The sequence below is a fragment of the Cucumis sativus genome, chromosome 4 (assembly GCF_000004075.3).
Source record: "Cucumis sativus cultivar 9930 chromosome 4, Cucumber_9930_V3, whole genome shotgun sequence".
Classification (NCBI taxonomy): Eukaryota; Viridiplantae; Streptophyta; class Magnoliopsida; order Cucurbitales; family Cucurbitaceae; genus Cucumis; species Cucumis sativus.
Window position 1 is genome coordinate 24,008,372 of NC_026658.2, and position 138,967 is coordinate 24,147,338.

Genomic DNA, 138,967 nt, shown 5'->3' on the forward strand with positions numbered 1-138,967 from the left:
TATATATATATTCAAAGCTAAGGTGGAAAAAGAAAATAGAAGTAATTAGGTGATTGTATATTGTTTGACCATTGGGAATAACGTAAACCAAAAAGGGAAAAAAATAAGATGATGAACAAATGAAATATGTATTGGGAATCTCTGAAAAGACTTATGGATAAAGCTGAAAATATATAAATTCAAAGAGCTGTCTTTTCAACAAAATCATTCATAAAAGTTTTCTTCTGTTCTAATATAAATGAACCTTTTTTTCATTAGGAGCTTAGTTCAATTAATATTGGTGTTTAGTGAAAATTCCAATTATATGGTGCAATTTATTCTGTTTAAAAAAGAAAAAGAAAGAAAGAAAATCTTAGAGTTATTGGGATTTGGAAACACACAACCATAGGCTTTGTGTTATTGATTATTGTGATTGTTTGGTGGAATTGGAGCAGCCTTTATCTGATTGCCTCAGTGTTCTCCATACACAATTTGTTTAGGTCAAATGAATTGTTCATTCTCATTGTACTTTCTTAATTACACTAAATGAGCCTTTAATAATTTTTATTGTTATTTCAAGAATATCCATCCATAAATTCAAACTAAAATGGGAATTACAAACATCTCACTCTCTCACCAAAAAACCCAAGAAAGAAAAAAAACTCCATAACAAAAACCCTCTTAACAACCATATGAGCTAAAAATTAGTCGAAAGCTCAAACTTGGCAAAAGTAATTAGTTGTAAGACATGCTCTTCCTTGGTAGACTAAAGTGCGAAATTTTAGTCTAACTCAAACTTACCTCCCAAATAAGTCGAGTTTGCAAGACTCCTCCTCCAATCACGTATATTTTAAAATTTGTAATTAATAAAGATTTTCGGCCCTTTAAATGAAATACTTTAGGTTACAAATTTTAACACAAATTCTTAAGATGGACTCGTTTTTAAATTCCATGGAGTATTATAAGAAAAAATGAATTGACACAATTTTTTTAGATATAAAAGTTGCCGCAATCTATTATAAGATTTTCAACTTATAAAGCATAGAAAAATGATTGTAAATGGAAAAATCGTTGCAAATAATTACAAAATATAGCAAAATTTTAGATTATATCAATAATAAATTCGTTAATAGAAATTTATCAATAATAGATATGGAATTTTGCTATATTTTGATTCATTCTACTATAACTAAAAATGTTTTTTTAAATTTCAATTAGATTATGCAAATTGGGTTAAGATTACACATAATACAAAAAACTAAATACTAAATGATGTTTAAAACATGAGATTAAACAATTTCAAGTTATTAGTCTAAGAGATTGTCCAAATCCAAAGTAAAGTATCATCAAATTTTGATAGAGAAAAAAAAAGAAAAAAGAAATGTTCCATTTGGTCAATGTGTCTTCTGGAATAAATATTTCTAAAATAAAATACTAAAGGATTTTTAAATTAAAAAATTAGAAGACTTCTTTTTTTTTTAAAGGTTGAATTAGAAATATAAAAAAAAAGTAGATAAATTATAAATATATTTGTGTAAGAATCCTCCTTCCCACTATGTATAGAGACAATCTCTTTGGATGCTTTTTAATTATCATTAATAATTATTCATTAACAAATTATAATTAATATATAATTCAAACATACATATATATATATATATATAATAAAACCTCGTGCATTGATTCCCACAGCCTGTATTAGAATTTAAATATGAGTATTAAAAGAATTTACTTTTTTTTAATCATTATCATTTTTTTCCATGCATTAATCCATTTTCCTATTTTTCAAATAATATTTTATAATCGTTTCAAATATAACCATTATACTCAAAATATTAGTAGACGTAATCTAATATATACATATGAAAATGGATATGTAGCAAAATATAAGATTTTAACTTTCGAAAATTGCTTTATATTTATTACATTTTTAAAAAAATTATTGATATCAATTACTGTTTATTTTTTCAACAAACAAATTGTAAATCATACAAGAGACTTATTTTTTGAGGTTTTAAAATGGAATTTGTTAAAAATCGTAAAGTTGACAAAATATTTACGTTCCATTAATTTTTTTTTATCATAGAGGATTTATTTAAAACAATTAGGAAAATAACTTTCCAAAAAGAAAGTTTAAAATATAGAACCAAAGAATTGCAAATTATCCCAAACATGTGTTTTTGTGTTCAAGGACATTTTGCATTAAAAAATTGTATTAAGAAGTCAATTACAAGTTGTCTAGCAATACATTTTCTTGATGAGGAATGATTTGTTAAGATGGGACAATTAATTTTCTTTCTTATCATATGTCATAAGCTCAATGGTAAGATTAAAATTCGAAGAATTACTTTTTGTTTTCCATAAAATATATATTCAATCACTTACAAATAACAACTAGCTATATGACATCACGCTTACATCGAGTTTAATTCTAAATAATTGATATATATATATTCTTTGAATTTAAAGACTCAAATCTTCATTTCTTTTGTTCACGATAGAAAAGCCAAAAGAATAATGATACTTATTTAATTCGTTTCAAAATCTTAAAATTTAAGATAGAAACACATTTTTAGTTCAAAATATTAAGAGTTAAAACAAGATATAGGTTTTTTCAACGTATGTAGAATGAAAAGAGAGATGATTACAACTGTTGATATGAGTGTTGAATGAAAAACTTTGAATAACTAATAACAAATTACCACATCAATTGTCAATTTAATGACAAAATTACAAATTATCAAATTTCGATCAGACTAATTAAATATTGAAGATACAGACATTTTTTTGAAGGTTTTAACTTCAAGAACATCAAACACTCTACTTTTTCAAACTAAGCCTACACTTCAATCGAGAGAATCGGAGAATCAAATACTAATAAAGATCAAAACACATCCATAAAAAATCTATATCAACACAATTTTGGTGGAATGAAATAGGATTTTTTTAGAAACCAAATGTGAACTATGATTAATTAATAAATTAATGTGACATGTATGAAGCAATAATATGTATCTTTTTATTTAATAAGAAATAATAGTGTTAGTTAAAGTCAAATAAGTAAAATATTTATTAAATCACCGAAGAAGCCTAAAAGCAATGACACGAGTAAGAATATTGTTAATTATTATTATCTATTTTAAGAAAAGAATAATGTTAATTGTTAATTAAATATATAAGGGGACAGATAAATGATATCCATTCAATTATTACCATTCTCCAAAGTCTAAAGTAATGAAATTATGGGGATAACATAACTATACTATTTAATTATTTAATTAGCATATAAACGGTTGTAATTACACTTTCAAATTTTGAAGAGTAACAATTCGGTCCAAACATTTAAAGTGTTAAAATTGAGCCTTTAAATTTACAGTATTTTTAAAATTGAATCCACATAAGATAAAAATTGAATTTTCAAACTTATATAATTTATACAATTATGTAAGTTTGATGGTCTCATTGAAAGATGTGGATAAGTTTGAATACTTAATTTTTAATATTAAAAGTGTAAGACTATGATTACAACGGCCAATAATACAGAATGATGACAATTATTTGTTGTCATAAAATACTAATTAATGACATTTATTTTTTGTCATGAAAAAACATATTGTGAGTTTTTTAGAACTGTCATAGAAGAACTTTTCACGACAGGCGATACTATGACTGTAAATAATTGTCGTCGTAGACCATTTTTCTTGTAGTGAGTATTCAAACTTGGAGACTAAAATAAAATAAGGACTATATTTTAATTCTCTTTTAATATACTCGAATGAATCCAAAATAGCTTGAGCACACTCTCAACTATTTAACACCACGACATACGTAGAATATACATTCCAAATCCAGTAGTAAATATGACTTAAAATCACTCCCATACTAAGTCATTATAATTTAATATATATATTGTTGGTATTGAGTATAAACGGCATGATTGGATAACAATGTTGATTGATTATATATGTGGTGATAATCATGAATTAGAAGGAAGCAGAAGTAAAGGAAGATTCACAGCCTTTGGTCACGTTCATATAGAAAAATTGACTTTTCTTTAAATTAAGAGATGAGAAAATTGTAAAGGCCAACCTTGTTGCCTCATTGTACTAAGACAATGCATCTTTTTGTCAAAATCAGTTTCTTTGTCCAAATTCAAAGAGCAAGAATCTGTCACACAACCCTAAACCAATCATTTTTCAAAGCCCCATGATCATAGGGGTCTCTTTATAGCTACCCCAAATAGTCACATTTCACATTTGCCTCATCATCTACCTCCAAAAGATACTGTTTATTTGCAGAGGCCAAGTTGTAAGTGCACAATATAATAATTATCATACATAAACAATAATGCTAACGTTCGAATAATTTTGTCTGTATATGTCGCCGTTGTGAGTCCCTTGTAGACTTTACTTCAATTTTGACATGATTCTCCTAGTCAGATCTTGCCTTTTGAGCTCACCTATTCAAGAGATCCTTGCATCGGTATGCAATGTACATTTTCTAGCTTTATATGAAGTATGTAATTCAACAAAAGAAATAAGTTCAAGGACTTCTTTAAAGATTACTTTCTCAACACCCTTAAGAGTTGTCGAGTGAGACTATTTACAAGACATTCTCTAACACTTGTCTTTTAGTTACTTGTAACTTTGGTGAACTAAAAGTTGTTTCCAACATTATGTGTCAAACAAGCTTAACTTTCTACTAAAACATGCTTTCTTTTCTCTATGGCTCTATGAGCTTAGACTCACCCATAGACATTGGGTCTTGCCTTAGACAATATTCAACAAATAATTTTTTTTAAAAACACCCGTAAACATATTGTCAAATCATTTGAAAAATGTTTCTATTCCTTCAAACATCGCAATATACATTACACTTGACCTTTCACGAACGTCTCAAAAAGTACTATATTTGAAATCGATAGAATGTTGGACATCAATACTTGTTTAGATTAAGTTTAAAAGACAACATCTAAGCAGGTCGACTTTTCATGTTTTAAACTAATAGTAAAATTTTTGAGTATTTTTCTTTTCTAATAATTTAGCAAAAGAAAAAAAAAGGGTTTAGACATTCTCACAAACATGTGGCGTTCATATTGGCCACGGCCACAAACAAGCGTGTGAGAGAAACATATTATTGAATTCAAAGCTGTCTACAAATCTGCCCCTCCATTGTTTAATTTTCTCTTCCAAGTTTTAAAGCCAACCCCATTGAGCTGCTTTCTTATTATTCAAGCAATAATCTCTCCATAACTTTTACCAACCAAAATTCAAAAATAAAACGCCTTCATTAATCACAACGGTCAAAAATCTTATTACTCATCATCTTATTGTTAATATAGTTTTAAAATTTGTAAAATTCAAGCACATATTCGATTCTTTCATTGCCCATTGAGTTCGAAATGAAATTAATGTTTATCAACTCAAGTTGGAAAAGAAAAAAAAAAGTGAGTAATTAGAAGAAAAAGTTAATTGCATGTGGGCATGTGCTGTTTTTGTGGTACAGTTTTTGTTCATTAAATAACAAAGAAGCAATTTGAAGAAGGAAGGCACTATTATTGTACAGGGAGGAACGTCGGCAAGTTTGAGAATCTTGGCTTATAGTCATGCCAACTACGGACATGTCGATTATGTTACTCTATATAGTTCAACTGTAATTGATATATTCTCTCTTTTTTATATACATATTCAAGACGATTGATTTAAAGTTTTATATTTTCTAACTCGTGTATTTCAAAAGTAAATTTTCAACAATATAAAAAAAATATCAATTTAAACCGTTAGACCCTTAACTATAGGATGATATTAACTTAATTAAACACTATAAACTTTGGAAGTTACATCAGTTGAGATGTACAAACACAATAATTACAAATTACCATATCTAGCTATTAGGGACTATATTTATACTATTAGAATATAGGTAACGATTATTTGGGTCAGGCTAACACATAATCTAACACATGAAAAAAGTATCATTTTGTGATTAGAGTATTAAAGAGTTAATGAGCTAATAATTAAGTCTGATTCCTTTTTTTAAAAAAAATGTCTAATTAGATAAAATAAGTTTGTTTGTTCGACAAGTTTTCGAACCCCTATTCAGGTTCATGATTTGCTTTTGAATATTTGGAATATGATCAAAACGCTTTTACTAACGTTTCTTCATGTATTCCATCAAGACTAAAATAGTGCAAGGTTTTATACGAATCTTATGGTATTGTTTTTCTTGGTCTTTCCGTTTTTCTGATTAGTTGTTTTCTTGTTATTCTTCTAATATCAAGAATTTAATTCTTTAACATGAGAATATTAGACGGTGATTATTTATTTTTCTTGTATCTCAAAAAAAAAAAAAAAGCTAGTGAAATATTTCTCATTCTTGTTTTACGTTACAAGAGAAAATCGAGATTAAATTAAAGTAAACAAAAGTGTGTTATTAGTCTAATTACACCCTAAAAGTATATAATAAGTAATTAATCATGTGGAATGTTGTAATTAGACTTTACGTTTTTGAAAACAATATATAATGACATGGACAAACAACACATGTGCAAGTGCAAGTTAGAGATGTTAGTATTTTAAATATCTTGAAATCCTTAATTTTATTAATAGCATTGTTATAATTTGGTATATCTATGCATATATCATCATACTCACAATTGATTATAAATTCTAAGATAATACAACTAATTAATCATGTTTGATTGGATAAAATGTTTCTAAATCTTGAGACAAATTTTAGAAAGAAAAACAAAAGCTTGAAATTTACTTCTCATTTAATCAAATTATAAAACAAAATTAAACAAAAAAGCTATTTGTATGAACTTAATTAATTCCTTTTATACTACTAAGAATTTAATTTTATTAGTTTTGATGAATGAAAGTTTAGGTGAATGAATAAAGTATGAAGAAAATTAAAGTACCATATTCAAATTATATGTAGTACTTTTCTATTTATGTTGATAGGTTTATAAGTTATAGCCTTGTTTTATTATAATTATTGTCACGATTATTATTTAGAAAAAGCACACTACTATTTATAGCTATTTATAGCACCCTTCAATAATATTATTGGAGTTTTTAGTTTTTAATACTTTTATTCTTTATAAATTAAGTAAATTTTGTTAATTTGTTTGTCTTTTTAACTATATTATAATTAAATTGTCCTCAATACTTTTTAACAAAAAAAACTTGCATGATTTGACGAGAGAATGTCGAAGAGGAATAGTCCATATATCTTATAAGGAGTGTGAACTTGTTTGATTTTTTCAATACGAGAATTCGAACGTTTAATTTTGAAATTTATGAAAATAGATAATAATAATAATTGTATAGCAATAAAGTTGGAGTTGTTGGGAACAAGTTAGATAAGACCATATTTATATTATAAGGTCACATCATTCTCCACATTGGGTATTGTCCAAAACAAAAATGAATGCTACGTTTTGCTTTGTCACTATGCCTCATGTCCTATGTTTCTATTCCTCAAAATCATTCTTCTATTTCTTTATATATATATCAACAAGATACTTAATGGAGGGAGCAATATAACCAACACATTTAACAAGGAAACGATGGAAAATGAGGTATAAACAACAAAATAAAAAGTACATGATTAAAGTTCTTAAATATAGTTTCACTCAATTAATTAAGCAAAAATTCTTTTCATACCTAAGTATTATTGAAATATTTTTAAAAAAAGTCACATACATATATTTGTTTGATAATAATTGTTTTTTCTTTTGTCTAAAATAATGTTAAAAGCATAGTTGATGAAACTATATTTAACGATTTTAAAATATTTCTACACTTAGGTAAAAAGATAATAATTTAATTTTTATTCTTATTTGATCGTGCTTTATTTTAATTATAGTTGGGTAAAACAAACTTAGTTGAACAATAATTGACATTACATTCTTTTCTAAGAGTGAAAGATTTAGTCATTCCTTATCACAAATTGTTGTACTCAAAGTATTAAGGCTAAATTATATGTATGTGTATGTACAGTGGCGGATCCATAAATTTTACGTAGGGAGCACCGTGCACTATGTAATAAACACACTAAAAATGTTTTAAAAAAATATGTTGACGTTTCACTAATGCTTCAATAATATTCACCACTACATTTGTAGAAATAAAGAAAGACTGGTCATTTTCACATTTATTTTGTAATGTAAATATGTGAATTTAAAATTTGCATAAAAAAATAAAAGAAAAAACGAAAGATTAATACATTTTTCATGGAATATTGGTGAGGGATTGAAAGTTTGGACTACCGATTTTGTTGCATTTTTTTTTTTTTTTTGTTAGATAACAAATTAGGTCTAGGAAATAAGTTAGAGTTATATATGAGCTTTTTTTTTTCCTTTTTTAAAAAACTATCTTCTTTTTAGGAAATCAAATTATCTCCCTTTCGGAAAATAGTTGAAATTTAGGAAGAAATTTGATATTTAGGAAAAGACAATTATTGATATTTGAGAAAAGAAATTTATTGATGTTTTGAATAAAATCTATTTTGTAATATTTTAGGAAGAAATTTGATATTTGAGGGAAAAAATTGTCGATATTTGGAAGAAAAACTATTTCGTAAAAATAATTGTAGTATATGAGATTTAAACTGGCACAACCATTATAGTAGAAACAAAATTTAGGCAAATTGAAGCTAAATTTAATATATATTATAATCTAATACTTTAAAATTAATATTAAAATACAAAAATCGATAATGTGAGAGGGCACGTGCCCCTGATCCCTTAATAAATCCGCCCTTGTGTATGTATGTATTAAACTCCTCAACTTTGTGGTTTGCGTAAAAAATGCTCCTAAAATTTTAAATATTTCAAAGTTGACCTTAAACTTAAAAAAATTGGATAAAAAAAATACTCTTATGATCAATTTTGGATGAAAACCATTAAAATTTTGTTTAAAAAATATAACTATTGAAAAGTTTCGTAAATACCTTTTAACTTATAAAAATTAAAAAATACTTTCATTAATCTTTCTTTTCTGCACCAAATTTCTTAACATCTAAAATTAAATAGGGAAATTGTTATGGATAGCAAAAGAAAATGAAATTATTTACAAAATATAGCAAAAAAAACTTAAATAGACTAAAGAGAATTCGATGAATTTTGATATGTTTTGTAAATAGTTCAAATTTCATCGATATTTTCACATTTTCATGGATTTGATATCAATAGAAGTGGTGAATTGATATTTTCATCATATCATAGAAAAATTCACGAATCATAAAAAATAAACATAAAATTGACAATAATATAAATAACATATATGTTTACTTATTTGAAAATAATAAAATATTTATTTACTAATTTAAATTTATTTTTTATTCTTATAATATTTTCATAAGTATTCATTCAAATCGAAATTGATGTAAAATTAACACTTCAATATATTCATCCATGTCAATATTTTAAACTAGAGTTAAAACATAAAATTCTACAAAAATTTCCAAAAAGTTTCAGAAAAATCATTCTTCATAAAACATACTAAGACAATTATTAGTTAATTAAAAAAATCACATCTATAAATTTATCGGACTAGATGTGTTAATAGCCAAGAATGTGTTTATTTTGATTAGTGGAAAATTAGTTTATTTGTTTTTAAAAGAAAATTAAGCTAAAAAATATTTAAGAAACTTTCAAATAGAAATAAAGCATTAAAGATTTCATCAAAACCAACTGTACAAATATTCTTTTAATCATTTTCAATCATTTTTTTAAAAGTGTAAGTGTAATTTTTAATCTTAGTTAAGTGATCTTTTTTTTAATTTAGCCAAAAATTAATGATTGATTTTGGTACGAACAAAATATCAGATGAATATGGCCCAAAGGAAACATCGTAGCCAATTTTGGAGGGAGCATTTGCTTAATGGGCAGTTAAGTGAAAAGCCGAACCTCTAGCTTCGATCTTAAAAATTCACTTAAACAAAATAAAAAGAAAAAGTGCAAACAGAACCTTATAATTTGTCTAAGAGGACCTTACCATTTACTATATACCCCTTTTTTAAGTGAATGTCAAAGAGGACCTCATTTTGGGCCCATAACAAGAACTAAGAAGAGCACTAAAACGAGAATATGAGAATCTGAATGCCTGCCTTTAGCAAGTGGAGTGGAGGGGATCACATATAGACATCGGAATTGAGGGTTTTCTGGAATATTATCAAGTACTCATTCATCAAAATGGAAATCACAAGAACATATATGTCACTGAGGTCTCATAAAAAAATACAACTATCCATAGGAAGTCTCTTATTGTCAATACAAATGTAACAATCCACCCAATATGAAAAAGAACAGGCCCAGCAGCCCTGGTTAAAAGAACTACACACTAAAAATTATGATACTCACATTCATTTCCTCCTAACTAAAACCAGTAGTTGATATGTAAAATTATCTCAAAATCGATCTGGGAACATTGATGGAAGCTTAGGCGTAAACTATTAAGCTTGACTAAACATTCACTCATTTGTAGGTTCCCATGCCGACGCCAGTTTCTCCGCCGTATGGAAGAAAGCTTTCTCTCGCCTTCGAGTAGAATACATAGTAGAGTTCTGATACAATCGCATTGAGGAAAATGAATGCTGCACCAGCGCCGAAAACTCCCTTCCTCAAAGTTTGGCATGATGGAGGATTGTCACCGAACATGGTTCGGTATTTGGTGTGGTATGCGTTCCTTACTGAACCCGCAAACAAGCAAACTTCGGCAATGAAGAAAAACACCCTGCAAGATTGTGTGTGTATTGGGTTAAGATCCTTTAGTTTCAAGTTTTCTGCTCAAGGCTAAACTGGTGGAGTGAAGATCACAAATAGGTTCATCACTTACCAGCAGATTATGAATAGGATAACAGCCCATGCCCTTGAACCTCCAGGACTTAACGACTTTCCACAGCAAAAGCATCGGCTAGCTGCCATTATGAGGGTCTGGCTGGCCATGAGAAGTAGAAAAGCACCAACTCCATAGCCTGTCGAGATGTCAGAATCATACACACAATAGTTGTATTCCTTTTCTTTATCTTGCACGACGTTAGCCTGTTATCAAACAATTTTTACACAATGCGATTAATTCTTAACAATCAACCAATTTGCAAATAAATTTACCAACACCACTCAAAATCAATGTACCATTATCATATAGGCATTACTAATCAGTTGAAACCAACTATTTGATCTGTTAAGTAAAGAAGAAGCCAAAAGGGTACAGAACAAAACAAGTTATCGACTTTGCTTGTTCAAATATACAGGCTTCCCTTTGATACAGCTTATCAGCAAGATCAGATTCATGGAGATAGGAATGAGTGGGAGATGGTGGAAACACAAGAGAAGAGCTATCTCAATTTTACCATTGTCTAGATCGATTGCAAACGCCTCACCTTTTCGAATTAGTGTGCTTAGTAAGAAACAGAGAAATCTATGGAAGTTCCCTTCTATTTCACTTAAGAACAGTTCAGAATTACATCTTGGAAAAGCCAAAAAACAGTGACTAATGAATTACATTCATGGTTAGTTTGCTTCAAATAATGAAAATATCAATAATCTTCTCACCATTTCTCTTCACATTATGATTGTACTTGCATAATATTAATACCAATAGATTATCATTTTCCATTTTCCTGCTTTGTAACTACTAAACGACAATTATGAACCCTAATGAATGGAAATGGACTAATACCGCATTCATCAACAATGAAAAACTAAAAATTTAAAGCAGAAACCTAAAACCCATTGTTAGGATAGGTAAGAAAAACTCAGAAAAGCCAAGATTCTTCTGTCATCTATTCTCGATTTTCCATACAAATTTCAGCAAACTCGGAACGACCCACAAACAGAATCAGAGAAATAAAACAGACCCAGGAAGCAAAGAACCCCAAATCGACAAAATTTGCAGTAAAAAGCACAAAAGAAAACGACAATGGAATGAGAGAGAGAGAGAGAGAGAAACTGAAGCTTACAGTGCTTCTTCTTTGCTCAGCGGCAACAGCCAGGCCAAAAGCAATGATATCAAGAACAAAAACTATAATCAGAATCAATTTGGAAGCCATTGATTGAGGAAATTGTGTGCTTCTACTTCAAAAGCTTAATTTCCCCCAGATCTGGCTCTGTTATCTGTTTTCTACTCAATTGTCGAGCAGATTCAGCAATGTTTCTCTGTGTACTGTCTCTCTCTTCTGGTTGGGGTTTATATGAGTAACAGAGAGGAAGCTCTGCAGTGTTGAAAATGAAAACAGTGAAGAAGAAGCAAAAAAAAAATTAGAAAGAGAAAGGAACTTCTCAACATCTTTCGTTACCCAAATCCCCATTATGCCCATATTGTGTCGAAATTTCAAAAGTTTGATCTCTACAATTAATTTAATCAACCAAAATAAAAAACTGAGCTTTCAAGTGTATTATGTTCCAACCAAGCCAAAAGATTTTGTGTTTGTGAATGATATCAAAGATGATGCTTGGATACCTTAATTAGATTAGATATATATCATTACAAAATAAACACAAGTGTAAGTTTCACCCACCATGTTTAGAAAATAAAAAGAAAAGGAAGAAAAAAGAGAAGGGTAAAATGGGAAATTGAGAGGGGGAGAATTAGATGCGTCACCTGACTGTCGGTGGGGGGAAAATGAAAATGATAGTGTAAGAGAGAAGGAAAGAGATGCTTCCACAACAATTAAAAGCTCACCACCTTTCTTTCTTCATTTCCAATTATGTCCTCAAAGAAACGCAAACCAAAAATCCAATGCCTTACATTACTTCTTTCTCTTATCAAATCAACGGTTGGGATTCAAAGAAAACAGCATGACATAACACACAGTGCTGAGTGCAGTTTTGTCTATGTAATACAGTCTGTACACAGATCACTTGATATTACCAATCATCCAATCACACCATGCCATCTCATCGTATTATTACTAAAAACCCTGTGTGGGTCCAGTCATGTCTAGATCTAGATCCTTGGAGGATGTTTTGTTTTGCTGTTTTACATAATATTAATAATAATACACTTCACTCAAGACTTATGTCTTCATCTATCCCTCTGTTTTGAACCTTTCAAATTCTTAAATTTAGTCCTCTCGCGTTTCCCAAATACCATCGTTTTAAGTGGAAAAGTTTTAGATAATAAACAAAACTATTCATTCAAATGGAAGAGACTACAGTATCTTTTTACTCACAAAACCACTAAACTCTTGTCATACAGTGGATGCTTTCATGTACAAAACAGAGATTATCGTATCTATCATCCTATCTTCGGAAAGAATAAAATAACTAAGATATATTGTAATTTATTAAGAATTTGATAGTTAAAGATGAGTAAACAAAATGTAAACAGTATGCTGGTTACTTTAACAGACAAAAGGGGAGGAGAGAATAATTTTAATATTGGAGAGGATGTCAAACTCCATATTGCATATGCACTTTCAGAATTAGATAGTATATATTTTGTGCACCTCTCAATCCTATGGACAAAAACATAAATAATGTAAGATAACATAATTATGTACAGAAGTTAGGTAAGTTGCCCCTAGATTCTGACTTGTGGACTGATTTAGTAAGATGTGTTTGGTTTATGGAAGCGTAAAATTATTAACATAATTCCTAAATGAAAGGGTGTTTCATCTTTTTATTTATTTCAATCTTTTTTAACAAAGAAACAAAAGCAGTTAGGAGGAGAAAACAAGAAAGGAAAGAATGCAGTTCAAAAGTCATTATTTTGTTTGAATTACAGACATAATTATGAACAGAAATTACAATTATTACACTGTATAACATTATACAAACTGAATAAGGAAACAATGCCTTTTATAACTCTCAGGAAAAAAAAATGAAAGAAACTTTACCTTTTACAACTCCAATAGAAAAGGGGGTAAGAAAATGAAACAATATTAAATTACAACACAAATCCAAACATGGCAGCAGCATCATCCATGGCCTTATTAAGAACAAGGATCATCTATTTGCTTCATCTCAGTCATCACTCACGTATTATCTGCAGAATAATCAAACAATTTAAGCAGTTCATCCAACATGGTTTACTGAACAACTCAATCTCAACAAACAACTCAAGACAATCATCGGCTAGCACGGAATTGAATTAACAAGAGAATAGAGAGATGGAGGATCAATCTGTGGAAGTGTTTCGGGTTTTACGTCCGAAAAAGAGCAGCTTTCTAAATCCTTTAGGTGCTTTGGGAGAGTTTTCATCACTCATCCATTTCTTCCTGGAGTGTGTTGTATACTCCGAGATCATCTCGTTACTCGAGGGAGGAGGAGTTGAGATTTCAATCTCAGAAATTTCGGGTGTGGCTAAAATATGATCAGCTACCCCATTTTCTCCAGTATTCAAGACTGAAGGGCCTAAGGCTTTGTCGGACAAAACCACAAAATCGACTATCCTTTCAGGAGTAAGTTCATTGTGACCATTAGAAATATTTTGTTCTTCGCTAAGAACTATAGGTGCTTTAGATAAATTGATATCATCATCATCATCAACAACTTTAAACTGGTTTTGTTCAAGTTTATCTTCGATGGGGACAGACAAAACCTTGTCATTTGAACTAGCATCACCACTTCTGTCAACTAATGCATCTCCTTGAGTAATAAAAGTTTCATCATTTTTCTCGACTGAATGGGTAGTGTGTACCTCCTTAATATCTTCCATATCATCCTCGATGTTGTTGATTGGTTGAGTTGCATTCCGTATTTCTGACTCAGCTCGTAATGCTGCTACGTCTTCCTTGCCATCCGTTGTTGTCTGGCCATAAGAATCAGAAGAAAGTGCCTTACTCAATTTCTTGTTCCCGTTTTTTAAATTGGAAGGTTTTACTTTGTTCGAGATAAGGTTCTTACTGTCAATGTTAGGGAGCTTTTCCGCTGAGGTAGGAGTCCTAATGCCATTTGCTCTCGAGATTGGCTTATTTGGTTGAACTGATGGTGAATGAGTTGAAGATACTTTCTGAGGTGTACGAGCAGTTGCAAGGCGATCTATGGTTGAACTCCTAAGTACAGGCTTAGGTGACTTCTTGGCATCTTGAACCTGGGATTGGCTTTTTGGCTTCTCAATCTTAGAGACACCAGGCTTAGAACTCGCAGTACCAAACTTACTAGAAGCACTCCTTTCAGCAATTCTTTTCTGGCGTTCAATCGCCAATTCTTCCAATCTCCTTCTGGTTTCTTCTTCCTGTAACATTAGGACAAACATAGAAAAGCAAAACAAAGTAGTTAAAATTTGAAAACCATCTATGAACATGTTATTGCTCATTTTCTTTCTCAAGAGAAATGAAAATTTTAACTTTAACTTGATCTCTCTCAGAAAAACATCAATAAATGAGAAAAGGAAAGTGAAAAAGTTTGCACATCCAAAATAAAAACAGTGGGGGAAAAAACTTGCCTCGAGAATTTTATGAGACCATATTTATGCCAAAAATATGATGGAATTCAGAACTCTAGCAACAGAAAGTTTAAGAAGATAAAGATTTAAAGAGTAACTGTGCAGTGTGCATTTTGGTAGAAGCTAAAATGGAGGTTTCACAAGAAAAATTTGACTGAATGCAACTGTAAAAAGGCAAGAAATCCTCGACTGAATGTGTAAATGTGTGTGTACGGTATTTGAAGATTGAATTCATATCAAAATACCTTCTCAAATTTGCTCTTAGGAACTGTACTTCTGCTTCCAGAAAGTGGTTTTCTTGTTCTTGATTGAACATCATATTTGCCCTTGACAAGAGATCCACCCAAAGCTTTGGATTTTGCGTCTTTACTTGGAACTTTGCTCCCAGGTTCTTTGTTTTTACTGTTCTTCTCCAAACCAGGTGACTCGTTATCATCACCCCCGTTGGCTTCAATATCATTGTGCTTACCATTGCCCAAGGTCGAAAAATTATTTTCATAGTCCATTTCCGGGGTCCAAGATGCAACCGTATGATCTGCTGCGATATCTCGATCAAGCATCATGTAAAGGTCATCTGGTTCACTGACACCAAAATTTGCAGCCTTGTCATCTTTCGAGGTTTCTTGTTTGACAAACTCATTTTCAGCATCCCCAACAATTTCTGACACCATGCTTATGTCTCGTCTAGATTGAAAGTCAGATTGGTCATCTACTAATGGTCGAGTCTGAATCATGAAAGAGTCATCCCCCAAAACATCTTTTTTGTTTTTCTCTGCGTAGAAATGGTCTTGAGCTGCTGAAGAGAAGTCGGTGTCGTAAACTCTGGGACCACCGTTTTGATACTGATTTTGAGATTTATCAGCTGGATTGCTGACAAACCAATCACCTTCTCTTTGATTTTTCATTCTGGAAGACACATTGGTAAAATCGGACACCGTGGAATTCACATTGTTCCCTGATTCTCCACTTCTTTGTGAAAATAATAATTCTTCATATGTACTTCCTCTCCTATTAATTGGGTTGGCAATATCACCAGCTTCAAAGTTTTCAATATGTGTTCTCCCTTCATTACCTGAATTCCTATCTGTCACAAGGAAAGAATCACCTGAAACTTCCCGCTGTCTCGGTGCTTTCTCGGATTCTAAGTTTAGCATTGGTGACCTTCCCTCAGGTTTGTGTGTAAAATGGCCGTCTTGATTCTGAACTGAGGACAGCTCACCAGAGTTATCCGGCTCCTTTTCTCTCATGAGAAGAGACTGGAAAGCATCCCATGGGCTACTGATCTTTTCTCCCTCCGAATTGTTCGATACCCGGTTGGTCTCCTGTCCTTCAGAATCATTTAAGCCATCGGAATTTCCATAGCCATTCTGTTTCTTTTGGTGTCGACCAGTTGATTTATGTCTTCTCTCCAATGTCCCAACTGCTTCCTCTACCTGTTGTTTGATGGAATTCCCATCAATAAATTCACCCTCATCTGATGAACCATCCTCTGAGTTGCTGCCCTTTTCACCATTCCTCTTTGAGGTTATGTAATTGATATTTCGTATAACGACCGTCCTTGAGGATTTCTTTCCATGCTTTTTCTTACGTATCTTTTCCGTTGAATATTGCTTTTTATCATCATCAGATTGTTCATCTGATTCACTGTCTACACTGGATTCACTGGACTCTGTAGTTCCTTCTTGATCTGAAGATCTGTGAACCTCCTTGTGTGAAAGTTTCTTCTTGTTCCTATGAGACTTAGAAGCCCTACGACCATTGGGTTCTCGATCAGAAGCAATACTTGAGTCTTCAGCATTTGATTGCCATTGCATACTCCCCGGGTAATATGGCGGTGGCATCTGCATTCCAGGCATAAGATATCCTTGATATGGAGGATATAAAGGACCTTGAAAGTTGTGCATATACTGAGGAGGAAGATTGGGCCATGTCATTGGCACTTGAGCTTTCCCATTCAATAGTGGAATTTGTCCTGATTTCAGAACGCTTCCATCTGCATATATTTCAACCATCAGAGATCTGTTTGCACAGGCATGTTTCTTTTCATTGTTATAAGAAAGCAATTCTAACCCAATAATTAGTTTTCAGAATAATCAGCAGCCTAGGGGGAAAATGTATTGAATTTACAATGTCCACGCATATGGTGTATATGTTAATCAAGGCCTCGAAAGTTAAATATCCACGGTTTTACTAATTAGAAAACTCATATGCACCATACCTTGATTGTTATCTAAACTTCCTTGACTTGCAGTCGAATCAGATCTTGATGCTTGAGCATTTCCGCTAGTTTCGTTGTCTTCACCGGCTAGTATGATTCCAGAAGTTTCTGAGTAAGGAAATGCTGGCTGAGAGAATGCCTGCATAGCCGCTATTTCGTCTATCCAGAGCTTATCTTCATTCTTTCGCTTGCATAAGTCCACAAAGTTTATACATGCTTCCCTAAATCAAGAAAATTGTAGTACTTATGATTTATCTAATATGTAAACAAATACTCTCTTAAAAAAGGAAAAGCAAAGCCATGACTGAGAAAATAAACAGATATGAATCCTGAGTGCATGTTCTCAAGTGACAACAATCCATCTTTTTAAGGAGTAACACAACAAAGTTACTATAATAGGTGAAACTGTAAATATGTTCAAGATTATCAACAAAAGAGAAATGGCAGAAACCAACTTAAACACCAAATAAGTAAAAGTTTAAAAGGTAAAAAACGAAATCTACTTATCATAAATCCTAATAGTGGATTGGCTTGATGTTCTATTCATCATTCAAATACGAGCTTTTGTTCAAGATGACAAGTACTATCTTTGTCAAAAGATAACATGGTTATAGAAATATGAGCCAAAATACAAGCTCGTCAACTTGTTGTTTACTCATTCAATAATATACTTGTTTAATGCTGAACAGATGGACAAAAAAGCCTACATTTCCTTGTCATCTCATCAAAAGATACGTTATTTTGGCCAATCAAACCCACGAATGCCAAAATAAATACCTCAAACGTGAAGCTCCAAAAGCATCAGCAAAAGATATAAGATCATCAATATGATCCAGCTCATATCCTGCAACTAAAGCACGGGCATAAGCCATTGCTTGCTCCTTGTGCAGCACTGCCTTTCGAGTCTCCAGAACACGTTGAAGACGGATTCTGTAGATTACCCATTACTGAAAAATCAGTACATTATAGAATATACATTTATTAAATTTAACACATTAATGCTGATATTACTTGGGATTCTCCTTCGATGCAGCATCGTCATTATATTCATCGGAATCACCCTTCACCTGTTTGCCCCAACCATATCACAATAAAAGGTCCAATATCATTGCATGAACATCCACAAGACATTACATCTCCAGGGAAATGACAAAACAGACGACTTACCTTCACGGTGGGGCTAGATCTTTTTGAGTTCCAATCGGCAGCTGTCGTGTTTCCTGTAAATTGGACGTCAAAGACCATAAGATGCATCAAGCATAGTAATCCAAAGAATCTATAGTCCTATATCCCAAAATTGCAGAAAAACTAAATAGCTTCAGTTAATATTTGAAGTATAAAGGACAAGGTCATTGCAGGAACCACAATTTACAAAGCCAACAAACCAAGAAAACAACTAAACAGAAATGAGAAATCCTAAGCATTACCATCCGCATCTGTGGACATAGAATTCTCGATCTGTACAATCTCCTTCTCTGTAGTAACAAATCTCTCAAGAACCTCTGGCGTGCTAACAAATCTCACGAATCTGTAACAACAAATCCCCAACAGAGTGAGATTATGCAAATGACAAACCAGCCAAAGCTTGGATCCAGCACACTAAAACTCTCTGACTTCAAATTCTAATAATCTTCTAAACTGAATCCACAATGAGACAATGAAGCAGAGTTGAAGAGAAGAAAGAAATGACCTCTGAAGAGTTCCCTTAGTGAACCAGGAAGCGTTTGATCCTGAAACTGGGCGAAGAGTAATGGAGTAACCCCCTTTAGAAATCTGATCTTTAGCACATTTGAGGTGGGAGAGAAATGGCTGAAGAAGCCCAGATGCCAGTTTCTCTGTGGCACCTCCATTGGCAGAGATAACCAATTCACATCTTCAACAAACAAACAAACAACACCAAAATCAAAACAAAACCCAGATACAAAAACAAGAAAAAAATCTCAAAAACCCCAGAAAAATCAACCTGGTTCTAGTGGGAGTGAGCTGAAACAAAGCATGATCCAAACGGGTACGAGGATCCATGAAAACCCCCTCAACTAAAAAAAAAAACAGAGAGAAGAGAAAAATCAAGGGAGAAGGATTATTTCACAAATGGGTCATAGCCTCAACAACCCATTCATCGAACAGTAGACACTCGTTACAATGTTTCACTGGAATCTCCACATGGAAGAGTTGAAACAGAGAGAGAGAGAGAGAGAGTAGAGAATAGAAAAGAATGTATAATCGCCAGCAGAATCGATAGAGCTGGCACATGGGAAAGAGAGTGAAGAGCAGAGAGAATGAGAAGAAGAAGGATTTTTTTAGTCCATTATTGAAAAAAGTGGGTCCATGTGAAATTGCCGACAAATTCGTAGTTCTTCTTCACTTACCCACAAAAAAAAATTCCCAATTGAACTCTTGGGTAATTGAATTCCACTCTTTATCTGAAACAATGATTCGAAGGGGGCGGTTCTAACCAATGCTTTCAGGGACAAAAACAGAAATGGCGATGGTGGGGCTAACACAGAGAGGAAGTTGAAAAAGGAAGCTTTATTGAAGTGCTCTTATTTTCCTTCTTTCTTTACTTTGTCATTTTCATAGCAAGATTCAGAGAGAAAGAAGAGTGAAGAAGTGGCCAAAGAATAATCAAAGAAGCAAGCACCAACCGCAAGCTTAGATTTTCAGGCAGCTATGATTTCATTTCAAAGAGGGAGAAAAAAAAAAGGGTTTTAAAGGTTTTCAGCTTTCTTCTACAACACTACTGTTTCAGAGCTTTGAGATTGAGGTGAAGATAAAGATGATGATGATAATAGTTGTCCATCTACTCTAAAATACTGATAAAAGGTTGAGATTTTTGTAGGAATGATCCAAATTTTACCACTTGTAGACTAACAACTACTTGTAATTTCCACTGCACTAATGTTGCTATCATCAATTCGACCATTTAAATTGTTCATCTTAAATCAACAACTGTATCGATTATTTCTAACTTTAAGAATTAGTTAGATCCACCATATGCCAAAAGAACCAAAAATATTCAACATAATGAAAGTGCTTTTAAATTAATTTTTCATAACTTACACATTTATAAAAATACTTTTTACATCCTCCTGTTGTTCTTATATTGTACCATTGTTAAAAAGGTATAATAACAACTTATTTTAAATAACAAAACTTCTAACAAAATAACTACTTAGTATCAATCATGATTATACACATTTACATACATATAGTGGTTGGTTATAGTGATTTCAAGCAAACTTGATAAATTATAATCAAACATCATATATTTATAGTTAATATATGATGAATTAAATTAAATATGTTTTGATTGCTTGCACTTAATTAGGAGTAATTAAATTAGAAATAAAGTTGTAATTAGTTGCAACAAACTATAGACACAACAAATGATTAAATAATCTGAAATCATAATTGATTTGTGATATTGGTCTGATGGTATAATTAATCAACACTTTATTATGCTTAATGAGATTTTCTAATTGAATTAGATAAAATGTCGCAATCATATTGGACAATTAAATCAAAATGGATTTTTTTCTTCTTCTTTTGTTTCCTTTCAAAAAAAAATAAAAATTGAAGTTTTTATTTCTTAAACTTCATCCTTTGTCAAACTAAATCTAAATTATTTTTTCTTTAAGAAAAAGACCAAACCTAAATATCTCAACTCCTATTTGCTGTGAAAGTTTTCCATCTAAATTTTGAACTAAAAGTACACTCCAAGAATTGACACTAAAAAATTCATTACTTACGTAATAAGTAGAAAATTTTGGTGTTTACCATGGCTTCGATATTTGTAAATAGTTTTCTTCACTTGTATCAATATTTACGATAAAAATCTAAATGTTGTCATTAAAAATGATCAATCATAGTTCAATTAAGCCACAATCAAAGTTTGAGTAACTCCGTATACACATCATGCAAATTCCATAAAATTTTTCTAAATCTCCATTGATGTCGATATGCCCTTAAAATCAGAACATCGCTATTACCACACGAAATTGGTAAGACACGTTTTTATATCATTTTAACTATTGTTTTGTTGACAAAAAGTTGTTTTTATTTTGAATAAATGATTTTTTTATCTCTTACAGACAAAAAAAAAATCGTATTTCCTAATTCTCGTAACTTTTCAAAAGGCATGCAATTATAAAAGATTGTGAAATTTTAATGAAGTTGTAAGATTTCTACCACATTTGTATGTGTACTTCTATTAAAGAAAGAAATATAATATTTTAGAGAAAGAAACAAAGTTTAGTTAAATTAATATTATGTGAGAAAACAACTAAGACTAAGATTATGTCATTTCCGTATCTTATTAATTTTGTCAATAGAAGCATAGCCTTAAAAAATTATCCCTTTTTGAATAAATTTTGATAACTCAAACTCCATATATATATATATTGTTGTTATTTTTTTTATGTATAAAGATATATTGTTTAAATGGACAAATTAATTATATGAATTTATTTGATGGACCATTTAAATGGGATTTCAATTATTAGAAAGTTGACAGTTTGGTTTGTGAAGTTGTAGGTCGTAATCGATGTGTTAAAGATTGTTGAATCTTGAGGTTTTGATTCGATGGACGTGGGAGTTTGATGTCTTTGGCACCAACCAACCATGGCTATTGAAGGAGGAAGAAGAAGTCTATTGCATTTAGGATTGTGAGTACACTTCGTGGAGGAGATCATTGTGTTGAGTATGAGAAGGATGATTGAGCAAATTCCAACATATTCCTTATTCACAAATCGTTAATGAAATTTAATCTCATACTTTGAATCATGGGTTTGGACTTCAAACGGGTATCCAAGTTTTAAAGAGAGTGAGCAGATAGGCAAATGTGGCTTTGTCAATGACCCAATTAATCTTCAACAATTGAACTGTTACCAACGTTACATTTCCTCCACTATATATCCCATTTCGATTCTCATTTGAAAACATCAAATCGAAAATAAAAACTATTCTTTTCTTTTCTACTTTATTCTGTTTTGACTTTCGGGGTAGTATCTATTAGAGTGTTGTCTTATTCCGAAAACGATTGGACAATATTAGAACTATTTGCATGTCGAGCAAAATGGCGAAAATGTCTTAAAGGAAAGTGAGATCCACAACTCATCGAGTTTCTATTTTGTAGATTTATCCTTACAACGTATAGTTTCATTGAGATGAATTATAACTACGTCAATTCTTGTGAGTGTTTGTTTTGTTATAAAAGGAAAGATCGTTACAAAAACTAAAAATAGTTAGACTAAATTGTTACTGCATTCAACTTGATATGAAAATGAATGAATGGAAGTAAATTATGGATTAAATTGCAATTGAGAAACTTAAATGAAGAGATAATGTTATATATTAAATGGAGAAGAATAAACAAAAAGGGTTAAATACACACACATACACATATATATATTGTTATAATAGAGTTAAAAGAGTGGAACAATGGACCTTAAATTAGCTGGATTATTGTGACAATTTGTCTTGATGACTCTTACATTATACCTAAACTTAACAATGACCCATCCAATTTGCATTATAAGATAATGACATGAAATTGTACCAACCCTTTATTTATCATCTTCCTTTTTTTCGGATTATATCAAAAACATAAATTCTTCTTTTTTTTTTTTTTCCAAACTTTTTTCATTTAATAATGATTGTTTAACTAGAATATATTTTTATATTTTCTAATGGAAATATTTTATAGGTTTGTTATATTTTTTAAAAAATCTATTAGTTATAAAAGTTTTGAACCAAATGAAGAAAATAAAAGTATGGTAATTAAAAGTGAGCTGAAAGAGAAGGGGTTAACCTAAAGAAATGTAAATGTAATTAATTGTGCAAAAGATTAAGTTATTGGCACCTACTTTATCCAAAATTAAATTAGATTAATAAAGTGTAGTTGCATAATAATAATAATAATTATTATTATTATTATTATTATACTTTTATTGTTGTTTTATTAACAAATTAATTGGTGACAACCCAAAATTTTTAAAAAAATAATAAATAAATAAAAAGGGATATTAGCTGGCCTTGATTTGAAGCATCCAAATATCCATTCATTTATATTAAATCTTCTTTAATAAACCCTACATTTATTAGGTCTCAACATATTACATTTCTCCGTCTAACTCCCAATCAAATATATATATATATCTGGGATATACATATATATGTATATAGCAATTTATGGAATGGTTATTAAGTATGTAGTAATATTTTTAAACAAATATAACTCATACTGTCTCCTGTTTTATTAATGATAGACTAATATTTACTATATGGTTTATTAGTGATAAGATTTTATTCGTTAATAAATTTTATTATATTTGTAAATATTTTTAAAAAAGAAAATGTTTGTTGTAATTAATAATTTTTTTAGTTTGTAAATATTTTTTAAAAAAATACTTAAATTAATAAATATAAATATTTCTCGTTTTCCAATGAAATGAAAATAGGAGAATTGTTATGAACATACAAAAAAAAATGAAACTATTTACAAAATAAAGCAAAAGAAACTTATATAGATTAGAGAGAGTTAGATGAATTTTGCTATGTTTTGTACGAAAAGGAGGCTTAGGTGTACTTAGCCCTGTTTGTTTTCCTATTCAAAGAAAAAATAAGACGACACATTCCTACAAATTTAACACAACATCTTCAACGTACATAGTTTGATTGAAAAAGCTCAAATTGAAGTAACCTAGAGTTTTTTTTTCCTATAAATTTTCTTATAAAGAAAAAGAAATGAAGAAATAAATGAAAAATGAAAAAGAGTTGGATGAAAGGATAAGGCCATGAAATTCATGAGAGGCATAGGGAAAAAAAAAAGGAGAATTAAAAAGATAGAAACCACCTTAAGAGGCACTTGAAATCCAACAACTTTCATGTGAGAAAAAGCTTCAAACTTTTTTTTTTTTTTTTCTCTATTTAGAATATTGATAGTATAAGCATTATCTCCTTGAGCTGTTGAGCTATGTTCATTTTGACATATATTTGCATACATAGTTACACATAGATTACAAAAATAAATAGGTTGTTAATCATACATGAGATGATCAAATGTATTTTTATTTAGAATGGACGAAGAGTGTTGTAGGTTGCCGCCAAGGAGAGAAGCAAACCAATGGGCCGAAAGTTTGGGCCGTCGTTCAAGTGTTTGAAAGTCCACATACACGAGCCCAAACCTTGTATTGAATCCATGGATCCATTCCAAGTTGTCCATTAAGGACCATACAAAATACCCTCTCACATCAGCACCATTCCTGTCATCAATATATCTCATTTATACATTATGTCATAATAACTTACTATTTATTCCCTAATACTCATTGCTCTAACTTTTAGTTTAGAGATTAAATAAAATCTCATGGACCAAATGTGTGATTTAAGCTTTATCTTACCTCATTGCTCTAACCAAGGAAGCAAGGTAGTTCCTGTGGAAATTGACTCGTTTCGTGTCATTTATTATATCTTCAACTTTGTTTCCATCAGATGGTGGCGTAGAATATCCTTTAAAAGAATATCAATATGGAGCAACTTTTGTTATTTAAAACAAAAATTTTTAACATAAGATATACTTTCAACTTAGCTTAGCTTACCATTTTCGGTGACAAAGATAGGCTTGTTGGGATACCTTTGGTTGATATAGTTAATGGTTTTTTCCAAACCTCTTGGAACAACGAAGAACCTGTCCATTCCCGTCTGTTACATAAAATGGTAATTTAGCTTTTCTAGTGTAACATCGGGAGAAGTAAAGATCAAGATGTCTAATTTCAACTAAGGCAGTATATGTTAATTATCATTAAATTACGCTCATGTTGGTAGACAATCCTGCCATTTACTACTAAACAAATCTTTATGCAATTTTTAAAACTCTTTTTCTTCCCTAAATATAGTTTGTATAATATGTTTTCATTTTCATGGTAATTACTAAATTGTGATTACTTTTTTGCCCTTAATATAATATGTTTACATTGTTTATATTTTAACACTTATATTTTAATGACTAAATTACATTTTTACCTTAATTATGAATTTAAAACTTAGAAAGAATCACATAGAACTTTTTAAAATTTTAACAAAATCAAAATAAGGCGGGCGAGATCATAAGGTATGAACGTTTAAATCAATAATGGGAAAGCAAAAGAAGATTGAGAGGAGAAAAGAGCATACTGGATCTCCAATGGAAACACTATTGCGATATCCCATGGTGTCAAGAAATCCTTTTATGGGACGATCTCCACCATTAGAGCAAGGAGAATGAAGACAATCTTTTGCATAAAGCGTGGTATAGTGATTGACACAAATATAGTCCAAACTTCCTTTTATAATATTTTTCTCCGTGTTCGAGAAACTTGGAAGTTGACTTCCAAAAACTTCTCGCATTTCCTTGGGGTAATCTCCATACACGATAGGATCGTAAACCCTATTCATGTTTAAAAATTAAATTTGATAGAGGTACCTATAGTTACCTTTTTGAGAAGTATTAATATGTAAAGTAAAAGTAAAAGTAGAGAGAGAGAGAGAGAGAGAAGAAAACTAACCAGGCAAAGCTGAAAATCAAGGCTCTGTCCACAGCTTGTAGATCAAACTCATTATTGGTTAATGGTTCATACATGTGACAATATGCCACTAGACCTATGGATCCACCTTGTTTTTTCTACAACATACACCTTGTTTTAAATGAATTTTTTCAATAATTATATTCAGAGGATGATTATGATTATATTAGCAGATGAAGAAATGATTCAAAGAAAATAAGGCTTATTTTAAAAATAATTGAAGAAAATACTGATTGAATTTTGTTAAGAGGATGTGTTACGATGATTTTTGTTTGGTTTTAAGATTTGTTATTAGAGTTTATTCACGTTAACATGAACTTAGTTTAAAACTAATTTGCACAACTTTTCATTCTAAAGATGAGAGGTTTGATTTCTCATCCTAATAATTGGTATACTTTATAATAAATAAATTGTTACTTCTATAAAGTATAAACTATAATCGAGAAATTAGTGGTCTCAGTTGAAAAAATTTCACCTTTAAAATCAATCTTTTTCTATTAAAATAATATTTCTAAAAGAATTCACTATGTTAGAGGATTGAACATATCTAACCTCTTAAAATATCAAACAGGTCTATTGAAAGAACGAGAGAAGAAAGTTACCTGAAACTGGGTACGATAAATGAACACAGCCTTGGCATGGGCAAGTAACATGTTGTGCATGACAATGAGAGGCTCAATATCAGAATTCCCAACAGAACAGTTGCCAAAAGGCGGCGAGCAGTGGGCCGGTGGGTAAACTCCTTTTATATAACCCATCAATGTCACCAAATTTGGCTCATTTATAGTAATCCAATGCTTCACTCGATCTCCAAACTCTTTGAAACAAATTTTTGCGAAATACACAAAATCTTCCCTAAAATAAACAATTTCATTATCCCAAATATGTTATCTTAGGTCCACAAAAATAGATGGTTAACAAATATCTCGAGCCTTTGAAATTTAACAAAAACAACAACTTGTACGGTAATAAATTCATTAAAATTAAGTTACGATTTTTACTAAGTAGCGGAGTAGCCTTCATAGCATATAAAGAAATTTTATCCATAACCAAATCACAATTGTAAAGTATAATGACTATACAACAACTATGACTTTTCACAACATCAATGACTAAACTATTACTTAATAAAGATTGATGGTTACAAATTCAACGTGCATGGATTGAACTATAAACAAAAAATTCCAGACCAAATTGTTGACTGTATGAAAGTTCAAAATCAATAGTATTCTCTAACCAACACAGTTAAAAAGAAGAGAGAAATTACTGCATGTGAGAGCTCATCCAACTTCCATATCTTTTGTCAAGTTCATCAGGGAGATCGTGATGGTGAATTGTCACGAACGGCTCTATGCCTGTCCCATTTATTTCTCTTTCTCAAATACTATAGAAACTTTTTCAATTCCAATGTATGTTAAAAAGAAAAAAGTAAAGAGAAAAACAAAGACTTCATTTTATAACAACTCCATAATTGTTTGAGTAAGTTTGCTCCAGAAAATTTACCCAATATATATAGACTTTAATAGCTCTTATTACGTAAAATTTTAAGAATATATTATTTTAGCTTCACTTTGTTCTGAAATCATAGAAGAGAGAAGAGACAACAACTTGGTGTAAAGAACTATATATCCATATTAATGTTTGATTTAAACATTTTTATGTGTAAAAAAACAAATTTTGAATTATGTGTCTAATGCATTCACTTACAAAAAGTTATCAATGTTTTTGTTAATAAATAAATATAAAGAAAATATACAATCAATCACCATTCAAATATAAATTCTTATTAGATTTATATGATAGCTTAACTTTCATAAATAGAACAAAGCAATAAAATTATTTACTGTCTATTAAAACATACTGTTGATTTTTCAATTTCGATTTTTTTTCTACAGGAGTATTCTTTCTTTTCATTGTCTTTCTTATCTTCTTCTGCAATCTTTTTTTCTTCTTTCCTTTCAGTCTTTCTTTTCATCATTCTTCTTTCTTCTGCAATCTTTTTTTCTTCTTTCCTTTCGGTCTTTCTTTTCATCATTCTTCTTTCAAATCCTTATTTGGTTCAATATCATGTACAAAATATACAATAATTTTTTTTATAATTTTTTTCAAATTGTTATTTTGTTCATTAAATCGTGTAACAAATATAAAAGATCATGAAAATCTAAACGATCTTGTATAGCTACGAATCCTTAAAAAATGGTTTAGATTTAGCTTTCCAAATTCGGTCTAAATAGTGTAAAAAATAGGCAAATTTAAACATTTTGTAGCAAACAATCTTTAAGAAAATGTTTAGATTTTGCTCTCCAAAATTAAAAACTATGGTCTACCAAATAGAAACAATATTTTTTAAACAAGAATCAAGAAAAAAAATGATCCCAAATTTACACAATCAATATAAACAAATACTCAACAATGATTTTTCAAATATATTACCCGCATTAGATGACAAAATTTTCTACCGTGGACGATTTTTTTCGTTTTCAAAATTGTTCTTGTAAATATTTTGTCGTTTTGTTCTATTTTTTTAAAAAAGATCTATATATATATATATGATATAGAGATTAAAATGAATTAAATTATTAGGCTAAATATTTTTGTAAATGATTTGATTAGCTAGAAAACCTATTGATATTGATATTTTATTGGTATATCCATCCATATATAAGAGAATCGAAGCCTTGATATCAAATTGACATCTATATATATTTAATCTTTTTTTAAACCGCATTGAAATTTAATACTTGGTTTTATTGTGATACAATAAATAATTTTGAGTTTGGTGTGATATAATAAATTAATTTCAGTGAGAGATTCAATTTTTAGTCCAATTGATAATGCACATTTTAAATAAATTGAAAATGTGTATGGTGTAAACATAGTAAAATATGACGAACTTTAACTATAACATAACAAAAAAAAAATGATGACAGAAAATTTAGTTTTGAAATATAAAAGAGAATCAAATTAAAATGAAAAATTGAAGGCAAGAAAAAAAGGAAAAGTGGGAGAAGTACCTTTAAGCAACAAATTGTCAATGATTTTGTTGTAGAAGACGATCCCTCTTCTATTAACTTTACCAAATCTTCCTTCTATATCATTTCATTATTACAAAATACAATCATTAATATTCCTTTTTTCTTCTTCTTTATTTTCCAATAAAGACCTTTACCTTACAACAGTATTATTCACTTTACTATTTACTAATATTACCTTAAATAAAAAAAGTTTAGAAAACTTACATTTAAAAACTAAATAGACATTTTTAATCAGCCGTAATTTATCAAATAATTTTAAAGCTGAATTATAAAAAGTCTATGAGCTTTGTAAATTGTTTTTTTTTAAAAAAAATTACAATAAATGTTCTTCCAAGTTTAAAAAAAAATCAAAGTATCCTCACCATTACTCATAAATATTTTTAAAACAAAACTAAGAATTTTCCTCCAAAAGTTGGAGAGAATTGTTAATAAAATGTGAAGAGAGAGAAGAACTGACTGGGCAAAATTCGGGTCCAAGAAATGGAAAATCGATAAGCATTCATCCCCATGGAACTCATCATTTCAATATCTTCCTGCCAATGTCAAACACCAGAAATCACCTTCAGAACTCTTCTCTTTTTCTTTCTCGTCGGAGTATTACAAATAATAGAGAGAGAGATAGTACCATGAACCGGTGGTAGTGATCGTCGGCCACATCTCCGGTGTCACTGTTCTTAATATTTCCTGCAAATTCCGTAAAAGCTTGTTTAGGCAAATCGAAGAACTGGGTTTGAATCAAAATAAGAAATAATTAGCTAGAAAGTGGGTTTAACCTGGAATATGAGAAAAAACATCCCAATTACTCGTTCCCCTTCCATCTTCGACATAACCTCCTTCAATCTGCAAACACGAAGTTTTGAAGTTGAACCCTAGAAAAATTTAGACTCAGAAATAGAAGGATTGAAGGAATTAGACGAAGAGTGTACCTGGTAAGAGGATGTGGAAGTTCCGAAGAAGAAGTGGTTTGGAAAATCTGATCTTTTGATTCCTTCGTCGTCTTCTTCATTTTGGGCAAAACTTTGAGAGGAAAGGAAAAGGATGAGGAGAAATTGAAGGGTTTTGATGATGGCCATGTGATTCTCCTGCCTCACCTTTTGGAGACTACAATTTTCAAAACTATATTTATTGAGTGTAAATGATTGGGAGTACTATTGTCTTATTAATATATAACTTTTATTTGATATTATTCAAAGGGATTGAAATTACCCAATATATATTTGGATTCAAAATCATTTTTGGTGATTCCTATCCCACTTTTATGGGTGAATTAATAATTCGTTTATGTTTCAAAATCATTATTTGATGACTTGTGCTCTATGTTATTTAACACTCCATATTCAATACTAAATACTCATTTTATTTATGTTATATATATATTTGTTACTTGGTGTTCAATACTTACATAAAAGATAAAAGAAAAAGTATAAAATGGAAGAAGAAACTAAAGAAAGAATAGTAAAAAAGAAACAGAGTGTTTAATGAGTTATTTATAAAATATAATAAAATTTTCAAATGAATTACAGATAAATTGATCAATTTAACTGTACTTGGTAAATAGTTTATTTATTATGTATGAAAACGCTTCAACCAATTAATTGGATATTAGATAAAAAAAAAAAAAGATAATAGCTAGAATGATTGAATAAAAGAAAAAAAGTTGATGCTTTTTTTTTAAAAGGTAATGAATTAAAATAAATTTCAAAGAAAGAAAGTTAGCCACACCCACGTCACATTGCCATAAATGTTAATGAAATTCATATTTTTTAACATTAATGAAATTGAATTGATAAAGATGAAACTTTGCACCAAAAACAGAAACAAAAAACAAAAAGACATTATAAGAATCTTTTTATTTAATTCAGTCATTGCATGCGACCAAACTAATTTATTTACTAACACCAAATGCGTCAATCTTTAAATTAATTACTTGCAACAATTATATATTATAATAAATTAGGTTTACAAACACTTCTTTTCCTACCAAATTTCTTAATTTTACTATTTGCTTCTAAATAAAATAAATTTTCATTTTTAAAATTTAGGTAACAACTCAAACCAAATAGGTTTAATCTTCAAAAACTAAAAATAAAATAGTTTAGTCCTATTTCATAACCATTCTTTTCTAAAAAAAAGTTAAGCCTATAAATATTATTTTCAATCTCAGTTATTTACTTTCTTCCGATAGTTTAAAAAATAAGATAAATTTTTAAAACTAAAAAAATAGCTTTAAAAAAATTGATTTCTCCTTTTAAAATTGGAGTAAAAATTCAACTATTGCGTTTTTAAAAAGTGCAAGTCATAGTAAGTTATGAAAATAAGGTAGGCTTAATTTTGAAAAACTAAAAACGAATTAGTTATAGAACAGATCTTAACATTTATTTTTCTAAATCATTACAACAAACGTTACAACTTTTAGTTAAAAAAACAAAGAAATAAGTTCATTAAAACGCTCAACGCTCGTATTTGGATTGGAGTTTTAGCCTACAAACATCCTTACCATCTTTAAATTTTTTATCCTTGTTTTAAATATAAAAATCCAAATCAAAATTGAAAAGCTAAAAAAGGATAATGTTTGAAATTAAACTTAAAAATGCAAAGTTTGATAAAATAAGAAGAAAAAAAAGTTAAATAAGGAAGGAAGAAATTCAAGGGATGATCAAATAGTTATATACTTAGTATGGTAAACTTTGTGATTAGTACATGCAAGTATTTGTAAAAGGAATATTGAAAGAGAGAGTTTGACCAATTTAAAAATGGATGACAGAGTGCCAAACATTAATCCAACAAATGCTCAAACACGTCCGTATTCCATGTTCTTGATTTTAGTTCCTGCCCATATTTCAACTTCCAAAGTGATCATACCAAAAAGCAAAGGAATCACACTAAAACCACTAACGTACAACCATAAGAAACAGAGCCCAATATTTTTAGATTTTTCGTTTTTTTGCTCTTATGGAAAAACCATTAAGAATCATAGAGTTTGTTTTTGTTTGGCGTATTCGCTGGCTTTTCTATGCATGTCTTGCACAAATGCCAACGCAGTTCTTTCTTTCGCCATTCAATTCCTCAATTTTATAAGAATCTCCCTCTTCTTCTTCTCATTCTGCCACTTCCTCTGTTTTCACTGACTTCAGAGTTCCAAAATGGCGGTTGTTACTGATCCCCTTGCTTCCATGCAACTTCTCGCCAATACCATTCCAGCTCCGCCGTATGCGGCAGCCGCTGTTCTGGGTGGCGTCTCTTTGGTACTTTCCGTGTTTTTTGTTGCTGATTGTAGAAAGAAACGTCGGAATTTTCTCCCTCCGGTGCCGGGTAACCATCCTGCTCTTCTCTCTCTCTCTTTTTCAATCATGATAAATTCTCATTTTGATTATTGGGTTTTTAGCGAAAATTGGTGATTTGATGAATTTGGGAATTTCGGTCTGGTTTTTGTAGCGGTTCCGGGGGTTCCGGTGTTGGGGAATTTGCTGCAGTTGAAGGAGAAGAAGCCTCACAAGACATTTGCTCGATGGGCGGAGACGTACGGTGCGGTTTATTCAATAAGAACCGGCGCTTCCACTGTGATTGTTCTCAACACCACAGAGGTTGCCAAAGAGGTAAAAATAAAATAAAACAAAATCCCGGCTGTTTTTCCGGCGAAGTTTTGGGCTCTGTTTTATGATTCTAACCGTGCTTTGTTTTGGTGTTGATTGTTCTTAAGGCTATGGTGACGAGGTATGGTTCGATTTCGAGTCGAAAGCTAAGCAAAGCTCTTACAATCTTGACTGCTGATAAATGCATGGTTGCTATGAGTGATTACAATGAGTTTCACAAGATGGTGAAGAGATATATATTGGCTAATGTGTTGGGGGCTAATGCTCAGGTTGTTTGTTTCTTCTTCTTCTTTACTATTTATTGTTCATTTAATTTGGGTTAAATCTTATAGTTTGATTTGTTTCGTTTCGTTTCTCAGAAGAAACACAGACAAAGGAGAGACGCCATGATTGAAAATATTTCTAGGGAGTTGTTTGCTCATGTGAAGGAGTTTCCATTAGACACTGTTAATTTTCGGAAGATCTTCGAAGCCGAACTCTTTCGACTCGCGCTTAAAGAAGTGAGTTGATTATGTTCTTCTGCTGAATGCAAAACTTGGAATGAATTGGATGTATGTGTGTGTGTGGTAGATAGAATGGAGGATGGATAAATATAGCTAACTTTCATGATTTCGTTAACGTAGACGCTTGGGAAGGATATTGAGTCGATATATGTGGATGGGCTTGGTACGACATTGCCGAGGGAAGATCTGTTTAGGATTTTAGTGATTGATCCAATGGAGGGTGCGATTGAGGTTGATTGGAGGGATTTCTTCCCATATTTGAGATGGATTCCAAACAAGAGGGTGGAGAATAAAATAAGGAATATGGATTTTCGAAGGCGAATGACAATGAAGAAACTAATGGAGGAGCCAAAGAAACGAATTGCAGCAGGGGAGGTAGTTCTTCCTTCCTTCTCTTGAATTGAAATGAGGCTATGTATCTACTTTGTTTTGACTTGGCTTGAATCTATAACAGGAGACGTATTGCTATGCCGATTTCTTGTTATCTGAAGCGAAAACACTTACGGAGGATCAAATATCCATGTTGCTTTGGGAGACGATCATTGAAACTTCTGACACAACTTTAGTTGTAACAGAATGGGCGATGTATGAACTTTCGAAAGATCCAAGACGACAGGCAATTTCCGAACGAAAATACCATTTTTTTTCTCTTTTGCTAGTCTTTCCTATCCTTAAGATCATCAAAACCAATCTATATTCTCTTAAAAATTCTTGACATTGCAGGACTATCTATATCAGCAGATACAGAGTGTTTGTGGATCTGCAACGCTTACTGAAGAAAACTTGTCACAGCTACCATATCTGACAGCTATTTTTCATGAAACTCTTCGGAAGCATAGTCCGGTCCCAGTCGTCCCATTACGGTATGCGCATGAAGACACCCAGTTAGGCGGGTACTTCGTTCCTGCAGGGAGTGAGGTGAGCTATCCTACAACCCTGAAACCTAAGTGCAATTTGATACAACAATGTCTAATGATGTTTCGCTTTCAGATATACAACAATGTCTAATGATGTTTCGTTTTCAGATCGCCGTGAACATTTACGCATGCAACATGGACAAGGATCATTGGGAAAGCCCTGAGGAATGGAAGCCAGAGAGGTTTCTGGATGACAAGTATGATCCAATGGATTTGCACAAAACCATGGCCTTTGGAGGAGGGAAGAGGGTGTGTGCAGGTGCTCTCAAGGCAATGCTGATAGCTTGCACAACCATTGGAAGGATGGTTCAAGAGTTTGAGTGGAAGCTGAGGGAAGGAGAAGAGGAGAAGGTCGACACTCTTGGCCTCACCGCTCGCAAGCTTCAGCCACTGCACGTGGTCATAAAACCAAGAAACAACTGATGAAACTTCCCCCTCAGTCCTAGGAACCTAGAATCTAGCTCTTTGGACACCCTTAGCCTCTTGTTGAAGAGAAACTAGTGTGTTTCAGAGCAGTCTAGAACTACAACTATCGTTTAATAATAGGTGCGCACAGATCGAATTTTAGCCCATAATAAGTTTGAATTTTAGCTCAAAAACAACTGAGGTGATGTGTGTTGCATATGATATGGTAATTCAATGTGTTTTCCTACAAACAAGAGATTGTGATATCATAAATGAAACCTTAACAGTGATTAATACAGTAACAAACCAGATTTTCCACGTCTCCATAGAGAATTTTACAAACTTTTTATCTATATCCACAAAGATATCGATACTACTACGTCGATCGCGTATGTAGCATGAGATGGCACGCCTTTAGGAAAATCTCAGTTGCTTAGAAATTCAAGTTCACACTCTTGCCATATATTATGATGCTCTGCTCTGATGATTCTTGGATCAACTGGGTTTGAAGAACTTCAACTTAAGTCCACTGTTTACCAAACTCCATATTCCTCCAATTGAGAAAGCCAAGCTAAAAGCAATGCCTAGCCAACCCAATGTCCAGTGGAAATACCAATTGAAACTGAACTTTGTAGGCTTTTTTATGAGAACCCACATGAAGCAAGGGTAAGCAAATGTGACTGGAAGAGTGAGTCCTCCAAGCAGACCAGCTAAACTGGAGAGGAAAGGAAGTGCTACTCCTATAAAGAAGTTGACAAATCCATAGAAAACACGGAAACCAGAACGAACCCAGATCGAGCAAGGGCGGTTTGTGCGACTTGTGTAGCTAGCTTCAAAGCTGTCAAAAACAGGCATTGAGTAAATTTGAAAACTGCTTAGACAATTGAACACAACTAGAAGGAATGTGATGGCAAGAAGCCCTCTGGGAATATCATGGCTGTGAAATGCATATATAGCATTGAGCATCCCTCCTGAAGGCATCTGCGAAGCAATATCCCATATAAAAAAAAGTGAATACTGCGAAGCAATATCTCATATAAAGAAAAGGTGAATACGGTTATTTTTCGAAACAATTGATCAAAAAACATTCCAAGCTCACTCAAAAGAACAAAGTTACTCACAAGATTTCCGTAAGCCCAATATCCTCCGATAGCCACTGGAAACAAACAAGCTGCAATGAAGAAATAGGCAACTTTGGCTCCTCTCCACATGGGAACATGAGCAGGGTGCTTAAAAGTTGATGGCATTGTCGACTGAGATAACAAAACAAACATAATTCAGATTCAATTTAAAAAAGAAACTTGATGAAAGGTTTGGAGTCTAGGAAGAAATGCAAATGGCACACCTGAATTTCCAAAACCAAGTTATGGCCTCTGAAAGCAAAGGCTACGATTCCAAGTGCATTCATGACAGAGAAAACAGAGGAAGAAGCCGATGGCATCGAAAGGGGTTCGTATGAGATGGTTGGGGGCCTTTGCTGGCTAACAGAGAGAACCCAGACCATGGTGGAGTAAGTGATAGCAGTCACAGCTCCAATAAGGGAAAGTCCAGCAATTGAGTTGAGGTTTGGCAATTGAGAAAGAACAATGCAGAGAGATGTAAATACAAGGTACCACTCTACGGTTGTTAAAGGATTTGATGAACAGAGTGGCCCACAGACTATTTGAAAAAAGAGTTTCATTGTCTCTCCTCCAATGAGAATCAATGCCGTTGCAGTTCCTGCTGATAAATAGACAGTAGGAAATACAGCAAGCCATACACCCAACCTTTCCCCTGAAAATCATACAACAAAATCCTTTAATCAATGTGTATAATACGCTTCAATGTCGATTAGATGCATTGTTTAACCATGTCTCTAACAGCCATTGATGGCAGTTGTCCGTAAAATTTTCTTAAGGAAATGACATACAAGTCTACAAAAGGTGTTATTTGATTTGTCAAGTTGTATGAAAGTCTTACCAAATGCTGCTTCAGCAAGCTCCACATATCTGTTGTACCTTTTGCCTGGGACTGCTTCATGAAGTTGAACTAGGATCCAAAGGGTATAGAGTTGCCAGCAATAGGCTATGGTTAGTGATAGTATTCCCCAGCTCCTACAAAATTACCACGAAAAACAGATAATATCAAGTCAGAGATGGTTACATCAAATCTACTATGAAATTGAAATCTCTGTCTCTTTCACTACACCCAGTAACTCACAGAAGCGTTTGATTTGGGGACCATGACAAGTAACATGTTAAGTTACAATTTTAACCTTCAAATATTGGGAAGGTTCCTCAAGTTCTTATACTATGGTTAAATTTTTCCAAAAACATCACCGTGGTTACAGATTTTCTTAATATATGGTAAAGAGTACTAATGTTCAACATCCAAAATAAAAGATGTAATGTAAAAAAATAATGCTAACATATAATGTTGAAGAGGATGTTGAAGAAGATTTAACCAAACTATAAAGACACATTTTGAAATTGATAGTGAGGCTTAAATAGTAATTTAACTTTAGTAATAGAACAAAAGCTAACACTTACAAAAACTTATTTTTCCTTTTCTTTTACGAAATAATGATTTAGAGACTGAAATTATGGCAGGTGGGCACCCTGGAAACCAGAAAGTGGGGATATTTCGAGTAGGACCCTAGAAAGATTATAAATTTCTGTCTTAATTCATTAAAAAGCATCCAAAGAAAAGATGACCCACCAAAAACGAAGTTGTCGCATTTTGCTTGTAATTATATAACATCAGGAACAAAAGCGTCTTCGAATCAGATATACATAAAACAACTTTAGTGAATCGAAAGTTTTGACTAAGTAGACCCCAATACCCATTATCCTTTGCAAATTTCCCATCAGCTTTATTCTTGGTGGGTGGGACAAGGAGAACCATGTTGCAAGAAAAAGGACACATTGTTCATCTAAATTGAAACCTAATTTAGGTAACTATGGAATATCAGCGAGTTTTCTAAATCTACAAGATTTGTTGAACATTCATTAAACTAAAAAGAAAGATAAATAAATAAGTTGACGGGCTAAAACTTATCCTGTAATTAGAATCCTACAAAACGCCACCAAACATTTCACTGCTGTAGATTTCGTTCTAGAATAAAATTAGAAAAATTGTCTTCTCTCTTTGTTTCAAAGTTTTTTCCCCCATTAGTTCATCTTCTTATTTCTTAACTCCTTTTATGTTTGGAAAGAACGGTAACTAGCCTGCACACAAAACAGCATGAACTCCTCTGCCCTTAACATTGAGTATTTTTACTGGTATAATTCCTTTACATTTAACTGATGAATTGGCCAACTAAAATTTTATTAGCCACTAAAATACGATAAATTATTTGAGGAGGTAGCTATCATTTTGCAGTATCTAGTCACACTTGTGGAGGCCTTATTCATCTTAATACAAGAAGAGCCATGCAATAGCTAAATATTTTACATTTAAATTTTTTTTAGTGTTCAACTCATCTAATTGGACAACTTCTTTGACTCTACGACAGTTAAGAAACTCGTAAAATATTAAACACTAGCTATTTGGCTACCATTAATCTCAGCTTGATCGATTAAGTCCCAGTTAGACAGTACCTTTACTACTTTCACCGAATAATCTCAGGGAGTATTAAAATCAGGTAATATGACTGAACTATACTTCCTCAAAGTAAGTCTGTTACTAAATTAATGGGCTTGTTACCACTAGACTAATCCATGAGAATTATTTTTTTTGTTAACAAACTAATATAATGACAGAACTTGGAAGCTACCTTAAATAATGAGGTGAAAATTTTGAAGTTAAAGAAGGTACCAGCCAAGGAAAGCGAAGGCAACGGGCAGAACGAGAGCCTGGAAGCCAATACCAGCATTAAGGTTATGAAAAGCAGCGTAGTGAGCATTACCATTACGCGACTCAGTAATGGGAAGCCAAGCATCTTGTGGGTTAAGCTTGGTGAGATGACCCACTTCCTCTAAATAACCCTTCATATTAATGAGAACCCTTTTCATGGGAGTCCCAATGGGGCTCAAAAACCTGGGCGAAATGAACGACGTGGGTGTCCATGCCGTGGAAGACTTGGCTTCTTTAGAAGGCGGTCTAGGCGACCTCTGTCCCGTCGGCGTGAGAATCTCCGGCGTGGAAACTCGTGGGGTCGCCGGAATGGAAATAAGCTCCGTCTCCGGCCTCTCTTCCATATATAGGGGGAAACAGTAGTGTGTTTCAGTTGAACAATGGAACTGAGGGCGTTTGATAATATAGAGAGAATCAAGAAGTGGGAGTAAAGTGAAAGTGAAAATGGAGAATGATTGATTGATTGAAGGGGTTGGGGGAGAGAATGATGAATGATGAATGATGCTTGATTTTGTTTTTGCAACAAAGACAAAAGAAATAGTAAAAATTTCAAAATCTGTTTGCTTTTTGGAGTGTAAACATTATGCTACGCGCCACCCATCAACACTCTCTCTTCAATTCACCAATCATTCTATTTACCTAACTTTTCTCTTTTTCAATTAAAATTGCTTTTAATATAAACATTTGTACATTTATTTCATGCAAATTTGAAGGTTTCAATTTAAAGTGTGCTAATTAATTAGTCTAATTATCAACCATTATTGTACTAACAAAGGAGAATTTTTAAACACTTTTTATGTCTACAATTAAATATCCAAGGGATGAAACTAAAGGTAAAGGTGGGAGTGAAATTACATCACAATTTCCACATATTCAATTACTCAATCTTTTAACTCCCATTTCGTTAGTTATATATTCGTTTGTCAATTCATCCAATTCGAAAACAAACTTTATATTTGCCTAAAAAAAGTATCACGACCTAACTGAATTCACGTACACCCCTAACTAAAGGTTTATAATTTGAAAATATTAATCCAACCATGTTTTTATTTTGAACTTTTATACAATATTACATTCAAGCTAAGCTCATTTTAGTTTGAATTAAATCACACTATTGTGTTTTTTTCTTTTCGTATTAAATCAAATAAACTACCTTAAATTTGTTGCTATTATTATTGTTTAAACTAAGTCATGTAATAAAATGAAATACTTAACAATGGACTCTAAAATCAAACTCAAATAATAAATAAATTTTTAAATAACAAAAATATTGAAAATATACAAAAAAAAAAAAAAGAGTAAAATATCATTGTCTATCATAATGTATCGCTTGTTATATTTATAAATAGTTTGACTTATTTTGTTATTTCCAAGAACATCCTAATAAATATGAACTAGAATTTAACCATTTATTACTCACACCATTTTTTACCATTCTAATTATCACACTAGTAAAATATCAACTGAATGCCAACCTAAGCTCACTCAACTAACATCTAATACTCGCGAATACAAGAATTCTCACTTTAAAATCCATTTACCCGTTGTAATTAGTAAGACATTTTTTTATAAAAAAAATAGTAATTTAATTTTTTTAAAATAAAGAAGAAAGAAAAGAAGGCGCGTGATGCACACGCGGAAGGAGTTGGGAGTGGAATAGAAAGGGTGAATGAGTGGGAAAATGTACGAAAATTTAGGGGAGAAGATTAGTGTGAGTGAGGATTGAGGAGCCCTCCCCGACATGAGCATGTGGTCTGCCCTCGCCTGGCGTGGTCATCGAGCAGAGCCCACACCCCCACACCCCCACACCTCACCCGCGTGCCCACCCCCACCCAGCTCGGGTCTCGGGTCAACTCACAATAACCAAACCATTTTCCTTTTCTTTTTTTTCTTTTCCTTCCTCCGCCGAAAGAAGAAACTTCGTCGGCCCCCTCGGAGCCTTCGGCTTTCATCATTTATTTTTTTCTTTTAACAAAACTATTGGAACATAATAATAGTCACTATAATAATCATTTTCATTATGCATGCCTTCAACTCACTTAATCTTAGACTGTACAATTCTACACATTTAAACTCGAAATAAATATGTTAAAAAATCTTACCCTTTCAAATATTTATCTCATCCTTCTCATAGTTGACTAGTAAAAGTGATTTATTAGTTGATTAGAGAGTGTTTGTTATTTATTTTTTTTAATATTTTAATTTGTTTTTTTAAATTGTGCTGTTGGGTAGGATTTTACATTTAATATTGGTATTGATTTTGAACTTTGGAAGTTTAGGTTGGGAGGTGAATGGAGATCGTTTTTGCCTTTATGGGCCTTCCTTTCTAGTTTATAGACCAGCCCAAGCAAGTGGAAAGCCTATTGAAATTGGTGTCTTAACCATTGTCATGGGAGTTCTTTTCATGCAAAAATCGAATAGTGAATTCGTGAGATGCAAAATTTAGAATTTGATTTTCTTTTGTAACGTCCGTATGCAAAACTCACGTGTTTGTTTTAGATGTAATTGTCATTCGTACTTATTTTAGTATGGTCTCACTTTTCAAGTTGACATACAAGTAATAGTGTGGTTCTGTTTATAAGATTATTACTTGTTCTTCTCTTTTGAGACTGTCGAATGAAGTTATTTTTATTGCTATTCTCTTACACTTGCTTGTGGTTACATGTAACTTCAACTACCTAAAGATAGTTTGTTAAGTTCCATGTATGCAATATGTCAAACTAAATATAATTTATCTATTTCTTAATTGATATATATTCATGGAATTATTTAGTAGGCTTCAAATTATAATTTTTTTTAGATTAATAATAAACTCCCTTTTTTGCCCGCACATTAAAATGTGAGGTTTGAAGATATGAATTTTCAAAATTGAAAAAATATGTATATCAATTTCTACTTATGTTCGGAGTAACAATATAACAAAACGCTAAAATATTTACGATCCTTGTAACAAAATAAAAAAACCCATAGGGGCCACTTTTAAAATAGTACTAGTTTGCACTTCATTTCCATCTCTTTCTTTTATTCCTCTACTGTCATTTTTCTTTTCCTTTCCATTGTCTTTCTCCCATTCTTCTTATGCTAATTTTCAAGATAGATATTGGTACACGATATTGAATAAAAATCATTGGCATATTGGTATACAACCAAATCTAACATATATAGAAAATGTATTGAAAAAATTCGTTGAAATATTGGTACGTAAATTTGGGTAGTCAAATATAAAGTAAGAATTTAAAAAAATTGTTGAATATTGGTAGACAAACATAAACGATGTGTAGCCAAATGGTAAATGATAGTGTACTAAATCTAAACTACTCAATATATTAATATATTACGCGTGAGTGGTCATTTAATCGTTGGTTGACTGAGTCATTTTTGTTATTTTCCAGGTTAGGGCTATCACTTTTTTAGTTTTCAAAATTGTTTAAATATTTTGACGGTTTGTCATATTTTTAAAAAGACCCCTTAAAATATTTACTTATATATATATATACTTCTATTTATTTATAGTGTGAGTTAGGAAAATCAAATATTTGACTTTAAAAGTGCTAGTACATATGTGTTCATAACATTCGAATTATATCTATTTGTGACATACTTAAAAAAATATTAATGTCAATACATAAACGACAATATTCTTTGATTGTAAACATTGCACAACGATCTTCTTAACAAATCTATAGACGCACACACATAAACATATACATGTAAACTTAATTGCTAAGTATACATGCTCAAATTCACAATATAATAGGTTATTAAATTTAGTTTGTTAAATTACAAGTTTACCCTTGACTTTAAAATAGTTTACTCTAATTCAAATTGATAAACCACTCTATATTCAGGACTTCAATTACGATAGTTGATGTTCTGAATTACTATACCCTTAAAAACATACATGTTTACTTTTTTTTTTTACTTATAATTTTGTTCTACATGGTACCGTATCTCGATTATTTATTATTTATTATTTATATTAAGATAATTATTATAATATGCCCCTATTGCAACCTATAAAACAAATACTTAAAAAAAAACATCCCCTAAAACTCAAACTTAAGGTGGAGGAGAAATAAAGGTTTGACCTTCACATAAACCATTTTTTTTCTCTTTTCATTTGTTCCACCAACAATGAGATGGCTGACGTAAGCAGATATGTCACCTTACAACTAACAACATTTACATATATATAGTTTTTATATTCAATTTTGATAGTTTAACCCCTAAACTCTACCTTTTGCCAAAACTACCCTCTTACTTTTTACTACATCATCAAAACAATATTAAAAGTTCTAATTCCTTAGTTTAAACAATCATTTGCATTTACATTTATATAAAATATTTACAAAATATTAAAATTTTAGATTTTATCAACTATAAGTAATATGGATTATTTCTACCAATATCATTAGTATATCATGATAGAAGTCTATTGGTATCTATTAGCAATAAATTTAAAATTTTGTTACATTTTTATAAATATTTTGATTTATTTTGCTATATTTGAAAAAATGTATCCATCGGTTTCTTTCTTTGAATTGATGTTTCAAATTTACGTCCCACGTTTGTTAAACTAAAGAATTTTATTGTTTTTCAAAGGAAAAAAAACCGTCAAACGAATATGAAAGATGTTTATATGTTTGAATATGGATAATTTTGTCAATTTATTGGATTGGATTTGTTCGTCTTCTCGAAAGAAATATTTGGACCTCACTCGTTTGATTTAACCATTTAATATTGGATAATTGTAATATGTATCAATTTTATGAATAATAAGTACACAGTGACATGTTTTTAAAATTGTAAACATAGTAAAGTCAATTAGTTCAATCTCTAATAGATTTTTATTATCTACAAGTAAAATAAAGTCTATCAATGGTAGAACGTGTTGCTATATATGCTAATATTTTAAATATAACAAGTAATTTTCAATCAATAACCTTTTTAGTTTTTAATTTAAAATTTAAGTCTATAAACATGACACTTTCTTTCAATATTTTATTTTTAAATTCATATTCTGTCAATGGTTCAAAAAAGAAAGTCAAGGATATATATATATAAAAAGTTGTTTTGTTTTTAAAATTTGGTAAAAAATTCAACCGTTATATTTATGAAAAATATAAATCATTATAAAATATGAATAAAAAATCAATTTAATTTAAGATGTTAATAATACCAACATAGTTGAGTTGAGATGAGATGAGGTAAGAGGGGTGAAATGCAAAGAAGGGATATTATTGTGATTTGGCGAGGTGAGTTGTCCCGGTTGTTTGGACGTCCAGGAAGTTCGCACGAAGCATGGGAGAACCGGAGCCACATATTATTATCCTTTTTATTCTTTTAAATCCATCCTTTTATGAAAAGGGTCAAAAGAGGTGTCCATAATATTAAAAATGTTTTCATTTCAAATGCCCATCCCTTACTCATATATTTACGCCCATCCCACCCTTTTAACTTTTCTTATTCATTTTCTACTTCTAATTTATTACAAAACTAAATTTGTAATAAAAGTCTTATATATCCTATATTGATTGAATTTTATTTTAATTCATTTAGACAAATCTATAAAAAAAAAAATGATTTCTTTTTGTATTGGGTAAATAGTAAGGTTTATTTTACAATATTTATTTAATATTTGATTATTATTTTGTTTGTATTGTGTAATTTTGAAGTCAAAACACCTAAAGTTGCTCACTTGGATTAAGAGAGCTTTGAAAGTGATAAACAATCAAGGTCTATTGTTTCATGGCTCCATATTTTGTATTATCTTTGACTATCACTTTACATCATTTTACCAAATTAAATTTGTGCTCCAATCAATTTATTTCATATCCTACGTTGTAATTCACATTTGATTTAAGGTCTTTAATGTAAATATATTATTTTGTTGTTGGTTGTTTGAAACAATTTTGGTTGACTGACTTTTCATGTTTAAGCTTGGTTTTCAATCAACGAATATCTCTTAATGATTATTATTAATTATTATCTTTTGGTGACTTCGTGACTACGTAATTTTTTCTTGAATAAAGATTTATCTTTTTCCTCTTAAAATAATGAATTGACCAATGGGTTGAGTCCGATTTAAATCATTCTAGTCATGGTTTATAGACACCTTTTAGTCCATGTGTGTTGAAGCTAAACGAGTAGTGAGTGGTTTACGGCTCAAGCAGTGCTAGTTTTATGTGAGTTCAATTCTTGAAGCCTCCATACATTTTGTAAATGACTTGGGCGATGGTCAATATTATTTGGGAAGAGGTCAAGTGTGATGTCGATGGATTTGAACGTGCTCAGATATTAAAATTAAAGAAAAAGTTGGTATTGACACATAAAAATATTAAATTATTAAATTATGCCATTGGAGACGAAAGGGCAGTTTGGAGATTTAATTACCTAAAAACGAAGATTTAATTAAAGGGGAAAAAATATATTTAAGGGAGTGGCAAAATCGTTAATAAAATCAAAAGAGAAGGTCAAATTTGTTATCGAGCATCTTCTTTATAACCTATCGACGCAATGTGTATGGTGAAATTTTATTTCTCCTACAACGAGAATCTTCCCGCCGTCCCTCCGAGAGAGATCGTCGGGGGAAATTACGCCGTTCCTTAGATCTGATAACTGGCTTTCACTCTAGATGTTGCTTATGCCTTTTCAAGCTGCTTATTGTTTCGAATTTTCTCTCCCAATTTAGCGGCGTTTTTTTATTCTTCTTCTATGTCGCTGGTTCAGGTTGATTTTTCTGCAGAAATGGCGATCGTGGGCTTATAGTGATTCGTTTTTATACGTTACTAGTCGGTGAGGGCTCTCTGATTTAGAGGTTTTTTGGGGGTTTTCAGATTGCAGATATGGCTATCAGGGTAACCGTCTCCTTCTCGGGTTACGTCGCTCAAAATCTTGCATCCTCTGCTGGAATTCGTGTCGGTAATTGTCGCGCTGTTCATGAATGCTGGATTCGATCTCGACTTTTTGGTTCAAATCAGAAGCCGGAATTTGACCCTTCTGGTTCCGTGCGCAATTATCATTCCGCCGTTCTTCCGTCTAATTCGAGATGTTGGGTTAAGAATTCGGCATCTGCGCTTGGCACTATCGCCGGAGAAATTGTTGATGAAAGCTGTAGAAACCCAATTGTTCTAGGTTTGATCTCGCTTATGAAGTCTGCTGTAGGTACTTCCGTTTCTTCGCCAATGGCCATGGGCGTGTTTGGTGTTTCTTCCTTCGAAGCCTCTTCGATTATCCCATTTTTACAGGGGTCGAAGACGGTTACCGGTAATGAATCGGTTTCGGGCTCAACGGGCGATGAAATTGAAAGTTATGGAGTTTTTGACTGTGTAATGGACGAGGGCATGAGCCAGCCGCCCGATCCTTCGAAGTTAGAGAAGAGTAGCTGGATATCTCGGTTCTTGAATAACTGTTCTGAGGATGCTAAGGCCATTGCTACAGCTTTGACTGTTAGTGTGCTTTTTCGCTCTTCCTTGGCTGAGCCAAGATCCATACCTTCTTCATCAATGTATCCAACCCTTGACGTGGGCGATCGCATCTTGGCTGAAAAGGTCAGACAACGTTCTTTTACTGAAATTTTAGATATAACTAGAAGAGAATGTTCGTTAGACTATTGGGTATGTAATTATATGTTTGAATTCATATGGAAATATTCTAATTACTGTACAAAATTTGTTTCTCTTATCAAATGTTCAAGCGCCTTGAAATTTAGCCATTATTTTCTTAGAGTGATGAGCTTGTTTTAGTTGTTATACGTTGAGTCACCATGGACAAATGTGGTTGAAGTGTTTGATGGTGTTCATTATGAGACGGACTTTACTTTATTTTATGTCTCTTGTACAGACCCTGCTTCCTTAAAGACTTGAATTTCCTTTTTCAGTTGTCAAATGATATCTAGAGATGATAACTGAAGGAGGTGTTTGATGATTGTTGAAGAAGGATAAGTAATATCAAATATGATAAAGAACTGGTTTGAAATTTTTATTGATCACTTGTTTCTTTGTTAACTTATTCAGTCTTATGATTTTCAGGTGTCATATTTTTTCAGAAGGCCGAGTGTTTCTGATATTGTCATCTTCAAGGCACCTCCAATCTTGCAGGTAGCGTCTACTATCTCTAATGTTCGAGACGTTTTCCTCGTCTCAAAGTTTAATCAAGTTGCTTATCTCATTGAACATTCTGGTACATTTGCAGAAAATTGGTTACAAGTCAAATGATGTCTTCATCAAGAGAATTGTGGCAAAGGCTGGTGATTGTGTTGAGGTTAGATATTTTCATTTGTTTGAATGATTTCACTGGGTCTCGATTCTTCATTCATACTGTCCCTTTTGAACACAAATCAAATTATGATGGAATTTTCCGACTCCCTGAGCTCATTTTGTTTTATTACTACAGGTACGAGATGGAAAACTCTTGGTGAATGGTGTTGCTCAAAATGAGAAGTTCATCTTAGAGCCCCTTTCTTACAACATGGATCCAGTGGTAATATACCCTACCCTCTACTGATTAAACACACATTTATATTTGGGAGAGCATGTCCATCAAAAAATTATTGAATGTTATGTGTTGTATTGCAGCTTGTACCCGAAGGGTATGTTTTTGTACTGGGGGACAATCGCAACAACAGTTTTGATTCTCATAACTGGTAATTTGACTATCTCGGATTCAATTTGCCTCTACTTTCTCAACAGATCATGTTATCCTTTATACTCAGGCAAACCATTTGTTCTCATCGGGTCTATTGTCGAATTGTTTCAATATTGCACACAAGTTTTTAGAGAATAATCGTCATTAACGAATTGTGCTCTCATTTTGCATTTCCAGGGGTCCACTTCCTGTTGAAAACATCGTCGGTAGATCAGTGTTCCGATACTGGCCGCCATCAAAAGTTTCTGATAAGGATCAAAATGCAGAGAAAGAAGTGGTAGTTTCTTGATGTTTCACCATCTAATTTTTTTGCAGAGATAGAATCTGTTCCATTTTGATATTGATTCTCAAATTACACATTCAATTTCTTTTTTGGGCATTAGATGGGAATTGGATTCATCTGTAAAGTCTGTGTGGTTGATTAAGCCACCGTTGTATTTTGATTTCATTTGATGACAAACAAACCATTCGCATTTTTTATTTTAGCCTGGGAAAAGATTCATATAAAGATGAGAGCGTTTGTTCATTGTTTTCTCAAGTTTCATTTTCCCAGTTTGTATATAATTCTGAACCACAACATCGGTTTTATGTATATATTGCAAAATGTTCTTCATGTGTGTGTTAACCTTACGAGTCTCGTTTAAATAAGTCTAGTAAGTTCAGTTTTGATAAGATTACATTAAACTGCATTTACCCAATTTGAAATTGTAACGTTTTTATTTTTTAGATTATGTCAATAATCATTTTGTGTATAAGGCTTGATGATTTTTAAGATGTTACTAATTTTGGTATTACATGGGAAAGAAAGATCTGAATCCCTATTCTAAGGATTCATGACATGAGTGTTCCTTTTATCTTCCTTTTCGGTATGACCTCACTTAGAATTGATCATCGGTCATTCAAAATTACTTTTTGAAAATTCTCTATTTGAAACTAACCCTGATGGGCCCCTCTCGTTTTTCAATTGATCGACTCGTTTTTTAGTCCATCATGTTCACCTCTCTAGCGTCAATCACTCTTTGACCAAATGCCCAATTAGTGGAAGAGTGGTAGTTGATTGTCCCTTGTGATTATGTCTCATAATGTTCCCTAGTGGATCTCGATCATTGGTAATCTATCACATTAATTAAGTTTTGCCATTTTTTTGTCAAACAAAAAAAAGTCACCATTACAAGTTGACCAAAAAAAATGTTGTTCAAACAAAAAGTTGACCATAGAAAATAACAATTATATTAGTAGATAAGATGTGATATATGTATATATGAATGCATCAACGTTATTTAGTGATATTATATAATCTGCGTCAATGTCAACACGGAAGAAGAAAGAATTGAGAAGAAAAGGACATAATTGTATTGGTAGACAAGAGACATATGCAATTGTGTTATTAGGTAATTGAGTTTGGTTGCTACTTACAATTGAATGAAATAGATGAACTTAGATTAATAAAACAACAATTTGAATAATTCATAATGGTGTTTTTTAGACGTTTGTTTATGAATTATTATCACTATATAAATAAACATAGACATATTTGCATCTTCTACATTACAACCTCCAATATGGCTTTTATATACTTTTATGACTACAAACAAAATATAATGTATTCCAAACAACATTGGGATATGACTAACAAGAAAAACACTCTTTCATCCCATGCTTTTCTCTTCTGATTCTTTGCACTAAAAGAAGTATAATCTGAGTTAATTAAAATAATTATAATTAGAAATAATAATAAAAAATAAAAAGAAACAAAAAATCTATAATAAATTAATAACACTAAATTAAAATTACATAAAAACCAACTCTAAACTATTTCTTAAAATTATATTTTAATCTATTTACAAATATAAAAAAATATTATAATTGTTTATTTGTAATATACGTTTTTTTTATCTATGTCATGATAAATAGTGTTATGTTTTTATTTTTAATTCATATGAATGGTTAAAAATCAATTATTATTGTTTTTAATTGTTCTCTTTTACCAATATGAAATATGTAGGAATATTTTAAAATCTATCCTTTGTTCTCTCAAAATTGTGGTTTCTGCCGATTATGTTTTTTATTTTATTAAAAAAGATTTGTTCTCTTTTATCTATAAGTTTTAAATGCGAATACATCACAATCTTTTTTTAAAATGAAAATAAAAGAATATGAAGCAAAATAATCAAATTATAAAATATAAAATTTTGTTATACTTTTGTAAATAAATAGAAAGTAATTGAATTTTATCAATTTAGAAAGGGTTAGAATTATTAATCTAAGAATTAAGAGTATTAATTAATAGAAGTATAGATGATGAATTTTGTATTTGATTTTAATTTTATAAAGAAATGTTCGTTCAAAGCTCTCTCCATCTGAGCTTCGAAGAGGGAAAAGATATAGAGAGTTTAGAGAGAAATTGTGAAGATTCAATCCCTTTAGATCCAAATTGATCGGTTTCAGTGAACCCCAAAGCTGATGAAGATTCCCAATCCCACCCCATTCTTCTTCTTATTGCTTCAACTTCAAGCTTTTCTGTTTCTCAACTCTCTATCAATTGCTTCCTCCCTTAATCACTCCATCTCTAACGACGACGACAATGCCCATCTATTGCAGGTATTCATTCTTCCCTTAGATCTCGGATTCGATTTACCAACACAAATCTCCTCGCGCTCTCTATTATGATTAAACAAACTAAACTTTCATGTTTTTTCTTAGGATGTTTTGAACGACTTAGCGGCAAAGCAGAAGTGGGATTTGGAGGGAATTAAAATATTGGAATTGGATGTTGAGAGTTTGAGGTTTGGATTTGCGGAGAGCTATGAAATTCGTCTGGGATTAGGGAAAACTCGGCTGTTGGCTAAATTTTCCGACGAGGTTTCTTCGTGGAAAAAGCCGAGTTCTGCTAATCAGACTCGCTTTGGCTCTTTAATTAATGGCATCGGTTCAATGGCTGCAATTAGGACGTTCAAAATTGTGGGTCCTTTTGATTTGATGGTTGAAGGGGAAGCTCGTCTTTCTGTCTCGTTACCTGTATGCTCACTTTTTTTAATTCAAAATTTTCATCTTCGTCGATTGTTAGCGGGTGTATATATACTGTAGTATGCAAAACTCGCATTGCTCGAATACTTTTCTTTCTTCGTATGTGTTTTACTAAGCAAGCTGTAGAACGTTGTTAATGAAAATTAGTTTGTTGAGACTATCTGGTAGAATTATAAACAATAGATGATGTTAATGCTTAGGATGTTATCCACTTTTTACAAAATCAATTAGTTTGGACTAGAATTTGACTAGGAACTATGGGTTTAGTGGATAATAATAGCCCATAATTTCTTTTTAGGGTGAGGTTGAGAGTGACAGATGATTTTCTATGTTGACTGAGTATCATGGTTATTTGGAACTATGGGTTTAGTTGTTTTTTGTTCACAAATTTTCACCAGTGTTCTGCTAGTGCTTGCTTGTTGCACCCATAATCTTTCTGCTTAGGTTTCATATTGCTAAGTAGACTTGGACATTGCTCAATGTTCGGTCTGTGGGGGTTTTAATTTTTCAGTTCCATTAACTCTTTTTGTTTTGACTCAGAAGAATGCTACTCATGTTGGTGTTAAACGAATTCTGGTGGGAGAAGGTATAACAGTAGAAGTTAGTGAAGCTGAGGAAGTCTCTGTGTTTTATTCGTCTGATCTTTCCAAACTGCTGAACGAAACCAGAAGGAGCAATGGAAAAATTAGGACTTACCCCTTCCGGCTTCCATTTTGCTCACCTTTGCTTCCTCTACGCGTACTCGGCTCTGCAACACTGTCTGCATATAGGACACAAAATCCTGATGATTATATAAGAACTAGATTCCTTTCCAAGGATTCAATTGAGTTATTGCCAAACAAATGCTATGGTAGAAATACTCACATAGAGAATTCTCCCCTCCTTGGTTCTTTAAAGCCGCAGTTTCATATGCTGGATACTGTTTTTCAACGTTACTTAAGAAATTGGATCCTTCAAAATGGCTTGCTGGCTTTTGTCAAAGTTAAAATGAGAGCATGTGTTGTTGTTCGGTTTCAGCTAGAACTAGAAAATACTTTTGGAACAAATAGTAGTCTTTACGCCAGATTGGCAGAGTGGAGAACTAAGCCTACAGTTGAGCGTGCATCATTTGAAGTATTGGCTAGGCTAGATACAGTGAGGTTGAAGCCTCTTGCGGTTAAGAAGTTAAAGCCTTTGATTGTGGCCGATTCAACTGAATGGAGGAATCTACTGCCAAATATATCTTTCACCAAGTTTCCATCTCTTCTCGTCTCTCCCGAAGCACTAACACTGGATGTCAAATGGTAATCAGAAAGTAGTCAGAAAATATTCTTCAAGATTTTAATTTTTTTTCACAGACCAAGGTAATATCCCTCTCTTGCCAAGCTTGTTTATATGTTTGGTGGAATGTAAATTGTAAATGAACAGTAAGAATTTTCTTATGCTACTTGTGGTCACTTGTTAATAAAGCAATAGAAGCAGCATAATATACTCTTTGGTTTTGATGTAGAGAACAATCATATAGAGATGCAAACTAGTGTCTTTCTACATGCATATTTGCATTTATGGTTTAGATTATACTGAATTTCACTGCTTCCTTAGTTCTGTGGATTGTATTTTCATGGTGGAAAAGTTGATCTGGACTATGTAATATAGTATATAAAACTACAGCATTGAAACCAAGAAAGAAGTTTTGGAGCATTGAAGCACAAATTATGAATGTTTCAATGTCTAACTCTCTTTAATTGGTGCATAAAGTATATCAGATTATCTAACTTTAGTAACCTTTTAACTAGGAAAGAACCCAGGATCCTTACATGCTCTCTCGTTATCTTGTATACATACCAAGATGCACACACCAAGTAGCCAGTAGAAATACTTCAGATGATCTCTATTCAGGTTGTTACTAGAGCCGGCCAGCTACCAACTCGATGGTGGTGCCGAATTCCTGTCGAAATGCCCGTGATTCTCTTGGCCGTTGGGACGATCATCCTGTAGTGGGATGAAAGCAAGAGATGAAAAGGATATTCACCTTGGAATTTGAGGGAGAGGGATTCTGCCTTTGGACGTGACACTGTATAAATTTGCTTTTCAGCACAGAGTTACAGGAAGATGTTTCGTCGGATTCTGAATTGGCGGCATCCAGTGAGCATGGTTAGAGTGTTGTTGGATCAGGAGAAGGTCGTCGCCGGCACGGGCAGCCTCGATGTAAATGAATCAACGACGCGAGCATGTCAACGGTACTGTTGCAGAAGACAGCTTTGAGGCGAAAATTCCACATCCGCTTGGAGGGTAAATATGGATTTTCCTGTTTTTAATGTTTCTTCAAAACTAATGCTTTTGACAAGTAGGTTATAATTATATATATATATATATATATTGAAAAGAAAGATAAAAGGTAAAATTAAAAATAGGAGAATTATTGAAAACAACAAAACTATTGAAAATTTTGTAAAATTGAACAATTGTTTATCAATATTAATTATCTCAAAGTTTGATTAGATGGGGAAATTTTGTTTTTCCTCCCATGAAATTTTGATATATATATATTAAGCTTTTATTGATTGAGAATTTTTTGACCAATTATAAATTGTCACGTCCCAAGTTAACGAAAAAAATTACAAATAGTAGAATCTTGTGACTAATTAATTAAAAGTCACGTGTCTCAAATTGAAATTGAATATGTAAATTGACACAACGACAATTTGATTGAATAAAATAATGAGCTAACAAGAAAAATGACAAATTACGAGGTTTATTTTTTGGAAAAATAGCAAAACAGAAAATTTGGAAAAAAAGATGAAACAATGCCTCAAATGCCTCTATCCAATTGAAAAACTTGAGTTCCAAATACAATTGTTTCTCAAAACTTAACTATCCTGTAATTAAATATAATCAAACCTTATGAAAATATAATTCTCCTCCAACACATAAAATTATACTCATTGTCATTAATGGGAAGCTTTACCTAACCTCTGCAAACGTTCAAATCATTCTTGAACTTCGACGGTAATAAAACTGGTTCCAAAACAAAGCTGATAAAGGAACGTATACATCAACTACACGGTAATCAATATATCGAGACTTTTCAATCTATCTACCATCCACCATAAGCTTTACCCATTGTAAAAGCTAAAGCTATCATCTACCATAAGCTTTACCCCTTGTAAAAGCTAAAGGAAGGCTTTGACTAAATATTTACGTCATTAAAAATCAGAATATGAAAAAATAATTATTCGATACAAGATTTATTTTTAATAAAAACCAACAAAAATAAGTGTATAATCATAACTAGCACAATTGTAGGGATGAAAAAAACTTTATTTTTAAATTGTTATTAATCATACGTAATATTTATTATCTGATAATTTTTTTTTAAATAACTTGCAATACAAATAATACGAAAATGCTTAATTTACGTATGATTGCCATTATTTCAAGATATGATGTACTATTTGAAATCAAAATATTATGAAATATAATGACTTAGGAACGGTTGAAATTCTATACATTTTTTTAAAAATAATTTGAAATATAAATAATACGAATATAGTGAATTAGTGTTTGCTATTTGTTTAGGAATATGATATAATATTTGAATTCAAAATATTATGAAATCTAATGGTGTGATATGGAAACCCGAGGAAGATGAATAAGGTTTAATTCAACTTCTTAACAAATAAACCTAAATTAAATTAATTATATAATTTTTTAATTAAATAAAGAATCTTTCTAAAATTGTTAAATAACAAAATTGATAAAAATATATGAATTTGAATTCAATCAAATTCAACCAACAAAAATATGTAACTAAAATTAAATATAAAAATAATTAGAAAAGAGTTAGAGAAGAACACCAAGTAATTTTAGGGTGGTTCGATTAAACTCAACCTACATCTACTTTTCCAAACACCTCTTGCGATTTTAATTAAAAATCTTCTTTTAACTCTTTCAATTAGGATCCAATCGTTACAATATGTTGAAGTTTTAAATCATGCAAAAGAAAACTCTATAAAATAGTGAGTATGCAATTTGAAGCTCTCAATCATTAATCCTCACAATACTTTAGGGAGAATAACAACATTGCATTTTGCACTTCTGAAAGATTGTAAAGTTTAATAATGTTATTGAAAATTTGAAAAAGATAAATTCAAAATCATTTTGGGTCATTGGATATAAGTAAAAAAAAATGAATAGTTGAGATTTAAACTCAATTAGCTCGTTAAACACCATTTCAAAATACTTTGTTTAAAGCCGAATAAAGTAACTTAACCATTAAAAAAAAACTAGTCGTAAGACACAGAGATAAATAATAATATTAAAGTCATTTTCTTTTTAAATTATTTGTCTTTATAAAAGCCAATAAAACAAAACCAAAAACCACATTTGTTACTCCTCCATTGTTCCAACTCGTTTTATCTAACTGGTTCAAATTGAATACTTGCTAGCCACAATATTTTTTCGTTAAGCTTCTTTTAGAAATATGGTCAATTTCGAAAATATCATAATTAGTTAAGATTTTTCAAAACTAATGTTAATTTGCAAATACATTATGTGATATTTTGCCTTTTTAGATTTTCTATTTTTTCTTTTATTATACTAAATTTTGTCATATTCACGTTTATCTCTAAAATAGTAGAATTTAGTCCAATGTAGTCCATAAAATTGGCTTAATTTAGTCCATATGCTAAATAAGACTCAAATCTTATATAGTTGGGTTTAAGGTTTATGTTTATGGACCAACCAAGCCCAAACTCATAAAATCTACTTGAGAATAAAATTCTTTCATTTGTTAGTTGAGAAGGTTTTGAGCCTAGAGAGAATTCTTGCAACAGTCCTATATAAAGAACCAGCAGTTCTGAAAGACAAAATAGCTTTTTAAAGGTCAAGTTCTTTGAACATAACAAAAAAGATTAACTTCAAGAACATTAAACACTCTTTCATACATCAAGCGTACTAGATATTGAACCACACTGTATTAAATCAATACAATCAACACATAAACTCAAGTTCAACTACACAAAACACGTTTATTCCAAAATCTTGTGCGAACAACTACAACTTATTTTTCTTAATGGTTTCATTAAACGTGAATTGTGTTGTTTCATGCTAATGTAATATAACAAATGATGAAATACAATGATGTTTTGTTAAAATCTATATTTGTTATTATTGACGGTATATCGTTTTACAGACAAATTACTAATGAATTATGATTGATATGTCGTGGAAATATCACGAAATTATTGTCCATATATCTCTAAACACATTGGGTCTCATTGTTTTTCTATTTTTTTTAAATTTTGTTCTCAATTTTCAAAATCATTATTATACCAAAAGAAAGTGAATTTTAAAAATAACAACTTTTTCTAATTTCTTAACCTCCTTCAAATTTGTTGCCTTCAACTCTCACATCATTTCAACTCAAATCGAATTAACGTTCTTAATATTTGATATTATTATATGTAATTATTTATATAATTTGTTTTCTAATGCTCATCCTTGGTTAAATTATTGATACAAAGTTAATTTTAACGTTATAAAATCCAAAATGAAATGTTTGAGGTAATCTTTTTCATCTTTTTTCTTAAAAAGTATACAATTTTGAAAGTGATAAGGGAAAAAGTTATGAATATCACCTTAAGAACTTTTGATTGATATTTTTTTAGTACATTGCATAGTAAAATTAGACATATCTTTTTTTCAATCTTCATTTTTTTTAAAAAATATATATTAACAAAGAACAATATGTGATATTATTATTCTTTTAAAAATATATATAATAAAATAGGTTATTGTAACGGAAATTTTAAAGATATTTAATTAAAAAAACATATTATTAGGATTGAAAGTTGAAATTAAATTAGGATATTTAATATATAAAGAAAAAGAAAATCGTTAATCCATAAAATATATTTTTAGGATTAGAAAGAAAGAATAGAAAGAAGAGTTGAAGAAGGAAGAGAGGAGATGGAATTAAAGAAAGATGTTGAGAATTAAAAGGAAAGATGTTAGTGAAATCAAAGCCGCTTTGATGGAATCTCGCATTGGAAACGCATTATGAAAGTGAAGAACTTCATTTCTTCATCACTAAGTCACCCCCACGTACTCAAAACTAAACCCTAAACCACTCATCATATCCTTCCTTCAAAGTATAAATATCGCCATATTCAACACTCAATTCCTCCCATCCTTAACCTCTTATCCTACAGAATTAATCAATATGGATATCAAAGAATCTGCCGTCCACCAAACCCACGCCGGATTACGCCTTCTGAAGCAGCTGCTGGAGACCCAACAATTTAAAGCTAAGAACCTCGTATTCTCCCCGTTCTCCATCTACACCATGCTCACTCTTCTCGCTAATGGAGCTTCACCCGACTCCCAAATGATCCAACATTTGCTTTCCTTCCTCAAATTTCAATCCCTCCAACAACTCAACTCCTTCCTTTCTAGCCTTTTTCCCTCCGTCTTCGGAGACGCCTCCGCCAATTACGGTCCTATCGTCACCACCGCCAACGGCGTTTGGATCGCCGATGATCTTCCTGTCAAGCCCTCGTTTCAGAAGCTTTTCGAAACTCTCTACCATGGAAAACTCAACATCGTTGATTTCGTGAACAAGGTACCATGCATGATGAACACTCGATTTTTAGTCGTTGGGGGTTTTCTTTTGTTCCATATATCCTCCAAATCTGATCATTAGTATTCTAAAATTTCTATTCGATTTGATGAAACTGATTTGTTGGTGATTTGTATAATAATTTCTATGGTTAAAAGCGACGTGAAGTGATGGAAGATGCGAATGCGTGGGTTAAAGAACAGACTCGAGGACTCATTCCCGAAATCTTGAAAGACATAGACGAATCATGCAGAGTGATTTTAGCCAACGCAGTCTACTTCAAAGCTGCTTGGTCTGGTAAATTCGACAAGTACTTAACCAAGGACCAATATTTTCGCCTTCTCGATGGAACCTCCCGCAAAGTTCCTTTCATGTCTGCCTCAACTAGTTACCCCCAACGCGTCTCTGTTTTCGACACCTTCAAAGTCGCATCACTCCCTTACAAAGTCGGCGGCGGAAAATCCTATAAACCTCGCCAGTTCTCCATGCTTATCTTCCTCCCAAACGATCGGGATGGATTGCCTTCTTTGATCGAAAGAGCCTGCTCTGAGTCTGGATTCATTGACCGCCATGTGCCTCCAAAAGCGGTGATGGTACATGAATTTAAGATCCCCAAGTTCAAATTCGGTTTGGATTTCAAATTAGAGGATACCCTGAGGGAATTAGGGATGGGTTCGGTGTTTTCGGGGGAGTCGTCGGGTTTCACGGGTATGGTGGAAGATCCGGCGGGGAGAGAATTGTATGTTTCGAAGATGTTTCATAAGGCAGTGATTAGCGTCGACGAAGAGGGGACGGAGGCGGCGGCGGTGACAATGGGATTAATGTTGGGATGCTGTCTTAGGAGAGAGGAAGCGAAGCTTAAATTTGTTGCGGATCATCCCTTTTTGTTTGTGATTAGAGAAGAAGGGAGTGGAGCTGTTCTGTTCCTGGGTCAGGTTCTTGATCCTTCTCTCCATTAACGTGATTAATCACTAATTAATCACTGTTAAGTTTGGAATTTGAAGAATTATGTTTGTGTTTTTCTCTCTTAATTATAAGGTTACATATGTATGTTGGGATTTAGTGTTTGTGTTGAATCTGAATTAATTAAGTAATGCCCAAGATTTTATGAAAACTAATATTTGAGTTGGGTTGATGTATAGTATAAATCTTCACTTTCAAGAATCAAGACCTCAGTTTTGAAGAAAAGTGATAGTGAGACTTTATGTTAATCCACGTATGAAAAACAATACTTATGAACATAAACTCGAACACGATTCTCGATCATTATTGTGACATACAAATAAGGAAGAATCTGCTTTTAATTATGATTCAACGTATATATAGATGCAAATTTAAATGATTATACTGTACATGAGAAGATATATATGACGATTTTTCATATGGCCATTTTCAAATATAATGAAAAAAGATAGCTTAACGAAAAACAAAACTGTATAAAACTTTTTGTTTAATATAGTTGACGTTTGATGAGATCATACCTAAGGAATAATTTAAATAGAAGAGTGGTTGTTCCTACTGATGACACTTATAAATTGAGCATTTTATATATGAGTTAGTTTTATGACACTTTTACATATTATATTTTTATCTAAATTTTGAAGAGTTTAGTACACGTGCAATATGTATTATACTATGATCATACATATGAAGTAAACCACTTCAAATTATGTGAAAACCTTCAACATTATGCTAAGATTATGTGAAAATCTTCCTTAACTATTCTGTTTTTTTTTCCACTAGGTTAAATATACAAATAATAATGTAACCTTTTCAATTCCTTTCACATTTTTTTTCCTAGTAAATAATTTAACAAGACATATATTCGATATACAAAAATCACATTTAAAGAAGAAGTATTGTAATGTTATGAATTATTCAAATTACAACTAAGTGACACCTTCCCAACTCCCCTCATTACATCTTGGCCGAAAGTCTAAACCCTCAACACAATAATATGTTTTCATTTCTTTTCCATCCAATCTCTCTTATGTTGTTATTTTTCTCTCTCAATTATATAAACAAAATTCTAATTGTTAATTATAAACAACAATTAAATATCGCTCATCACAGTCCCAATTAAAAAAGAAATTGTTTTTTAAAAATATCTAATAATACTTATGCTGCAAAACCCTAAGCCACATAGCCTTAGAAAAAGATTGATTTGGAGATTGAAGACGAGTGAATTCCTAGATTTTGCTAGGTTTTGACATAGGGAAGATTTCAAATCAAATGCCTTCTTTTTCACTCAATTATCCTTATTTATATATATTCTCAAAAGTCCTATTCATGCATCAAAGTCACGTAAAGTGGTACAAGATGCAAATGTTGCATGAGTTATTAAGCAATAAACTCATGGACTCATCATGGACTCATTCCCCAAATCTTAACAGAAGTTGATTAAATCAACCAAAATTGATTTTAGCCAATGCCATTTACTTCAAAGCTGCTTGGTACCCTAAATTATTCTATGTTCAATCAACCAAGAACCGTGATTTCTCATCTCTATTTTCTTCGGCTTCAAAGTTGCATCCCTCCACTACAACAAATGGTTGAGGCAATACCCAAAATCGTTGTGGTTTCTCCTTGCTCGTCTTTCTCCCCGATCACGACGGTTTGCCTTCTTTGATACAAAGAGCATGCTCTGAACTTGAATTCATCGACCTCCATATTCCACCACGGTGGGTGGACGTCAACGACTTTAGATTTTCCAAGTTCAAATTCTCAGGGACTATTGTAGTATCGAAGATGCTTCATAAAGCTGTGGTTATCATGGACGAAGGCGTCGACGGTGATGAAGCTTAATAAGGTTAGAATGCAGCCAGGTGATCATAGAGAAAGTAGAAAAGATGAATTTTTGTAGCTGATCATCCATTTTTGTTTGTGGTTAAAGAAAAAGTGAGTGTGGCGCTGTTTTGTTCATATATAGGTCAGGTGCTTAATCCCTTCTGTTCTTCGTTAATTAAGAATACTTTTGTTCACTTAGTTTTGAAAATTAACAAATTTAGGGAATGGAACAATTATGTTTAATTAATTGTTTAGATTGTAATGAAAAGGATGGTTTTGTGTCCAATCTGCCAAACTTTTTTTAAAAAGTCATTATGCTCCATATACACATTATTTAGAAATATCTTTTCAATCCATTCAAACTAAATTTTAGTTATAAGCCATAATAATTAAATTCCTTACCAAATTCTCAATTTAGCATTCCATAATTCAATTTTAGTTTAATTCACGATGAAAAAAACTCCAACTCCAATTTTTTATGATGAATATATGCTTTGTTCCTTCTTCAATTTTAAAAATATATCTTTTTACTTATAGATTTATAATAATATATCCATTCAAGACCCAATTTTCAAAATGTACTAATAAAAAGCATCTAATTTCACTCTGATTTTACCTAAATGTTTTAAAATCTCATTTATTTTCATTAATAAGTTTTGGTTATTTTTATAGATGAATTTGCCCTTTACATTAGTTTTAAATATTACATATTTCGAAAATATATATAATTTTTGCCATAAATATTTTATTTCACTTTTATTATTTATATTCAAACTTACATATTTAGTCCATTAATTATTTAATATATTAATTTTATTCAATTTTAAGATTTTCGTTAGATATCGTAAATATAATATATAATTAACTTTTGATAAAAAAAAATTCCCCCAATTATTTTTGTGATTTTAGTCATTTCTTCCTATATTCTCTCTCACTCTCTGATCTCCCTGTCCGTACTTCTTCAATTTTTTTGTAAGTGCATATCTGTTTCATATTACTAATTTTAATTATGAAATTGTAAATTATAGTTTATGGGACAATTTTTTTTATAGTAAAGTTTTTCAATTAAGTAAAAAATTTAGAGTGAATAAAGTATAAATGTATTTTGTTTTTGTTTTACATTATTTTTCATATATACTACGTACTTTATTGATTTTTTATTTAATTATAATCATTATAATACATTTATTTTGCATTGTTTTTCATATATTAAAAGTTAATTTTATATTTTAAATAATATCGTACATCCATTTATTGGGAGTGTATATGTAATATCGTATGTTTTAACTATTTCTATATTTTTATTTAATTTCAAATTAAAAAATTGGTAAATTTATCTTTTTACAAAATAAAAAGAATCAAATATAAGAAAATTAACCAAAATATTTATAAATATGACAAAATATCACCATTCGCTATACTTATTCGATATAGGACTGAACCCTAATCCAAATATGAAGTACGAAAACATTCTTTATATTCTTGAAGTGTAATGTACTCGTTTGTCATCAGGTTTATTATAGTAGCAACATACAACCTACTATAATATTTTTTTTTTTCCTTCATAATACACGACAACTCATTCCATGAATTTGTGATTCGAATATAGAAACAAATAGACAAATTAAATGTAAATGAAGACAAAAGATTCATGCCTTGAGATGATTTGTGATGAAAGTCAACACAATCTATACGAAGTTGAGAAGGCCGCCACGTGATGAAAAAAAGTAGAAGAAGAAATTCCATAATTCAAGACTAAACGATTCCAGCCTTGTCAATATCATGTCCGAACATCCCTATTTACACTATTAGTTAAAACCTTTTTGTGTATGAGTTTTTAAAAGTAGGTTAAAATCAGTACATAAAGTATTTTTTTTGTTAGTCTCTTTTAAAAAAATACATGATATTTAAAATTAGAAAAAGGATACAATGTTTAGAAATTATTCTTTCAATTTAAAATGTCATAATTATTTAAAATAAAATATAAATTAGAGGGACCTTTTCAAATTATTTTTAGAAACTCTATCAACTAAAAATGTCAATTTTTAAAATTCAAACTCTAAACTGGTCTACTTTTGTAAATTTAGAGACTAAAGATACATTTCAAAAATTAAAAGGATAAAAAAAAAAAAATCTTAATTTAAAATTTTAGATCATAAGTGGTTATCATAGAGATGTTTGAGTGAGACATAGGATTGTGAAAGGCCATTGAGATGGGGCCTATAAAGTGAAAGTTTGATATCGACATTTTGACAGTAAAAGTTTAATTAATATTCATTTGGTTTCTCTATGTTTCAATTTAACGTGACAATATCCATGGCCTACCATTCCCTTTGCCTTCTCTTTTATATTTATCTCTTCTTACTATTCCTTTTTAACCTATCTTCTTTTTTATATATATATATATATAGATTAAGGACATTATTGTATAGATAAATGAGAATAATGTAGAATCCAATATATAGTTTATCCAATTTAAACTTTTTTTTTTTTTTTTGTTAGTTTTGTTCTACAATATAGTCTTATTTATTTTTATTAAGTTTTGAATAATTTACATTTGAGATATGATGTTTAACATTGTTATTGATACTTTGGATTTGACGAGACAAATCATTCGAAAAGCAAAAGATGAAACGAGTGGTGAAATTCAAACGAAATGGACCTATATATGTCACATAATACCTTTGAATGAAATGTGTTGTTTCCTTTTATTTTTGGTGGTTCTTCCATTGGGCCACCAAAGTGTTTTTCGAACAAATTCTTGAGTCGTCAACCAATCGATCTAAAAGGTACAAAATTAAACTGAAAGCCCAATTGTTCAACCATAGTTATATGCTTTAAAATTTTAGTCAAGAAAAAAGTGCTTTATGTGATTTGTAATTGAAGAGAAGATAAGACTTAAAAAAACAACAATAGATTAGTTGATTAGTTAATAAGAGAAGTAAATAATTAAGAAAAAAACTATAATTTCTTAGATCACGTTTAAGACTAATAATTAAGATAATGATAGTATATTTCTTCCTAATCTCAATAAATTAGAATTAGATCTATTAAGATAAATCCACTTTTATTTAATATTTATCTTATTTTTTACATTATTTCTCGTATATCCAAAATCATCCACAAACACAAAGATAATAACTTTTACCTGAAAAAGCTTTTCATTAGCTAAACTAAAATTCTTTAAACCTAAACTCTAAATATCAATCATTCATAAGTCAATCCTCACATAAATTTTAGAAAAAAAAAGATGGAAACATACATATCTATGATGTAAGACACCAAAATCATCTAAACCATTCATAGTTTGGAAAGAAAGTCAGATTGAGTTATTTATGAAGCTTAATTGCAGTTGGTTGAAGAATTATAAATAACAAAAGAGAATTTTTTTAAAAAAAAAAAGTGGGTAGGAATACATATAAAGAAAGAAACTAGGGGAAAATTGTAAGAGGGAGGATATTACCGTTATATGCACATTGGGAGTAGTAAAACAAAAAATGTGAAGAGAGGCCACATTCTGCCACCTCAAATTACCACTAACTAAGCTCACATTTGAGTGCTTCTTTCTTTCTTTCTCTCTGAGTCTGAGTCTGAGTCTGAGTCTGACCCCATGTGACTCAAAACTCTACATATTTTTATAATTAGCTAAAAAGGGGTCCCTATTTTGCCAGATTTCCAGATGGGCCACTAAGGTCGGTGACATTATTTTATATATTTCAAATTACAAAACCCCTTTTGTTTTTTGTTTTAAAAAAAGATTAATTTATTTGGAGAAGTAGAAGTACAAAAAAAGAAGTGTAAAAGAGTAGTAGAATTTAATGCAATGCAAGTCACCATGTCTTGTGTGTGTATATATTATGTTATGTTATGGGAATGGCGGATCCTCCGTAACTCCCCGCGTGGCCCTCACGTGGGTGGCGCGAAATTTCAAATCTTCCCCATCACTCACACACCCTTATCTTTTCCCCTCCCCTCTACCCTTTCTCTCCCTACTTTTCTACTTTATTACTATTTCCCCACCTCAATTATTTGCAAATTCTTCCAATTATTTCTCTATATTCAAAACTACTTTCATAATAAACATCACCTTGAAATTCCAATTTTGATTTTTCCTTTTAAACTGTGTCTAAAAGAGTAAAGTCATTAGAATGAATATGAAAATTCTATGGTATTGTTGTAGTTATGAAAATTTGTTTTATTCATTAAAACCATAATTCAATCTGTGATTTATAGATGTTAGTTTGAAATTTTGTGCGAGTTAGTGTTTTGTGAACTAATTAATTAAAAAAAATCAAATCGAATGGTCGTCAGATAAAAGATTTAACCTTATCATCTACTAGTTCTAAAGTCCGTGATTAAGATTGTTTGAGTTAGTCATGTTCTATCTTTTCGAATTCGACTCGAGATAAAAAATGTTTCTAAAATTTTTAAATAAATGAAAAAATAGATCAATTAAAAAACAAGAAGGGTATTTATGTAATTTTAAATCCTTCCTTTAAAAGAGAAAAAACAAATGAATTATTTTGAAAGACTCATGTAGATAATAGAAATAATGAAGAAACTTCAATTCAATTGTACATTTATTGAACCTTTTTTCCCTTTATCAATCTACCAAATTAACAAAAGTTAAAATTCAATTCAAAATAAAATAAAACTTTCATACTAAACAAACAAACCACATTAAAACTAAAAATGAACCTACCAATAATGTCATCTAATTTGAATAAAATATTTGTATTGTAATCAATTAATTAACTACCTAATCAAAACTTCCAAATACGTCATACTCAAAATAATAACTATTATTATTACTATTGTCAAGAAATATCAGCATATACTAAGAACGAAAAGATTTCAGTATTTCAAATTCAATTTCTCCATCCATCACTATATTAAAATAAAAACAACGTTTTTATGTCGAATTATTTAAATATTTATTTTCATATTTCTCATACAATTTTTCTTCTTCATTTATAGGTCTAATTTTTATAACTATTATAAACTTTTATAAATGTAATTGAAACTATTATTTTATTTAATTTATTATATAATAAAATAACAAGTAAATATTTAACCAATGAAACTCTATCAAGCTATTTTAATTAACTTTGTTATTATTATGTCTATCAAAAGTCTTTTTATATACCTTATCTCTAATGTATAAAACAAACAAAATTAATTTCTACCAAGTCAAGAACTAAAGTTAAATATTCGTTAGAGTTGAAAAGAACTAAAATAAAACAAATTTAGAAAACATAAATAAGAACTAAAGAAAAGAGTATCATATAAATAATGATATATGTACCAACTTGTCATTTAATTACTCTATCGACTTATTATTGGAAGTAATATAGACATAAGAATAAGTCATATTTAAATATTATCGATAATAATTTAAAAAATTAATAAATTTGATAAAATATTTACAAAATATAGTAAAATTGTATATTTGAAATGAGTAATATAATTGGTTTAATTTATGTGAAGTAAAGAGTTGAGAGGGTATGTTGGTGAATAAATGGAAAAGGAATGGCAAATCCATAGGTCTGGGCCAGGTGCGAGCTCCTCGAAAACCGAAAATCCCACGCGTTATGTCGCATGTACAACCCATAACCTTACACTCCAATGCCCAACTTCTCCTTCCTCATTCGGTTCATCACTTCAACTCGAGTTTATCACAAATTCAGACACTGAAGAACCCATTTTTTTAAGATTAATTTTAGTTAATTACCTAATTTAAAATAATAATTAGAGCTTCTCCTTTTCCCTTTTATTCAAGTTTTAAAATATCAACACCTTTCCTTTTTGTTTCTTTCTTCTTCTCTCTGTTTTTCCCCTCCTTGCTTCCTAAAACTGTTTTAACTTTTTTTTTCCTACTTCTGAAACAATCCCAAATACAGAACGACGAAGCTGCTGAAAAGATTTAACTTATGGGGGAATCAGCTAATACCCATCAACATACTTCGCCGGCGACGGTGGCTCCGTCGGCCCCGCCCCCTAATTTAGCATTGTCTCGTGGACCCACTTGGACTCCCGCCGAGCAACTTCAACAGCTTCATTACTGCATCCACTCTAATCCTTCTTGGCGTTAGTTTCTCTTATCCTTTTGGGTTTTGTTGTTTTTCTCTTAATTTGATTCGGAATCTGGCAAAGTTCGAATCTTTATGTCATGGGGTTCTTTCTTTGTTTTTTTTTCCCCATCAAATATCAGATTAAGTTCAGGGAAGGATTTAGTTATTCCTTTTTTAAAAATATTTTTTCTTCTTTTTCAGCTCTTTTGCTCGATCTTTATTCCGAATCTTCCTTTTTTATAGACTCGGCTTAAACTGTTCCGATTTGTGTTGTTTTTTTTTTTTTTTTTGAGATTCTGAGTCGACCCTATTCAGCTTTAATCGAAATTTGATTACTCACTTATGCTGTAGTTCTTGTGTTTTTCAAATACTAAAGGGGTTTTTGACTAATTGAATTTTGCAGCTGAAGCTGTTTTACTGGCTTTTCAGCACTATATTGTTGTGCTTGGGACTATAGTTCTTATTGCTACTACCCTTGTGCCTAGAATGGGTGGCAGCCCTGTAAGTGAGCTCTGAATTAGCTATCCTTTGTCAAAACTAAGTTAAAGTTTTATGAATTATTTTGACATGTTTTGAATCTGATTGAATGATTGGTGGTGATGAAATGTAAATGTTGATAGGGTGATAAAGCTCGAGTGATTCAAACTTTGCTTTTTACTGCTGGGTTGAACACTTTGCTTCAAACAGCTCTCGGATCAAGGCTCCCGACGGTTATGCGGTCTTCGTTCGTGTTCATTTTACCTGTGTTGTCAATCATCAATGATTTCTCTGATAAAAACTTTTCAAGTGAACACGAGGTATATGATTTTTAGTTGTTTTTTGAGTGGCAGTGTTTTACACTTTTTCTTCAAGTTGTTTTTGCCTTTTCCACTGTCATGTCTTTAGTGTTTTAAAGTTACTTAACAATCTTGTGTGGTCAAACTCTAAACTTGCATACTCTTGATTCATTGACTTCCATTTGATTTTTATGGAAGAAGTCTTGAATGTTGTTTTAGTTGAAGAATGGTGGTTGGATGAGTGTTTCCCTTAGAAATGCTACCCTCAGAAGCACTTTCAGATTCATTGTAATGGCTGGTTGTATGGTGAATTTGAACCTGTAACTTTTTGAAACAGATTGTTGCTTTGATGGTGAAGAGAAACATAATTTGGTACTAACAAAAAAATTATCATAGTAGCACTAGAATTATGTAAAAAAGAATTCCTTGAAGTTTGAAGTGGTTTCCTTTCTAAGCTCATACCATAATTCTATCTATTTCTCAAGGTAATGACGCATTGCTATAAATTTTCTGTATGACCTATGAGTTATATGTTGTTCAAACTTGTTAGCTTTGTGTAACTTACTAGGTAGGGTCAAGTTTTAGATTTTTAGAATGTAACCCTCTGTATATGGATTTGTTTCACAGAGATTTACCTACACTGTCCGCACCATCCAAGGGTCACTGATCGTTGCTTCAATAATCAATGTTATACTTGGATTTAGTAGGACGTGGGGGCATCTCACAAGGTAATAATTCTTCAAATGACCGTTTTCAAGGATCATGGTGGAAGGCTTGAGATTCTTTTGTTTATGTGATTGATTTCCTCTTTGTTGTCAGGCTTTTTACTCCTGTAGTTATTGTACCTCTGGTTTGTGTGGTCGGTCTTGGTTTGTTTATGAGAGGCTTCCCAATGGTAAAGTTCGAACACTTAGGTATACAAGTAAGTGATTGTTGAAATATAATAATGAGACGTATGAGTATGCTATTTTTTCTACTGCAGCTTGCTAATTGTGTGGAGATTGGCTTGCCCATGTTGATTCTTCTTGTTGTTGGCCAGCAGGTAATTTCATTTTCTTGTACTTCCATATCAGTTATTTCTTTCTTTTAATTGATTCAATATGTTAATGTTTGCAATTTTACAGTATTTAAGGCGTATCCATCCACGGGCTGATGTCGTACTTGAGAGGTTTGGTTTACTTATCTGCATTGCTCTTATTTGGGCTTTTGCTGCCATTCTCACTGTAGCTGGAGCTTACAACCATGTCCGAGAGGTGACTAAACAGAGTTGCCGTACAGATCGCTCATTCCTTATGTCGTCTGCCCCATGGTATATCTGGATAACATTGAATTCTGTTTTGTAGCATGTTGGGGGAGGGACTTGCCTTAACACTAATATAGCAATTTCTACTGGTGCTTTGTGTAGGATTAGAGTCCCTTATCCATTTCAGTGGGGTACTCCGATATTTCGTGCTAGCCACGTCTTTGGCATGATGGGCGCTACACTCGTTGCATCCGCTGAGGTCGATTTTCAGTTCAAGCTAAAACTAAATCCCATGGTTGCCTTTAAATTCTGACATTTAAATTCTGCTTTAGTGCAGTCAACTGGGACTTTCTTTGCAGCAGCGCGGCTTTCAGGTGCTACACCACCTCCAGCGTACATTTTTAACCGGAGTATTGGCTTGCAGGTATAATCGTCAAATGCCATGGCTTTTCTATTTTCTATCTCATATTTATTTATGTGAACTCATTCCATCGACTAGGTCCATGTTGATTTTCTACTTCCATTTAAATCGTGAAAATATTGAAGTGCATTTTCCTGTGTGCAGGGTATTGGCCTGTTGGTCGAGGGAATTTTTGGTTCCATCGCTGGCAACTCTGCCTCGGTGTAAGCAGTTTTTCTCATACAAAATGTCATTCCTTGCTCGTTTTATGCTTTTGTAGTACACTGATAGCGAACAATCACTTGAAACTTGACACATCAAGAATCAAATACTATATGTTTATGTCAGACTGTTTTTGCTAACTTGGTTTGTGAAATACTTTTGCAGTGAAAATGTTGGCCTTCTTGGACTCACACACATAGGAAGTAGGAGGGTTGTGCAGATATCAACTGGTTTCATGATCTTCTTCTCCATATTTGGTTTGTTTGCTTTTCTTTCATGAGTTGGACTAATCGTTGCAACACATTATTTTTTTGCCATCGTGACATTTCCCACATCTTTCAGGAAAGTTTGGTGCATTCTTTGCATCAATTCCTTTACCGATATTTGGTGCCATTTACTGTGTTTTATTTGGCATTGTTGGTAAGTACTTTTTTCTGGTATTACTTGACGTATTTCATCCCCACGGTTCATTATATCTAAGGAAATTTTGTTATTCCAGCTGCTACAGGGATCTCATTTATGCAATTCACCAACAACAATTCCATGAGAAACCTCTACATTATTGGCCTCTCTTTGTTCCTTGGCATATCGATACCTCAATATTTCGTCACAAACACTTCACAGGACGGTCGCGGTCCAGTTCAAACAGCGGGTGGATGGGTCAGTTAAAAAAAAACAACCCTTCACTATTCACTCTTTTCTGTTACCGTTTGTCTATCCTTTTAACACAAATTCATTTGTTATGCAGTTCAATGATATCCTAAACACAATTTTCTCATCTGCTCCAACAATCGCCATAATTATCGGAACAGTGCTCGACCAAACACTTGATGCAAAGCACTCAATCAACGACCGAGGAGTCTCTTGGTGGAAACCATTCCAGCACAAGAAAGGAGATACGAGAAACGACGAATTCTACGGCCTCCCTCTTCGGATAAACGAGTATATACCAACCAGATTCCACTGAAAACAGTCGATTTCTCCTTCATGTTTGTTTATACTATGATGAATGAATTAATGAATTATACAAGCTTAACCAGTGGTTGTTCTTCATTGTCTTCTTCTGTATCTGATATAGTGAAGTAGAGTAATCAGAAATGTTCCAAAACAACTTGTAGAGATTTTTCTTACTGATTCCATTTCTTTCTCTTGCAATGAATCAATGAAATATTAAAAAAAAAAAAAATCAAAGAATTTGTTCTCATATCAAACAAGGGCTTTTGGGAAAAGGTGGGAATTTGCATGGAAATGTTGAAGCTTCAGAAAAGTCAAGCAATTTAGGGAAAATGAACGTGACAGGAAATTTCCCACCATTTTACAAGATTCTCTTGGTGTGTTTTTGTCTTTCAGTGGAAGGAAAATGGTCCAATCGGTAATTGGTAGGTACAAATGTTTTGGATATTTATCAAATAATTTGGATTGGATTGTAATAGAGTCGTCATTATCATTTTAGCTCCTATGGTTGTAATTGGAGCATCTTAGTACTGAAAAAGACTTCTTTTTCATTGTGTTAAAATACGGCAAATAGCTAATTGGACAGTTAAACCTCCTACCAATATCTGACCATAACATTGATTATTCGAATGAACTAAGATCATAAAAAATCAAAATGTAAATGAATGAATAGAGTTAATCAGTAAAGTCATAAGTTTATATTAATTCTATTTTTCATTATTTTTATTTTCACACCACAAGAAGAGAAGTAGAGAGCCGCCTTCTAAAAAGAGGTGTGAAACCTCACTAACATCACTTTAAATATTTAGTCAGTGTTTCTAAATTGATTAAAGTATGTGTTTCTATAAGTATGTGTTTCTAAATTGACTAAAGTATGTGTTTCTTAATACTTTTGAAAATGTAAAAGTGATTTTAACATTTTCAAAATTACTCTTAAACATATACTAAAATAGAAATACGTGTTCCTTTAATAACTTGTCGAATGGGTTCGGTTAGATTTTCGGGTAAGGGTCGTTTTCTATCCAAAGTAGGTCATTTTCTAAGTAGGTCGTTTTCTAAAGTTTCAAAGATTCCCATCTCTCCAAAGAACAACAAAAAGATAAAGACAAATAACTGGGGCAGCCCTGCCTTTAACCCATTGAAAGAGAAATGAGGAAAATCATGTTAGTGGGTATCTGTTTTTTTATCCTTGATAGGACACACCGTGGGAAATGATTGAAGAAGACCTCTACACAAAATCCTTTTCATCAATGTAATAGCTTCGTAAGTCTTCAACTTGGGGAGTTTCCTAGAAGCTCCCATGAAGTAAACTATTTTTCTATTGGTCCACTTTAAGTTTCTTGGCAACTCCAACAACGGAGTGAACACTTAATTCTTTTGACTAAAATACAACAATAGCCTTGATGTTTAAAGCTCCACTCGGTGGATGGATGGATCGACGAATGGATGGTGATGAAGCTCAAAACACTAAGATCTAGCATTATTGCTTACTTTTGAGAATAGAGAAAGTTATGTACATAAAAGAAAACCAACAATTACAACAAAGTTAACGATCACTCTTTGAGCCAATCTAAGTTGAAGCATTTCTCGGCGACTTGAATGTACAAATTAGGCATATGACTCTTCAAATCCTCCCATAGCCACGAGACGTCTTCTTCGCAGATTACGTGACAGAGAGATTGCAAAGACACAACTGATCTAGGTAGTCTCCTTATGAGTGAGCATTCTCTCATGTCAATTTTCTCTAGGCTTGTCAGCTTGCCAATTTCTTCAGGAAGGCTGGTTAAGTAAACACATTGGGAGATGTCAATGTACTTTAGACAAGAAAGTACACAAATGCTTGGGGATAGAGTTTTGAGGAGTGGGCAAGCAAAAAGTCTCAAGATTTGTAGATTTTTCAGCTTCCATAAGTTGGTAGGGAGTTGACTGAGATTATGACAGTTGGTGACACTAAGACACTTGAGACTTTGCATCTCACAAATGCTTGAAGGTAGCTTACGCAAGTCGTTGCAGTGATCAATTTTGAGTTCGAAAAGAAACGGGAAGATCTGGGATACATCTACCGCCCACTCGTCGAGGCTGTTGTTGATCTTGCAGAAAACAAGAGATAGCTTCCTTAGATGTTTCAATGGCGTGCAAGCATCGAATAGTTGTGTCATGGAAATTTTTTCCAGCCAGATGCCTCTCAAGTTGACCAAACTAGAAAAAACTGAGAAATTGGTGAGAGTTGCATGTGTTGCATTGTTATTTAGCACAATTAATGCTCTTATCTTCGGCATGTTGCAAAGAAAAGAAGGCAAGAAGTATCCACTCGAGGAGAAGTTTAAAATGAGCACTTTAGCTTCAGGAAATATCATAGGCGCCCAATCCATTTCTTCCATTTCACCTATAACATAAATGTGTAATGAAGATGAGACGATACTTCTAAGGACATGGTATAAAAAGCTTATAATCATAGAAATGCCATGTCTTGGTAACTCAGACAAGGGATTTCTTTGCCTAAAAAGCTTTACAGGATGCTTATTTTTGCAAGTCTTATCTTCCTTTGATAAAGGGTAATCAGTTACCTGTGTGAATTGAAACAAGTTGGGCATTAAATGGCTGTTCCGATTTCCTTAACCATTCTTTTGGAAGCTCTGTGTCGCTTTTTGGCATCAGTAATCGCTTGCGGTCGTTCACATTCTCCTGGCAACTGAAATGAAGGGCAAGGTCCCTTAATACATCGTGTTGAGTGACATACATCTCATAATAACTGCTATAAATGTCACCACCGCTGCATATCAACCAATCAAGTATTTAGCCAACATATTGCAATGTCTGTAATGATTACGTAAATAAGTGATGTAACATAGTTGTGTCCATACCGTGCATCTTTCACCAACGTAAGAAGATTCTTCTGAGATAACTCGAAAAGAACAGCAAGAGCTTCTTCGTCATCAAGATCATGTAACTCCTTCCAAACATTGATGAGAATGTCAAGAGGAATTCTTTTGTCTTCAGGAAAGCATCCCAGGTCGAGGAAACATTCTCTCACTTTACTCGAGAGGCGTTCAATACTGATTGCCATTCTTTGAAGCAATTTGTTCTCATGGGACTCGCAAATAGGCTCGCCACGTGACAACCTAGACTTGGCATTATTCCAGAACATCTCGCTCTGTCCTCTGAGTGATGCTCCTATGACTTTAAGAGCCAGAGGCAAACATTTGCATTCATTCACAACCTTCAAAGAAAATTTGCAAACAAATGAGTGAAATAAAACCACTAAATTAGACGTTTTAAAGATAACTGCCTTGTGTCTAATCCAACAGAAAGAATGTTGTGTTCTTTACCTGTTTGACCAAGTTGTGATTAGCAGACAAAGGAATCGACTGTTGTCCGAAAGCTGAGTGGCAAAACAGAGCAATTGCTTCACTTTCTTTCAACAACTCTACTTCATAAGTTTCTCTAAGAACTTCAGGGAATTTGAATCGTGAAACAACAAGAGTTTTGCAACCAGTTACGTTTGGAATAACATTTTCAAGAACTGAAATTGACCACACATCATCCAGAACCAAAAGCGCTGAATTTGAAGGCCTCCCATGTAAAATCAAATTATTAGAATTGACACTATCACTACCCATCACAAATTCCCAGATCGTTCTCCTCAGCTGCTCCACATCAGGGGACTGTGACACCGTTAAGAACAAAATTCTCTCTTTAAAGTGTCCTGAAAAGGTGGCAATCAACATGCAAGAACAATAAGAATCCGACAATTCCTACAAGAAGAAACACAAAAAAGGATGTCCTATTTACCTTTTTAAGAGCTACGGTATCAAATAGATATTCTAACAACTATTCACTTTACTAACAAGAAATTTCCAATTCAAGTGAAAATTTTCTAATCTACTTTGCTTCAAAGTCAGAAACCCATATAGATTCAGTAGAAAAACTACTAAGTTTTGAACCGAAAATCGAAATCATCGCATAAAACAAGAGAAAATAGCCACATAAAAAAAAAAAAAAAACAACTCACTTCGAACTTCCGGATCTTTGCAGAATTCTCTAGCTAAAGTAGTCTTCCCCGAACCCCCAATTCCACTAATCCCAACCGCCGTTAAATCCTCCTTTCCAATCACCAGCTCCTTCAATTTTCTCTTCCCCACACGCAATCCAGTTCCTATATTCACGAAATTACTCTCATACCTTTCCTCCTCCTCGGCCTTCTTAAACGCCTCCTCAACCCACCACCTTTCCTCTCCCGAAGCATCTGCTCTAATCTTCATCGACTCAAGCCGCCGCTCCAACAAAACACCTTCAAGCCGGTCAAACCGCTCGGTGGTCTGGAATCTCATATGATGCACGTCGGCCAGTATATGCGCCTGCATGGTGCCATTAATGAATCGACATATATCCTTTTCAAGCTTCTCCATCTTCCTCGCGAGCCGTAAGTTTCTGTAAATGTTTAATCGGCCACATTGAAGAGCCTTCTCGGAAATCTCGATGCCTCTTCTAAGAGTTTCGCTGAAGCGATCTAACTGAAATTGGCGATGAGCGGGTAATTCAACTCCCGAGTACTTGATCTCTTCGATAATCGGCAGAATTTGTTGAATAGAATTGGCGATTTGAGCTGCCGTCGTTTTACAAAGGCAGGATTTGGTCGAAAGTTGTACCATCATTCTGAGAAGCTCAGTGGCTATCTCTCCAACAAAGAAATCTGTAACCGCCATTTTTGGAGCTTCAAGAGAAAAGCTATGGCGGGGGAGGGAACTGAGGGACGTTGTTATTTAAACTTGCTTTCGGAAACTATTAATCGAATGGACGAAATTAACCTTTAAATGAACCACGGCCGTCAGCTCCCAACCAAAATGGGTACTATCGTAATAATGCTGATAAATCAATTGAAATTCATCTAAACTATGAATCTTATAATGTTTATTGTTATAGTATAGTTACCTTAATTGAGTTAAACGAAAATTATAAAATACAACAATTTTATCTAAAATATTTAAATGTAGATTCTTATAAAAAAAAAAAAAAGAAAAATGATGGTTTCATTGAAACATTAACTTAAGGGGCAAAAATGGAACAAGACTTCAAAAAATAACATACAAAAGTCATGTAGAAAACAATACACAAGGGTCATGCAAATGGCCGCCCAACTAATAATAAAAAATGGTAAACACAACCAAAATTTAGATTTGAAGAACGAAGGAGATAGGGCGTATTTGAAATAAATTTTTAAATTAGAGCGTTGTCTATCACTCAAATAAATCAGATAGAATGAGAGTTTTGGACGAGAGAGAAAATAGTAAAAAAAAAATATGTAACTTCTCTGTCGGTAAAATAAATTATAATATATTTACAAATTATAACAAAATTTTGAATTGATACATATAATATGTATCAATGTCAATATTAATATAGCAAACAATATCTATTACTAATAAAATTCGAAAATTTTGCTATATATTATACATATTTTATTAAATTTTATAGTTTTGACAATTTTTGCTACTTATTAAAGGTTTGAAAAATAATAAAATTACGATGGAGAAGTTGATAGGAAAAACGACCACCACCAATGGAGAGCATAAAACTCAGATTCGGTAGGTTTTTTTAAATATATATTTTGGGTTAAGTTTGGTTAACTTCGTTATTTTAGCAATGAAATAGTAGGAAAAATAAATAAATTGTTTTATTAATTTTGTTTTTCTAAAAAAATTGTTTCTTAGAAGACTTTGAGTCATTGCTTCATTATTATTTATTTTGCCTTTTTTAGGTGATGATGAAGTAAATGACTGTGCGCCCTCGTCAACTTGCACATCATTATTGTTTGGATGTGTATGTAAATCAAATCAAGTAGGCGTTGGAGATAATAAAAGTTATAATAGCTTGTGTTGAAATAGAGTTATAATATGTACGTAAATCAAATGAGAAATCTTTTTGTTCGGGTCTATAAAATGTAAATACTTTATTTATTTTTTTTCAGTTTCTTAACTTTATATGTTTTACTTTGACGGTATATATTTTGGTCATTTAAATTTTAATAATTTTGATTCTAATATGATAGTAATATTATTAACTTTCTTTAAAATTTTGAAAATTTGTTATTTTTCTTTATAAACTTTTGAATTTGTTCTATAAAAATATCATTTAGTTTTAAAGTTGTTTCAAATAAAAAGATAGAAATTGATTTGGAAGCCAATCTGGCATTAAATATCCATTGTCATGCTAATTTTCATAAATGATATTACGATCTCTTTATGCAAATTTTTATATAATTTTTTAATAAATCTAAATCTTTAAAGATACATATGGACAAAATTCTTCATGTTATTTTTCTTGTAGCGCAATTAAATTTGTAAAATATATTTTTAACTACGTATTTATATTAAAACAATGATTGATAGAGAATAGAAAGAGAGAAAATACATAAAAGGAGAGAGGAAGATGAGCAATTCGAAGAAGAAAGACACGAAGAAAATAGAGGAAATGAGAGAGGAGGAGTAAGGAATAGGGACATGGAATAAATTGAAGTGAGAAATAATGACATCAAATAAATTGAAAAAGAAGTAGAATAGTCATAATCTTAATTTTAGGATTATGACAAAAAATGCAATGAAAAATAGATTCACTCGATCTCTCTCAGTCTCACTAATATCGGTTGGTGTCACTCTCGCCATCTCCAGTTGTGTTGCATTCGTCCATCTCAAGTTTTTGGCCTCTTCGTTTCGCTCTTGCTCGCCAGTTTACAGAGATCGCATGGACTAAACCAAATATTTGGATGGGGAAGTTACGCTAAAAAAGAAGCAGATGAACGAACGAAATAATATAAATGAATGATTTGACATTTTAAACGTTTAAACTGGTTCATCTTATAACATTTTCCCCCCACATTCTTGACAGGTTTGAAATTGTACATACTTTAAATTATACACAAATAGCGCCATGTTTATTTTGTACAAATTAAAATTTTGAAAAGATGTTTGATAATATTTAAGTACTATTCTCTCAAATAAATCATATATTAATTTTATACATTTATTTTCAAATATAACAAAAACGAACCAAAATATTTATAAATATAGCAACATATTAGCGATAGTTGTTTTGATACATACTAATAGATATCAATATAAATTACTATACGTCATTGATAGATTATAAAATATTGTTATATTTGTAAATATTTTCAATAGTTTTATAATTTAAAACAACGCTCTTAAATCTAAACTTCTAGGTTATTTCAAATATATTTTACAGATACTAGTTCATTAAAATTATTATGATGTGTGGAACGTTTCTCCTAAATAGTAAAACAATACGTAGAAAAATAAATAAATATCTAATAAAATAGTATTTCTATTTTCATGTTTTAGATATATAATTTTGATAATATACTTATACCACGACTAATTGTAATTTATTCTACACACGGACTATTAGATTGAATACAAAGTACTAAATTAATTTACATATACAATGTTGAAAAAACATGGTTGTTATTCGTAAATTACATGACAATTTTCAAATATAACAAAATGAAAAAAATATAAAATATTCTCAAATATTATCGTTCATTTATCACAAATATAAATTATATTATTTTGCTATATATATTTTTTAAAGTTAGATTTAAAATACATTCACAAGTAAAATAGAAAGGCATCTTATTTTTTGAAAAGTTGAGAATAACCAAAAGGCATAAAGCAACATTAAAATAGTCTACCAAACAACGCGTAATGATTTTCTTTCTATGTCCATAAGTGGGGATTGGATAATTAAATAGCGTTCAACCATTTTCTCATTGAGACCTTTAAAAGTAGTCTAAAACACAATTAATCTTTTATTCAAAAACTCCTTATCTATCTACTTTTTCGATCGTCGTTACAAATATGTTGTTCAAAGATTAGTCGTGCATTTTTCTTATCTTTTGCATCATTCCAATTACCTCCTCTACAAAATGGTTTCGGTAGCAGAAGAATTGCCCAACACAAAATAACATACGGATTGATTCGATTTCTTACGGTCTTATTTGATAAATTTTTTCTCTCTTTAAATTAAACTTAAAATACTGACACGAACTCAACCTGTAAATCTATTATTTTATTATCTACTTTCCATCCGGGTTTTTTTTATTATTATTATTATAGCGGATCTTTGAAATCTTAAAAACAAAGATGGTTTTAGAAAACTTGTTTATGTTTTTTTTTTTTTTAAAGTATGGCTTATAATTCAACTCTTATACTTAAGATAAATGAAAATTACTATACAAACGTTGGAAAGTAACATGTTTGATTTTTAAAAAATGAAAACAACAAATTAAATAATTATCAAACGGATTCTAAAAGATCTGATTATGTATTCAAATGGCTATCTTTTTTCTTCAAACTTTCACTTAGATTAATATAGCTCTCTTTAAGATCCTACTACCTTCTAAATGAATCAATGAAATTTCAATGATTTAAGGTTGAACTCGGTTTTTTTAATAAATAAATAAATACTTTTTGAAATATCTAGTAATAATATATAACAAATAGATTCTATGTGATAAAATAGTTTTAAGGATTAAATTGGTTTTAACTTTAAAGTCTAAAGATTTAAAATTTAATTGCTTAGAAAAAAATAAAATATAAGGATTGTTTCTATTTAAAAAATGTAAAATATAATAAAAAAAATTAAAAGATGATAGATATTGGTGTCAATAATATTCTTACTATATTTTATAAATAGTTTTAGTATTAACTCTTCAAATTTAAATTAATATGTTTAATATACTTATAAAATGTTTTAGGGTAAATAATGAAAAAACAAAAAAGATTGTTGCACATTTTATTTTGTATATAACAACATTTAAAAAAATTACAAATATAACAAAATTTGTCCAATTCTATCAATGATATTCACTAATAAACCATGTTATAAAAATTGGTCTATCACCGATAGATCATACAAGTCTATCAATGATAGTTTTTCTATATTTGTAATTTTTTAAAAAATGTTGCTATATCTTTAATTATTATGGATGAAATTGTCATGTAATACCGGATGAGTTGGCTAGAGTTCACTCGTGGGCCAAAAGATAATTGGGCTTGAAAGTTATAGGACCATAAACAGCCCAAACAGAGAGCCCAATCTCATGCGTCGTTTCCCATTTCTCCACTTCGTGTCAGACCATCGTCAAAATTGTGTTGGTGACATTTGAAGAATATTTGGAGCCAAATTTCAGTCACACTGAGCACAAACTCAAGCATTCGAAAGTGAAGAAACAGATAGCATATACCACTTTCACTTTCAATCAACACTATATGGAGATCGAACTCCCATGCAATTAATTAGGTAAGCCCTAATTTCTTGTGTGTATGTACTAAATCTTCTGCACGAGGCTTTCTCTACATACTGCTGCATGTTTTTCCAGGGAATTGTGGCAGCTATCTGTTACAATTTTAGTGTGTTATGATCGTTGGGGTGTAGTTGGAGATATCTCTGATTTTCTGAATTTGTAATTAGTGTTCTTTCAGATGGAGCAAAGGAAGAGTAAAAGTTTGATTGACTGCACTAGCGATATATTCGCTAATGGGATTCATTTTGCAGCGCCAATTTCCTCCTTGAGGACGAGTGAGCTTGATCTGGTGTGTGTTGGGTTTTTTATATTTTGTATCACACGTCTGTAGATTTTTCCGCGGGTTTAGTTTTAGCTATGAATTTTTTTCTCTTTATGTAGGTGCGCGGTGTATTACAAATGTTGCAAGGATTTTCCGGTTCACTTTTTAGTTGGGATTGCAGTGGGAAGAAATTTTGTGTGAAAAGTGGGATATATGTTTCTCACCTCTCCCGATCTAGCCTTCTTGCCATTCTCAATCAATTTATGTATGCAGCGACTTGTCTTCAGTTGACACAGCTCGTATTGCAAGAAGTTAATACAGCTGCAAAGTCAGCTCCTCCTACTTTAAGGGCGTTTGTTACGTCTGTTTCTTCCTGGCTGAAGGTATGTGTATGGTGGTGGTAGTTTGTCATTGTTGTTGTTTCCCTTTGCTCCCCGAGCTAGAAGCCTTAGTTGATATCAATTTTGGCGTAGTATGGATATGCCACTAAGAATAATTGTTTTTGGGCAGAGGCTGCGTGATATAGCATTGAAGGAGGAGATTAAACTTAATGATGCTGGCTCTGGAACCACTCCTACTTTAATGGGTTTAGCTGGCTCTTTATCGAGGTTTTATTTTGTTTAAAAAAATGTGGTCTATATAATGATTAATGAACTTGGTGAATTTCTTCAGGTTGAGAAATGGTGTTGCTGGACACCCATTTTCTTGCATGCTCATTTTGCTAGATTTTCAATTAGAAAAAAATGATTTTATCAGCCATTTTGCCCTAAAGTAAACATCCCTAATAATTGGTATAGGATTGCTATCATCCTACTTCTGTTCCAAAACCCAATCTTTATTGGACATACGCTCTTTGGTGATGCTCTCTTTTATCCTATTTAAACCTATCTTTTTTACATCTGCATCGGCACTTCCTGACGATGACTTATTTGAAATCAGTCTTTGTTCAGGTGCTGAATATTTATTACAAATTATCCACAAAGCCATTCCCAAAGTATTCTTTGAATCCAGTGCTGCAATTACCCCTGCTGATTTGGCAGTTCATGTGCTTGACAACCTTTACAAGAAGCTTGACGAAGTATGCTTGATACAAAATGGTCAGGTTGAGAGAACTGTTGTTGTATGCATCACTTTGAGTTTTTTTTTTTTTTTTTAAATTGTTCTTATTCATACTGTCTGGGTTAAAAAAATTTAATTCTTGCAGGAAGAAACTTACCAAATGCTGCTTCATATATTTGTTGGAAGTTTATTGCCTTATATTGAGGAACTTGATTCCTGGGTTTTTGAAGGAATACTTGATGATCCTTTTGAAGAGGTAACTTTCTTGGGATTTCTTTGTACGATTGTTTATACTTTTGCATCTTAATTGGTACATCCTCCACTCAGACTTACAGATTCACTGTTGTGGAATTTTCCATGCCATTTGCTTGGCAATCTTGGATTTTTTAGTTAGAGTATGGTGTATACATTCTTTAAGATTTTTTTTTTTGTGTGCGCTCGCGTGTGCACATGTGTCTGATTGATTTGTTAATATGTGGTGGCCACCTGGTTTTTAGTTTATTCTACGCAAGAGTGCTTTCTTTATTCTGTTGTGGATTTTTTTCTTTCCGTAGCGTTTAGCAATGGTACGTGTGAATTTTGTATGCCTTTTCACACATTTTTTTCCCTCCAGTTGTTCTTCTATGCTAATGAAGCAGTCTCAGTTGATGAACACGATTTTTGGGAAAAGAGTTATTCTTTAAGATCACTGAGGTTGGATGGCGAGGTCAATTTATCAATAAAAAAGGAAACAAGTGAAAGAAAATCCATTTCTTTGTCTCATTTGCTGAAGGGAAAAGACCAGTACACTGGAGGCTCAATAGCATGCCCCCTGTTTATGAAGGACATAGCTAAGTCAATAGTTGCTGCTGGAAAGTCTTTGCAGCTCATTCGTCATGTTTGTGAAACATCTCCCGCGTCAGAAAAACAAAATGGTGAAGAGTTTACTGCTAGTGGTGATTTTGGAGGAAGTTTGGCGAGGCTATCTTTGTCGGAGCTTTTCTGTGTGTCATTGGCAGGTTTAATTGGTGATGGTGATCACATATCTAGGTACTTCTGGAAACATGACCAATATAATCTTGAGACAGTTTCCTCCTTCAAGACCCGCACAAACTGTTCTGAAGTAGAAAATGGCATTGATGGGTCAACATGCAAAGGGAAACATTGGTTTAGTTTACTGGTAGATGCATTGGCGCAGAAAGGAAGTGTCAGTTTGAAGTCTGGACACAAGGATGTGAATAAGCCCGTTGGTAAAGGAGAAAATTATATGACACTTGATATAAAAAATTGTTTATGCTCTTTGGAATCATTCCACCCTGAAAATCCAGTTATGACAGTGTGCACTGCAATCCTGAAAGATAACATAAATGATTGGAAAAGATTGAACCTCTCTAGATGTTACAACTTGCCCCCATTAAACGATGAGAGTTTATTTAAGGCAATAATAGGTGATGAGGACACACCCTTTTCTGAAACAAAAGGGACAGATTTTACTTTTGGTTTTCAGTTTGATAAATCCAAACATGTTCATTTGCAAAAAGAAGCAAAGCTGATTGAAACATTGCTTCCTTTTCCCACACTTCTCCCTGCATTTCAGGTATTCTCTTTTTGTAATTTAATGATGCTCTGGAGCTTGTAGCTGTTTTGGCTTGGTTTCTTTCAATATTAATTCCATTATTGGCACAGGATGATCTCCATATTTCAGATCTCTTGCCCTTCCAGAAGAATAGCACTCTTCCTTCAAGGTTTCTAAGCTGGATGCAAAATATCATGCCAAGGACAATGCCACTTACGATGGTCATTATGGAAGAATGCCTTGTTGTATATCTGAGACAGCAGGTAGATCTTTGAATCTCTTATACTGAACTATAGATTTATAGTGTGTGTGTGGTTGATATTTAGATATTATATATTAAACATAACTTCTGTAGGTGGATTACATTGGCAAACACGTTTTATCAAAGTTGATGAATGAATGGAGATTGATGGATGAGCTAGCTGTCTTACGTGCTATTTATTTGCTAGGATCAGGTATTTGTTAAGCTTTCTACTATATGATCCTGATTTAATTTTGCCAGTTTGTTTGCATATCGTTGGTAATGTCTTCATATTTTCAGGGGATCTGCTGCAGCACTTTTTGACTGTAATTTTCAATAAACTGGACAAGGGAGAAACGTGGGATGATGATTTTGAGTTGAATACTATATTACAGGTGCACTCTTGTCTTTATTTTTCCAAATATCATTATTTATGCTTTCCAAAATTTTCACTCTCCAGTTGTGGGCCATCTTGTTTGCATAATCTAAAACTACCAAATAGCATTCTCATGGTTAGGATAAGTAACAGTAAAAATGCAACCTGATGTTTCTGAGGTATGAACTAGAGCAGTAAAAGCCTTTATCTTAACGTTGTGGAGTCCTAGATTACCAATTTTAGTGGTTTCTTTCTTTGAGTGTAATATCTTCCATACACGCCAGTGGTTTGTATAAGTTGAAGATAAGTCTGTATGTGGTTGCAGGAATCTATAAGAAACTCTGCCGATGGTATGCTATTAAGTGCTCCTGAATCTCTGGTGGTGTCTATTGTCAAAACTAATTCTTTGGATGGCGACGAGCAATCTAATTTAGCGAAACTACCCTCAACCCCACATAAAAGCTCTTCACCTTTCTTTGGAATGGATGGACTTGATTCACTTAAATTTACATACAAGGTTTTCCCGTGAAGTATTTTCAATTTATTTGTATGCCTTCTCTATTACTCACGGATTGCATTTAATATGTTTGAATTGAATTTTGCTGTTTAGGTATCTTGGCCACTTGAGCTTATTGCCAACACTGAGGCAATTAAAAAGTATAACCAGGTCATTCTTCTTAACTTCCATTTAATCCACACATAAATTTGTACCTTTTCAGGTTTCTTTATGTTGTTAATTGTACGTTTCATTTTATATAGGTGACAGGGTTTTTGTTAAAGGTTAAGCGTGCCAAGTTTGTGCTTGACAAAACTAGGCGTTGGATGTGGAAGGTTCTGCCCTATATTTCAACCTTTGTTTGATTCACGCTATCTTCTTTTGTGGAGGGTTCATGTTCAATCATGATGAGTACATTTCAAATGTGTCTAATTTTGGTAGCTATTATCTCTCAGGGTAAAGGAACTCCTAAAAATAATAGTAAGCGCCACTGGCTGGTGGAGCAGAAACTCCTTCATTTTGTGGATGCCTTTCACCAATATGTCATGGACAGAGTAAGGATTTCACCTTGCTTAAAAGTACTTACACCTACATGTCACTCTTTCTGATCCTTGGAATCTTTGGAAGCATTGGCTGCAGCACATTGCACTGTGATGCAATCTGGCACGCCAAACTAAAAAATTTCTCCATTGAATCATAGTTCTTCACTTTGATTGATTTACCTTTATAATTATATTTCAATTTATTCTTCTCCCTTTATTTTTTCAATTCAATTTGAGGCTGAATAAATAAAAGTCTATGGTTTCATTCTTATTACATATGTTTGTTGTAAACCTTCTGATTGATCAAATAATCCCACGTCCTAAATTTTAACCAAGATTCTTTATGCAGGTCTATCATAGTGCCTGGCGTGAACTCTGTGAAGGTATGGCTTCTGCACAATCTTTGGACGGAGTTATTGAAGTGCATGAAGCATACTTGCTGACGATTCATAGACAGTGCTTTGTGGTTCCAGATAAGCTGGTCGGTATTTTACTCTACATTTCTTCTTTTGTACTATGCTGCCTCTTCACGACAAATTGTTGAAAAGATTTATTTGAATCAGTGGGCTCTTATTGCTAGCCGAATCAATGTTATTCTTGGGTTGGCCCTAGATTTTTACTCCGTGCAGCAGACATTGAGTAGTGGTGGAGCAGTTTCTGCAATTAAGCTTCGGTGTGAAATGGAGGTCGATCGTATAGAGAAACAATTTGATGACTGCATTGCTTTCCTTCTCAGAGTGAGTTTATGCTCTCTCTTTTCTCTCATCACCATTGAAATGTTAAAAAAATCCATCAAAGCCAAAAGGCATGGTGTCTATATTTGTGTTACACACAAATATGTTAGGTGGTCATATTTAATATGCAAGTATCATGAACATGCAGGTCCTGTCATTCAAGCTAAACGTGGGGCACTTCCCTCACTTGGCAGATCTGGTTACAAGAATAAACTATAGCTACTTTTACATGTCTGATAGCGGGAACTTGAGAACTGCCCCAAGCTCTGAAACCGTTTCTTCCAGACTTGGGAAAACATTTATGGGAAGAACAGATTAACTTTTATCCATCTTTTTGGTATTTCCTCTCAAGGCTAGTTAATCCAAGTGCTTTGAGTTCATTGTTGGAATTAGTTGATGTTTCTAGTAAATCAGCATAACCTTCTGTTTTCTGATGGGATCGTCGTGTCAAGTATTTCTGTCAAAACACCTGGACGCCTTCACTGCAAATTGCTTCATGGTCAGCTCTTTGAAGTCACCACGTTCTGCAGAGTTTTTTTCTTAACCTGTTCACTCCTTTGGCATCTCAACATGGGCAGATCACTTTTCCATGAAGGCTGGCGTAACAATGTACAAAATTTAACCTAGTTTGAAGTGTTTGTTTTAGTCTCGATGACTTGGCCATGGAGTAAGAGATTCCTCTTCCATAATCTAACAAAAGCAAGTTGCAGTGTATCTCATCTTCAAGATCTCTTATTACTTGGTGAAATTTAGAATGGGCTGTATGTAACTTCCTTTAGTGCCCAGAATTTTCATAGCAAATCTTGCATTGTTCAACCTATGAAACATCCGGATGAAGCCTGGGAACATGCTTCCTTGACCTTTAACCTTTTCCTTTTTCCTCTAGCGATAACTTGTGAATTACATGTTCTTCTAGAGCCTTTTACAATCCAACTTTTTTTTTTGGCCACTTGTAATTTTGTAAAGCAAACGAGTATTGGAAATTTCCAGCAGGCCATTCTGGAAGTTGTTTATTTTTTACTATGGAAATTTGAATGTTCTATTTTAAAAGATTACGCTTTGTCTATCATTTTGGTTCCTTTATTTTTGGAGTCGATCATTTGTACTTCTAATTTTAAACAAGTCGCCCCTTGTGCTTTTCTTATATAGGGATGACTTATTTGTTTACTGCCATTGCAAATTTAACGTAGCATGCACCAAAATTATACTTCATTGGACAACCTAAATTAAAAATGTCAACCTTTTCACTTATAACTATGGCATGGCCCATGAATTGTACTCTCTTTTAAATATATTGCATCAAATCAAATTTAAAATATGCAAATGTTTTCTTAAGAATGTCAATAGAATTGAATGGAATTAGGGGTTTGACAAAGTTGTTTGATTTATTAATTGATTTTTTTCCTCAAAGAGCAATTCATCACACAAACAAACGTAGAAGTGAATTTAGGGTCACTTGCATAAATCATATTTAAGTAAAAACTAATAGAATATATAGTTTAGTATAAAACAATTGCATATATAAAACTCAATTTTGAGTGTTATTTCTTGAATTTATCAATTTAAAAATTTATCACTAATAGATGCTATCATTTGATGCAACTATCAATTGTTATCATCTATAGGTGCTATCAATGCATACTTTTTATCAGATATGTTTTCTGATTTTTTTAGAAATGTGGATGGCTATCATTTGCAGGTTGAGTTCAAAATTTGTTTGGACCAACAGTATTGGGCTTTTACATCATGAAATTCAATGGGCCAGATACTGGGCCTGGGTCTATGATTCTTCTTACAACCTGTTTGTATTTCCTTTAAAAAGCGCTTCCCTTCATATTTTCCCGCTATCTTCCCTCGCTTTCTGTTTTCTCCGGCTTTCCCCTCGAGTGAATGCACGGAAGGAAGAAGCGGAGCAGCCATTAAGATGGAGAATGTCAAAGTTCTCACCATTTCCGACCTAATCCAGTGCCGTCTTCCTCTAACCGGAACTTACAATTTTCATCAATCTTCTTCATTCAATTCACTCCCAACAGAATTGCTTCAATCAAATCCAAGACCAGTTCCATCTAACTCCTCATCTCCTGCCGAATCCAATCCCAACCCTGAAGTTCTTACTTCTCTTAAATATCCCACCATCCTCATTGGAACCCTAACTCTCCCTTTCGATGCTCCTCGGTCGTCCATCTTAAAGCCTTTCTGTTCATGCCCCACCAACAATTGCTTCCAGTTCACTGATGGTTCCGGTACTGTTTGCTGTGATATACTTGATATCGACATTCGAATGTTCGGGAAAGAGATTCGGGTCTTATCTTGGAATTTCATTCCGTTGAGAAGCGCTGGTGGTTTCTTGGAAATTATTAAATGGGAATTTCTTTCCCCAAGCTGGGTACTTCGTCAATGCTCCGATGTCGATCCAGTTCTCTTGGATATAGGTACTTTCTCTACGCCTACCGATAAGTTGAAGGTTCGGCACTGTGTTTGTGGTTTATTACAGTCGGTTGGTCCAATTACTATTGTTCCGTGCACATTAGGACAGAGGAATTTACAGATCAACGGGAAGTCTGATTCTTCTGCGGTCTCGAAAAAACTTCGAGGGTTTATGGCTCATATAATGATCTGCGAGTGTCGGTCATGTACTTCTAAGGAACCAATGAGTTTACCCGACAATTCAGTTCGAGAACTTAATACTCATTCATTTGTTAATCCAACAATTGTGTATCTTTGCGGTTCAGCGTCGTCTTGGCATCCTGTCCTATCGAAATTTGTGGGTTTAGGGTTTATAAATTTTTGGGGTTTGAAAAAGAAGTTGGTTTCCATTGGTAAGGCAGAGTCCTGTTTGATGTATGTCACCTCGGAGAAATCCTCTCTCCATTTATCTAGGTTATCTCGTACAAGGCTTCCATGCAAGAAAAGTGTCATCAAGGGGAAGGGAGAATGTGGATCATACACTGGTATAATTAAAGGAGTATATATGCAAGGAATGCTTGTTGAGCTCGACAACGAGGTCTGGGTTTTGTTGACCGATCATTTTCTTTCTCCACCTCATAGCATTAGGGTGGGCGCCATTGTGAGTCATTTCTGAACGTTCAATATAAGAGCAGTGGAGATCTTTTTTGACGGTGTGTTATCCATAATGCTATTCGATTTTTGCCTTTCTGTAGATATCGGTTCGGAATGCACACTTTGTGAATCCTAGATTTCCTTGGTCAAAATTGCTTTTACTTGGTACTTGCGCCAAAACTAGCATCTTTGTGCAGCTATTTTCTCCATTGGAAACCAAGTGAGTAGTTTTACCGTCGTTGTCTTCTTCATTTCTGTTTGACAAGCTGTTATAGATATCATTTTTCATTGAATCATGGAGATTTAGTGTCTTTTTTTTGTCCTATTTTCCTTCAGTTTTTCGTTTATACCCTCTATTTTTGTTCCTAATATTGATTTTCTTGCAATGGTGATTTGCTTTTCATTATTTTCAGCATCCAAGGTTCATTTATTCCCATTGGTAGTGGTACTTTAAATCTTGGTTGGAACACATTCCCTTTGGATAACTAAAATTGAAACTTTTGCAGATGTCACGTCCTTTCTCAGTCAAGATCTATGTTGGGGAAGTTTATCCCCACCTTACCCTTTTCGACTAGATTATGGTACTTAGATTTTAACGATTCTTTAATCTTGTCTAGGAGCACTATGATATTGATCTGGTTGACTTATTCAAGTGATTTGTTTCAGGGTATTGTTTCTTATTTCATCTTTCCGAAAGATGTTTGCTGGGAATTTATCTGAAAAAGAGATTTTGGGATCAAAACATGTAATCTTCTCTCACTGTCTTCATGAACCTTTCTCCCGGACTGCTGCCCTTTTATGTTAAAACAAACTTCTCTCATGAGCTCATTTTGTTGGTGCACGGTATTATCAGAATGAAGGACTGGTTCAAATGTATGCAAAATTGCATTTACCTATGTCAATGTATCGATATCAAGTAAGGAGGCTTTTTTTGTTCCATGATGAATGAATGAAGTATCCTTTTTTCCTTGTAATTCTTTGATGCCATTCACTATTCTTTGTTTTTACTGGCAGCATGGATCAATGATGAAACTGTATGAGCATGATTCATGTGGCTGTGCCAGTGAACCATGCAACATTAACCTTGAAACTGTAAGTTTAGGTTCAGTTTATCTTTATTTATATGTTGTGTGAATTAGTTCACCTTTAGGCTCACATCACATGCTTATTTCTGCCTCTTGGTTTCAGGTGGTCCCTGTCTCTGTTCTAATTTTTTATTGTAATTCTACATGTATGAGAACCATGAGTTTGAAAAATGAAAAAGTTGTTCAGTATGAATACAACCAGCTTGACCACTTCAGACTTCTACCACGTGGAGGTAAATCTTCTCATGATACACCCAGGAAAATTTATCGTAGCGAAGACATTGGCTTTGTTTTGGTTGGTAGTTTGAAGGTTAGTAAAATGCCTTGTTTCTTTTCATCTCAAATGTAAATTTGAACGCTCCGTAAGTTTGTGTCGTAATAGAGGTTTTGAGTTGTTAACTAGGATGATATGAAGGAATGCAAATTTGAAGATTGATTCTGCATCCCTTGCTGTTCTTATTGTGATATATTTCTCCATGTTTAGATAAGTTTATATTTTAAAATTTTTAATTAACTCACAGTGTCTTGTTAAATATAGTTTTGAAGAAACTATAAACTTCAGCTTATCTAAGCATGCATTAACTTTCCAGATTTCCACGTATTCTGGAAGATTGCAATTGGTTGATGCAACTGGAGGTATTGATGTTATGGTACCAGATCTTCCGTCAACTTGGAACGTAAATGGCATATATGAGGTAAGTTCTGTTGTCAGTTTTAGCATTCTAGTTATGGTTTTTAGCTGCATATTGATGGGTGATTGCTATTTGTAACCACAGTCACACTCTGACCACTTGGGTCTTTCAGGTATCAAAGTATATTGTGGTCATTGAAGGCATTCCACAAATGGAGAAGTATTTGATCAATCAGTCATTCTCATGCCGGAGATTTTTTCAGAGCGTCTCATCAGAAAGAGATCTTAGCACAACAATTTATGTTTATTTTCAGTACAGAAACGCATCGTGCAAAAAACTTCCTTCATATTCTTGCAATGACAATGCATCTGATCTTGTGATATTCGAAAGTGGAACTTATGATTTGCTAGAAGTAACACACAAGTTTCCCATGTCACAAAAGGTACAGTCTATTATTGTTTCCATTTCTATGGCATTTTTTATACTCGTAATAGAAGGTTGTAAACTTCTTCTCTGTTGTTTTGTTACTCATAAAGCACTGAAAGTTTGTAAACCTTTAGAAGTAATCTATTTTCTTTTCTATCATTGTTTGTACAATTTATAACTTATATGATACTGACAAGGTTAAGAAGACTAAGGACAGAAGAAAAGAGAATATTAGTTCTAGCATTAATTGTTCTGTTAAAAAGTTATCCCTTGTTTAGACTTGGAAAGTGTTTTTGTTCATCTTTCTAGTTTCAAGGCAAACATTTGGCACCAAACACGTCAAGCATGTTCGTTGAGGCTGTCCTCCATCCTTGGAATTTATTTCTCACCGAAAGTGAGAAAAAATATTCAACAAAGGTTTCATTGAAGCAGCAGAGGGAAGATGCTGGAACTGCAAATGATCCGAAAGATGTTAATAAGAGACTTAAAATTGATGATCCATCAAGGAGGGTAGAAGGTTCAAGTATAGCATGTGACTCTGACCAGTCTAGCTGTGGGTTTAGTGGTTGTTGCGCTTGTTACAAAGTACCTAATGAGGAACAGAAATGCTGCAACTTGAGTCTTCACAGAATTTCTTGTATTGCTACTATTAGGAGTTCAGATCATAGAAGCCAGTACATAGGATTCTTGCAGAACACAAGAACTGAACCAAATAGTGGTGGGGGTTCCAGATTAAGTGCTCAAAAGATTTTGTTAGAGATTCGGCCTGAAAACTTTTCTAAATATCAGGTGTGCATCAATCATTACTGCACACAATTGTTATCTTATTGCGTTATATATGTTTATGTATATCACTCCCTTTTTCTTTATCAGTATAAAGGCAATAATATGCTTTTATCAACATGTCAGTTCCTGCAGATTGGTAGTTTCTACATCACAAAACGTAATAACAATCATTCTCTGTTCAACATGGAGGAAAGCAATTGTGTCAACAGCCAAAAATTTCTTATAACTTCATGTACTCAATTATGGTGCATCTCATTCACTTTTGGTAATGATATTCTCCATGGTACTGAATCAAACAACACTCAGTTCAGTGACTTTCCCATCTGTGATGGTGGAGTGATCTCAGGAGATCAGATTGATTTGCACTGCAGATCCCTTTCAGATATCTATCTTCATCTTCCCGCAAATGCAAAAGATAGTTTGGTGTTTGATCTTGAAAAACAGGAAGAAAATTCAACCAAACTAGTTATAAAACCTGAAGAGGCCGGCAAACCCTGTTATAGAGATGGGATATCATCAGATATGCAAACCTCTGGTTTCCATGGAACTGACTGTCTCTTTCCTGAAGGAAACTTATCATCCGTAAAAGGTCATGTGGTTGCAGTTCACGATCTTCATCAAAGTTGCATTGATTCTAATTTAGAATGTCAAAGTATTAAAGGTGGCCTGTGCAGATTCCCTGTGGGTGGGAAAAGCACTTGCATTCATCTTCTGATGGAGGACCAAATTGTATGTCTTGCTGTGCCATGCTCTCTCAACTTTGTTTTTCTATACAATGAACTATCTATGCTTTAATGCCAAATGTTTTTTGGCTTCTGATTTTCTAGGTAAAAATTTTTGGTTATCTGAAGAATCATGCTTTACCTGTTGGATTTGGACCTGGTGTGAGTGCAACTTTCCACCGAGTTTTAGAGCTTGGGTATTGTGCCCTTGTATATTGGCTTTTAAATTCATGTTTCTCTGGACACTGCATGTGTTTATTAATAAATTTCCTGCATGTTAGTCCTCTATATTGACATTTTTTTATTTCTTGTATTTTTCTAGTGATGGGAATGGGTATTGAAGTTTGTGAGAAATGAACCACTTCTAAGTACGTACCCACCAAAAAATGTCTTCGACGTGAAAAAAATCATCCATTGCTACATCAAAAAATATTGTTTTCTAACTGCTTGAAATAGTGGGTTTGGATTTTGATGAAAGTCCGTGGGTAGTTAAGAGTTACTTTGTCCTAATTTTGCCTTAAAATTTTCCTCCTTTATGATTATTGGACGATAATAAGAAACGTATATTGTGGTTTTTCTCCCTATACCAGGCTTTCCACATAGATCTTGTGTTCTTTCTTCGTCTTTATTTTTCAATACTAGCATATGTACCCTTATGGCTAAATTGGAGGGGACCACATTACGAGGGTCGTCAAGATTTAGATTTATAAAGTCTATGCTCACATCTTGATGTATTAGTGTGTTGGAATTATGATGCGTGACCTTGATCTTTGACGAAGTCAACTTCCTGTTTGGTCCAAGGAGTTTGTGGCCACTACGACTTCACAACTCCATTTCTTGTTCGAACTACCCCTCCCACCCTTTAGTTGTTTGGTCATTGTGGTTTTCCAATTTTGTAGCTTTTTTTTTTCTTTTAGAGGGGGTGTAGGTGGATGTTTAAATCATTGAAAGTATTCCGTGCTACATTATGCTTATTTAGTGTTATATATATCTCTCTCGACCTGTGTCATGGTTTCTAAATCTTGATTGCATCTTGTAACAATAGATGTTTTTTATTCTCTTCTAATTACTGAGTTACTTGAATACTGTTTCTTACTCGTTATATTTTTTCCCTGTTTTTGCAGGGATCTAAGGAGATTGATGTTGACTCCGCTATCTTTCATAGATATCAATTCTTTTAGCGTACTTGATCATTCCTTTACTGAGAAGTATCCTGACATTGTCTCCTATTCAGACACTATATCTTTGCAACTATTTTCTCAACTGATTAACTCCTCCCACTGCAAGTTAACAAAGTTCCGTTGTAGAGTAAGCTCTGCATTATATCTCACGAGAGTTGTTGCTTTAGAATTGCCTCTTTTCATTTTCCACTAAGATCGTAATGTTCTTCAATTAGGTTACTCATTGTCCCAACTCATCCTATGAAGAGTTTATGATCTTAGCTTCATTGTAGTTTATTTTTAATTTTTAAATCTTTCAACAGGTTGTTGCTGTCAATTTTTTAGTCCTGGAGAAGAACATTGATCACGTCAATTTGCAAGTTGAAATTTCTCCAAGGCAACCTCTTGTAAAGATTCCTCTTGCTGGATTCATTTTGGGTCAGTTCCTCATCTTTTAGGAAATATCAATATCATGCAACTATGAAATTTAGTAGGCTCTTTTTAGTGAAACTTATCACCGGTCGAACACATTCCACAAATCAAATAATGGAGTATAATTTAACAATGTTTGGGTCACATATGTAAACTTCCGTTCTCAACTTTTATCTTCATGTGGAGAAATCTTTGTATATCTTCTGATAATTACTCTATTGTTTGAATTTTCATCAGATGATGGCTCATCTAGATGCAACTGCTGGGCGAGTGGTGAAAGAGCAGCAGCTTTGTTGCGGTTGCATGATCCACTTCCACAGTTAGCTTTTAAGAACATTGACCGGGTATTCAAATGGACTGGGATGAATCATTACTCCCCTGGTACTGCAAGCTATCATCTGAGCAAGGTTCTGAAGAACCACGGTAGAATTATTGTGAGAAGTTGTGGATCAATCCTCAATTCTTATCAAGACCTTGATATTTCTCTTGCTTCAGATGATGCTCTCAGCAGTGCGAATGAGAGTTTTATCAAGTTCATAATAGTGAATTCATGTATTAGTGCCATTTGGGTGAGTTTATATCCCTTTGCTCCGTGAACTATAACTTGAAGTGGTGCTCCTGTCTTCTTTTACTCAGCCAGTGTTTGCACATTATGTTTTGTACTTTTGTAGACTCTCATTGGGAGTAAGTTGGATTCAGATGCTGTTAGAAATCTGTTAAAAGAACACACACTGGAACCATGGTTGATGGAGTCTCATAATATATGGGTGACGGATGTTCATCGAACAAATGCTCTTAAGGAGGCCAAAAATGCTATCCTAGAACTGGCGAACGGTTAATGGTCTTTTGTCTGCAATCAGGGTGGTAGGTAGGTATAGCATGAGTTTCTTCTTTCCCCTCCCGTTTTCTCCCATCATTGCATCCATATATGTCACATTCACTCGATTGATATTTATTTTGGTGCTTGAATCTCTTCTTCGTCTAAGTTGAGATTTCATTAGCCCATCCTGTATTCCTGTTTTCTATCAAGATCTTCTTCATAGAATGCTTGTAGCTGAGGTTTTCTGACAAAAAATTCTAGTTAATTCTCTATGGGCCTTAAATACTAATCACAATGTACTCTCTTTGTACGCTTTTGCCAGGTTTTCCAGTTCACAAATGAAGAACGCAAAGCTGGCTCCACAAAACCGAATGATTCCCTCATGGTGGTTGGTATCAAGGAGCTTGGAGCCCATCAGTCACTGTCCAATGCATGACTATCTTGATGGCCTATTAGTCAATCCCCTCACGGTGTCAAGGTTCTTGATCATATTTTAATTATTGGGAGATTTCATTTCTAACTGTTTCATGCTTGTCATTTCTTTTCAAGTTACACATTTTGGATGTTACCAAACATGCTCTTGCATCTACTTCTACACTCTCTTGATTGGATTGGAAAATTTAGAGACATGAATATAATGGGCTTCTGTTGCATATTGCAGGGACTGGCTTTTATAAGTCGTTTTAATATGGCCGGCTGTCAGTGGAGCTAGTGGCTCTCTGAGTAGAGTTCATTTAACACACTTCAGTTGTCAAGTGCAACCCGCCAATGAAATAGAGAAGGCTGCTGTGTGTTCTTGCTGTCAAATCTATGGAGGCCTTACTATTTTTGGCGTATGGCGATGCCTGCAATATTTGGAAGGAACTTGGTCGTGGCCGTGTACTGAATACTGAATTTATGTCTAGGTACAAATATTGGGAGCTTCGCTGTATTTCGATCTGTAACATCTTTGCCCTTCTGTTCAGATTGAAATAATAAAAGCGTCAACAAAAAATTGAGGTTGATGAGCATGCAGGACAAGCAATCTACGTCCACAATTGAGGTTTGCACGAATTTAAAAATCGCAATTTTTTTTTAAAACAAAGCTAGAGGGTACTTTGTTTTTAGATCTTGTGATTTGTGTTGTATTTGATTGAAAATAAAAGAACATAAATATGAGATGGTTCAAATTAGCTGATTCTCGGGTCAATATAATTTTAAAGAACTGATAATTGCAAGTATATCAATCACATCCAAACTATTTGTAGATATCGCACAATGTACAAAAAGTTTATCAATAATAGAATATGAGTAATGGATTATGCTAAATTTGTAATTGTATTGAATGCAATTAACTCAAAACCTATTTATGCAATTTCTTCCTTTTGAAGAGTTGGATTTCTTGCTTTCATAAATGTATTTTGGTGTACTATTGAAAATTGATTATCAATTTAAACAATTGTTTATATTGTCATATTTGATAATATATCTGTATATACCTATTTTAGTTTGAATATTAATTAAGGAGCAATTTGAAATATAGGGTAACAAAATATAATAAATATAGTGCTATTTATAATAATATGATGTCATTTTTATTATATAATAATATGTATATTAATATAACATAAATAGATTGAGTTTTATGATATGCGGTCTTTGGTTGTTTTTATTATTTTATTGCTCATAGTTTTCATCTAATTACTTTCCATCAAAACAATGAAATGTGTTTTAAATATTTAACTGAAATTGTTAAAAATAGCAAAATCAACCAACTTCTTATTCTTATTCCTTAGAAGCTAATTCAATCAATTATTGAATTAGTCTATAAATGTGAAATAGATTATATTTAGAATCTAAGAAAATCCAAAATATTCTTACCATGTAAATCCTGCCTAATTGACCATCAATCCTCAATATATCATTCCATCTTTTTAATGTTTTGATAGGATCCCATTGGGAAATTAGTTTTTCTTTTCTCTCTAAACCAAATAAAACATAAAATGAAATAGACCACTCACAACATTCAAAATAGTAATAATAACATAGAAATCTCCTTGAAATAGTAAGAATAATAACTTAATACAAGAGAAAATAGACAAATGATTAAAAATGGTAAACCTTTGCAAAATATTTACAAAATATAGTAAAATATCATATTCTATCAATGATAGTCATTCATAGAAATTTATCAACATCTATCATTGATAAAATCTAAAAGTTTGCTATATTTTGGTTTATCACACTATATTTGAAAATATACTTTTAAAATATTTAAAATATGATTATTTTCTTTAAAAGAAATTATAAATAAAAGTATGGAAATTTCTTCAATGTTTGATGAAATTTGGCAGTGTTATTTTGTAATAAAACATGAACTTCAATATCGACTTCTCCACATTGACTTATCTAAAATACCATTTTAACATTGTGCTTTGCTCTTTAATTCATGTACCTATATTTCTATCATATATTCCAAAAGAATAATATATATGAATATGATCCCTAACCTTTTCTTTCCTTACCTAAATATTTTAATCTGTTAAAGTAACACACATAAATATTTAGGTTAAGTAACATATATGATAAGAATCTTGCTAAATTCTAAAATACTATAACCATTCATCGTTTTATGCACGAATATCAAGTGTGAATTTACAAGGTAGTCAAATTTTCAACCCAATAAAATATGAATCTTCCATAGGAAGTAAATGTATATTTACTATAAAATTTTGTTCGGTAAGTGTCTGATGAATATTTGTTTCAATGATTATATTCGTTTCTAGAAAAGTTATATTATCGTCATCTTAACTGTCTACGTTAGATGTTAAAAGAATGAAAGAAAAAAAAAAAACAAAAGCAAAACTCAAACTCAACAAAGCTTATTCATCACATTGTTAATATGGAATAGTAAAAGAGATACAAAAAGAAAAGCTAATAAAAAAATTTTAAAAATCACTTTTTCGCCGCATTGCTTTTTATGAGTGGGAATCACTTTTCCCTTTCAACCACGCTGTTCATACAATCATACAAACAAACTTACCCTAACTTTCATTCTTTATGTAACTCTTTTTTTTATATATTTTAAATCACTTTTTCTTTATATATATATATATAATTGATTAATTAATCGATGGATTTAGTATTTAATTTTACATTTTTGAAATGTAATTATTGTACTAATAAAATTAATTTTAAACATTAAAGATGCGTTTAGAAATAATTTTGAAAACATTCTCCATCTTTTCCTTAATAATTCTAATTCAATTCAATGTTTATCTTTTATCTATTCAAATGTATTTTTTATACTTTAAAACTAATTTTGAATGATTACGAATGTTTTTTAAAAGATAATTAAAGTGATATTAACCTACATTAATTAATTAAATGACAACTTTCGAAAAGATTTATAAATATAACATAATATCACAATATATAAGATAGGTCGCGATAGATTATTATTTATATCTACCATAGATGGATAAAGATACTAATTTAATCATGATCGATCGTAAATAAACTATAGTATTTTGTAAAAATTTGGGTTTATTTTGCTATTTTGAAAAATATGGATTGTTTTTTCTTTTGTAAATATATAAAAGAAAAAATACTTAGAGGAGCACATGCCTTAGATATTAAGGTATAAGATTACTTTTAGTAAAGAAACAAAGACTTAATTTCGTTACTTTTCTTTTATATGTTTATTCTTTTTAATTATTGGAAAGAAAAAGTATCCATCCATCTTTCATATTTTTTATTTTGATTGTTCTTCAAACTTACAAAATTTTAAATCTCTAAGTTAAGTACTAAAAAGAATATTATGTAAATTCAAATCCAAATAAATAAATAAAATTATGTTTAACTTTATAAGTTTTAGATATTTTTCATACATTGTATAAATCAACAATGATAAAATAATATTTTCTCTTAATATTTTTGTAAAAAGTATTAAAATAAATAGAAACTTTTTTAGAAAATAGTAAAATAAATTAAAATATTTATAAACTATGTAACAAAATTGTGTATAATATGAAATTTTGTAAGTAATTAAAATGAAAAACTACCAAAAATGACTTGTAAAATTTGAAGTACTAAAAATTTGTTTGATAAAAACATAACAAAATTTGTCTTTTTGGAATTTAATGGCTTTGGAATAAATTCAATTTTTATTTGTCTTTTTAGAACATAATACAATTATTTTATTCCTTGCAAAAGAGAAGTCTAATTAATACATTACCACCTCCTCCAAAATAGTAAATTCAGCCAAAATATAAAATTCAGATTCATTGACTTCTAGACAAAGTTAATCTATCAATAATTATTATTAATAAATCATATATATATATATATATATATACTTCTAAATATTTTCAACAAATTCTATGTGGAATTATTACATGACATGCTTTAACTCTATGTTTTTTCTTTTCCTTTTTTTGAAAAAAAATATTAAAAATGTTAGAGAGGTTGGCATAGTTGAATGATAAAAGAGACTCTCGTTGCCAAATATAAATAAGAAATTACAATAAAATTAGTACTCTTACAACAAATATTTAATGAGTGAACTTTTCTATATATATATTTATTATTATTATTATTATTATTATTACCATGACTTTTTTTATTAAAAAACCCAAATATTTATGTCCTTTTAGAGTTTTCTAAAATTATTATTTTCTGTTATCCTAACAGTAAATTGTCACTTAAGGTAAGGTTTGAATTTTGCAGGGAGAGGTGACGTGGATTATTTAAGAATCAAAGTCGAGTTGCTCTATAAAAAGAAGATGTCAATAAATTTTATAAAATGGTTTTACGGAATTTATCCAATTTATTTTGATCGTGAGATAACATTGAGAAATAGGAATACGTTTTATCAAAGAATTTTCTGTGATTATTTCTAGTATGGAATGAGCCAATCATCCACTTTGGTATCTTATTGAACAAAAATGATGATATTATTCCTCTGTTGATTAATAATTTCGATTTTTGGAAAGTATAATTATGCTACTAGTTTTATTGTTAAAAAAATCTATTTTTTTTGTCCTAAATAGATTTATATAAAATTTGTTATCTACTTGTTAAAGGTATTTTTTCAAAAAAAAAATCTATATTATAAATATGTGATGATAGTTTGCTATCTTTTATTGTTAATTTTGCTATATTTTTAAAAAATCAATCCAAAGTAATTTTTAATTGAAAACAAACATACAAAATTAATTAATTAATTAATTAATCAAAGGTGGTGTAAATTTTCTCTATTATCATGAAATAAGGTTATCTATATATTCATTATAATTACAAATTCAATCCTACAAATTTCCAGAATTCTATTAAGTGAATAGGTTCTTAATTTTCTTTGTAAAAAATTAAAATTTATGGGGATAGTACACAAAATCAAAAGAAACTAATTAGACATATCTTTTTGGGACTTAAACTTATTAAACCTGTAATTCTAACCTTTATATGTTTATGATCGTCACGATCTGATATTTTTGTTTAAAAAATCTTTACTTTGCTGGAGACAAACAAAGGTGATATATGCTTTTTTTTTTCTAAAAGTCCTTTTAACTTCTAATGTGCTACAAAAGTTTAAAATTGTACATATAAATAATAAACACTCAATCATGTTAGAAAAAAAGAGAACTTAGGTTTTGTGACAGAAAAATTAATGACTATGATTTAATATGCAAATGGTAAGTCTAGTTGATGCCTAATTGCATCAATCACATGGGCTATGAGACTCTATTTCCAACCTACAATACGCTTTTTGTTGTTTTAATTTAGATTAAAATATCATTTTGGTCTATATACTTTAAAATTTATTTAATTTTAGTTCGTATACTTCTAATAAATCTTATATATTACTCTCTTGAAGTTAATTTTATTAGAATTGATTAAGTAATATCTTAAATTGAAAGTTTAATACTAAAATTTGACACTTGAGTCATTTGGACTAACGAGAATAAGATGGTTGGAAATTACTAATGATGTCTGGAATAATAATAAGCCTGGAAATTAATGAGATTGCTGGGAATTAAGATATATGTGTATGGTTGTACATAGAAATATTAGTAATTAAGAATGCATAAGAATAAATTCCTTTTGTATTTTATTTCTAAAACTAATCGTGAAATCTATATAAAATTTTAATATATTAATTGATAAAAAATAAATCTTAATTCTAAATTTTAACAAAAATTGATTATTTAACCATCAAATAATAATATTAATTAAATTACCAATTATAAATATTTGTAAAATAAGTAATTTGACAGGGTAAATTTGATGAATGTGTACAATTGTAATGTATAAACAAATGATAAACTAACTATAATTATTAAGAAATAAATTCATATTATGTTAATCATGATCATCATATTAACTAATTACAAATATAGAAAATTAATTAGTTGAAAATTTTATTGCATCCGTTGTTTATTTAAAATCTAAAGTATGAATATATATGTGCATATATAAACTAATTTATTGAATTAAAATAAAAAGTAGCATACATATATATATTAAATTGGAGTGGTTAAATTCACATAGTAGTTTAATTTTAATGTAATTTTATAAACAACAAATTTAATATTCACGTAATTATTTTAAATTAATTAATATTATATAAAATAGATGCACGGTGGTATTTTGAACTTTGTTTTCATTAAAATTATGATTAATTAAATATTAAAATTTTAAATGCAATTTTTCTATATTTTTTTTACCATAAAAAATATCTCTCTCGTAGTGACCTAAAATCAAAACTGACATTCTTGATCTGCTATAAAATAGAGACAGAAAAGATTTTTTTTTTAAAAAAAAAAAAAGATATGCAAAAGGAAGAGTAATTAATATCTGATAAAGTTTTTATTCTTTTATTGTTGTTGAATTTCAATCACATAATTAGTGACTTTAACATTGAAACTAATAAAAACAATAGAAAGTAAATGAAATCACAATGAGGACAAATAAGTCCATACAAATAATACATTTGACCACTGTTCTATTTTAGATTTCATTTTGATACTTCAACTTTGTTTTTAAAAGATGAAAATGGAAGAGTTAATAGTATAAGTTTTGTATATTTCAATATGGAGTCTCTCTCAATCTTATACTCTTTATATATATAAATAAAATGATTAAATAAGGGTTTTTATTATATATTTCGACATAATATTTGCATGGTTTGCATGAGTGAATGAGAAGACAAAAAGGCAAAATTTCCCACTTGCAAGTGCATGTCGACGTGGGATTGAGTGATTGGTGAGGTTTGTTTTCAAACCAAGTTGCTAAATATTTTAAAAAAGAAAGAAAGAAAGAAAAAGGATGTTTTCTCTTTTCCTATTTTAAGCCCAAAGAATAATAATAAACGGTGACCGTTTGCGTTCGTGACAGGCTGTGACGCACACGACTTTTGTAAAAGAGCCGCCACCATTTTTATCATCCCCCAAAATTAATAATCATAATTATAATTTAAACCACACATTAAAATCCATAAATCAAATTTTGTAAATTTACATATTAGCCCCTATTCCTTTTAACCAAATCCCCGATTTTCCGAAAACGTCGTCGTCATATACTCTCTCACTTCCCTCGCTACAACGTCCTTCATCACTTCCCAGAATCCCGCCGGTAGATTCTCACTTCGCCGGTCAGACTCCCGCACCACCTCACCACCACCACCGCCAACATTTCCTGGAGTAGCAAGCGTCAGTGCAGTCAATGGATCATCATCCACGGCGAGAAACGAACCGCCGCCTCCGACGACGTCGGAAGTGTGATTACTGGAGGAGTTTCGTCGGTCGTCTCTGACGCGGCGTTTAAGAGTGGAATTCCAGTGGTTTTTTACCGCATTATCTGTCCGACCGGGGAGGAGACGGGCAATGGTGGCCCAACGGTTACCGTAGCGGGAATGGGCGGCGACGATGGCGTCATCCTCGGCGGGAGAGAAAGGGCGATGCTCGACACCGGGGCAGAGCTGATTGCACCAACGGAGGCGGCAGGATTTGCCAGAGCGGCCTTTTACATAGCGACTAATTAAGGACCAATTTCTAGGGCCGTAACGTTCGACAAGTCGGGTAAGGATCCGGTCCTCTTCGGCGCTCCATGGGCCCTTGATTTTATCGGGGATGGGGGAGGATGATGGGGGAGGCTTGCCGGAGAGAGAGGAATCGGAGGAAGAGGACTCGGAAGTGGAAGTGGAAGAAGAAAAATTGTGAATGTTCATTGGGGGAAATTGGGAATTTTTTTTTTAAAGGGAGTGTTTGGGGATTTCATATTTATACAAGAGAAAGAATTTTGATTAATATGGTTTAGGGTTGTTCTGGGAAAGTGGGTTTGTGTAAAGTTGGTGGGCGGACAAAAAAAAAAACCCGACCCATCGCTATTTTGTTTTTATTATTTTCATTCTTCTCAATCAAGAATTCAAGTAAAGGGAGACGACACGTTTTATTTACAATATCAACCTTTTCAAAGTTACGTAGAAATATCATAACTTTAGCTCTCTTTTATTTCGTTTTATCTCACGTTTCATAATACTTTTTTCTTTTCACTTTACACTTCAATTTTTAGTGAAACTTTCGATTTTTTTTTTAGTCTTTAACTTTTTATATTTTCATTTTTCTAACCAATTAAAAATTCAATAATAATAATAATAAAGACTGAGTTTACAAACTTGATTTTTCATACAAAAAAAATTATGGGATCATAACACAAAGTTTTAATTTTGTTTTTTTTCTTCTTTAAACTAAGCTTATAAACATTATACCCTCTTATCTTTTAAGTTTTTATATTATTGTTTAACTATTTTGGATTAATAATTTCAAAAATTAAATCAACATTTCAAAATGGATAGAAAAGTAATTTTCAAATAAAGTTGGTTTTGTTTTTAGATTTTGGGTATGACGTTAACATATTTCTTTAACAAAAATGAAAAAAATAATTAAAAGGCGAATTGCATTAGAAAACCGACACATATTTTAAAAATAAAATATCAACATCGTTCTCAAGAAGTGTGGCTTATAATTCCTAAATCATCTTTTGACTTTAACAAATTAAAATAAAAAGTTATAACTTTTGATTTTATAGCTCGGAACTTTTGAGATATGGATTGTTTAAAGATCTTAAACACAAAATTTCGAATACATTTAGATGAACTTTTGAGTTAACCTAAATCACATAGTTAGTATAATTTAACATTTTCTTTCTGGTAAGAAATTCATAGAGAAGAATTTGATTACACTCTACACATAACTTTATTTGTGTGTGGTCCATTCTATTCATATTCGATTATAAGTTGTCACGTGACAATTTTATCTTTAAAAAGATACTTTCTACAAAAATGTGTTTAGTTCAGTACTACTCGTTAAGATTGGTCAATGAAACTGAATAACCCACTAGAAATGAATAGCAATTTCTATATCAATTTATTTAATTTAATTAAAAAATTGAAATGGGACATACCTTATACCTATTTATTTAATTTTTAGATAAAGAAGAGAAACATAAAAAGCTCACAAATATATGATTATAATTATTAGAAAATATAGGAAGTGTATGATTATGTGCCGTCAAATGAACAATAACCATTCTCTTTTTCATAAGAAGAAACATTGAAGTATTAAAAGCGTAGAGTAAACCATACTCTTCATACCACAATTAAATGTCTCTTTCCTCTCACAACAAAATTTCAAGCTGCTTAACAATAACTACACCTATATTTTTGGGTCAGTTTCAAACGCAAATTATATTCTGATCCTTCCAACAATGGATTGAACAAAAAAAATACATAAGAAACACAATAAATTTAATAACAATAAAACATTGTTTAACATATATTTATAATTTAACACTTTAAAATTAATACTAATATACAAAAATAAAGAATGTGAGGAAGTTTGCAATAAAAAAAAAGGATAAAGTACATGTGTAATACATAAACTAGGGTGGATGTCCCCATGAATATTGTTAAGGTTATTGGTTTCATGAATTCAATTATTTTTTTAATTTTGAATCATTCAATATATAGTTATTATTATTATTATATATACATGTACATATTTTTGTAATAAAATATGCATGAAAACCAATGTATCTTTTTATACCTTTATATTCTTCATAAAATAAAAACTGGGTTCATATTTATTTAATTAGTTAATTAGTTAATTAACCTATCGTAGTGTGTGAACATTAAATAAGGTAACAAACATCAACATAGCTTTATAGCTTGTTTCCTTAATAAATCTAATAAGGCATCTTTTCTTTATGTTCTTTAAGTAGGATGATTTGAACTAATTATTAAATTCACATTCATATATTCTTAATAAACAAGACAATGCAAAGAATCGACACCTTAAACTCGAATAACTTACTTAAATTTAATGATTTTAAAATTTAAAATATAAAATGGCAGGAATCATACTATATATATATTTTTTCTTTCGTTTTAATGTGCTTTTTTCATATACTTTATACATTGCCTTTAAAACTTTAGTTTTTCATTAGAATATAACGTGGAAAATAGTAGTACAAATTTTAAAATAAAAACCATGATATATAGAAAGTTAATCCCACGAATGGAGAATAGTTTTAATATTTAGGATTAGGATAAGATATTGGTTAGGGAGAATAAGTATTAGATTATTAATTAAAGAAGATGGTAGAGGGTTAATTAATTAAAAGCAATGGCTTGTATGTAATAATTAATTTAAGTATAGTGGACAAAAATTCGGCGAAATAATTATAAAATATATGATTTAAATAAGAAAAGGGAAGATGGATGATTATGATAATAAGATAATGAGTTATAATGAAGTGTGTTTCCATTTGAAGTGGAGGAATTAAGCACATGACAGTGAGGCTAAAGCTGTTTGACGCTATAACTTCATATATCTTTTTCTTAAACGCCAATGTGGGCTCTCTCTCTCTTTTTTCACATCTACCTTCTCACTATCTCACTCAATAATCCACCAAATCAACGCCTCACATTAACTCTTTCTATCAACCATCAATATATATAAACTTAATATAATACCTTTAATTTGCTTAATGTATTCTCGAGTTTGGGGTAACACGTTGGTTTGTTATAATAATAGCTTGCGTGTAGAATGTTTAGTATTGGAATTAGGATTTATAATAGTATGTGTTTAAGTATAAATTATTTAGTAAACGAGGGTTTTGAAATAGTGTTTTAAGATTATGTAATGATTTCATGTAATGATTTAAGATTATGCTACAAAAAAAATTAGTAGAAATTTAAAGATAAATAATGGTTTTTTAAAGAGAAATTTAAAAATAGGATAATAGTAGGGACTAAATTTGGACATTGAAAAGAAAATTATTAAATACATGGACCAAAATGATACTTCATGCAAAAAAGGAAAGAAAGAAAAAGGAGAAAATTACAACCGAACCCACGTCGAGGATGATGGAGAAAATACTATTGAAAAAAACATTTTTTTGACAACAGAAAACTAGAAACTAGAGAGGATATCAAAGTAGCAAAATCATGAAATGCTTTGTTCTTCTCTCGAGAAACATGACAAAAGTAAGATCATTCATCGACAACCTTTCCATCAAAATTAATTAATATAATGTCATTCATAAACACATGGATGTTACAAGAAGATGAATCCACACTAATGATCGTTAAGGTCATCTCATTCGTGCTTAACTACTTTAAATCCCCAGATAATAGCCTCAACTTATGGGGGCCGCGACTAACTACGTTTTTCTTCTAGTGAATTTGTAGTCATTGTTTAAGAACGTTTGACCTTTTCAATATGAATAAATTCATCCCAGTATTATTCAGTTATCTTTGTAATTAAAACTATATCGAACCAACATTAAATTTCCAAAAGTCAACTATTGACAGTATAAAAGAAAAAAATTGCATCAGATGACAAAAAAAATTAGAAAAAAACTGTTCATAGTACATTTTTTTTGCATATTGCGAATATGACAAGTAATTAACAATATCAGACGTCTATCAGAGAGTTACCAACTTTTAAATTTGCTACTTTTACAATTTAAAAGATATAGTGACATGAAGTCTTATTGTTATAAATTTGTTTGCTATTTTTGCAAACGACATGTATAAACATAGGTCTCAAAGTTTTTATGAGAATTTACACTTACACCCGACAATATTTGTAAACACCCTATAGAAACTGAAACTGAGCGAAGTAAGTTATAAAATATTTTTTTAAAATGTAAATTGCGAATAGTTAAGATTAAATTGTCAAGAGGTCGTTGAAATTAATTAACATATGAAAACAATGTTTTTTTTTTTTGTTTTAACTTTTTTTATAAGAACTATTTAAAATACAATTTTGATAGGTTGTCAACAATTGCAGTTTTCATTTTAAAAAGTAAACGCTTGAGAATGTATTAAAATATATGTAGATTTTAATTTGTCACTTTGATTTCATTCATAATTTATTTGGACTTATGATTATCGCATTGCAATCAATGAGTTTTGAAGAAAATCATTAACCATATGCATGTAAGTCTCATCATCTTTGCGTCAATATCAATGACTTGAGACTAGAGAGTCCTTTTTATTTGTTTACTTACATATATCAATATTTGTGGTTAAAATTGGTATCAATCAAAATCAATTTTTTATTATGAGTTAGACTCTGCACACAAGCCATTATTTAGTGTGATAGGTGTGACAAATTCTTTAAAACAAATTCATGATATGACAAATTAATAGTTTTAAATCGCTATATTTCTTTTTCATCATATCAATATCTTAGAATGCTACAAAATTTTATAATTGATTGGTGGCATAAAGCTGTGATCCCTATTCAATTTCTAAAATATAATTCTATTCAACCCCTCAAGTATTATAAAGTATATATAAACCCACCCCATAAATTTTAATAATATGATAATTTAAAAAATAATCACTCAATAAAATATAATTTAATTACAAGTTTATGTTTTGTTAGATAAATACGTGTGTGGGACTTCAAAATTTGTATAATAAACTCAACACTTCTAATTTTTATGTTTAATATTATAAATATGTGATATGTTTTCTATTTTATGTGTAACGTATGAGATATATCCATCGTTTTTTTTTTCTTTTCATAAATTTCTTAAACGTAAACTTAACTAATGTTTATGTTAATTATGGTTAAATTAAATTCAATTTTAACATAAAATTAAATATTAATGTGTTCAATTTAACAATATATATTTAACAGAACTAAGAGTTTATTAACTCTTTACATTTCTTCTATTGTATGAAGTATTATTTCTTTTTATGAAAGAGGATGTTGAAATAATTAAAAGATTACCAACCAATAAGGAAAATTAACAAGTGGACTTTGGCATTTTGACAAAAAGGGAAAATACATTGTGAAAAGTGGGTATAAGGCATACATCAACAGGAAGCTTGAGGAAGCTCTTCCTTAGCACAAATACAATGGAGAAAACCTGAAAATCCCTCTGGAATCTCACAGTTCAAAGGAAAATCTTTTTTTTTTTTTTTTCTGTTGGAGAGCTATCCATGACATTATTCCTACCAACTACAATCTCAATAAAAAAAGAAAAGACATCAATACATTTTTCCTCTTTGTCCTCTTTGCAGGTCCTCCATCGAATCTACCAACCATATTGCCTTGTTCAGCTACATCAAAGCTAGACAAATTTAGAGCATCATAGCAAAAACTCCCCTAATCCAGTCCAACCTCAACAACAGCTTCAAATTAGATCGTTGGCATATGCTCAGTTCAACATGCATGCTCTAAAGAGGATCTCAACATTTATATATGCTATATATTATCACCCTTGTTGGGCAAACCTGGAATGACAGAAACAAAGCAATTAACAATCTTCGAACCCCAGATAGCCTAACAAGAAGCTCTGAGGAATTCTAATTAAGAGCCTCCTTCTCTAAATATCAATAATAAAAAGGTTAATCGATCTCACCCTCGCAACTGGATCAACCTGCCTTCTTCCTTCGACAAATGAAACGTAGATGTCACGTACGTGGAGTTCTATTCCTCAAACGACGGAGCATTAGTGGTGTTCTCCAAAACTCTGAAGGCTTTCTTAATTCTGGGTGTTAAAACTCAATTATTCCTCGAGATCAACTACGACCCTCCCCTTGCCGAAATTCTTACAGTCTAAAATGGCCTCCGTTTCATCCACCCATCATCCCATCCCAGACTGATCATTGTGGAATTCGATTGTACGTACTCAGGAGATTAATTAACTTGATCAACATCAAAGATGACAGTACGTACAACTATTGTTGATTGCTGGATTGAAGGCATCAGATCTATAACTAAAAATTTTACTAATATTATCTTTGTCCATTGTAAGAAATGTCAAAACTTTTGTGTGCTGATAAATTTCCGAAAATCGCTAGGGGCAATTGGCAAACCGCCTAAATGGCTTTTGGCTTTCCGATTTCCCTTTAGTGGATGGTCAACCAAATTCGTAGAGAAATTGTTTAATATATGGCCCACGTGGCGTCTTATTAATAATCCTATTCATTCTCAATATATATATATATATATAATTTTGTGTCAATTTAATAATTATTAAGCACATCAAATTTAGTGGGTTATTTAAAATTTGATTTTTGCTAAAATAAAATCGCCAAAAGTAAACCAAAAAATAAGAACAATAAAGTTGGGTTTACAAAAAGGAAAAAAAAAAAAAAGATATGAAGGTCTTCTTGTACGTAGACAGGGCCCTACCTCCAGGCTGTAAGAATGTCACGTGATTGGCATTGGGTTTATTGTGAGTGAAAGCAAAGTAGTTTAATATGAAGAAAGGAGGTAAGGATGATTGCATTAGAGGGTGCCAGGTGGGCATATTAATTGTAATTTGGAGGCACATAAATGGGACCCCGACCCCGACCCTGAGCCCTGAGCCTGATGAGGTAACTTTAGCGGGAAGCGGTTGGGCAGTTGGTGAAACAGCTGGCTTCAAACAAACACACAACACCGACTGCCCAGGCTCTGACCGTATTTCCCTTCGCTGAATGCTCTTATTTATTTGTTTGTTTGTCCCGGCACAGTTTTTTAATTAATTTTTTGGGGACATTTATTTGGACTGTTTGTTGCGTACACCACAATATTATAGCTTTACTATGATTGGGTATGAGTTAGCCGTTGGATGTGTTGCCATCGAAGGTCCCACCGCGTTCCCCTCCTACCCATTCCATTGCTCCTCTTGGTCCCACTATAGCCCCCACCCCCCGCATCATACCGCGTCGGAGTCAGTGATTTGTCCCGCTCCTGTGGGCTCCTCCCAACCATTTGCCTTATCCCATTTTCCTATATAATCCCATTTTTTTAATCCCTTTTAATTCCACTATTTTTTAATGATTTCATTATTGCATTTCGTGCTCTTTTTCAATATATTTTCTTTCACTTAAATATGTTAGGTTTCTTCATTAAATACTCCATATTCAATCATTTCCATCCTTCTTCAAAAATTGTTTTGTATTTAAGATGCTTTACACACATGTCCAATTTTATTTTATGTTTTTTACATTTTTGTTTGTTTACTGTTTCGTGTGACGTTTTATTGCGACCAAAATTGTCCACGTGCTTGCAAGGTAAAGGAGATTAAGCATCAATGTGGGATCTAGCTACACCACACACTTTGATGTTTTTGTCAATATCATGTTTGTGAGTGATTGGTAATAGGAGATAGTAGGATATGTCTATACGTAACTTCAACCAATGATATTTTGGTTGTTTACATAAGGTAACAAAAGTAATAATCATTTGAGTTCATAATTGTCCTCTTATATGTTTTTGAATAGTTGAGTTAATGTACTTGTCACACAGTTACACTATCGTCTATCTACATGCTTTAGTGTGCACTACTGTTCCAAATTCTAAACATCAATCTTGTGACATGTTCATTTCTATAACTCAACCTATGACCTCGTCACCTCTCCTCAATAGTTCGACCTTTGAGCTTCTCAACTATTGTTCAACATACAAGCTCCCAAACTCAGTATCTAAGTTATTAGCTCTCCTTTATAGGTCGACCTCTACATCTTCAACTATAGCTCTACCTATGAATAAAAAGGAAGAATGATGTCCAAATTTATTCATACAAACCAAATCTAAGAAGAAGGTAAAGATCGGGAATTGTTGGAAGAACTAGCAAATTCAATAGGTTGGCCTTTGAGTTCTTCAACTATAGCTCGACATATAATAAAGAGATTACCCATCAAACAAATATACACACAAAAGATTTATCATACGTCATCATTTGTAATTTAAACTCTAATAAGAAAAAAAAGAGAATCCAAATATAAAAATTATCTCCGTACTTTATTTCCATATAACTTTAGTATAATTATAAAGATGGATGCACGATTAAATTTTCGATCTCTACATATGTACATTTGTTATTGGTGATATTATAACAGAGTACAGAACATGCATGAGAACAAAAGTTCAAATATAATTGAAAAGAAATTGAATACTAGTGTATGATGTTAACTAGTGATGTAGAGTGGATTTGGAGGCAAAAGGGGATATCAACTTACTGTCTTCTCAATATCAAAATTTAATAGAGTTTGTTAGTGTCTGAATGCACATATTATATTTTCATTTCTACTTTAATAAATCATTAAAAGCATTTATCCCAATTTGATTCCAAATTTAATTGAAACCGTACGTGTTGTCTTGGTGGGTGTCGGTTTGGATTCCTTCTTTCTAACCTCCTCTCTATATTTGATATAATAAATGTTCTCAACTCAAAAATATCAATTTCATAAAACCTCAAATTTGGGATTTACGAATTTATTGCAAACAAATTTGAAAGTTTCAACACTAATTAATTCCCCACTTTCTAAAGTTTGAAAACATACTAAATTTAATTTAATTTACTGGATACTCTTCCCGATCAAACAAACTTACGTATAAAATAAACAACCTATTTTGATTGTTCTGCCACCTTCAAAAAATTTACGAACTGTTATAATAAAGGAAACATCAAACTATTAGAACAAAACCACTGAAAGATAAAACTGATTACATTTTTTTTTGTTATAAAAGGTAAATATTTTGCAATTTTCCAGGAAAAACAAAAAGAAAAAAACCACGAACTGTTCTTCCTTTTAATTTTTATTGAAATTTTGAAATAAACAAAAACAAATTTCGGTCTGTTATAGTATAGGAGTTTTGGGCCGAGGCTTTGTAGTTTTGGTTTCTTATAGGCACAGTTTCGGGCCGAAAGTACCTTGGGCTTAGATTGGGCCCAAATCTTTGATTTAGGGAATTTATTCTGGGCTCTCACGATCTGCACTAACAAGTCGAAAGGCCCATTTCGAATGGCCCATTTATGGTAACTAAACTGGTTGAAAGGAGTGATTTTTTGGGTTTCTTTCACCCTAATCCTATTCCTAAGTTTTTATACTTTTAAATCATCATTTCCTTCTCATTCCATGAGACTTGATCAACTTTTTCTCCATGCTTTCAAATGTCCAAATTTGTATGTATACTCTTAATATATACTCAATTTAGTCTATAGTTGTAACATCCATAGTCTAAGATTCAAGCTAGAATTTGGAATCCATATTTGACATTTTATGGCTCCAACTACGTCATCCTTACTTGTCTTAGAGGGAAAGTTGTTGTCACTAACCAACACGAATTGTTTCAAGTTAAAATTGCTTCCGGCTAAGCACACTTGACACTAAAATTCCTATGATCGAACTACCGAAAAAAGAAGATGCATTTTATTAGTATAAGTAGTAAACTACAGTTCTTTTTTTTTTTAACCATACTTTTATGTTCTCAAGTTTTCTCTCATTCAAATGTGATATTTGTTCATTCATGTCTCTATCATAAACTTGAGGCGCCTAGAATATTTTCACTACAAACTTTCATTTCACATTCATCTAGTATTTGATGGCATACAAATTCTCATTGTTATTTAATAGAATTAGATAAAAACTTATTAGGACTTGTTATTTAAAGTTGTAGTTGTCATGAGAGGTTGCCTTAGATTTATATGCTTTGCATCTTAGTGATATATCTAATTTGGTTTGAATTGCTCTCTACTAACTTAGTAACTTTGTTACATGGAATTCTTGGATACGTCTTGCTTTCTTAGTGACAACTATGTTACGTTAAAAGATTAAATTTAGATATTTAAAAATACACTAACTATAAGTAAATAAATTTCAAAGTACATTCACCAAAATTAGATATCTTGAATAAATAATTAATAGCGGAGGCATGCAATGATAGTTGGAGTTAGTTTTTTTTTTTATTAAACTATGAACAAACCGACTATGGTCGGTTAAGTAAATGTTCAAATTGACCTCGACTGTCAATGAACGTCGAACAATCAATTTTCTAAATTGAGAAGCATCAACTTTGAATGGAAAAGATGAAAATTTGAGTGATAGATAATAGAATAGTGATTGAAAAATAGAGTGACATGATTTAACACACATTATTAGGGCCACATAGACACGCCTAACTAATCAACACTTAAATCTCCACATCATTCTTCAACACCTCCTCTCTCTTACATTATGACATACAAACAATCCCAAAATTATTATTATTATTACTTAAGTATTAAAATATAAATTCAATTTTTTCATTTCAAAGGTCATTCCACCTTAAATATAGAACATTATCTAATAATTGAAAATTTATTAATCATTTCAAGATTTACGTCCACTTTGGTAATCATTTTGATCTTAATTACTATTTTACTTTCTTTTGTTTCAATTCTGTATTATAATTTTCAAAACCCTAATGAAATGAAAAAAAAACCCAAATAGTTAATCATTTATAAGTTGAGACAATATAATATTCATATATTCATTGTCAATCTGAACGAAAAAAACCTAAATGAGACATTCAAACTTGAAAATAATTTATCAACTAGAATTATTTTAAACCCATATAATAATAAGTTGACAAATGATTGACTCCATAAACTTATTATTATTATGTCCAAAAACTACATTATTAAGCCATGATTGAAAATATTAAAAAAAAAATAGACAAAATATTCTCTTTGATCAATTCAATCATTAACACATCTTTATCACATTGAAAAACCAGCCACCTTTATAATAATTGAAGTTTATCCTTTTTCTTATAAATAATTCATAACAAATATAAAATAATTACTCTCATTCACAAAAAAAAAAAAAAAAAAAAGTTTAATTTACACATCTCTCCTAACTCACATGCTCAAAATCTTCTTCACAAAATAGCAATCTAACATTTGCAATATATTATATATATACCCATTTATTTATTTTTCAATATATTCCAATTACTACACACCACAAAAAACTTTGTTTCCATCTAAGTTTCACATTTAAGGAAGGAAAAAAAAAACTATATGAGTGGATTTTTGCCGATGAATTAAAAGTAAACTTATTAGAGTTGATTATATGATTAAGTGATGAACGGTAAAAAAAAGTAATAGAATTCAACTCAAAATGCATATAATTCAAACAAGTGAATATTTTCAATAGCATCCACTGATCAAATTTACAATAATATATTTCCAATCAATAAAAAAACCAATTTAAATTGAGAAATATTAAGTAAAAAGAACACTTAATAGTATTTTTTTTTTTTTCAAATTAAGAAATTTATATTTATACAGAGGAAAAGGGAAGAGTTAAATTAGAGACAGAGTATTGATTGGGGTTCTTTTTTTGTTATGTATATAGAAAGGAGAATTCTATTGAGATCTGACGAAGAAAATACTCAACTCAGGGCCGGGAGCCCCATCGGGATTAATCATATACAAAGCTTCAGAATCCTTAGATCCAACAACCCTTTCAAATCTAGCTCTCATATACGTCAATTCCCCTTCCAAGTTATCCTTTTCAGACGCCGGAGATGGCAAAACTCCCGCACCCATTGAAACCCCTCTTAAATGTTGCATAACATGAAGTTCATCATCCGACATTTGTTTCCTTCTAAACGAATACCCAATTTTCCTTCCATTACAATAAACAGCCCACAGGAATTCCTCCATTACCTTCTTCTTATGGCTCTTCGTCTCGCTCTCCAGAGCGATCCTCAGAATATCCGACGCCATTTCCTTGTTTAGTGCCGCCGTCTGCATCGGCAATTCGATCACGAATATAGGAAGACAATGAGGGTCTTCTTGAATCGCTAAGCTTACTCTCCCTTTACGGTAGCCGAAGATTGTGCCCGTCGTCGCGTTGTCTTTTAAAAGGGGCTTTCGGGGGCGGCCAAGGAGAGCCACCATTTTGCACCCGGAGGTTAACATTGGGAATAATTTGAACATTTTAAGGAGCCCTCCGCCGCTGCCTCCGCCACTTCCTCCGTTGGTGGTGGTACTGGTGGAGGATGATTTGGGGCGTCTGGTGATGTGACGGAGGAGGGGGAGGAAGGCGGAATTGTCCATGAAAGGGCTGGAGTGAAGAGAAGGCATGGTGGATTATTGTTTGTGTGTTTGGGGAATTTTTTTGATTTGGTTGTAAGTAAGAGAGAAGAAGGAAAGGAAATGGAGGAAGGGATAAATAGGAGAGGAAAAATTGGTTTGTTGGTCATTTTGGGTTGGGGTTTTGTGTGTCATTTGGAATCTTTCAAGTGGGAAAAGTCGAACTTATCAAACTAAACCTTCTTCCAGTTGGTTAGATTTTTTTCTAAAATTTAATTGCAACAAAAACATTGCTAAACTATGACATAATCATTGTCACAAAGTTTCCACTTAAAAAGAAAGTTAACGCTATACTTTTCAACTATCTATTGTAAAAATTAGATTAAATTAAACTCTTCAACTTCATAAGTGTTATTATAATCATATACCATAAAATAAACGAAAAAATTTACAAAATATCACAGCCTATTTACCATTGAACATGGTAGACTATTGTATCATAATAGAAACAAATAATAGTCTATTACGACTTATCGCTAATAAATTGTGATATTTTGCTATAACATTTGTAAATATTATTTAGATGTTTCCTCATTTCAAATAATTTTTCTTTTAACAATTGCACAAGGCCTAATGTTCAATTTTTATCAATTCTAATTCAATTAGATGGTGTTTGGGCTAGTGACTAACTAAATTCTAACACTTTCAACATGGTTCACTATTCAAATAATTTGCAAATTTTATCTTTATCTTCTTTTTACCTTTATCGGATGTGTTTCGTACATCTCAACTACACAACTCTCACCCCAAAGCATAGATTGATCTAAGCACAAACCTTTTAACTTCAATAACATGAACATCAAACTCTAACATTTATAGCAGTTATCTTAATAGACTAATTTTTAGTTCAAGTAAGCCATTGCCACACTTTAAGATTTGTATTTGCAATTTTTTTTAGAGTGGGGCCTGAGATGAGAGATATTATTCTATATCTTTTTAAGAAAATGTATATATATATATATATATGTATGTATTATGGGAGGAGGTAAAGGGTTGATGTTGACTGAGTTTAGTGACTAAAAGGAGAGTGGGATTGAATGCCAAAAAAAGATAAGGTGTAGGATATCGGCCCACATTTTAAATTATACTTTCATTTTTCAATAATATTACATACATATTTCTTCTTCTTTCACTTTCTTCATTCTAAAACATAATTACTCCCTGAATTATCTTCATATCTTAATTTTTATTGTACTAAAAAATAAAATATGTTATACGTCAAAGAAAGGTATTGAGATCGTACAACAAAGGTCATCAATAAAAAAAACTAATTAGAACACACTAGAGAATTTTTAGCATCTTGATGTTGAAGAATGCACGTATATGCAAGGTTATTTGTTTGATGTACTTTTCTTAACATGTATGACGTTGTTGTATTTAATTTTTAATGTAAATTTAATTATTTACTCTTTTGAATATTAGTTTTTAGCGTATAAATCTTTAACTTTACGCGTTTGGCTATTTTGCATAGTGAAGATATTATAATTTAGAACTATGTTAAGATCCATTCCTACTTATATGTTTTCACTGTAGAATGATATATATTTAGTGTTTTATTTCATTAGTTTTTTTTATTGTGAAAATTTAACCCACACTGTTATATCTTCAGTGTAGAATATAAAGTAGAAATTTGTCAATTTAGGGAGAAATTGAAATATAAAAAATGGGAACAGAAAAAAAAAAATGGAGGCAGTGGGAATTGTTTGTCATGTGGCTTCACACCGATCATTACGTTTTGAATCAACATCATGAGTTGCTTTTTTATGCTTTTTGGAAACCCATCTATCTAAATAATATATATGAATATATATTAATAATAAGAAGAAGAAGAATGATAATAATAATAATTGAGGTGCAGCTCATATTGCCACCCGAAAAAGGAAAAACAAAAGAATCCAGTACCTCGTGATTTTCCCATGGAAATTTCTCTTCCTTTTTCATAGTTGGGACTCTCCATTTCTTTCTTTAGGTAACACCCTTTTCTTTTTTCTATGTCAGATCCTACTCTTATCACTAATTAAATTAAAAAGCCACTTTATCCAACTCTACATTATATTCATACATATAGAGATTAAAGTTATGTACATTTTTATAACAACTTCATGCAAATTGCTTAATCATCGTTTCAGGATAACTCAATCAAATTACATTTGAAAAGTATCTCCTGTCCTTACTATTATTATTACGCTTTTTTTAAAAAAATTATGAATAAATAAACGTGATCAAAAGTAATTTAATTACATTTGTGATTCTGTTTTCATTAGAGTTATATTCTGTTAATGCAAGTAATTAGTATGGATTGATAAACCTGTCTTAATTTGAATTTTAAATTTGAAGATAAGATATTGTTAGTTAATGTAGAGCAATGTGGGTAACAAAATTTAATATTTGATAATAAAATAATGGTCCTTGTAATAAATTGAACAATGACATTTTACTTAATTTTTTTTTCTTTTAAAAAAAAGAGAACAATTTTGAATTATATAAAAAGGAAAAGAAAAAAGTGTGGGAAGAAATGCTTTTGAATTGATGGAATTGAAGTGTGATTTCAACTTGGCTTCCTACTTTGGGATAGTGCCCACTGACTTGAACCCAAACCAAATCCAATCAAACTAAGCACATGTTATGAAAGTCTTGATTAGACTCTCATATAAAAATAAATCAATAAAATAAAATGCTTTTCTTTTTTCTTTTTTCTTTTTTCTTTTTTCTTCTTTTGATCATAATCATAATTTTCCATTTTTGGGTTTTGAAGCTCAATTTTGAATAGTTATGCACTGTTTCTTCTCATAGATCAAGCAGAGGAGTGTAGGGTTACCTTTTTTTTTTTTATATATATATATATATATAATAACAATATTGTTAATGATGGGATGATAACAACATTAATATTAATAATATTTTAAATAGTTAAAATAAATTCTTTTTACTATTGGTGTTGATTCTCTAATATTTTCGCATAATGAAAGATGTGATTTTTTTAAAGTGCTATTAAGTATTTTTTATGTCCCTCTTGCCCACCATTAACAAAGGTTTGGAGTGCTCAAGTGAGAAAGCAAGAAAAAAATATTGCAAATATAAGGGAGTGGGCAACACTGTTGTATTGAATTATTATTAGTTGAACACGAGAAGGAGGTTTAAGCTTAATCATGTGGATGTGTGGTGTGTGGTCTAAACAATCAAAGGTCCGGGGTGGGGGTTGTGATTTACAGTGAGAGTGGCGATGTGGTGCATGTCTGCTCAAGTGCGGTTCAATGAAAGTTATGGATTTGTTGATACGGATGAAATTACCGTTATTAGATAAGGCTATCGGTGGTCGAAGCTAGGTCTAGGTTGCTCGAATGTTTGGATTGAGTCTCGGGCGAAAGTTGTTTTGAATCACTTCTATGTTATGAATTTTTCTTTTGGAGTGCTATATGTCGAATGTCAGCTTTATTTACCCCAATTGAACATTAATTGTTGGCCTCAGTTTTGCCCCAACAAAGTGCAATCGAATTGCTCATAATTTTTCACATCACATGCTTTATCTACCGGTTTCTTTTGTTGCTAGTGCGGGGAGTTTCCTATTTGATTGAGAAACTAAACAAGTGGTTGAGGAGCTAGTTTGGTTGTGATTTGTTTCATTTTTTTTTAAAAAAATCGTTTCAATACTAAAATCGAGAAATGATCATATTCTTAATATGTTTTGGTAACGAGAAGAAAACCATACTTTGTTATTTTTAAGATTTTAGTCGGAAAAGGAAGGTAATTCATTTGTTAAAAAAATGGTTTTGAGAATTGTGAAACTGAATGGGATTTTTTTTTTCATGTAAAGTAATTATATGAATTGATGATTTTTTTTTCATGATGAAATTATTGTAGGTTCTGTTGTGGAAATGTGAAGCTGACTGTTAACTCTTTCTTTGTTTTCTCTTCTAGTGATTGTCTATTTCTTTACCTTTAATTCTTTTCCAAGGCTGCCATTGGCATCATTTGTCTTCTACCACCAAACCCAAACCCTTCTAATTTAACGGATAACAACTATTTATATATATATATCGACCTAACTTATTTAAGTTTAATAATTTGGGTCATGTAAATTTTTGTTTGATATAATATTAAATTTGTCCTTCATTATTCACACACTTAAATTTTTGGGTCAATCGTTGATTTAAAATGGTATCAAAGTAGTATGATCTAGGATATTCATTCAAGCTTTTGCATATCGTTGTTTTCTCTCCGTTTAATATTTCATTTCTACTTTGTAAGCATTTTTCCGTATTTCGAGCTTCTATTTGAGAGGAGTGTGATTTAAGAATTTTTAACCTAATTAAACAAAGTTGGTGTTACATGTTTAAATAATTAATGTGTGTTTGGAAGTTTAGGACATGAAGTTCTCTCAAAAGAAGGGTATATATTCCGATCTTGTTGATATGTTTGTTCGAAACTAATAATTTAAACTTAAGTTCCATTATAGCTGCCAACATTTCATGTCGATGGTTGTGTCAATATCTCAATTTTGTTGACATGCCAATGGAAATATTGACAAAATGTAGGGATGTTGATAGATATTTCTTTTAAAAAATAATAAAATAAAAGATATTTAAAATTTAAAATATATGAATTTTCACCTTTTCAAAATAAGTTGGGTACAACTAATTATAAGTAAAATTGAAAACACAGTAAATTATCAATTGACCAAAAACATTTTTAAAAAGAGGTAAATTTGAAGAAATAATAAAAAGATATTTCCAAAAACAGATTTGATTATTATTATTATTATTATTCGGGTAGAACAAATTTCTTAAAGCCTAATTAAATTAATTACTACACTATTTCTTTTAGTACAAATAACATTATTCAACCACTGAATCAAATTGGGGTTATTTGCTATGCCTAACAAATCTTTTGTTTAATTATTCATTCTGTTGTAGTACAATCCAATTCCAATAATTGATCAAATAATATGATAAGATGACAGCAAAGTGAGATTTTTTTTTTCTTCTTCTTTTTATGAATTATTGTAATTAAAATTCAGTTATAGATCTGTACTTTACTTTTAGAAATTTATTAAGATCAGAACATGGTAGGTTTGACAACATGATTACAATAATATTTAAAATTAAATATTAATCTCTATTTGTGGAAATTTTTTCTTCTTTTTCCTTTAAATTCATTTAACATAGTACTAAAATTAAACTCAAACAAAAATAAAAGTCTCGTAACTTAACCCATTTTTAAAGATGATTAATTATTAATTAACTAATGTTGCCATCATGTCTAATTTATATATATTTTATTAAGACTTTAGCACTTTTCTATATAATTGTTTTATTCGAATTCATGGACTTTCAAATTAAAATATAGTTTACTTGATCATCGGTTTCATCAACTTTAAAATATCAATTTATTGTGGGCGTTGGCTTTCCTTAATGCCTTTCATATCCCTAGTTTTAATATCTGTAGATTGGATAATTAAAAAAAGAAAAAAAAAACACGTTTGAGTTCATTTTTATCAGTTCTTAAACTTTAGTTTGGAATGATTTAGTCATATGCTTTTAATTCTGTAACAATAATTTAGTTTATAAAATAAAAAAATCATCAAATTAGATGTTAATTTTTATTATTTTATAATATAAGTTATGAGTGTAAAGTCGAAAAATATATATGTTAAATCTAATTTCTACTCCTGAATTAAACCATTAAAAACTTTAAATTAATTATTTTAAAACTAAAATATTACAAACTTCAAAATATATGAACTAAATCTTTAACCAATTAAAATTAAAGTGATTTTGAACCTTTAAAATTTGTATACTATAGGGTGACGTAATGATGTAGATGAACAATTATGTAGGTTAGCAAAAGAGAAAATAATAATAATAATGTTTAAATACTGTTTAGTTTTGGATTTTTGTTCCTTTAATTTCGTACTTATACTTTTCTATCACTCATTTATTAACTTTTGTTCATTATATTTTCAACTTTATTTTATTGTCATCATTAAATTTAGAAAAGTAATGTCCCATACAATGATACAAATGCTATGAGACTTAAATGATCATCACTTTTAAAAATACCAAAACTAAAGTGAACCTTTTTGAAAACACAATAGATCAAAATAAATGAAAAATTAAAATACATATAAATATAAGTCAAAAGTGCAATGTCTAAAATAATATTTTATAATGACAAATTGCTAAATTATTTTCCTTTAGAATTTTTTTTTAAAAAAATAGGGAAAAAATTATCCAACAAAGTGGGCATGCATGTCCACAATTAATAAACTAAAAATAATAATCAATTTATTTATTTACTTTTTTTTTGTCTTCTTATTTTCTTGTCAATAGAAAAAAATTATATTCATAATTAGTAGGGAAAAAAACATATAATGTGAACAAACATTATAAATAATTTGTAAAATAAAAAAAATTATTGAGAAAATAATGATGGGGTTATTATATATATATGATTAGAATTTTAAGGAAGGGACCTTTTGGATGGATAATTGGGGATGGGGATGGGGTTGTGATTTTTAGCAACCAAACGAAGCCATAGGATATGATTTGAATACGAGCATTTCACATGATTAGGTTATACATTTTGAAACATTTGCAAATGGGTTACATAATATATTTTACAAAAATTATTTTAAAATATCATAATTTGTTTGTTTATCATACGATAAAAATAGACACAAATAATAGTCTATTTTAATAATGCTCCATAATATTTTATTATATTTGAAAATAGTTTCATGATATATTACATCAACAGTAATTTATTACTATTTCATTTTTGTATGCTATTGAAATATCTATTAAATTATATTTTGTTTTGCATGTCACTAATAGATACCCGAAAAGTTTAATAAATATTTTTCATCAACTTCTATGTTTACGTGGCTGATCCTTATCCTTCAATTCAATCATTTTCAATTGAAATAGAGAGAAATATGAATATTTATGTGTAATGTTCTGAATTTAATATTTCTTTGTCAGATTTTGTATCGATATTTTTATTTATTTGTTTTTAATTTAGAAATTTAGTGTTCATGTGCACCATGGAATCATTTATGGAATCAAACTGTTATTATAAACTTTTGTTTTTGCAAAATAAGGTCTACAAATTAAAATAGTTGTATTATATTATTTGTTTTAATTTTATGTTTGTAAATATTAAAGATAATTGTAGATCGATAAAAAGATAAAAACAAAAAAGTTATCTAATTCGACCTAAAATCTACATACAGTAGAGAGTTCTTAATAAGAAGAGAGTAAAAGATAGCTAATAAACACTCAACTACAAAGTATAGCCTTCGACTTAGCTTTTGGTGCTTAGTTAATTCTCTTTCATTTTCTTATACTCTATGTACTTTTAACTAAATGAGCTATTTTATTGAATAGAATAAACACAATATCAAACAATTAACATGAAAACTTAGGAGAAAAACAGTACAAAAGTCATAATTAATAGATTGAAGTATAATTAGCATAAGAAAATGAAAAAGGGTGGTGATGAGGTGTAGACATTCCTTAAGATCATTCTTGTTTTGTTTTTTTAGAAACAGTACAGATACAATGTTTCATTTGTAACGAGCTATCAACAATTTCTATTCATATATTAATGTTAACCGATGGTATCTTAGAAATATGAATTCATAAATGTTCGTCACTTTTTTGGTCACATGTTTGTTTTGTTTGTTATTTTTGTTGATATAGAATTTCCATTTGGTGCAGACGTCAAAGTTCACGTGGACCCAAAGTTCATATTCTTCCCAATAGGGAGGCGCCACGTATCGATGTTTATGAACAATTCTAACGGCCGTCCCTAAGATCTCCCGGTAGTGTAATTGCACCGATAGATGATACTGACTGAATCACCGCTCTAAGAAGAACAATGGCTTCCTCTGTCTCATCTTCAGTTACTAACCAACTAGAGAAAATCACTGCACCCTATGGCTCATGGAAGTCTCCGATCACCGCCGATGTTGTGTCCGGCGCCTCCAAGCAAATCGGCGGTGCTGCTGTTGATGGTTCCGGTCGCCTTATCTGGCTTGAATCACGGCCCTCTGAATCTGGGTATGGATAGTGTACTACTTTCCTTTGTGTTTCTAAATGGAAATTCCAATGACAGACAATCCCGTTTGTTCTAAGTTCATTTTCAGTGTAAGTTCATTTTCGGTTTGAAATGTTGAATTGGTTTAGGCGGGAAGTTCTTGTCAAGGAACCGGAGAAGCTGGGCGGTGAAAATATTGATGTTACTCCAAAGGAGTTTTCAGTTCGGACTACTGCACAGGAGTACGGCGGTGGTGCTTTCATGGTGTCTGGGGACACAGTAGTCTTCTCTAATTTTGAGGATCAGAGACTGTATAAGCAATCAGTTAAACCCCATGGTTGCCCCAATGTTGACTTATGCTAAAGATTAAGTCAATGAACTTATAACTTAATATTTCAAGTTTGTATTTCTTATAGCTTGCATTATCTATGATGCCAGATTCTGCTCCTCGACCCCTTACTCCAGATTATGGTGGTCCGTTGGTTAGTTATGCTGATGGAGTGTTTGATTTATGTTTCAATCGTTATATCGCTGTACGGGAAGGTAGATATTAATGTATGGTTATGTTATCATTTGGGGCCTGTATGATAGGGTCTATAACATATCTATCTTTTCGATATTTCCTTTGATAAGAAATACTGCTGCATTAATTTTGGGAAGATTTATTTGTTTGTTAAAATTTTACTTCAATCTTTGGTAGACCGTCGCATCAGTAGCTCAAGTCCAACTACGACCATTGTATCTATAAGACTCGAAGGGAAGACTATAGAAGGTAAGGAAGAGCTATGCTGTTTCATGCAAAATGAAGCTAGATACTAATGGAAACAGGAAACCTAAATCAAGGAGTTTCTGAGGTGGGACTTTTTTGCTGATGAATTGTGTTGTTGTATTTTGCATCCTGCGTGAATGTTTATCAGATCCAGAGGTACTTGTTGAGGGAAGTGACTTTTATGGTTTTCCTCGAGTGGATCCCAAAGGGAAACGGATTGCATGGATCCAATGGCATCACCCGAACATGTCATGGGATAAATCAGAGCTTTGGGTTGGTTACTTTTCTGATAGTGGGTGAGTTCGAGGTTGTTTAAGTAACTCCTTACGGATATTCTTTTCTTACTGCATTGACATCTTTGCTTATAACATTATATTGAAAAGAGAGACAACGAGTTCACACCAATTTACGTGGAAACCCGAGTACCGGGAGAAAAACCACGATTGTTTGTGTTGTTATTATTTTCTAATGAATAAAGCAATAGGTACAAGGGAGAATAAATAGAGTACACAATGGAATAAAAAAGGAAAAGATTTAGGAAAATAAGGAATACATTCCCATAATCTTTCCATAATTATTCTAGGATTCTAACAAGGAAAAAGCCTAGAAAAAAAGGAAAGAATTCCAACACTCCCCCTCAAGTTGGGACGTAAATATCAATGAGGCCCAACTTGCTAACGCAGAAGTCGAAGTTTGGTCTGAGAAGTCCTTTGGTAAGAACATCAGCAACCTGTTGACTCGAAGGGATGTACGGAATGCATATGCTCCCACTGTCAAGTTTTTCTTTGATAAAATGTCGATCAATCTCAACATGTTTAGTTCTATCATGTTGAACAGGGTTGTTAGCAATACTAATAGCGGCTTTATTATCACAGAAAAGCTTCAATGGTGTCTCACATTCCTGATGAAGATCTGTCAAAACTTTCTGAAGCCAAATTTCCTCACATATTCCTAAACTCATAGCTCTATATTCAGCCTCAGCGCTGCTCCTGGCCACAACACTTTGCTTCTTTACTCCTCCAAGTTACAAGATTGCCCCAAACAAAGGTACAGAATAACCAGAGGTAGATTTTCTGTCAACAACAGATCCTGCCCAATCCGAGTCAGTGTATGCCTCAACGGTCTTTCTGTCTGTTTTTCTAAACATCAGCCCTTTACCAGGTGTTGATTTTAAGTATCTCAAGATTCTGTTGACAGCTTTCATGTGTTCCTCATTAGGGGTCTGCATAAACTGGCTGACAACACTCACAGCAAAGGAAATATCAGGACGAGTATGAGATAAGTAAATTAATTTACCCACGAGGCGTTGATACTGTTCTTTATCAACTGGAACTTGATCATCAGAGTTTCCTAGTTTGCAGTTGAATTCCATAGGAGTGTCAGTGGGACGACATCCTAACATACCTGTCTCAGTTAACAAATCAAGGATGTATTTTCTTTGAGATACGGAGATACCTTCTTTTAGATCTGGCCACCTCCATTTCCAAGGAAATATTTCAAATTTCCCAAATCCTTGATTTCAAACTCATCGCCCATTCTCTGCTTTAATTGACTGATTTCTGCCTGATCATCTCCAGTCAAAACAATGTCATCCACATAAACTATTAGAACAGCAATCTTTCCTGTTTTGGAAACCTTTGTAAATAAAGTATGATCAGAGTGTCCCTGCCTGTACCCTTGGGACTTGACAAAGGTAGTGAATCTGTCAAACCATGCTCTGGGAGACTGTTTCAGACCATATATAGATTTCTGGAGTTTACACACATGCTGACCAAACTGGGCTTCAAATCCAGGCGGAGGGCTCATGTAGACTTCCTCTACGAGGTCTCCATTCAAAAAGGCATTCTTTAACATCCAGCTGATATAAAGGCCAATCTTTCATCATTCAACCCGGATTCACAGCAACAGATAGCAGAACTCTAATAGTATTCAACTTAGCAACTGGAGAAAAAGTTTCTGAATAGTCAATACCATAGGTTTGAGTAAATCCCTTCGCAACTAACCTTGCCTTGTGTCTGTCAAGAGTACCATCAGCTTTGTATTTGAGAGAGAACACCCATTTGCATCCCACAGTTTTGTGTCCCTTAGGTAGAGTACAAATGTCCCAAGTACTATTCTTTTCAAGAGCTTTCATCTCTTCCATGACAGCATTCTTCCATTCAGGATACTTTAAAGCAGTGTAGATATCTTTTGGTATTATGGTAGAGTCAAGGCTTGCTGTAAAAGCTCTGAACTGAGGAGAGAGACTATTGTAGGAAACATAATTGCAAATGGGGTGTTTAGTACAAGACCTGGTGCCTTTTCTCAGAGCAATGGGAATGTCAAGAGAGGAATCATACTCATCTGATTTTCCTGTATGACCCTGTTCCGCTTCATTATTACGGGTTTCTATTCTGACCTCAATCTCATCACCACTGTCCTTTTCTTCCACGTTTTCAAGAGCAAGCAACATTAGACCTGTCATTCTCACTTATCATATTCTTAGTACAGGGTTCAGTAGGGTTTTCCATACCTTGATCTCGAGGAGGTTCAGAGTCTTGGACTGGAGCCGGCGGCTGACTAGTAGGGGAACCGACTTCCTTTTTGTGATTCCTCCTGTAGTACGTTTTCCAGGGGACTTGGTTTGTGGGTAGGACTATGGAATGAGGAATGATGTTAGACACAACACTAGGAGTGGGTTCGATGAATTCAAAGGTGTTGTTAGACTCTTCACTCACACTCTCCCCCTGAAGATGGCTAACGGGAAAGTAGGGTCGATCCTCACAGAAAGTAACATCCATAGTGACAAAGTATTTTTTGGATGGTGGGTGAAAACATTTATAACCACGCTGGTGAGGGGGATACCCAACAAACACACATGCCTGAGCCCGAGGGGTAAATTTGGTTTGATTAGGGCCAAAATTATGGACATAAGCGGTACACCCAAACACACGAAGAGGAACTTCAGAAACATGACGAGTCGATGGGTAGGACTCCTTAAGACAATCTAAGGGAGTTTGAAAATGAAGAATACGAGAAGGCATTCTATTGATTAAATGAGCTGCTGTAAGAATAGCATCTCCCCACAAGTATGAAGGAAGGGAAGTAGAAAGCATAAGGGAACGGGCTACTTCCAGAAGGTGACGGTTTTTTCGCTCGGCCACTCCATTTTGTTGAGGAGTGTAGGCGCACGAGTTTTGATGAACAATCCCCTTGGAAGCAAGAAATTCACTAAGGTTATGGTTTTGGAATTCCCGACCATTATCACTCCGAAGAATAGCAATTTTTTGATGGAATTGTGTTTCAATGGTGTGATAGAAATTTTGAAACATAGAGGAAACCTCAGATTTATCAGTGATAAGGTAGACCACAGGTAAGACGGGTATGATCATCAATGAAGGTTACGAACCACCGTTTTCCAGATGAGGTTGTTGTCTTGGATGGTCCCCAGACATCACTATGAACAAGAGTGAAGGGTTGGGTTGGTTTGTATGGTTGTGTGAGGGAAAAGAGACTCGATGTTGTTTGGCCTGAATACACACATCACAAGATAAGGTAGTCATCTCAACTTTAGAGAAGAGATGTGGAAATAAATGTTTCATATATTGAAAGTTAGGGTGGCCTAAACGAAAATGCTGTTAGCTTTTTGGCCCTTAATCTCAAATTAATTTATTTTAATTATTCAATTAATTTATGTTTTGATGATAACAAATTTGATTTTTTTATTGACAATTTTATTAATTTGAATAGACCATATCGTAGAGCTTGGAAAAATGATTCTAACGCCTCTTGAATCACCCAAATCGAAGTTCAAATGAAGAAAATATTGCTAAAAGAAGCTTAACGAAAAAATACCCGAGATGGTGACGTGGCGACCAAGCATTCAATTTGAACCAATTAGAGAAAGCCACTTGGAGCAATGAAGGAGTAACAAATGTGGCTTTTTGTTATGTTTTATTGGCTTTTATAAAGAAAATGAATTTAAAAGAAAAATGATTTTAATATTATTATTTTTTCTTGTGTCTAACGGCTAGTTTTTTTAAAAGAGGGTGAAGTTGCTTTATTGATTTCTTTTTAAACAAAATATTTTGAAAAGACATATTATTATATTATTATTTGTATTGTGTCTAACGGCTAATTAAGTTTAAATCTCAACCATTCATTTTTCTTTTACTTATATCTAATGACCCAAATGATTTTGAATTTATCTTTCCTCTCTTTTTAAATACTTCACATTTACACAAGATCACAACATCTTTACAATCCTCAAGCAAAAAGCCAACATTGTTATTCTCTCTAAAGCTTCCAATTTTTATTCTTTTCATCTTATTCTTGAGAGCTTCTTATTGTATTGTGAGGATTAAATTTGTGAGCTTCAAATTGTATACTCACTCTTTTAGAGAGTTTTCTTTTGTGTGATTTAAAAATTTCAACATATTGTAACGGTTGGATCCTAACCCGTGGAAAGGATCGGGTTTGCTCTTGAACCCGAAAAAGGAGCAAGAATCGGTTCGGCTCAAATCCGTGGAAAGAGTCCAAAGAAGATTTTCAATCAAAATCCCAAGGGGTGCTTGGGAAAGTGGATGTAGGTTGAGTTTAACCGAACCACTATAAAATTACGGTGTCTTCTTCTCTAACTCTTTTCTAATTATTTTTTAATTTAATTTTAGTTACATATTCTTATTGGTTGAGTTTGATTGCATACTTCCATTCATATCTTTTTATCAATCTTGTTATTTAACAAAGTTTACAAAGTTCTTTATTTAAATTTTAGAAAATATCTAATTAGTTGATTTTACTTTTTATTTGTCAAAAAGTTTATTTAAACCCTATTCACCCCCCTCTAGGGTTGCCATACCGATCCAACAATTGGTATCAGAGCAAGGTTGCTCATCTTGAAATTTTAATTTCTTGATAAACTTTATTGTTAGAGCATTATGGCAAACCTATTGGCAAATGGTATTGTTGAAGGTCAATCTACTTCTAGACCTCCTTATTTTGATGGTTCAAATTATGCATATTGGAAAGCTAGAATGAAAATTTATTTGCAATCTATTGACTATAATTTGTGGTTAATTGTTGCTAAAGGTCCTTATGTACCCATGAAAAATGTTGATAATGTTGATACGCCTAAATTAGAAGAAGAGTATGATGAAAATGAAATGAAAAAGTGTTCATTTAATGCTAAGGCTATTAACTGTTTGTATTGTGCCTTGAGTAAAGATGAATTTAATAGAATATCCATGTGTTCTTCCGCTCAAGAAATTTGGAATACTCTTGAAATTACTCATGAAGGAACAAATCAAGTTAAAGAGTCTAAAATTAGCATGTTTGTTCATAATTATGAATTGTTTAAGATGGATGCTAATGAGACTATCACCGATATGTTTACTAGATTTACTAACATCATAAATGCTTTGAAGGGTCTTGGTAAAGTTTATACAACTTCCGAAAATGTTAGAAAAATTCTAAGGTCTCTACCTAAGACTTGGGAAGCTAAGGTAACGGCGATTCAAGAAGCAAAGGATCTCACCAAACTTCCACTAGAGGAGCTTATTGGCTCACTCATGACTCATGAGATCATCATGAAGGAGCACTTGGAGGATGAGTCCAAAAAGAAGAAGAGCATTGCATTAAAGACTATCTCCTTGGAAGTTGATCCCGAAGATGAGGATGGCCTTGATGAAGATGACATTGCTTATTTCTCACGTAAGTACAAAAATTTCATAAAAAGAAAGAAATATTTCAAGAAACACCTATCAACCCAAAAAGAGTCAAAAGGTGAGAAAAGCAAAAAGGATGAGGTGATTTGTTATGAATGCAAAAGATCGGGTCATATAAGAACGGATTGTCCTCTCCTCAAATCATCTAAGAAATCCAAGAAGAAGGCAATGAAGGCTACATGGGATGATAGTAGTGAAAGTGAAAGTGAAGTTGAAGAAATGGCAAATCTTGGTCTCATGGCTCATAGTGACAAAGATGATGAACATGATGATAAGGTAACTCTAGAACCTCTTTCTATTGATGAATTATTTGAAAATTTTGAAAGCATGCAAAATGACCTAGAAAAACTTAGTTCTAAGTATGTTGTGCTTAAGAAGAAATACAATGTTTTAATTAGTGAAAATAAGTCTTTACTTGATACAATTGCTTGCTTTAAAGAGAATGAAAATTTTGAGCAAATTGAAGAATTGAATGTCTCTAGTGATAAGCATGTTTGTATTGAGAAAGATGCTTTGCTTGATAAAGTTAGATTTCTTGAGCATGATAGTTGTGAAAAAGATAACTTGATTAAAGTGCTTAAAGAAAATGAACTAAGTGTTTTACAAGAACTTGATAAAGCTAAAGAAACTATTAAAAAGTTGACAATAGGTGCTCAAAGATTGGACAAAATTATTGAAGTAGGAAAATCTTATGGTGATAAGAGAGGTTTAGGCTATATTGATGAATCATCTACTCCATCAAGTTCTAAAACTACATTCGTTAAAGCATCACCTATTGTGCCTAAGTTTAACATGTCTAATCATGTGTCTAATCATGTTAAATCTAGTTTTGTACCCATATGTCATAATTGTGGTGTTGAAGGTCACATTAGACCTAAATGCTTTAAATTGAAGTATGCTCAAAATACTTATTCAAGAAGAAATTTTTCGCAAAGAGCAAAGTTTTACATTGCTCCAAGGAAGAATTTCTCCAATAAAAGTAGAGTACATAAATTTGTTATGAAAAATAAATCTTTGCATAATGTTGTTTGTTTTTCTTGTGGCAAGTATGGACATAAAGCTTATTCTTGTTACCTATCTAGATCTAGTGCTTGTAATGTCTATGAAAAAATGAAATGGATCCCTAAATATGTAAATGCTAACATTCTAGGACCCAAACAAGTATGGGTACCAAAGGATCAAACTTGAAATTAGTTGTTTTTAGGTTTGTTTGAAAGCCTCCAAGAAAAACAAATGGTACTTGGATAGTGGTTGCTCAAGACACATGACGGGAGACCGATCCAAGCTTATCTCTTTCTCCAAAAAGAATGGAGGCATGGTAACCTTTGGTGACAACAAGAAAGGTAAAATAATTGGTAAGGGTAATATAGGAAATGATTCATCTACTTTGATTGAAAATGTTCATTTGGTTGATGGTTTAAAGCATGATTTGCTTAGTATTAGTCAATTGTGTGATAAAGGATTTAGAGTAATATTTGATAAAAGAAATTGCATAATTGAAAATGTTAGTGATAGAAAAGTTTTGTTTGTTGGAAATAGGGATGAAAATGTGTACACTCTTGATTTGAATGATTATCCTATTATTGATAAATGTCTTTCGGTTTTGCATAATGATTCTTGGTTATGGCATAGAAGACTAGGACATGCTAGCATGCACTTAATTTCAAATATTTCTAAAAATTGTTTGGTTAGAGGTCTTCCTAGTTTTAAATTTGAAAAAGACAAAGTTTGTGATGCTTGTCAAATGGGTAAGCAAACTAAGTCCTCTTTCAAATCTAAAAATGTGATCTCTACTACTAGACCCTTACAACTATTACACATGGACTTATTTGGCCCTTCTAGAATTGCTAGCTATGGAGGAAATTATTATGCTTTTGTGATAGTTGATGATTTTTCTAGATTTACTTGGGTTTTGATGATAAAACATAAGGATGATGCTTTGAAAAGTTTTATTAGTTTTGCAAAAAGAGTACAAAATGAAAAAGGATTTTTTATTTCCAAAATTAGGAGTGATCACGGAGGAGAATTTGATAATGATGCTTTTAAAGCTTTTTGTGAAGAAAATGGTTTTTCCCATAATTTTTCCTCTCCAAGAACTCCTCAACAAAATGGTGTAGTTGAAAGGAAAAATCGTACTTTGCAAGAATTTGCTAGATCAATGTTGAATGAGTATGGTTTACCTAAATATTTTTGGGCGGAAGCCGTTAACACCGCTTGCTATGTTTCAAATAGAGTTTTAGTTAGACCATCTTTAGATAAAACTCCTTATGAACTTTGGCATGGAAAAATTCCAAATATTGGGTATTTCAAAGTTTTCGGTTGTAAATGTTTTATTTTGAATAACAAAGAAAAACTTGGAAAATTTGATTCTAAGACGGATGTTGGTATTTTTCTAGGATATTCCTCTACTAGTAAAGCTTATAGAGTTTTCAATAAGAAAACTTTAGTTATTGAGGAATCTATTCATGTTGTATTTGATGAATCTTGGAATAATGTTTCTAATGAGTCTATTTGTAGTGATGATTTAGAAAAAGATTTTGGAGATTTACTTGTTAATGACAAAGGCAAAGAAATTGTTCCAAGTATGCAAGATGTGAACATCATAGAGAAGAAAGAAGAGGGTTCTTCATCCTTGCCTAAAGAGTGGAGATATGCTCTATCCCATCCCAAGGATCTAATTCTTGGCAATCCCGAACAAGGTGTCAAAACTCGTTCTTCTCTTAATTTATTTAGTAATCTTGCTTTTGTGTCTCAAATTGAACCTAGAAGTTTTAAAGATGCCGAATGTGATGAGTTTTGGATTTTAGCTATGCAAGAAGAATTAAATCAATTTGAAAGAAACAAAGTTTGGAAATTAGTCCCTAGGCCTTCTAATGCATCTATAATCGGAACTAAATGGGTTTTTAGAAATAAGATGGATGAAAATGGAAATATCATTAGAAATAAAGCTAGACTTGTAGCTCAAGGTTATTGTCAAGAAGAAGGTATAGATTATGAAGAAACTTTTGCACCGGTTGCTAGATTAGAAGCTATTAGAATGTTGCTTGCTTTTGCTTCTTATAAAAATTTCATTTTGTATCAAATGGATGTAAAAAGTGCTTTTTTAAACGGTTATATTGTGGAGGAAGTTTACGTAGAACAACCTCCGGGCTTTGAAAGTTTTGATTTACCTAATCATGTTTATAAGTTGAAAAAGGCTCTTTATGGCTTAAAACAAGCTCCAAGAGCTTGGTATGATAGACTTAGCAAGTTTTTACTTGAGAATGACTTTAAGATGGGAAAAATTGATAATACTCTATTTATTAAAGTTAAAAATAATGACATGCTTATAGTACAAATTTATGTGGATGATATTATATTTGGTTCTACTAATTCATCTTTGTGTGAAGAATTTTCCAAGTGTATGCATAATGAGTTTGAGATGAGTATGATGGGAGAACTTAGTTTCTTCCTTGGTCTTCAAATCAAACAACTCAAGGATGGCATCTTCATAAGTCAAGAAAAATACACAAGGGATTTGCTCAAGAAATTCAAATTAAATGAAGGTAAAGTTGCAAAAACTCCTATGAGCACTACCACTAAGCTTGACAAAGATGAAAAAGGTAAGTGTGTGGATATAAAGACTTATCGAGGTATGATTGGATCTTTACTTTATTTGACCGCTAGTAGACCCGATATCATGTTTAGTGTATGTCTTTGTGCTAGATTTCAATCTTGTCCTAAAGAATCACATTTCCATGCTGTTAAAAGGATACTTAAATATTTGCTTGGAACTATTGATGTTGGATTATGGTATCCTAGAAATGTTGAGTTTAATTTGGTAGGATATTCCGATGCGGACTTTGCCGGTAGTTTACTTGACCGTAAAAGTACTAGTGGGACTTGTCAATTTCTTGGTAGTTCCTTAGTATCTTGGTTTAGTAAAAAGCAAAATTCGGTTGCCTTATCCACTACCGAAGCGGAATATATTGCGGTTGCTAGTTGTTGTGCACAAATTCTTTGGATGAAACAAACTCTTTGTGATTTTGGATTAAAATTTGATAATGTGCCTATATTTTGTGATAATACTAGTGCCATAAATTTGACTAAGAATCCTATTCATCATTCTAGAACTAAGCATATAGATATTAGGCATCACTTTATTAGAGAGCATGTACAAAATGGTCATATTACTCTTGAGTTTGTAAGTTCCAATAATCAATTAGCGGATATATTTACCAAACCTTTGAGTGAAGAAAGCTTTTGTAAAAATAGGCTTGAGCTTGGAATTATTCGTTGTGATGCATCTTGATTTTATATCTTACTTGATATTGTTACCCTAATGCATATTGATAGGGGGAGAATTAGACATTTTGTATGTGTTCATATTTTTTTGGGAGAGCTAACTTCCTTGGTATTGTTTTTGATGATTCCAAAGGGGGAGAAGTATAAGAAAAATATGTTTTTATCAATTTGTTGCATAATTGTTTCTATTGAATAATGCATATTTTTTTAGAGAAAAATTAATTAAGGACAAAGAAGGTTCTCTTATCAATTGTTTTCAAGTATGATCTTTGTGGTGAAATATATACATGAGCTTTATGGTTATACATCTTGATAATAGAATTACTTGTTGATCATGTGTGTTTCAAGTTATTTTTCTTCAATGATTTGTCATCATCAAAAAGGGGGAGATTGTTGGCTTTTTGGCCCTTAATCTCAAATTAATTTATTTTAATTATTCAATTAATTTATGTTTTGATGATAACAAATCTGATTTTTTTATTGACAATTTTATTAATTTGAATAGACCATATCGTAGAGCTTGGAAAAATGATTCTAACGCCTCTTGAATCACCCAAATCGAAGTTCAAATGAAGAAAATATTGCTAAAAGAAGCTTAACGAAAAAATACCCGAGATGGTGACGTGGCGACCAAGCATTCAATTTGAACCAATTAGAGAAAGCCACTTGGAGCAATGAAGGAGTAACAAATGTGGCTTTTTGTTATGTTTTATTGGCTTTTATAAAGAAAATGAATTTAAAAAAAAAATGATTTTAATATTATTATTTTTTCTTGTGTCTAACGGCTAGTTTTTTAAAAGAGGGTGAAGTTGCTTTATTGATTTCTTTTTAAACAAAATATTTTGAAAAGACATATTATTATATTATTATTTGTATTGTGTCTAACGGCTAATTAAGTTTAAATCTCAACCATTCATTTTTCTTTTACTTATATCTAATGACCCAAATGATTTTGAATTTATCTTTCCTCTCTTTTTAAATACTTCACATTTACACAAGATCACAATATCTTTACAATCCTCAAGCAAAAAGCCAACATTGTTATTCTCTCTAAAGCTTCCAATTTTTATTCTTTTCATCTTATTCTTGAGAGCTTCTTATTGTATTGTGAGGATTAAATTTGTGAGCTTCAAATTGTATACTCACTCTTTTAGAGAGTTTTCTTTTGTGTGATTTAAAAAATTTCAACATATTGTAACGGTTGGATCCTAACCCGTGGAAAGGATCGGGTTTGCTCTTGAACCCGAAAAAGGAGCAAGAATCGGTTCGGCTCAAATCCGTGGAAAGAGTCCAAAGAAGATTTTCAATCAAAATCCCAAGGGGTGCTTGGGAAAGTGGATGTAGGTTGAGTTTAACCGAACCACTATAAAATTACGGTGTCTTCTTCTCTAACTCTTTTCTAATTATTTTTTAATTTAATTTTAGTTACATATTCTTATTGGTTGAGTTTGATTGCATACTTCCATTCATATCTTTTTATCAATCTTGTTATTTAACAAAGTTTACAAAGTTCTTTATTTAAATTTTAGAAAATATCTAATTAGTTGATTTTACTTTTTATTTGTCAAAAAGTTTATTTAAACCCTATTCACCCCCCTCTAGGGTTGCCATACCGATCCAACAAATGCCACAACATACAATCTTGTTCAGAAGTAGTGAAATAGGAAGATAAGAGGCTAGTCCTAGGAATGCTACTAGAAGAGGTATCGTCATCAAGGAGGTAGAGTCCCCTGCTATGCCGGGCAGTGCCAATCATCCTCCCCGAGCTCAAGTCCTGAAAAGAGACAGAATCTGGTAAGAATATTGCTTTGCAGTTTAACTCATGAGTGATCTTGCTTATCGAAAGCAAATTATAAGATAGTTTGGGCACATGCAAAACATTATGTAAGGAGAGCCCTGCACAAGGAGAAATCTTCCCCTTTCCAGCAACGGGGGCCAAGGAGCCATCTGCAATTCTAATTGTCTCGTTCCCAGCACAAGGAATGTAAGATACAAAATGTTCAGATGACCCAGTCAAATGATCTGTGGCACCAGAGTCCAGAATCCAGGGGTTCTTCCCATCAATACTAACAAGACCGAAGGAATGAGGTATACCTGATTGGACAATGGCACCTAAAGTGGCAAGACTGAGATCAGTTTGGTTTTTGTGTGGGTCGGATTGTTGAGGAGGTTCAGCAGACTCACTCACATACGCCCGCCCTGTGTTCTGTTTGTCATTGGAAGGGCGTTTCTTACTTCCTGGGGGACGACCATGTAACTTCCAAACATTGTTCTTTGGTATGCCATTGTTTTTTGCAATGCTCACAGACAGGAATTGGTTTTCCCATTATGCTTGTCACTGCTACTGTTAGAAGATCTTGCACTAAAAGCAGCAGAGTCAATAGTAGGGGTTGCGGAAATATTCATAGCACTTGTGCGATCTTCCTCGAGGCGGATTTTCAGAGCAAACTTCCATCAGGGAGGGAATCGGTCTTTGACCTAGTATACGCCCTCGAACTACATCAAACTTAGGATTAAGACCAGCAAGAAAGTCATAAATCCTGTCATTCTCTTCAATTCTCGAGTACTGTACACCATCAGTGGGATCACGCCAGACTAGTTCTCTGCATAGGTCCATTTCTTGCCATATAAGAGAAAGCTTATTGAAAAAGGATGTGACATCCATGGTTCCTTGCTTGCATTCATGAACTTGCTTTCTCAGCGTGTATAGACGAGAGGCATTCTGACGTTTTGAGTAAAGTGTCTGGGCTGTGTCCCAAATATCCTTGGCTGTTGCAGCAAACAATAACGGCTTGCCAATTTGAGGTTCCATACTATTGATCAATATGGATCGAAGAATAGAGTCTTCTGCCTTCCAATATCGTTCATGTGGGTCGCCCGGTTGGGGGCGAGGTATTTCCCCTGTCAGAAAGCTAAATTTTTGTCGTCCTTCGAGGACCATCTTTACTGACTGAGACCATGAGAAATAGTTGTTGCCATTCAACTTTTCTCCTGAAAGATGATACATGGAAGACTGAGCCACCGTATTAGTCAAATAAGGAGAGGATACATTAGAGAACGAGTTTACCGGATTCTCAGAATACATCGGTAGAGTGGATGTCGTCCCTAAGGTAGCCTCAAGTGCTGCTATCTGTTGTCGAAGCCCTTCCAATTGTTGATGAACTATTCCCGAGGAAGCTTGCACGTTACGGTTAGAATATGCCGAAGATTCACCAACCTCAAATGTTGAGTGAATTTGAGAGTTTTTAACATCGGGATGGTAGCTAGGATCATTGGGTGGCTGGCCATACAGATTTGACGGCAGAAGCGGTGGTAGCCGATTGGAATTAGATGGCAGAACATAAATCGGGGCGTGGGGAGCAATATAGGCCGCGGACGAAGGAAAGGGTTGGACAGATGGGATGGTCGGCGCCGTCTGAGGAAGAAAACCAGGCGCGTGGTGGTCCGGCGACGGCGCGTGGTGGTCCGCGCGACGGCGCGTGGTGGTACGGCGACGGCGCGTGGTGGTCCAGTGGCGGCGCGGACCGCTGCGGTAATGACGAAAAAATTATTTTCGGACGTTTTCTGTAGCCGGCTTAATAATTCGTCCATGGCAGCACTCATCCGAGCATCGATGGCAGCAGCTACGGCAGCACTAAAATTGATGGCTGTCCCTTCTGTTTGATTTTCATAAGTGGTTTTGGTTTTTTTTGGGTTTCTAGGGTGTTTTCATTGTCCCGCTCTGATACCATATTGAAAAGAGAGACAACGAGTTCACACCAATTTACGTGGAAACCCGAGTACCGGGAGAAAAACCACGATTGTTTGTGTTGTTATTATTTTCTAATGAATAAAGCAATAGGTACAAGGGAGAATAAATAGAGTACACAATGGAATAAAAAAGGAAAAGATTTAGGAAAATAAGGAATACATTCCCATAATCTTTCCATAATTATTCTAGGATTCTAACAAGGAAAAAGCCTAGAAAAAAGGAAAGAATTCCAACACATTAGTATTTTCTTTATACCAATGTCATGAGATAGCTTCTACTCTGCAGCGAAATCAACAAGCATGTCTGTGTTGCTGGTCGTGAACCAGAGCTAGTGGAATCACCAACTGAGCCTAAGTGGTCCTCTGAGGGTACTTGCTTATGCCATTCGATTAATGAACTGTTTCATGTCCCAATTTCTTACAACTATTAGTTCATCTGATGGGAATGTGCAGGAGAACTTTTTTTTGTTACTGATAGGAAAAATGGGTTCTGGAATCTATACAAATGGGTACGTTTTCTTGTTCAGTTTTTGCTTCAATGATATGCTGTCTTAACCACCAATCTTATCAAGAGGTCCCAAAAGAAATAGTGTATGTAATCATACGCAACAAAATTGGGACAATGTGGAACAACTGCTCATATTTCAGTTGGTTATATTGAGCTAAATGAGTGCATTAATTATATCGAGTCATGACTATAGTGGTAACTCAGCCTTTATTTTCCTTGTGTTGTTATGGGTCTAGCTTGAGGCAGATAATGAGGTGTCTCCAATTTACTCTTTGAATGCGGAGTTTTCGCGACCAGTTTGGGTTTTTGGAATAAACTCTTATGGTTTCTTACCTGGCAATGAAGGAGAAAACTATATACTATGCAGTTATAGGTAACCAAAACTTTGGTTTGTTGCACATGTGTTATCTTGTATTTTTCTTGACTTTTTATGTTTCAATATGCACATACCAAATAATAAAAATTTTCACCAACATCATGGTTTTTCCATTTCATTCAGGCAGCATGGCAGGTCATATCTTGGAGTTCTGGGTGATGGACAAAGCTCTCCATCTCTGCTTGATATTCCCTTTTCAGATATTGATAACATTGTACTATCACAATCATCTCTTCCTCCATTCTCATAAAAGTCTATTTTGCATGTGAGTGGTATGTAAGAGGAGTATCTTTTACCTTTGCAGACTATTGGCAACCATTGTTTTTATGTGGAGGGAGCGTCGGCCTTTCATCCACCATCAATTGCTAAGGTAATGCTGTTGCTCTTTCATTTTCCTTTTTTAACCTATGATTTTGTATATCGCGTCAATGGTTCTTTCTGTGTGTAGGTTACTCTAAAAGATAAAAGCTTGAAAGTAGATGAGTTCGCTATTATCTGGTCGTCATCGCCTGATATTTTGACATATAAGTCGTACTTCAGTACTCCAAAGTTAATAGAATTTGCAACAGAAGTGCCTGGTGAGAAGGCTTATGCCTTCTTTTATCCACCATTCAGTCCCATTTACCATTCTAGTGGGGATGAAAAGCCTCCATTGTTGCTGGAAAGCCATGGTATGTACAAGGCAGCTTAAATTTGACAATGGTGGCTAAATAGCGATGTGACTTAGTTCCTGTTCTTTTAATAAAAAAAAAAACAGAATTTTTAGCAATAGTTACATTTCACACGGTAGGAACTATCATTTAAGATGATCAACTAATGATCAAAAGACTTTTGACGAGAATTATTCCTACAATTCAAACACACTGGTCATTGATACTCATGAACATCTGTATTTATATATGATTTTCTAGTATTTTTCGAAAATGTTAGTCATTGATTTCTTGGACAAAGACGGTCCATGACGCTAAAATCTCAAGGTGCTCACATTTTATTTAAAATGGGTTTCATCTTTGTTAAATAAATATTTAGATTCCTAACTAAATTTAAAAAACTAAAACAAGTTTAGAAACTACATTTTACAAAAATATATTTCAAAAGTGTGCCTTATTTTTTAAAATTTGGCTAAATTCAAACTTATCTTTAGGAAATGTGAAAACAATACTAAAGAATCAGTTAGGAAAAGTTTAAATTTTGAAATAGAACTCTAAAAATGAACTTGTCATTAAACAAAGGCATAAGTAGCTTCCCTATACTTTGGTTGCCAGCACCGTTAAATTCTCATATTTATTGCTTTCTCCTTGTTTATATAGTTTATGTTTGAGTTATGACAGGAGGCCCAACGGATGAAGCGCGTGGAATATTAAATCTAAGAATTCAGTATTGGACTAGTCGAGGATGGGCTTTTGTCAATGTTAACTATGGAGGAAGCTCTGGTATGTATACTTGTGCATTATTATTTTGCAGAAGTTTTCGGAGTTTTAATATAATAGTACAATTTTCCCATTGGAATGTCTTAATTATGGTTCTCTAATGTCAAATTTCAGCTTTTGACATACTAACAATATATGCATGATATGAATAGATTTTGGATTTTTAGCCTAGTTAAAGTTTTCATTTAGATATTCTTGAAGCGATTGTGCATTGGTTCACTCTAAATTATATTGGTGTAAGTGGTGGATGATACTTATGCAAATTCTTCTTATTTTCATTTCCTCTGCATGAACCGCCAATTGTGGTGCTATTTAACTAATGTGCCTATCCTAATAACTATTGTGGTTTGTTTTGTTTATTGAAGAAAAAAGGTGCATTTTTGTGTTAGTATATTGTATCAAGAAGTTTTTCTTTTCTGAAGGTTACGGGAGGGCCTATCGAGAAAGGCTTTTGAGGAAGTGGGGAATTGTTGATATCAATGACTGTTGCAGCTGTGCAAGATATTTGGTGGATCTCTTTTGACATCTATTTTCCTTCAAAACTTGAAAGTTGTGCTCAATTCTTAATAACATGTTTGAAACATTATACTTAATACTTATTTGTGTAGGTCGATTCAGGATTAGTTGATGCAGAACGATTATGCATCGATGGGGAATCTGCTGGGGGATACACTACACTAGCTGCTCTTGCTTTCAGAGATACATTTAAGGCAGGAGCTTCCTTGTATGGTGTAAGTGACCAATCATATAGTTGATTCTAAAGTATAATTATAATAATTTGTATCAAAGCATGGTTCTTAAATGATGTCTTGATTGTGTCACTGA

The 138,967-nt window shown here is 32.1% G+C and overlaps 15 protein-coding genes and 1 long non-coding RNA gene across 31 annotated transcripts in view; 8 read left to right on the forward strand and 8 right to left on the reverse strand.

The window, feature by feature from the left end:
* Window positions 1-10,142: 10,142 nt before the first annotated feature.
* On the reverse strand, window positions 10,143-12,702 carry LOC101208795. 2 transcript variants are annotated; one of them, XM_031884360.1, is made up of 4 exons: window positions 12,588-12,702; window positions 11,947-12,198; window positions 10,821-11,026; window positions 10,143-10,718 (listed from the first exon to the last, which is right to left on the reverse strand). In XM_031884360.1, exons 2-4 carry the CDS (start codon window positions 12,034-12,036, stop codon window positions 10,460-10,462), a joined length of 555 nt encoding a protein of 184 aa, XP_031740220.1. In that variant the 5' UTR covers window positions 12,037-12,198; window positions 12,588-12,702; the 3' UTR covers window positions 10,143-10,459. The 2 variants fall into 2 exon arrangements, with proteins under 2 accessions (XP_031740220.1, XP_031740219.1); XM_031884359.1 differs by lacking the exon at window positions 12,588-12,702 and adding an exon at window positions 12,283-12,301 and having other exon boundaries at window positions 10,224-10,718.
* Window positions 12,703-13,668: 966 nt separating this feature from the next.
* Window positions 13,669-20,346, reverse strand: LOC101209039 (COP1-interacting protein 7). 4 transcript variants are annotated; one of them, XR_969337.2, is made up of 11 exons: window positions 19,556-20,340; window positions 19,283-19,465; window positions 19,020-19,120; window positions 18,760-18,812; window positions 18,604-18,659; window positions 18,370-18,522; window positions 17,593-17,813; window positions 15,620-17,367; window positions 14,834-15,164; window positions 14,628-14,738; window positions 13,669-13,973 (listed from the first exon to the last, which is right to left on the reverse strand). XR_969337.2 is itself a non-coding variant. In XM_011655778.2 (10 exons), exons 1-10 carry the CDS (start codon window positions 19,612-19,614, stop codon window positions 13,959-13,961), a joined length of 3,126 nt encoding a protein of 1,041 aa, XP_011654080.1. In that variant the 5' UTR covers window positions 19,615-20,345; the 3' UTR covers window positions 13,669-13,958. The 4 variants fall into 4 exon arrangements, 3 of the variants coding, with proteins under 3 accessions (XP_011654080.1, XP_011654079.1, XP_004141235.1); XM_011655778.2 differs by having other exon boundaries at window positions 14,628-15,164; window positions 19,556-20,345; XM_004141187.3 differs by lacking the exon at window positions 13,669-13,973 and having other exon boundaries at window positions 14,381-14,738.
* A 4,131-nt stretch (window positions 20,347-24,477) lies between these two features.
* On the reverse strand, window positions 24,478-30,307 carry LOC101220587 (beta-glucosidase 18). The gene is made up of 12 exons (XM_004141318.3): window positions 30,115-30,307; window positions 29,962-30,028; window positions 29,814-29,872; window positions 29,646-29,721; window positions 29,168-29,242; window positions 27,421-27,508; window positions 26,756-27,008; window positions 26,136-26,251; window positions 25,765-26,017; window positions 25,191-25,293; window positions 24,993-25,101; window positions 24,478-24,854 (listed from the first exon to the last, which is right to left on the reverse strand). The coding sequence occupies exons 1-12, from the start codon at window positions 30,259-30,261 to the stop codon at window positions 24,629-24,631; spliced, it is 1,572 nt and encodes a 523-aa protein (XP_004141366.1). The 5' UTR covers window positions 30,262-30,307; the 3' UTR covers window positions 24,478-24,628.
* A 2,019-nt stretch (window positions 30,308-32,326) lies between these two features.
* On the forward strand, window positions 32,327-34,648 carry LOC101209283 (ent-kaurene oxidase, chloroplastic-like). The gene is made up of 8 exons (NM_001280774.1): window positions 32,327-32,500; window positions 32,624-32,784; window positions 32,889-33,050; window positions 33,141-33,281; window positions 33,405-33,659; window positions 33,739-33,900; window positions 34,008-34,202; window positions 34,310-34,648. Exons 1-8 carry the CDS (start codon window positions 32,332-32,334, stop codon window positions 34,622-34,624), a joined length of 1,560 nt encoding a protein of 519 aa, NP_001267703.1. The 5' UTR covers window positions 32,327-32,331; the 3' UTR covers window positions 34,625-34,648.
* A 156-nt stretch (window positions 34,649-34,804) lies between these two features.
* LOC101209528 (lysine histidine transporter-like 8) lies at window positions 34,805-38,942 on the reverse strand. Its single transcript, XM_004141189.3, has 5 exons — window positions 38,402-38,942; window positions 36,566-36,699; window positions 35,952-36,379; window positions 35,728-35,859; window positions 34,805-35,587 (listed from the first exon to the last, which is right to left on the reverse strand). The coding sequence occupies exons 1-5, from the start codon at window positions 38,782-38,784 to the stop codon at window positions 35,102-35,104; spliced, it is 1,563 nt and encodes a 520-aa protein (XP_004141237.1). The 5' UTR covers window positions 38,785-38,942; the 3' UTR covers window positions 34,805-35,101.
* Window positions 38,943-44,963: 6,021 nt separating this feature from the next.
* On the forward strand, window positions 44,964-47,699 carry LOC101221060 (thylakoidal processing peptidase 1, chloroplastic). Its single transcript, XM_011655780.2, has 6 exons — window positions 44,964-45,990; window positions 46,471-46,539; window positions 46,634-46,702; window positions 46,835-46,921; window positions 47,017-47,084; window positions 47,264-47,699. The coding sequence occupies exons 1-6, from the start codon at window positions 45,286-45,288 to the stop codon at window positions 47,373-47,375; spliced, it is 1,110 nt and encodes a 369-aa protein (XP_011654082.1). The 5' UTR covers window positions 44,964-45,285; the 3' UTR covers window positions 47,376-47,699.
* Window positions 47,700-49,410: 1,711 nt separating this feature from the next.
* On the forward strand, window positions 49,411-52,482 carry LOC105435298. Of its 4 annotated transcripts, none has more exons than XR_004216294.1 (4): window positions 49,411-49,687; window positions 49,790-50,104; window positions 50,654-51,456; window positions 51,889-52,482. XR_004216294.1 is itself a non-coding variant. In XM_011655781.2 (3 exons), exons 1-3 carry the CDS (start codon window positions 49,550-49,552, stop codon window positions 51,398-51,400), a joined length of 1,200 nt encoding a protein of 399 aa, XP_011654083.1. In that variant the 5' UTR covers window positions 49,411-49,549; the 3' UTR covers window positions 51,401-51,665. The 4 variants fall into 4 exon arrangements, 2 of the variants coding, with proteins under 2 accessions (XP_011654083.1, XP_011654084.1); XR_004216295.1 differs by having other exon boundaries at window positions 51,894-52,482; XM_011655781.2 differs by lacking the exon at window positions 51,889-52,482 and having other exon boundaries at window positions 50,654-51,665.
* Window positions 52,483-56,262: 3,780 nt separating this feature from the next.
* On the forward strand, window positions 56,263-57,899 carry LOC101209771 (serpin-ZX). Its single transcript, XM_004141190.3, has 2 exons — window positions 56,263-56,714; window positions 56,870-57,899. The coding sequence occupies exons 1-2, from the start codon at window positions 56,316-56,318 to the stop codon at window positions 57,668-57,670; spliced, it is 1,200 nt and encodes a 399-aa protein (XP_004141238.1). The 5' UTR covers window positions 56,263-56,315; the 3' UTR covers window positions 57,671-57,899.
* A 7,205-nt stretch (window positions 57,900-65,104) lies between these two features.
* Window positions 65,105-69,396, forward strand: LOC101210018 (nucleobase-ascorbate transporter 3). Its single transcript, XM_011655783.2, has 14 exons — window positions 65,105-65,585; window positions 65,973-66,070; window positions 66,190-66,366; window positions 66,973-67,073; window positions 67,165-67,240; window positions 67,328-67,387; window positions 67,470-67,654; window positions 67,751-67,847; window positions 67,926-68,012; window positions 68,154-68,212; window positions 68,376-68,467; window positions 68,553-68,630; window positions 68,710-68,870; window positions 68,959-69,396. The coding sequence occupies exons 1-14, from the start codon at window positions 65,429-65,431 to the stop codon at window positions 69,175-69,177; spliced, it is 1,647 nt and encodes a 548-aa protein (XP_011654085.1). The 5' UTR covers window positions 65,105-65,428; the 3' UTR covers window positions 69,178-69,396.
* A 997-nt stretch (window positions 69,397-70,393) lies between these two features.
* On the reverse strand, window positions 70,394-73,956 carry LOC101210269 (probable disease resistance protein At4g33300). The gene is made up of 5 exons (XM_004141192.3): window positions 73,177-73,956; window positions 72,494-72,870; window positions 72,029-72,384; window positions 71,732-71,937; window positions 70,394-71,550 (listed from the first exon to the last, which is right to left on the reverse strand). The coding sequence occupies exons 1-5, from the start codon at window positions 73,868-73,870 to the stop codon at window positions 70,718-70,720; spliced, it is 2,466 nt and encodes an 821-aa protein (XP_004141240.1). The 5' UTR covers window positions 73,871-73,956; the 3' UTR covers window positions 70,394-70,717.
* A 4,365-nt stretch (window positions 73,957-78,321) lies between these two features.
* LOC101221298 (gamma-tubulin complex component 5) lies at window positions 78,322-84,834 on the forward strand. 7 transcript variants are annotated; one of them, XM_031884401.1, is made up of 18 exons: window positions 78,322-78,482; window positions 78,665-78,775; window positions 78,868-79,131; window positions 79,259-79,356; window positions 79,546-79,604; window positions 79,699-79,868; window positions 79,953-80,063; window positions 80,421-81,383; window positions 81,473-81,625; window positions 81,718-81,817; window positions 81,904-81,998; window positions 82,305-82,496; window positions 82,590-82,646; window positions 82,739-82,810; window positions 82,931-83,029; window positions 83,367-83,498; window positions 83,581-83,754; window positions 83,900-84,834. In XM_031884401.1, exons 2-18 carry the CDS (start codon window positions 78,665-78,667, stop codon window positions 84,068-84,070), a joined length of 3,021 nt encoding a protein of 1,006 aa, XP_031740261.1. In that variant the 5' UTR covers window positions 78,322-78,482; the 3' UTR covers window positions 84,071-84,834. The 7 variants fall into 7 exon arrangements, with proteins under 7 accessions (XP_031740261.1, XP_031740260.1, XP_031740262.1 ...); XM_031884400.1 differs by having other exon boundaries at window positions 78,323-78,482; window positions 78,654-78,775; XM_031884402.1 differs by having other exon boundaries at window positions 78,323-78,482; window positions 78,654-78,775; window positions 79,699-79,850.
* Window positions 84,835-85,608: 774 nt separating this feature from the next.
* LOC101221535 (CST complex subunit CTC1) lies at window positions 85,609-94,189 on the forward strand. 3 transcript variants are annotated; one of them, XM_011655788.2, is made up of 18 exons: window positions 85,609-86,818; window positions 86,913-87,031; window positions 87,318-87,392; window positions 87,478-87,556; window positions 87,665-87,727; window positions 87,826-87,903; window positions 88,000-88,206; window positions 88,487-88,591; window positions 88,701-88,970; window positions 89,264-89,743; window positions 89,864-90,469; window positions 90,568-90,659; window positions 91,587-91,770; window positions 91,946-92,060; window positions 92,292-92,623; window positions 92,726-92,922; window positions 93,197-93,352; window positions 93,536-94,189. In XM_011655788.2, the coding sequence occupies exons 1-16, from the start codon at window positions 85,676-85,678 to the stop codon at window positions 92,891-92,893; spliced, it is 4,116 nt and encodes a 1,371-aa protein (XP_011654090.1). In that variant the 5' UTR covers window positions 85,609-85,675; the 3' UTR covers window positions 92,894-92,922; window positions 93,197-93,352; window positions 93,536-94,189. The 3 variants fall into 3 exon arrangements, with proteins under 3 accessions (XP_011654090.1, XP_031740668.1, XP_031740669.1); XM_031884808.1 differs by lacking the exon at window positions 87,318-87,392; XM_031884809.1 differs by lacking the exons at window positions 92,292-92,623; window positions 92,726-92,922; window positions 93,197-93,352; window positions 93,536-94,189 and having other exon boundaries at window positions 90,568-90,624.
* A 5,976-nt stretch (window positions 94,190-100,165) lies between these two features.
* On the reverse strand, window positions 100,166-101,218 carry LOC101210516 (transcription factor MYB73). The gene has a single exon (XM_004141193.3). It carries the CDS (start codon window positions 101,078-101,080, stop codon window positions 100,391-100,393), a length of 690 nt encoding a protein of 229 aa, XP_004141241.1. The 5' UTR covers window positions 101,081-101,218; the 3' UTR covers window positions 100,166-100,390.
* Window positions 101,219-106,164: 4,946 nt separating this feature from the next.
* On the reverse strand, window positions 106,165-107,298 carry LOC116403288. The gene is made up of 2 exons (XR_004215969.1): window positions 106,792-107,298; window positions 106,165-106,663 (listed from the first exon to the last, which is right to left on the reverse strand). It is a non-coding gene; the product is annotated as an uncharacterized LOC116403288 (long non-coding RNA).
* Window positions 107,299-112,313: 5,015 nt separating this feature from the next.
* Window positions 112,314-113,417, reverse strand: LOC101210761 (protein MIZU-KUSSEI 1). Its single transcript, XM_004141194.3, has one exon. It carries the CDS (start codon window positions 113,275-113,277, stop codon window positions 112,555-112,557), a length of 723 nt encoding a protein of 240 aa, XP_004141242.1. The 5' UTR covers window positions 113,278-113,417; the 3' UTR covers window positions 112,314-112,554.
* A 7,695-nt stretch (window positions 113,418-121,112) lies between these two features.
* LOC101221766 overlaps window positions 121,113-138,967 on the forward strand; it is a 20,259-nt gene continuing 2,404 nt past the window's right edge. The window contains exons 1-14 of the mRNA XM_031884339.1: window positions 121,113-121,346; window positions 121,473-121,660; window positions 121,762-121,866; window positions 122,024-122,095; window positions 122,241-122,388; window positions 136,115-136,197; window positions 136,282-136,337; window positions 136,573-136,709; window positions 136,836-136,926; window positions 137,017-137,082; window positions 137,161-137,383; window positions 138,044-138,145; window positions 138,565-138,650; window positions 138,751-138,873. Of these exons, the coding sequence (XP_031740199.1) occupies window positions 121,165-121,346; window positions 121,473-121,660; window positions 121,762-121,866; window positions 122,024-122,095; window positions 122,241-122,388; window positions 136,115-136,197; window positions 136,282-136,337; window positions 136,573-136,709; window positions 136,836-136,926; window positions 137,017-137,082; window positions 137,161-137,383; window positions 138,044-138,145; window positions 138,565-138,650; window positions 138,751-138,873 (1,662 nt within the window). The 5' untranslated portion in view covers window positions 121,113-121,164. The remainder of the gene's footprint in view (window positions 121,347-121,472; window positions 121,661-121,761; window positions 121,867-122,023; window positions 122,096-122,240; window positions 122,389-136,114; window positions 136,198-136,281; window positions 136,338-136,572; window positions 136,710-136,835; window positions 136,927-137,016; window positions 137,083-137,160; window positions 137,384-138,043; window positions 138,146-138,564; window positions 138,651-138,750; window positions 138,874-138,967) is intronic.

What these genes read in the sequence shown, in the direction of transcription:
- LOC101208795 (XM_031884360.1), bottom strand. Translation starts at nt 12,036, where the DNA reads ATGGCTTCCAAATTGATTCTGATTATAGTTTTTGTTCTTGATATCATT. An exon ending in CTGAGCAAAGAAGAAGCACT is followed by an intron (nt 11,027 to 11,946) that starts GTAAGCTTCAGT and finishes GTTTGATAACAG; the next exon opens with GCTAACGTCGTGCAAGATAA. An exon ending in ATCCTATTCATAATCTGCTG is followed by an intron (nt 10,719 to 10,820) that starts GTAAGTGATGAA and finishes ACAATCTTGCAG; the next exon opens with GGTGTTTTTCTTCATTGCCG.
- LOC101209039 (XM_011655777.2), bottom strand. Translation starts at nt 19,614, where the DNA reads ATGGATCCTCGTACCCGTTTGGATCATGCTTTGTTTCAGCTCACTCCC. An exon ending in ACTAAGGGAACTCTTCAGAG is followed by an intron (nt 19,121 to 19,282) that starts GTCATTTCTTTC and finishes TTGTTGTTACAG; the next exon opens with ATTCGTGAGATTTGTTAGCA. An exon ending in CTAAGAGCAAATTTGAGAAG is followed by an intron (nt 15,165 to 15,619) that starts GTATTTTGATAT and finishes CTAATGTTACAG; the next exon opens with GAAGAAGAAACCAGAAGGAG.
- LOC101220587 (XM_004141318.3), bottom strand. Translation starts at nt 30,261, where the DNA reads ATGGCCATCATCAAAACCCTTCAATTTCTCCTCATCCTTTTCCTTTCC. An exon ending in TGGATGAGCTCTCACATGCA is followed by an intron (nt 27,009 to 27,420) that starts GTAATTTCTCTC and finishes TGTTTATTTTAG; the next exon opens with GGAAGATTTTGTGTATTTCG. An exon ending in TTTATCGTACCCAGTTTCAG is followed by an intron (nt 26,252 to 26,755) that starts GTAACTTTCTTC and finishes TGTATGTTGTAG; the next exon opens with AAAAAACAAGGTGGATCCAT.
- LOC101209283 (NM_001280774.1), top strand. Translation starts at nt 32,332, where the DNA reads ATGGCGGTTGTTACTGATCCCCTTGCTTCCATGCAACTTCTCGCCAAT. An exon ending in CGAAAGATCCAAGACGACAG is followed by an intron (nt 33,901 to 34,007) that starts GCAATTTCCGAA and finishes TTGACATTGCAG; the next exon opens with GACTATCTATATCAGCAGAT. An exon ending in TCGTTCCTGCAGGGAGTGAG is followed by an intron (nt 34,203 to 34,309) that starts GTGAGCTATCCT and finishes TTTCGTTTTCAG; the next exon opens with ATCGCCGTGAACATTTACGC.
- LOC101209528 (XM_004141189.3), bottom strand. Translation starts at nt 38,784, where the DNA reads ATGGAAGAGAGGCCGGAGACGGAGCTTATTTCCATTCCGGCGACCCCA. An exon ending in GCTTGCTGAAGCAGCATTTG is followed by an intron (nt 36,380 to 36,565) that starts GTAAGACTTTCA and finishes TATGATTTTCAG; the next exon opens with GGGAAAGGTTGGGTGTATGG. An exon ending in ATTGGGCTTACGGAAATCTT is followed by an intron (nt 35,588 to 35,727) that starts GTGAGTAACTTT and finishes ATTGCTTCGCAG; the next exon opens with ATGCCTTCAGGAGGGATGCT.
- LOC101221060 (XM_011655780.2), top strand. Translation starts at nt 45,286, where the DNA reads ATGGCTATCAGGGTAACCGTCTCCTTCTCGGGTTACGTCGCTCAAAAT. An exon ending in AGGCACCTCCAATCTTGCAG is followed by an intron (nt 46,540 to 46,633) that starts GTAGCGTCTACT and finishes GTACATTTGCAG; the next exon opens with AAAATTGGTTACAAGTCAAA. An exon ending in AGGCTGGTGATTGTGTTGAG is followed by an intron (nt 46,703 to 46,834) that starts GTTAGATATTTT and finishes TTATTACTACAG; the next exon opens with GTACGAGATGGAAAACTCTT.
- LOC105435298 (XM_011655781.2), top strand. Translation starts at nt 49,550, where the DNA reads ATGAAGATTCCCAATCCCACCCCATTCTTCTTCTTATTGCTTCAACTT. An exon ending in ACAATGCCCATCTATTGCAG is followed by an intron (nt 49,688 to 49,789) that starts GTATTCATTCTT and finishes GTTTTTTCTTAG; the next exon opens with GATGTTTTGAACGACTTAGC. An exon ending in GTCTTTCTGTCTCGTTACCT is followed by an intron (nt 50,105 to 50,653) that starts GTATGCTCACTT and finishes GTTTTGACTCAG; the next exon opens with AAGAATGCTACTCATGTTGG.
- LOC101209771 (XM_004141190.3), top strand. Translation starts at nt 56,316, where the DNA reads ATGGATATCAAAGAATCTGCCGTCCACCAAACCCACGCCGGATTACGC. An exon ending in TCGTTGATTTCGTGAACAAG is followed by an intron (nt 56,715 to 56,869) that starts GTACCATGCATG and finishes TATGGTTAAAAG; the next exon opens with CGACGTGAAGTGATGGAAGA.
- LOC101210018 (XM_011655783.2), top strand. Translation starts at nt 65,429, where the DNA reads ATGGGGGAATCAGCTAATACCCATCAACATACTTCGCCGGCGACGGTG. An exon ending in ACGTGGGGGCATCTCACAAG is followed by an intron (nt 67,074 to 67,164) that starts GTAATAATTCTT and finishes CTTTGTTGTCAG; the next exon opens with GCTTTTTACTCCTGTAGTTA. An exon ending in TTCTTGTTGTTGGCCAGCAG is followed by an intron (nt 67,388 to 67,469) that starts GTAATTTCATTT and finishes GCAATTTTACAG; the next exon opens with TATTTAAGGCGTATCCATCC.
- LOC101210269 (XM_004141192.3), bottom strand. Translation starts at nt 73,870, where the DNA reads ATGGCGGTTACAGATTTCTTTGTTGGAGAGATAGCCACTGAGCTTCTC. An exon ending in ACGTTGGTGAAAGATGCACG is followed by an intron (nt 71,938 to 72,028) that starts GTATGGACACAA and finishes GTTGATATGCAG; the next exon opens with CGGTGGTGACATTTATAGCA. An exon ending in ACTTGTTTCAATTCACACAG is followed by an intron (nt 71,551 to 71,731) that starts GTAACTGATTAC and finishes TTTATGTTATAG; the next exon opens with GTGAAATGGAAGAAATGGAT.
- LOC101221298 (XM_031884401.1), top strand. Translation starts at nt 78,665, where the DNA reads ATGGAGCAAAGGAAGAGTAAAAGTTTGATTGACTGCACTAGCGATATA. An exon ending in AGGTTGAGAGAACTGTTGTT is followed by an intron (nt 79,869 to 79,952) that starts GTATGCATCACT and finishes TAATTCTTGCAG; the next exon opens with GAAGAAACTTACCAAATGCT. An exon ending in TTGTGGTTCCAGATAAGCTG is followed by an intron (nt 83,499 to 83,580) that starts GTCGGTATTTTA and finishes TATTTGAATCAG; the next exon opens with TGGGCTCTTATTGCTAGCCG.
- LOC101221535 (XM_011655788.2), top strand. Translation starts at nt 85,676, where the DNA reads ATGGAGAATGTCAAAGTTCTCACCATTTCCGACCTAATCCAGTGCCGT. An exon ending in GCATTAGGGTGGGCGCCATT is followed by an intron (nt 86,819 to 86,912) that starts GTGAGTCATTTC and finishes GCCTTTCTGTAG; the next exon opens with ATATCGGTTCGGAATGCACA. An exon ending in CACCGAGTTTTAGAGCTTGG is followed by an intron (nt 90,660 to 91,586) that starts GTATTGTGCCCT and finishes CTGTTTTTGCAG; the next exon opens with GGATCTAAGGAGATTGATGT.
- LOC101210516 (XM_004141193.3), bottom strand. Translation starts at nt 101,080, where the DNA reads ATGAACATTCACAATTTTTCTTCTTCCACTTCCACTTCCGAGTCCTCT.
- LOC101210761 (XM_004141194.3), bottom strand. Translation starts at nt 113,277, where the DNA reads ATGCCTTCTCTTCACTCCAGCCCTTTCATGGACAATTCCGCCTTCCTC.